Here is a 144,179-nt window from a genome sequence, read left to right as displayed (position 1 = left end):
CGAGGAGTCCTGGGGGCGAGCTGACTCCAAGCTCTCCTACCCTCCTGCGTGCCTAGTTGTTGTCTGGTAGGTGTTTGCTGAGTGAATGAATGACTGCCCTCCCAAGATCCCTTAAACCAGGCTTCAAGGTGGCCAGTCCTTCTTCGCTTCCTCCCAGCTGCCAAGCCCACCAGCACCTGGCACATAGATCTCTTTCTGAGACTCCACCGGCTGGCAGACCCCTCCCAGACTCCTAACCTCCCTCCTGCCTTCCCTCCGGATGGATGAACTGCTCTGCCCTTACTAACTACCTGCTCCAGGGCCCTGCTGCTACCTGTTACCTGTTGCAGATATTCCACCCCCTCCTGCCTGGAAGTCCCCCTAGGTCTAACCTCCATCCTCCCACCTGGCTTTGCTGCTTTGCTGGCTCTGGTAAGGTTGGGGGAGAGGGGAAGAACAACAAAAATAGCATATCAACGTCTTTGCAAGGCATTTTTCAATAGAAGAAGCACTTCCTAATACACAAATTGAGTGTGGATGGTTATTATCATCCTGTTCTAAATATTTTACATTTTTAACTCATTTAACCATCAGAACCACCTCTACAGTAGGTACTATTATTATCCTCACTTTATAGAGAAGGAAGCTGAGAAGTTAAGGAGCTTGTCCAAGGTAGAGTTGCCAGATAAAATACAGAATGAGCAGTTAAATTTGAATTTCAGATAAACAAAGAATTTTTTTTTAAGTATGTTCCAAATGTTGCATCTGAAATTTAAATGGGGATCCTGTATTTTTGATTTGCTAAATCTGACAACCCTAGTCCAAGGTCACCAAGCAAGTAACAGTGGAGTCAGGATTCAAACCCCCGCTTGCCACTGCCCTGCACTCTACCCGATCTGCACTAAGGCCCTGGTGGGCGGCCGACGAGGGAAGCAGATGGATTTGAGACTATTTAGTAAATCAAACCAGCAGGGTTAGGAAACAGATTTGATATGGAGGCTGAAAGAAGCCCAGTTTCTGGTTCTGGTGGATAAGATTTAGAGAGGAGCCTTCAGCTCACAGGAGGCAGAGCCTCAGAGGTCAAGATCAGGTCCCATGGCGGGTGGGGGTGCAGGTCCCCTGGGGGCCAGTGGCCACGCCCTCCAATCCCTATTCTCCACCTGGCCACCAAGGGGCCTGGCCCAGCCCTGCCTGGCTCAAACCCAGTCACCTCAGTCCTTCTAGCTGCCTAACAGCCCCCACCTCCAGCCTTAAAACCCATGAACAAACCTCCTCCTCACTGCTGGGACTCAGTGGGACCTCCCTTCTGCCCCTGCCAGAATGGTCTTATTTAGATCTGATGTAGACACAAGACTTCCCAACTGTAAAAATTTCAAAAAGAATGTGATGGTGTCTGAGGCTGCAAATGCAGATATATGCTTTTATTTTGCACCAAATAATGCTTTTAATTACTTCTTCGAGGGGAAGCCTGTTTGGCAGATAGCAGTGCTAATAATAGCACTTTGCATGGAGGGCTGCAACTCAGAGGACGAGCCATGAAAGGGTCCTGTTTCTGTTGATGACAACTTGAAAGCTCCCCAAACACCCGGGCCTCCTTCCTTAGGAGCAGAGGGAATTAGGAAGAAAATGCTGTGGTTTTTCACTTTTAACTAGCTGTTTTGATCTTTTCTAGCCATCAGGGTAGAGAACCACTGGAGGAACTGGGGTGGGGTGTCGGTATCACCCTTTGGCTGCCCCCTCTACCCCCTATTTCAAGGGGCAGGACCAAAAGGAGCTCCCAAGATAATGCCTGCACTGGCTGAGATGCAGTTGTTGTTTTTTTTAATTTTTCAATCACAGTTTACATTCTACACTACTTTGTATGAGTTTCAGATGTGCAAAGAGCACAGAACAGCAGATCAAGAGAAACTGTTTTGCCCGTTTGGACAAATTATACCCCATGTCTGGGCCTCAGTCCTGCCGTGGGTGTGGGGCCTCATGTTCCTCATCTGTGAAACAGGCTCATGGTACTTACAGCACGGGGATGTTATGAAAGTTGAATGAGTCGGTTTATATAAAAGGGCTTAGGACCGGGTCTGACACAGAAGACCTCAATAAATTCAGCCATAACAACAACAATAACAGTTACTGTTATTTTCTGATCCACCAGGGGTTTTGACCAGCTCGGAGACCAAAGAGGAATGTGTGTGACGAGACCTGGCATGAGACCACAGCTTATTTCATGACAGCAGATCAGGTAAGCAAACTCAGGTGTAAATTTATAACACTCTGCAAGCCAAACAAAATGGGCCTGTGGGCCACACAGGGCTCTGACACCACCTGTTTCAACTTGGCTGAGCTTTAGGGTCCCTCTGCCATTAACAATCCCTGGGATTTAATCCAGCCTCAACCACTCAGATGTAGAACAGGAAGGTGCTGTAGAGTCCCTCAAGTCCGACCAACTCCCTCACCCATTTTATAGATGAAGAAACTGAAGCCCAGAGAGGGGATGTGCCTTGTGAGTTGTATCTGCTCTGGGACTCTAAACCCGGCTGCCAGCTGTGCAGGACGCTTTCCCTCGCATCTCCTGGCCTGCTGCTGCATGCTCTTGGGGAAGTCGCTGTTCCTCTCCAGCCTCTCTCTGTAGAACTTGGATTGCATGTCAAGACGTGCAGGGGAACAAGCCAGAGAGGCCTGGATCCAAATTCTGTTTCTATAACCTGGGCAAGGACTGTCAGGCCCCTGAGCCTCCGCCATTGTCACCCTTCCCACCACCGTTGTTACAGTTCACAATCTCTAGAGCTTGCCTATGGAGACCCTATTTATTTTAAGTTGCTTTACTTGAACCAACTCATTTGTTCCTAACAACAACCCTGGGAGGTGAGTCCTGCTATTATCCCCAATTTACAGATGAGGCAACTGAGGCCCACAGAGGCCAAGTAACTTGCCCAAGGCCATGTGCCCCTTAGGACTGTCACACTGGGAAGGATTCAATGTTCACTGTGTACCCCAGTGCCCGGCACGCAGTGGGCTGGGTGCTCAGTAAGCATCTGTGCTCACACACCCCCTCCCCCACAATTTAGTCAGTTCCTTCTAGAAGTCTGTCATCACAGCCAAGACTCCCAGGAAGCAGACCTTTTACACACCAGATGGCTATAGAATTAATAAAGTGTTGTAACCAAAGATTGGAAAAGAGATTAGGGGACTCAGCTCCTGGAGTAGAACTATTTAAAAAAGAAAGAAGCCACTCAGCTCTGCAAAGGAGGAGTGGGAATGGGGCCCAGGCCTCCTCTTAGATGCTGGGCAAACACCAGGCGAGGGAGCATCCCTAACCAGCTCAATGCGTCTGCTGTCAGCCATAAAGATGCAGCTTATTGGCGCTATGGTGACAGGAGAACTGAGGAGTAACAAAACAACCTCTCTGGAGGGGGATAAGAAGGCAGGTTTATTTCCTCAGCAAAGAGGGATGCTCATGCAGGAATGCCCATCCCGATGACAGGCGACAAAGCCCACCTTATCAGGCCTCAGGGCTGCAACCAACCTTTCCCATCTTCTGGCCACAGGTGGGGCAATGAATCAGACTCAGCAAGGCCTTTGCTCTTCATCCTTGGCCTTCTGGAGGCATGTCTAGCCCCCACCCCAACAGCAGAGGCCAGAACAGGCTTCCTCATCTTTGCTGTCCTCCATCCCCACCGATCCAGGCAGAATTGTCCCCACCTTTTTCTGTCTTTCCTGAAGTTGGGGTTGACCACCTGGGTTCAAATCTCAGCTCTGCCACTTACTGGCTGTATGACCTTGGACAAGTCACTTTACCTCTCTGGGCTTCAGTGGCATCATCTGTGAAATGGATATAATAATACAAGCCACCTCATGGGATAGGTGTGGGGATTAAATGAGGCTTGTAAAGTGCTTAGCCCAGTGTGTGACACTGAGTAAGCCCTCAATAAATGTTGATATATATTATTATTAAGACCAGTTTGGCCCTTACCATATTATATTATAATTTGATGATGAGTCTGTCTCCCCAGCTAGACTATGGCCTCTGGACTCCTCATATCCTCCTAACAACCTCGTGATGTAGTTATTACTGTCCCCATTTTAAAGATGATGGTGTCATTGACGCTCAGAGCAATTAATCAACTGCTTGTCCCAAAGTCAAACAGCTGGGACCAGACAGGGGACAGAGGTCAAAAGTAGACTGTATGGCCCTTCCACTTTGCTCCCAGGGCCCCAGCCTGGACACCCTCCAGGAGCCCCCGGTTCTGCTGCCTCAGCCTGTGGCTCTGTGCTGACCTGTTGGGCAGTAAATAAAGATGCCACTCCAGACCTCAGGCAGGAAATCATTAAGGAAAAGTAGTCTCAGCTCCAGGAACACAGAAGCCAGAAGTAGGTCTGCATGCCTGTGGGTGTGGGTGCCGGGGACCTGAGGTGGTCTGAGCTGTGGAGGGGAGCTGCTGCCACTCAGACAAGGAACACCAGACCGAGCCCCGTTGTCACCAGAAAGATGCTGCTGCTGAGAGTGTGCGCACACATGGACCCAGAGAGACACACAGACGCACAGACACATGGGCACGCACACACACTCACACGTGCCCACTCACCCCCTACGTAGCCCTGTCAGAAGGACCTATTGTGCTTGCTTACTAAGGAGAGAGACTGGGTGCTGTGATGGGGATGCCAGGGGCTCCTTGTCACTTAGGAGGGGTCTGGGTGACTGCGTACAACTCTCAGAGGCACTACCATGAAGGGAGGGCAGATTCCTAGAGTTTCCCTCATCAGAAGTTCAGCCTGAAGAGTGAGAGGTCAGAGAATCTTAAGGTTAACAGGTCTGGTTCATCCAAAGAGGTCTATGACCCCCCACCCCACCCCCCACAGATGCTTCAGATTTCAATGAACATCTGATCCACCTGGGAGCTAATTTTAAAATTCAGATCCCTGGGCCACTGCATCAGAGCATCCTATTTGGCAGGTGTGAAAACGAAGGCCCAGAGAGGCTAGGTCATTTGCCCAGGACCACATAGTGGAGCCCGAGCGTGACTCCGGGGCCCAAGCTCTGAACCACTGTGCTAGGCCCTGTCTCAGGCACCTGCAGACTCAGGTGCAGGCATCTGAAGAGGCCACAACCACTCTTGGTGGGAGCAAGAATGAAAGCAGGGGGCAGAGCTGGGCAAAAAGGGTCAGGACCGCAGGGGCAGAGCAGAGGTTCCAGGCAGGGCTGTTTCCACTGCGGACTGAAGACTCAGAGAAGACATGGAGGAACAGATGCAGCTGTGTAGGCTGGTTGGACCAGGCTGCAAGACAAGTGCATGGTAGTCAAGGATGCTGGCTCTGGGGTTAGCAGAACTGTGTGAACTTAGGCAAGTGACTCCGCTTCTCTGAACCTACATGAAAACCAGATGCAAGCCATCCCTAGCACACAGTATTGTTGTAAGAACTGAGCTCAAGAACACCCTAGCACCAGGAAGGCCTGGCTGGGTGGTGTCTTAGCCTCCTGTAGATCCAGCTATGGGTGACCTTTCTGGCAGGGGCTGGGTACACAGCCTGGAAGCTGCCTGAGGAAGGGTGGTCCACTCCTCCTGGCCCACACTGGGCACCTTGAAGCCAGCATGACTCACCTTCCTCTCCAGGAACAGAGCAGAAAGGAGGCCGATCCTGGCTCCAGTTTCCTCTCCCTGCCCTGGAGTGCCATCTGCACAGGCCTGGATGGACCTGCCAGCCTCAGAGGGTGGATATTTATAACCAGCCCTGCTCTGGGTCTCTACCAAGCCAGAAGGGCCCCATCCCCCAAACCCTCAGCCTCTCAGAGGGAGAAGGACGGGGGAGTAGAATCGGAAATGAGTTCCAGCTGAATTCCTTCCTTTCCATGAACAGTTAGGCAAAGGTACTCGGAGGTGAGGCCTGCTTCCTTTAACTCCATCTATCAAAGCCTTGGTCTCACACCTACACCTTGTTAACCCGCATGCTTTTCTGACAGGCAGAAGGGCTCTGCAGCCTGGGTCCAACCTCTGGTGCTCACCAGCTCTGCAACCTTGGGCAAGTTGCTTACCCTCTCTGTGCCTATCTCCTCATCTATAAACTGGAGATAGTAAGAGAAGCCACCTCCCAGTGCTATTATAAGGATTAAATAATAATAGACATAAAGATTTTAAACAATCCCAGGCACATGTTCAATTGTCTATCAGCTTCTGGCCCATCTGGCGTCACCGTGGGCACTGGGGCGTCTGGATATAAAAAATGAGGCAGAAGGGCATCAAGGCCTCCCTGGGGGTGGGGAGGCATTTGATGAGTAACAGTTCAGGATAATGGGAGAAGGTCTCAAGTGGCAAGGGGGTGGAGCAGCAGCAGCAGAAGTCAGGAGGTCCTCTGAGTGAGGGGCTGGAAGTCTGGGCTGAGGTGCCTGACCTGGCTCCCGCATTCTCCTCCTCCGTTCTTCACCTTCTTCCCTTTCTGCTCTACTCTTGAAGGAGAAACGATACAAAGAGACCTCATCTGTTCTCGGGCATCCCCCATCCCAGGGCTTGCCTCAGGCCGCCAACCATTCCTTTAGGGTCTCTGCCCCCAGGATGGGTTGGCCCAGAGACTCCATCAGGAGAGGGTGGTTGCTGCTGCAGGGGAAAGTGACTGTTGACCAGGAGTAACCCAGCTGGGCCACAACAGGAAGGCATCTTGTCCTAACTGTACCTAAAGGGGAGGTTCCCACACATGTGGTATCTCCCTACTCAGACTTCCGGCTCTCAGAAAAAATGGTCACTGTTCTGTCCCCTGAATCTGGGGCTCTCTGTGGGCAGGGCCACATCTCCCCTCAGACTGGGACTCCCTGAGGGCAGGGCTGTGTCTTCATTCTGGGTGTCACCTCACTAATCGTTTGTAACAAGACTTTGGCCTCATGAGTGCTCCAGGGATGGAATGATGAATGTTACATTTATAGTAGTCCCCTCCTTATCTGTGGGGATATGTTCCAAGCCCCCCAGTGGAGGATAGTACCAACCTCTATCCAGATGATCCTTGATTTACAGTGGGGTTATGTCCTGATAAAGCCATCATTAAGTTGAAAATGCATTTAATACACCTAAGCTACCAACCATCACAGATTAGCCTAGCCTGCCTTAAACGTGCACAGAACACAATGGCCTCAAAATGCTAGCCACACAGTGCACCACAGTGTCACAGGGCTGTCAGGGGGCTGCTGCTGCCCGGTGTCATGAGAGTGTCCTGCAGCAGACTGCTGGCCCAAGAAAAGGTCAAAGTTCAGAATGTGAAGTATGCTTTCTACTGAATGCATGTTGTTCTTGCGCAATCATAAAGCTGTAAAATTGTCAGTCAAACCATCATAATTTGGGGGCATTACATATATATTTCCTATACATATGCACCTATGATACAGTTTAATTTATATATTAGGCACAGTAAGAGATTAACAATAACAAATAATAAAATAGAAGAATAGAATAATTAAGTAAAGTTATGTGCTGTGGTCTCTCTCTCTCTGTAATAACCTATCAAATAACAGAGATAGCTGCTAAGTGGCTAATGAGCCAGTATCGAATACATCGTGGATACTCTTGACAAAAGGATGATTCACATCCCCAGCATGAAATGTCATCATGCTACTCAGAATGACACACAGTTTAAAACTTATGAATTGTTTATTTCTGGAATTTTCCATTTACTATTTTCAGACCAAAACTGACTGCAGGTAACTGAAACTGTAGAAACCAAAATTGCAGATAAGCAGGACTACTGTACTCAAAATGCCTTTCACGTTTCTGTGTGAGTGGGCATCAAGCTAGAGAGTTAAAGGTGCTGGCAGGAAGCGGAAAGACCCAGTGAGAGACGCGGCGTCCATATATTAATGGTGGGGGCTGATGGAGGTCATGTCTGGGATATCCCCTCATCTCTGGTCCTGCCCCAGCACCAGATGGCAGCTTTCACAGACCTGTCCCAGGCCTCAGGGGCAGGGAGGTATGTGAATGGCTCCTGATGCCCAGCCCTCTCCGGAGGCCCAGAGGGAAGCTTCTGTGCTGTGGGAGCCAGAAGGACCATCTCTGCATGTGAACCACACAGATTGCTTGAGTTTGAGTTGCTGCCCAACTAGCGTTTGTTGAATGAGTAATAGCAGACGTGCCAGCCAGTTATTCCCCCAGCTGAGATGGCTCACCCCTACCAGCCTCCATCTTTCCAAATCCTCCATGGTCAGCCCATGTTCCCAACCAGCTCACCTGCAGATTCTTTCAGCCTTCTCCCATCCCCTGTTGCTCTCAAGTGTGGCCCTGACTCTAGTCCTCAACCTTGGCATTGACCGGACTCACCAGGGGAGTTTCCTAAGATACAAAAGCATGGCTCCACCATCAGGGATTCTGACTTAATTGGTGGGATGGTAGGGCATTGATTCTGTGTAATTTCTAAGGTGATGCTAACATGCCACCAAAGCTGAGAACAGAGGGACCGAGGGACCAGGCAGTGGTCTCCTCCCGAAGGAGGAACTACGTTTATCACTAAATACCAGGGCCTAGCACCATGTCTGCCTCACAGTAGGTGCTCCATAAACGTTTGCTAACAATTGCATGTTTAATGACCGCATGACACGTGAGCCAGTCCTGAAGGTGCTTAAAGGTGAACAGGACCGGAGTGGCTCTTCCTCTCCAGCAGATGAGGCAGTGATTAAGAGCTTATCTCTTGACTGGCTGGGTGTAGTCTCGCAAAGCAAAAGGTCGCCGGTCGATTCTCAGGGCGTATGCCTGGGTTGTGGGTCAGGTCCCCAGTTGGGGGTGCGTGGGAGGCAACAACACATTAATGCTCCTCTCCCTCTCTTTCTCCCTCCTTTCTCCTCTCTCTAAAAATAAATAAATAAAATCTTTTAAAAGAGAGAGAGAGAAGGGTAGGACCCGGGGCTGGCAACACTGGGGCACTGTTAGCACCCTAGGCCTTCAGGGGCACAGGGAGGAAGCGGTCATGGGGGCCTAGAGACAGAGCTGTGCTGTAGGAGAGGGGCTGAGACAGGCGCCATGAGCACTGAGCAAGCAGCCCCTGCATCCCAAAAGACCTGCCTCACTTCACTCTCTTCCCTCCTCCAGCACCTAGTGGTGCCTTTCATTGAGCAATGCCAGCCAGGGGAGGTCACGGGAGCCTCCATGGAGTGGAAAAGGACAGGTAGTGGATTTGAAAGAGCAGAAAGAAGATATTCAACACCCTGACATATGGTAAACACTGATTAACTATTATTACAGTCAGCCCTCTATATCCACAGGTTTGACATCTTCAGATTCTACTAACTGCGGATTAGTTGATCCCTGAACAGTACAGTATAACTATTTACATAACATTTACATTGTATTAGGTATTCTAAGTAATCTAGAGATGATTTAAAGTGTAGGAGAGAATGTGTGTAGGTTATATGCAAATACTATGCCATTTTATATAAGGGACTTGAGCATCTGTGGACTTTGGTATCTGCGGGGGTGCTGGATGACTGTACAACTATCACTGTTCATGTGTCCCATGTAAATTACCTGGGACGTCTGACCTTGATGTTTCAGTATTGTGTGCACACGTCTTCGGGTCTCCCTAGCGTAGCAGATGACCTACAGGCCAGGCCAGTTCCTCAGCAGCCCCATCCACACATGGCACATGCCCCTCAAATGACAGCACATTTCCATGTTTAGCCACGGGCTGCAGCATGTTTGACAAGCCATCGAAATGGCCTTGCGATAGCAAGCTTCATTAAAATGGAAGTACAGTGCTCTAGTGTGCAGATGGGGCCACTTTATTATTTTTTAATTTGTTTACAGAAAGCCCATGTTTGGCGTACACCATCTTTGCAAATAGTAACAAATGGGTATGCTTGCTGCCTCCAAAGCTGTGGTGTCCCTGGGTGAATAGTCCAGAACGGTGTTTGAATACTGCGCTTCATTACTCTTAATAGAATCTGAAATACTTTTCAAAACGTGCGAGAGGCTGGAGGGAGGGGGACCCAAAGTGTGGTGTGTGTGTGTGTGCGTGTGTGATGTACGCACATGCGCGCACGTTGGGGTGAACCGTGCCCTCTTTGGACTTACTATCTAGGCCTACACAGTAAATGACTTGGGCCCGATGGTCTCCACAGCCTTTGGAGCTTTCCTATCCTTTGGATTTGTGATTTCTCTACCACCCTGGAAACCACAAACCCTCCTGAACTTTCAGCTCTCCAGTTCCCAAGGGAAGCTCTGTTCACTAAAATGAAACAAAATGTACAATTACCAAATGCATTTGGAAAATGAGTCAAATTGAATGAAGTCTACTTGATGGAGTACAGCTACTAGAGTGACTGTTCAAATATTACACTATAGTCCCCAAAGCAACAGTATTCATAAATCTGTCAGGACCCTCAAATGCCAGTTTCAGTCATTATTAGCTGTGTAACGTGGAGGAAACTTCCTTAAGCACTCTCTACCTCAGCTTCCTCGTCTGTAACATGGAGGTAATAATATCATCATCATGGGGCTCCTGGGGAGATTAGATGAATTGATTCCTGCAAACCATACCAGCAAGTGCTCAGTAATTGTTAACTACAGTCATTATTACTATGTACGATGGTAGTATTTCTATTAAAGAGAAAGGACTTAGGGCCATCTGTTACAGGAAGATGCCCATTTAGCAGAATCTGTCCTGTCCTGACCATGCCCAGGGAAGCATCCTGGCCCCCATGTCACTACACATCCCCGTGGTACAATGCTTCCCTCGCAGCACTCATCACACCTAAATCCCTTCTTGTTTAGATCTCCATTTATTGCCTGTCTCTCTCCACCTCAGTGTGGGCTCCCCGAGGACACAGTCCTTGTTCTATTCACAGCTCTCTGCCCAGCACCTAGAATGGCATCTGGCTGTTTTTCCATAAGTTCTTGTCCAGTGAGTGAACATCTACATTCCAAAAGGATGTGGTGTTGACCGTACATAAGGATGAACTCCGGAAACTGTTGGTCAAGGTCGCACCCCCTGTGATGCCACGTGCACATGCTGCATGTTTTATGCACACACATCCAGTCTCTGAAGTCTCAGTTGACATTGACTGTCTAATATTTGTTTTAACTTCAGGATAAACCAAGATAAGAAAAGAACATAAAGAAGGAACAAAACAACAATTCCATTCCTTGGGGTGAAGTCCCAGCCTCAGCACCCTTAGGCTGACGGTCTCCTGGGCCTCCCCTTGTGTGGTCTGGAATGAGGAGACTTGTCTTGGAAATGGGCTTCATGGGAGCAGAGGCTCCCTAGGAGGGTGATACACACTTTTGGGTGCTGAGGGCTTTACAGTTTACTAAGTTCACCTGGAGCATCATCCCACCTTGTGAGAGGAAAACGCTCAGCCCCTTCAGGCACCATGGCCCCCATTTGTGGATGCAGAAGCCAGGGGTGGAGGCAGCTGCAGGCTTCTCACAGCCTAGCCAGGCTGTTTTTGATAATACCTGGAGGCCTTCAGAGAAAGGAATATTAACTACCTTGCTGACTAAAGCAAGGAAAGGGGTTTGTGAATTTCAAATAAATTTTCAACTACAAAGGGAATGAAACGAAAAGCAATGGGTTAACTAGAATATTCTATTAACCAGGAACACACACATACACATCCCACCCCCAACACTAGCTGGAAGCATACCTTAAATATCATCTTGTGGATGCTCCTGAGGAATTCAGGTAGTGTATGTTTCTAATTGATCACCAGCAAAGATAAAAACAAGGAGCCCACCTTCCCTGAGAAGCAGTTAAAGGTATTCTGTGATTACAGTAATAATACCTAGCACTTACCAGGTATGCATTTACTATGTTCCAGCCCTTCAGGTCACAACCTTGTGATATATCATTTTCCCTGTTTTAGATGAGGAAACTGAGGCACAGAGAGGTTAAGGAACATGCTCAAGATCAGACAGTTGGTAAGTGGCCAAACCAGGATTCACTTCCAAGGAGTTAGGTTCCTGAGCTCAAGTTCTTCACCACTACATCCCAAGGGGCAGAAAAACTTAGTGAATTTTTTTTAAGTATATTTTATTGATTACGTTATTACACTTGTCCCAATTTCTCTTCCCTTTGCTCCCCTCTGCCCAGTACCCCCTTTCCCTCTAGCAATCCCACCCCTTTTAGTTCATTTCCATGGGTCATGCATATAAGTTCTTTGGCCTCACCCTTTCCTATATTATTCTTAACATCCCCCTGTCTATTTTGTACCAACCAATTATGCTTCTTAGTCCCTGAACCATTTCCCCATTTCTTCCCCTCCCCCCTCCCAGCTGATAACCCTGCAAATGATCCCTATACCTATGATTCTGTTTCTATTCTGGTTTGCTTAGTTGGATTTTGTTTTTATTTTTTAGATTCAGTCGTTGATAGTTGTGAGTTTGTTGTCATTTTAATGTTCATAGTGTTTTTCTTAAATAAGTTCTTTTACCATTTCAAATAATAATGTCTTGGTGATGAACTCCTTTAGCCTTACCTTGTTTAGGAAGCACTTTATCTGCCCTTCCATTCTAAATGATAGCTTTGCTGGAAAGAGTAATCTTGGTTGTAGGTCCTTGCTTTTCATCACATTAAATACTTCTTGCCAGTCTCTTCTTGCCCGCGAAGTTTCTTTTGAGAAATCAGCTGATAGTCTTATAGACACCCCTTTGTAAGTAACTCTCTGCTTTTCTCTTGCTGCTTTTAAGATACTCTCTTTATCTTGAAGCTTTGGCATTTTAGTTTTGATATGTCCTGGTGTGGTCCTCTTTGGGTCTAGTTCATTTGGGAATCTCTGTGCTTCCTAGACTTGTAGGTCTATTTCCTTTGCCAAATCTGGGAAGTATTCCTTCATTATTTTTTCACATAGCTTTTCATTTCTTGCTCTTCCTCTTCTCCTTCTGTCACCCCTATGATTCAGATGTTGGCATGTTTAAAGTTGTACCAGAGGCTCCTAAGCCTCTCCTCATTTTTTTCAATTCTTGTTTCCTTATTCTGTACTGATTGACTGTTTTTTTCTTCCTTATGTTCCATGTCATTGATCTGAACCCCGGTTTCCTTCTCTTCACCATTTGTTTTGTGTGGATTTTCCTTCACTTCATTTAGCGTAGCCTTCTTTTCCTCCCTTATGCGTTTGCCATACCTAAGCATATCTGTCAAGTCTGTGAGCATCTTTACCACCAGTGTTTTGAACTGTACATCTATTAGAATGGCTATCTCCTCATCTGTTAGGTTGGCTATCTCCTTGTTGCTTAGTTCTATCGCTGAAACCTTAATCTATTCCCTCTTTTGGGCCATACTTCTCTGTCTCCTCATCTTGACAGGCTCCCTTGTTTGTTTGCCTCTGTGTCTTAGGTAGAGCTGTTGCACCTGTTACATTGTAAGGGGCGGGGCCTTGGGTATTCGTCAGTAAGGGTGACCCATTTCACCATTTTGTGGCACTGTGTGTGTGGGAGGGGTCTGAGAGGGAACAATGCCACTTGCTCAGCACTAGTCCCTTTTCCAGGCACTTTTCACTTCCATATGGGACCGGCACCCCTCTAGCTGTTGCCCTGGCTGTCGTTCCCAGAGTGGGTGGGTTTGCGGGTGTTCTAGGACCATGGGAGCCCTTTAAACAAGTGGACTCTTCTGAGAGACCAGCAGTTTCTTCCTCTACCCCAACCCCCACTGGTTTGCATAGTCAGAAGCAATGAGGCTGTATTTTCCCCAGCACTGGAACTGTAGCTGCATGGTCTGGTCTGGTGCTGGGAGCACTCCCCTGGTGTCCCTCCTACTTTTTAAAACTTGTGATTGCACTTTCCACTGGCCTGCCGCTGCTGCCGCTGTTGCCACCACCACACGGTGTCCTCTTCACCCTGGCCCCACCCCTCCTACCGGTCAGGATGAGTATTTCTTCTTTATATCTTTGTTTGTTGGACTTCCATGCAGCTCAGTTTTCTGAAACTTCTGATTGTTTCTAGTTTTGAGGTAGCTGTATTTTTTCTTAGTTGTGGAAGGAGACGCAGCATGTCTATCTGGGCCTCCATCTTGGCTAGAAGTCAACTTAATGAATTTTAAAGAAGTAAAAAGATATATTGGCAGGAATCCATTTCATTGACAAGGTTTTAAATCACAAAGATAACAGTTGTGAAAAATCATTATTCCTTTGGATGTAAAACTTTGCTTGTAATAACATTATCAGTGAATGAGGCTACAACAGACAGCAATCATTTTGGCTGATGAACATGGTGGAAAGTGGGTCTGGGTCAAGGTTATAAAATACTCCTGTCTCCCAGGAGTGCCACACTGATCTCAATGTTCTACTTTTCTCTACAGAAAACCTGAAGCCCAGAGAGGTTAGGTGACTTGTCAGAGGTCACACAGCAAGTGAGCAGGAGAATCTAACATGCTCAGTTCAATGAACATTATATCACCTCTACCACATGATTGAGTTATGTTCTTTGCACTAGAAGACAAAGAGGAAGCTGGAGGCCAGACTGGTAGACCAACTTGTTAGCCAGTTGGGGGCAAGTAGAGGAGGATTAAAACCAGCTCCTTCCATTACCCCAGCCACAGCCCAGGTCTATTTTCTGTCTAAGTGCAGCTGCTCCTGTGGAGTAGTCACTTAAGGGTTTTAGCCCTTGGTTCTCCTCAGGAGAGGAAAAGGAAAGGCCAGATACCTACTGATCCTTTTATTTGAAGGCCAATGAATCCCTTTTACCTCTTCGAAACTTCGAAATAAGCCTCTCTCTTCCAGTAATTCTAAGAGAATGAAAATGGACTCCCACCTGCTTCTCCTACCACTGCTTCTCCTACCATTCAAGTTAAATTGCTTAGGGAGAGACCAGAAACAGCTTCTTTGTATGCCTGTGGCCTTCTCCTCCTTTTCTTCTTCCCAGGTCTGGGGGATATTGATAATCCCCATCAGTGATGTCACAGGACTAGGTGGGAAGGAGGCCACTGTCCTGCAGGGGGACATGAAGACAGGTCTCCAGTGAGGTGGCCAGGAAGGGGTCCAGGAGCCCCTCTGAGGATCAGCTTTGGAGGTTTTTGGGTAAGGTGACAGTGGCTTATTATAGCTAATTTCCTTGCCTTACCAGAACTGCAAGTCCACAGGGTTTTCATAGCATATTTGTGTATCTGGTGCTCTCAGCTCATCTCCCCTTGGGGAACATAAGAGATGCTGAGGAAAGAAACAACGTAGTCCTCCGTAATTTCAAAGACGGTTCCAGAGTTAATAATAAATTAAGAGCTGGGGACGGGTGTCAGGAGGACTAGATGGGATGTCAACTCTGCCAGTCAAGACAGGCTCCCCCAGGAACATCGTCTGGGTGTCAGGAGGAATCACGGGAGTGTTGGAGCCTGAGATGCTGAGGTAGCTTCACCAACATCACGTGTTCATTTATATTTGTGGTATGAAAGCCAGTGGGTCCTTGTCCCCAAGGATGGCTGGGTGGGCCAGGGGAGAATTGAAAAGCGTTCTCTCCCACAGTCTCTTTCTCCCTCCTGGTGGAGGGAGACTCCAGCACCACTTGGAGCATGTGATGACCCCACACTCTCAGAGAAAGGACAGGACAGCTATTTCTGAGAGAACTGGGAAATTCCTTCTCCTGGTCGACTTGACTAAACTCACTCACCTCTGGGAATGTTTCTAGACCAGCAGCTTAGAAGCTGACTATTGCCAGTTGGAAATCCAATGGCCCCAAATGCCTATGTAATGTTGTTATTCATTGCTTTTGGTCCTAGGAAGACTGTCCCAGACTTGGAGGTCCCTGAAGATCAGGGGCTCTGCTACAAGACTGGAAGCTCAAGCAGTTCTTCTCAGAGCTGAGATCTCAAAGCAACTCTGAAGCAGCCGTGCAAGGACCACGATCAGGGTTCACCCCAAAAGGATAGCATGGGAGTGTACAAAAGGGCTGCCCCAAAGTACCTAAAGGGCTGTCCTGTGACCTCTGGAGAATTCACTCCTTCTATGTGATGCCCCAAGAAGAAGAGGTAGAATTAAGGGGAGGCGATATAAGGGACTAGACTTTTGTTCTAGAAAAGGATAAATTTTCTAAGAGAGTGGATTAGGCAGTGAGCCTCCCACTATGAGGTGCAGCTTCTGGGGAAGAGCCAGAGGCACCAGGTGACAGCTGGGCCAGGTGGCTCTTAAGATGCTGTCCAAACCCAAGAGTCAGGAGTGATGGTGGATGTTCTTGTCTCATGCGCCCCCCACACCTAGGGCTATTAACCACAAGGAGGGGCCAGAAGCAAAGGGCAGGGGGACGAAGGGACCCAGCCATGACCAGGGAGGTCGCTAAATAAATCAGGCGAACAGCTCCAGCAGAGAAAAATGAGCACAGCCGTGGCTGCTGCAGGCCTGGGAGACTTCCTCACTGTCTGCAGCTGAACAAACAAATAAATAGGAAATAAATCTTCCTTGCTGACCAGGGTAGTGTTCCATCCTCACCACCTCAGGGGAGCAAGATCTTGGCTCACCCAGTTCACTGCAGGGAACCCACTCGTCCTTCACCAGACAACCTGGACCAGAGCGGGGAGTGACTTGCCCACAGTCACACAGGTGGTGAGGGCAGGGGTGCAGCAAAGCCACAGCCTCCCCACTTGCAAGCGGTGCCCTTTCCCTGCCCTTGGCTGCCCCCACAGCACCATCTGCTCCTGCAGCAGCTGGGATTCCTTTAAAAAAATACGTTCATTTCAGGCAAGTCCCAAAGTGGACGCAGATGAAATATATGTTCTTTGCTGACCCAGGAGGAGCAGGCAAAATGAGCTCCAGACCTTTCTGGAATAGCAGGAATGTGTTACCCTCTGGTCTCCATGTTTCTTCCCCACACAACGTTCTCTCCATTCTCTCCGAACAACTGGGAAGTGCGGGCTTCTGTCCTCCCCACCTTGCTGTGCCTTTTGCTTTCTTCCAGGAGCCCCTTACACCTAGTTCCCCCAGATGCCTAGACGGGCTGATAAACTCCTCCACTGGAAGATAGTGGAGATTCACCCTTCCCCCCAACCCCCAGATGAATTTGCATTTAAGTCAGATTCTGCTAGAGAGGAAGGCTCAGTCTAGACTCCAGAGCCTTGACATTAAGGACTTTCAGGGTGATATGGAGAGATTTGGGGGGCTCCCCTGGGCTCCTCAGCTACTCCCTGATGGGAAAGGAGGGCTGGTCTGGAGGAGGGGGCACTACCCAGGAGGGGAGGCAAGTAACCAGGAACCTTGGCACGCTTCGGAAGGTTGGGGACAGGCCCTCTGCCAAGCAGCCGGAGCAGGACTGTCCTCAGCCAGGCATGTTCTACAGGGACCAGTTACCGCTCCCTGTTGGTTGGTAAACCCTGGAGAAAAGGAAGGGAAACGTTCACTGTTAATGCACATCTGGACAGATGACCACCATGATCCGCTGTGGACCATCTTCCTTCACCCACACCTCCCCGACTTGGGTCCCCTCCTAGGGTTCACTAGCTACACATTGTCTGGATGCCAGAGACTGGACGCAGCGACCTTGGGAGGTCCCTGCTGAAGGTTTTGGGTTCCATGGATTCCCAGGAGCTGGAAGGGCAGGGCGGAGTTTCTGTCAAGAATCCTATGCATACCAACCAATCTCAACCCCGCAGAGCAGGGTCTAGGGCTCTTGTCCCCCTACCTCCGCGCCTCTTCTTTCCGACCCAGGGAGATTTCTCCAGAAGTGTGCTCATGCTGAGCCCTTTGAGCCTCAATACCAATAGACTGGATTTCAATCAGAAATCCATCTCCCTTAAAGACCGCTTTGAATAAAAGCAGAAGTAACCTGCAATCTAGTTGCTGATGCCAAGCCATAATGGGGGAGCCGGAGGGAGGTCGGCTGCCCAGCTCCAGCCCTCGGTTGTGGCAGACTCAGCTTCCAGGGACGGAGGGAAGTGGGTAGCCTTCCCTCCATCTCTGCCGCTGGCGGGGACAGGTCGAATAGCCGAGCCAGGCCAAGGAGTTAATGCGCTGCCAGCAGTTGGCCAGGGTCCGGGAGCCAGCTGTGCGCCCTGGGCGCGCCCTCCGGCTGGTTTCCAGGGCGCACGCGACAAGGGCTCCTATAGGCCAGCTAAGGGGACCCGGGGTGTCCTTAAGAGCAGAAGGAGCCGCGGGGTCCGTACTTCTCCCCCCCACCAGCCCCCAACCTCATCGCCAGCTGCTACTTCTGTCACTCCTTCTTCTCCCGGCCTATTTTGCAGTCAGAGAAGAGTCACTCAGAGAGACTGTGGCTGCGGGCGGGGGCGGGGCTGCGGGGACAGGATGGACCCCGCCGAGCGCCGGCAGCCTCCCTGGTAAATAATGCACGCCTCGCTGTTCCGGCTGCAGCAGGTAGTGTATCAAAGTAATAACGCGCCGCGAATTGCAGTGTAATCGCCGTAATTTAGGGCCCCATGGGTGAGCCGGTTTTGGAAAGGCTGCGCGCCGGGACGGGCAAGGTGACTGGAGCGTCTGCGCCGACTTTGACCTCTGGATTTCCTCCAAGCTAAGCGAGGCCATAAAAAATTCAGAAACCCCGGCTGTCTCCTAGCAAACGGGGTGTGGGCAGAGAGACGGTATTATCTATCTAGATCCTGCGAGACGGATAACCGCCAGGGAGTAAAGCGATGTCACTGGGCGCGCACCCACGAAGGGTGTCCGCGCGCTGCTGCACCTGTGCTCTCCCAGGTAGCTGAGAGAGGCAGTGGTGGCGGTGTGTTGGGGGCGCCGTTTCAACAGCGAGGTGATGCTTTCATTAGGACTTGGGCCGACCCTGCAGCGAGCCGGAAAATCTACCCTCACAGGGACCGCTCCGCAACCATCTTCCAGACAGACCCTCCCAGGAGCGGGCTGGCCCGAGGCCGCTCCCCGCCCTGCGCTAGAAAGTCGTCGGGACATTTAATATTCCTGCCCAGGTTCTCCTGAGGGGTATGCCCGCCTCCGCTCCCCAGCCCCGTCGCAAGATGATAACAGGAAATGTATTTGCAGGCTCCCTTCTAACTTCTTGATGGGAGCCAGCTGGAAGCGCAAGAGCTGTGAGCTGTCCCTCTGGGGCTCTGCTCCTGGTGACCTAGAAGGTGATAATCATGAGCTTCTCTGGAGAAAGACAAAGAAATGGAAAAACTTATCGGGGCCCTGCAGCCCTGTCACATTGCATTAGCAGAAAGCTTTGTGTCTATGGCCCCGCCCCGGATGCCACGGGGGGGGGGGGCTGTTCTGTGTATTTTCAGAAGCCCCCAGCCCCATGACTAATTGTCAGGAACAGACGCTCCGTTTCCTCCTCACCCCTCTTTCCAAATCATTTGCACCTCTCAGTGAAGAGGTGCGACATACACCAGCCTTTTCGGGACAAATCTGCTGATATTCCCCAACCCCATTCCAGGAGCTGGAGAGCCAGAAGGGCCCGTTGAAACCAGCGGGTCCTGGCTAAACAAGCCACGATGTGTTCTTACAGCGGAGCACTCCACAGAGCGCAAGAACGGGGGAGATTTATAGGAGTGTGGAAAGATGTCCGGGATACATTGTTCAGCGGCAAAAGCAAGTTGCAGAATAGCATATAGAGAATGATATTATTGTGTTACATTTTAAATAAAGGCTACATATACTCAAATACATAAGCATAGAAAATATCTGGGAAGTTAAAAAAAGACTGTTAACAGTCATTCCATGGGATAAGGAGGAGGAAGGGACTTCAACCTCTCATGCTTACATTTTTGTATTGTTAATTTTTTTCAATAAATAATTGCATTACGTTCATAATTTAAACATAAATCTTCCCTCCACTCCCAAAAAAGAAAATAAAGAGAAGAAATCTTCCAGTTCAGCCCTCTCATTTGAAACTGGGCCCAGAGACGGAAAGGGACTTCCCCAAGTTGCACAGTGCTCACAGCCTGGCTCCGGTCCCTCTCCTATACTGTCCCCACACCGGGCTCCTTCCCTGCCAGACAGGCTCAACAGGCCCACGAGGGAATCACGGAACACCTTCTCATAGTAGGAAGGGCTCCCGGCAGAAGTGTGACCTGACTTGAGGGAGCAATCGGATAAAGGCAGGGGAACCAAAGACAAAAGCTGGAGATGACTTTGGACAGCTGGCTGTGTGGGCCGTATTTGCCCGTGACCCTGCCCTCATCCATCTCAGACAGACCTAGTCTTCTGATACAGCTGGCTTCTCTTGGTCCAGCCTTAGCAGGGGTAGGGACTGAAGGGTCATGCATAGCTGACCAACTATCTTGATTTGTCTAGAACTGAGAAGGTTCCAAGCAAGGATGCAGGACTCTCAGTGCTAAAATTGGGACAATCTTAGGCAAAGCAGGACACAGTTACTCTTGCTATGCCAGCCATGTCTACAGCAACCCACTGAGAGTCTGGCAGGGCCACCCCTTGGCAATCCAAGGGTAAAGATTCTAGAAGCTTGTCTCTGGGCAAGGACAGCCATCCCTGCTCTGGCTTTTCTGAGATGTCAAAAGCTGCAAGAGTTAACTTATGTCTTGTCAGTTGTGACTTCCTCTTGATCCAAGCAAGCACGCATGTGCACACACACACACACACACACACACCTCCTTACCTCCTTTAGTCTATCTAGAGGCATGTCAGCCAGGGCTTAGCTATATCACACAGAGCTCCCTGTGTCTCTTTGAGCAACATAATCCTCAAAAAAATTTAGAGCCTTTAATTACACATGAGGTACATCACAATTTCTCATGGCTCCCTCCCCACCTCAGGAGACAGAAAGGAAATTTCACACCCTAGTGAGCCCAGCTCCTCTTTTCCTCTTTGTTGCCAGCCTGGGGTTAAAAAGCAGGGACAGGCAACACACGCCTCCTCTGGGTCCTGATTCCTTTGCTGATTTTGAGATTCAGAGCATGCATCTTAAAGATCATAATCTGATTTTGCCATGCCCGCCTTCCCAGCGATTAATGGCCCCCTGCTTCCGCACTGCAGCACCCAGTGCTCTGCAGAATGCCACCTTCCACACACCCCCACCTGAGGCTGCTGTCTCAGAGAAGAAAAGGCTGGGGTTGGCGGGGGGCTGGGGGAGAGGGTCAGAGAACGAATGGGAGATCCAAGTTCAAGTTCTGGTTCTGTCACTAGCTAGCTGTGTGACTATGGACAAACTGTTTCCCCTCTCTGGACTTCAGTCTTCTCACCACAAAATGAGGGGGTTGACCTAGGTGGTCTCTAAGGTCCCTGTAGACCTAATATTCCAGACTTCACCTTAAATCCTGGCTCCCTCTTGTAGCTGGGTGAACTTAGACTAGTTACTTAACCTTTCTGGGCCCCAGCATCTTCATTTACCTCACTGGGTTGTAGCAAAGATTTAATGAGCTAATTTTTGTAAAGTGCTTAAACAATGCCAAGCATATGCTAAAGAAGCAGTTATGACAGAGATATTGTTGGCCATGACATTTGCCCTCGGCACTTACTAGTCCCACTTGTGGCTCTTGGACTTCCTCCAGTTTCGAGCACCTGTGTCTCTCTGCCTGACAGTGTATGTGATCCCCACCCCCACCCCAAGCCTGCTTACCCTGAGCTCCAGACAGGCTGGAAGGACAAGGAGTTTAAGTGCCACAAACAGCCCTCAACCAGTGAAGTTCGGGAGTTGACATATAAACACCCTAACGCCCTCGTTGAGATCCATCTGAGGCTTGTTCTACAGCCTCCCAGAGGTCCAGCAGGACCGAGCCCAGGGTTCAGGTGGTAACTGCTCTTCCACATACCCTTGTTGGCTTCCCTCCTTCCCTGGCTCCCTTGCCCAGTGCTCCTCAAGGTCACCCCCCAAGTAAATTCCTCACACTCAAACCCTTGCCTCAGTTATTACCCTGTGCCAGTGCACATTACAGACACTGTCTCCACTTGTGGAGTGTGATGCTCCACATTACAGGTATGAAAACTGAGGCCCACAGAGGTTGCGCCCTGCCTGAGACCGCACAGTAGGTAAGCGGCTCAGCTGTGAGTTGAACCCAAGTGTGTCTGACTCCACAGGCTCCATATCCATCTGCCTCCCTCTTCCCCCTCTGAGGGGCTGAACCCTGCTTCAGGGGCAGGCACCTCATTCCTTCAGAGCCTCAGCGGCAGCTCCTTTGCCCCAAGCAAGGAAAAGGGGCACAGGGCCAAGGCCATCTGTGAAACTCCCTCTCTGGCAGCCACTGAGGGCCCCCCAATGGCTCCTTTCCAATCACACAGACACCCCCAGAGCCCTTGGGTGGCACAGTCCTGGGCAGAGCACTCAGGTTCTTGATACCATAGCACCAGTGTAAGTACTAACATGTGGGGACCCTCAGGGGAAAGTGGTCTCCCAAGGTGCCAGGGAGGGACCAGACAGCTGCCTGCCCTGAGGGGGCACCATGATTCCTGACACCCAGCTAAGCCCCACTCTCTGCCTGTGGAAATGTGAGCTGACATCTTGAGCAATGAAAGGGTTGTTGCTTGAGACCAGAGGAGCCCAGCCTCACAGTCATCCCCCCAGGGCAGACCTCACTTCAGACTTGGGCTCATTATAGTTCCTGAAGTTTTAAGTCAGGCATTATACTTATCAATAGCTTTTATATGCACAGGGTTGCAAATTCACAAAGCCTCCCTCCCTCCCTCCCCTGCACTCCACTTTCCCCCACTGAACACAACAGTCGCTGTTGCTGATATACTGTGGTCCTTCCAGAGATGTTCTCCGGTACATAGGCACACAAATGGAAGCAATACAGCACATTGATTCTTTTTTCCCTCCAGAACAACATATCTTGGAGATCTTTCTGTATGGATTATAAAGAACTTCCTTGTTCCTTTTTATAGCTGTCTAGTATTCCAGTACTGATTTAAACAATCCCCAAAGATGGATATTTGAGCTCTTTCAAAACTTTTGCCAATAACCAAGCTTGTGCATATGCTATTTTGCACACTTGGAAGTATATCTATAGGAAAAATAACTAGAGATGGAATTGCTGGGGCAAGAGATATGTGCATGTGTAATTTGAAAAATGCTGCCAAACCAACCTCCAAAGATGGTGAATCATTTACACTTTCACTGGTCGTTTTCCCTGCTGAGAGCCAACCTTGCATGTATGTGCTTTGCTGACTTAGAACTCACAACAGGCCTAGGAGGGTGGCATATTATTATCCTCATTTGATGAGAAAATTAAGAGATTCAATTTTGCCCAAGATGACCCAGTAAACCCTTAATTGAGCATTTCAATTACACACCAGGCCCTGTGGTAAATGCTTTACATTCATTACCTTACTTAACCCTTCCAAGTAATACTGTGAGGTGATCACTCTTACTACCATCGTCACTCATTTTACATATGAACCAAGTATTAGAGCTCAGAGAGGTTAAGAAGTTTTCCCAGAATCACACAGCCAGTAACTGGCAGAACCCAATTGAAATTTCTCAGTGTGGCTCCTGGGCTGTAGCTTTTCTTATTGACTTTGTGTTTACTGATTTATTGTGGGTCCCTCCAGTCCTCTAGTCACTGTGGGGGTTGCACAAGCAGACTGCCCTCAAAGCTTTAGACATATAATTGAGGAGCCAGAGACTGAGAGAAGGTCAGAGCTGGAAAGAACTTCACAAGCACTCTTCAAAAGGGGCTGTCTGCCTGGAGCACGGAGGGAGGAGTTGAAAATATGAGATGGTTCTGGTTGCTTGGAGGCCCTCTGGAACGCTAAACTATCCCACCCTGCATTGGAGGGTCTCACAATGAATTGTTCCCTTGAAAATGCCCATATCTCCCCTACTGAGAAACTCTGGGACCTTTTATTCTGCAGAAGAGGAAATAAAGGGAGGGCCCACTTGGGGCAGGAACAGAAATATAGGCAGGTTCACTGAGAGGCAAAGCCAAGACTAGAAATTGCTCTGCTGACCCCCAGACCATGGCTCAGTGCTCTGAATGTGGCAGCCCAGTGCTTCCTCCTGCACACACCTAAACCGAGAGAACCTGACCAAGCTGCCTAGTGCATTAGTGTATGGGCAGGGGACGGAGGAGGGGGGTACTTATTAGGCATCTACTGCATACACATAATCATTTAAGTTCCATGATAACCCTATAATATTACAGTTCCCAGCTGAAGGAAGAGGGTTCTGAGAGATGGAGAGCACAGTGGTGTGTAAGTGGAGAAGGTTTGTGGAGAAGCCTCAAACCCAAGCAGAGGGCTTTGTGTTGACTCTGACATGGACCCCAGTGAGCTAACAGGTGATTGTCGGTTCTCCAGCCAGGACATGACTTGAGCAAATTTGTGTTTTAGGACAAGAACTATGGTGGCAGTGCTTTCACATGCCCTTCCCTGCCTGACAAGCCTTTCGCAGACTTGTATACCTGCAAAACTATACTGAAAGCTCTCTGTGATGCATCCCCTGACCTGGTGCATCCACACCCCTCTGTTGGATGGGAAACCCCGAAGGCAGTGGGTGGGTTTTATCTTTGCATCCCAGTGTCAGGTGAATAATGGAAGCTCCATAAATGCTAACAGAATGACTGACTGACTGAATGAATGAATGAATGAATGGAGTGATGAAGGCCTGGCTGAGATAGTGGCAGTAGGAAGAAAAAAAGGAAATGTGAAGCCAAGTTGAAGGAAGATGGACAGGGCCTCTTGACTGGTTACAGAGAATACTAACAACTTGCACTTATTCAGCACTCACTGTGTGCCAGACCCCATTAAGGGGGATACTATTATCATCCCCATTTAACAGATGAGAAAACTAAAGCTCAAAGAAATTGTACTTGTTACACAGCAATCTCACACAGCTAGTATGTGGTAGAGCCAAGCTTTGAACCAAGACATTCTGGCTCAAGGTCCATGCTTTTAACCTGTTGTCTATTTCATACAACTTACAAGGGCTGAAAATGGGACAATGATGCTTAGAGCTTCTGGCTTCCAATCTGTTGCATTATTCCTGCCCTTCTCCCTCCCTCCCTCCCTCCCTCCCATTCATCACCTCCTTGAACATTCTTACCAATCCCAAGCTTCAGTCCCCACAAAATGTAAAACCTGGACAGAAGGGACAGAGTCCTGTCATTTTCCAGGCCCAGCGTAGGGGCTGGGGAGCATGTGAGAGTGCTGAGTAGCGTCTGAACCCCACGCTGGCGGCTTTGGGCCTGTCCCAGGGGGGCTCTGGGCGGACAGCCATGCAGCCTGCGCGGCCCTGCCTCTGCCGAGCCTCCTCCCTCACCCAAGTCACACTCCACACGCTCAGGTTCCTTTGTGGTGGGTGTTTTGATTAATTTTATTCTAATTAATTCAGTAATCTCAAGCTGTTTGCAAAATCTGCGCCGAGCGCTGCTCCGTGATGGATCTGCAGAAAGGGGCTGCAGACAAACACAGGATTCATTTCTCCGTTGGTGCTATATATATCTTACGGCTGGGAGAGGGTGGGCTGGGAAGAGGAGCCGAACGCTGCCTGACTGCCTGCTGGCTCTCAATGTCATTTCCCAAATGCCCTCTGCTTGCCCAGACCAGAACTTTCTGACTGGCTGGAGGACAGACATTCTGAAGGGTTTCTTGCAGGTGGGTGGCCAGTTTTGGTGGCAAGGATGTGAGTCCCACCTGTGCCTCTTCTCTTTCGTGGAGCCCCTGGTGGTTTGCTTAACCTCACCAACGTCAGCACCCCACCTAGAAAATGGAGATGACACGCCTGCCCCGGCTACTTCGTGGGCGCTCAGCTCCTGCTTGGAGGGTGGGGTGGGGGGGGCTTGGGAAGCTTGAGGAGCTGCTGATGTCGTTATTGGAGAGGTGGTGGCAGGTCAGATCAGGTTTCCTCCTCCGACCTCTTACTACCTGGGTACCTTGGAGAGGTTGCTTCAGGTCTCTATACTTCAGTTTCCACATCTGTAAAATGGGGGTGAAAATAGCAACCACCTCAAGGTTCTTGTAAGAATGCAATGAATATGATTTTTAGAGCAGTGTTTGCCATGGGTCAAGTACTAAACAGCATAACTATTATTATGGTTATCTTAGTCATCTTTGTCTCTTTAAAATATTCCCAATGCAACATAAATTTCCAGTTATGTAGGCAAAATTCTCTGATTATCCACAATGAAACCTGCACCCCTGTCCCAAAGCATCCATCCTATCCTCATTTATCTGAATGTGTTGAGGTCTTCATCCATAATCTCTGTGTCCTCCTGGGTGGCCCATTTTTCTTCTTAAAAAATGAAACATCCCCAATTACAGGCCCCATCCTGTCCTAAGCCTATAACTCCCACCATGGTGGGATTAAAGTGGTTTGGTTCATGGCTGTTCCAGAAGATCTATCCAAAGGGACTTAAAGGCAGCAAGATGATCAGAGGGCACTCATCATGAAGCTGGGTTTGCTAAGCATATATAATGATTTTACTTAAAATTGAAACAAATATAACAGAGTTTTTTAGATTGAGGTAATGTTAATTATCTACATGAATGATGATTTTATTTTATATGGGGAGACATTTGGAAGAACATATATATGGAAATGGTGAAGGAGAATCCCTCCCAATACACCCTTGGAATCTATATAGTGCCAGGAAGAGGAAAGCCAACCAACCTATCAACCAAGAAGGTAATGGAATAAGAGGTAGGTTATATATATATATATAGTTTTATATATATAGTTTTATATATACATAGTTTTATATATAAAGATTTTATTTACTTTTAGAGAGAGGAGAAGAGAGAAAGAGAGGGAGAGAAATATCAATGCACGAGAGAAACGTCTATCAGAGCCCAGCCAGGAATTGAACCAGTGACCCTTCAGTTTGCTAGATGATGCCAAAACTATTGAGTTACATTGGTCAGGGTGGGAGGAGATGCTTTACATGGGTACTCAGGGAAGGCCTCTCTGAGAAGATATTGTGTGAGCCAAGCCCTGGGAAGTGAGAGGAAGCCTATTATGTGACCACCTGGGCAATGAGCACTCCAGAGAGAGGGCACAGCGATGCAAAGGTCTTGAGGTGGGAATAAACCTAGGGGGTTTGGATGACTGGCTGAGGGGGACAGCAGGATAAATCCGGGTGGCAAGGGCACAGGGTCCAGCTCACGTTAGCTGCCTCTCTAGAAGTCATCCATGTATCCTTTGATCCATCATAACAAGATTTACTGCACACTGTAAAGACCTATTTTCTGCCACTGTGCCAAGAACCGGTGGTTCATATTGGAGGAGAACATTACCCCCCCCCCCATGGAGTTTAGCACTGATGAGAAAAGAAACAGAGACGCATTAAAGGCAGGGTTGCAAGTGCCATGGTAGAGCTGTGCACAGGGTTTGACTGTGGTGGAAAAGAGTGGGGGGCCTGGGGTTGGGAACAGGAATAGCTATTGATTAGAGTAGTGGTTCTTTAGATCAAATGACATCAGAATTCCCTGGAGGGCTTGTTAAAAACAAATTGCTGCTGTGCATACCCTACCCCCCTCCATTCTGATTCATTAAATCTGGGGTGACAGGGGAATTTGTGTTTCTACTTAGTTTCCAGGTGGTGCTGCTGCTGCTGGTCCAGGAACTGCACTTTGAGAACAACTGGGTAGGAGGCTCTCGGCTCCTAAGGGCCAAAAGCCGCTTCAGCACTGGGGCCCTGGACAGTTCCCAGTATCTGCCTCTGATGTTTGTCTTCCAACCAGGCCTGAGACAGGAGCTGTCTGAGGACAGCCATTTCCCACCATCTCCCTCCAACTGCTGCCCTTTGGATTCCACTCACAATCCCTCCTTCCCTTCTCTCTCCCTGTGAGGCACATCTTCAAACTCTGTCCTGCAACTGAAGGAGCCATTTTACTCTTAGTTGTCTTCACTGATTCCTTTCAGGATGTAGAAGACCTCAGTTACTGCTGAACCTGCCAGTCAAGAGCCCTCATATCCCTCCTTCTCAAAGCTGTGCCCTGTGCTGGGAGACTCCAAGCTCCCCAGTCTTCATCTGCACGCCACATATTTTATTTTATTTCATTTTTATTGAATGTATTGGGGTGACATTGGTTAATAAAATTACATAAGTTTCAGGTACATGAGGACAATTCTATAATACATTATCTGTATATTGTATTGTGTGCTCACCATCTCAAATCAAGCATGCCACAGGTTTCAGTCATTTCATATCCTGGTGGTCAGCCGTCTCCCCAGCCCCTTCCTCTCTTCCTACACCCTGTCTTCTCTGTGCTCTGAATGTTCCCTGTTCTCCTGTCATATTTCCCCAGACCCCTCCCCTGTTCTTCCCTTTGCCCATCCTCTCTGTGCTTTCCCATAAAAACATAAATTACCAAGGTTCCTGGGAACCTTGGCTTTTGGTTGCTCAAAGAGACAGAGCTGATTTCCTACATCGATCAGAGCCCAAATTTCAAAATTTATAAAAATTCTCCAACTTGGGGTTTTCCCAACTACCCCTCAAGAGCAGAATGTGCCAATGATCCTGCTCCCCTATTCTCCATCAGATGGTAAACTTGCCAAGAACAAGGAGCTCGGCTACTCCACTTGGGGATGATGTGCCCAGCACAGCACCCAGCCCCTAGCCAATGCTCAGTAAATCGCCCCTCTATTATTACTATTGTCATGATTGCATCGCTATTGTTACTGTTACCACCTCTCCTTATGCCTCACCCAAAACTTGGCACAGAGAGTCTCAACAGGTAAACGCGCAACAGAATGCAGTTGTCTCTTGTACCTTCTTGGTTTCCCCTCCTGCTGTCTCATTCGCCTGTAACAGCTTCTCTCTCATTTACCTTTTTTTTTCTTTCTTAACTACTGCTGTGTTCCAAGCCAGAGCATTTGAACGATTTTGTGTAATAACTCCCCACCCCCAATGCCTAGAGTTTGGAGGCCTGGGAGATTAGTGTCAGGAGATTTGGTGGGTAATGGGTTCTGGGCAATAGAAATCGGCCCCTTTACAGAGATACAATTATGCAGATTACACTTGCCTGGCTTTAGACACAGCCACAGACCTCGGGGAACCTGGCGTCAGCATGGATGGTGCATGGGGCCACGTGATATAGAATATTTTCCACTTGCTATAAAGCTGTTGACAAACATATAAGAAAAGAGATGGTTTCTTTTTCCTTTTAAAAACTATTTATTTATTTATTTTTAGCCAAACACTGCAGGCCCTCGTGAGCCACAAAAGTTTTGAGATATTACTCGGGAATATAGGAGGAAAACTCTATATATCACCCTGTCAAAGGTTTGGTTTTCTTATTTATTTACTAGTGTGCCAATGGGTAAATTGAGCCCTGAACAACATTAAAGGGAAATAAACATATCTCTCAGCTGCTCATGGACCCAAGGCGCTCATGGGCCTGGCGCTGGCCAGGGAGCTGGATTATCAACATGCCTCCCCAGTGGGGGAAAACTTGCAGCCTGGAGGTGGGGTGGGGGTCCAGAGGCTGCACAGCGGGAACCTTCAGCTCCCCACACCGGCTGTGTCGGAGTTCCCTTCCCATCCGCCAGCCTCTAAGACCCGCAACAGACGGACAGACACCAGCACTTGGTGTCCACAGCAGCTCTGAGCAGATGGAATAATTCCCTTTTTATTTCCACCTTTCTGGTCCCTGTGCTTCTCAGAACCCACCGCACACATATGCACACGCACACACGTGCAGGTGTGCACACACACAAACACCAGCAATGACAAACAGACCAGAACTGCAGGAGGAATGTCATCTCAGAGTCATATCTGCATGGTTGAAATCAGAGGGTGGGATGCCCAAGAGCATTCTTATGGCCTGTTTACAGTCATAGAGAATCAATACTTACTTTTGGGAAAGAAAACGCACACAAATACACACACACACACACACACACAAATATCTGTGGTGGATAGATGGATCTCTCTCACACTGAAAACCATGACAGATGAGTTTTGTTCAGACCTCTATGCATTTTAAAGGTGCATTTCAACTCACTAAATTAGAATCTGGGTCTGCGGCGGCACCTACCCAGCCCTGACCTGGCTTCCTCTCTCCCTCAGCAGGGGGGCAGTCAACCAGGGCCTCGTTCAGAATTCAATCTCACCTAAATGGTATGATGGCCTCTCTCTCTGCTCAGTTTCCATGATGAGAAAAGCTAGACCCTTCCCCAGAGGTGCAGGCCTGTACTAGGTGGGTTTATAAGGGTGAAGATAGATGCCCCATTGCTCTGTGGTCTTCATAGGCCCACCCCCACCACAATTGTGACTCAAAGCTGATTGGGATGATGGCAAACAGTCCACACAGGCTCCAAGAATACAAAACCCATTCTGAAACTCTTCTGCTCAAGAACCTGCAGTGGCTCCCAATTACCCGCAGCAATTAGGTTTCTTATTAATCATAAGTGGTAGGCAGGAGTAGCCTGGAGCGTTGAGTTAAAAAGAGCTCTCAGTTCCCACACGGCTCAGCAGGGAGAGTGCAGCAGTTGATAAGTGGTATCTCCCATGGATGAAAGAGGGAGACTGGAGGCCCCCCTTGCTGAAGAGCTGTCTTCCTTGGATTTCAAAAATAAGTTCAAATACCTTGGTTGTTCTTTCAAACCCCTCCAATGTCTGGCCCCTCCCCAGCATCATTGCCCACTGCTCTCCCACGAGGCCACCCCACTCAATTCACACCTGGCATGTCCCATCTCAGAACAGCCTCTGTGCCTTTACTCAAGGTGGTACCCCTTAGCCTCCTGCCACCTCCCCATCCTTTGTGCATGAGTTTAATTCCTACTACTTCTTAAGATCCAGCTCCAGTCCTCCTCTCCCATTTAGCTTCCTTCATTGCTTCAGTCCACACCAGCTCTCAAGGTACTCACGGGCATCACCATATATTGAAATAATGGAAAGTTAGATGTGTTTCCTACTTCTGAGAGCTTGTGTCCCCAACCCAGTTGGAATCCCCCCACCTTTACCTCCCAATAAGAATCACAACTTCATTTCTTTTGTACGCCCCACAGCACTTCACCCAGTTCTTGCCAGGATTCAGCCTGGCCACAAACACTTGCTGATTACCAGGTCTTCCACAGGTTTAACGAGGCATCTTGAGATTTCTGGGGTCTTAGCAACAAACTTATGAGGCCAGAGGTGGGGTCTGATAGGCCTGCCCTGGTTCAGGAGTTTCCAAGACCCAAGTTCTACTCACTGTGAAATCTGTGGCCCGGTTACAGCTTAACCAAATTTATGGGATTGATGTGCCCATGTGCAAAATGGGCACCCACTTCCTGCCCCTGCCCTCCCACCAGGCAAGCGGCAAAGCTTCAATCTCCACCTTGCCACTGACAAGGCGGGCACACAGGGCCATGGAACAGGCCTCAATGACCCCAGTGTCCCCACAATAGAATGTAGCATTCTCCTGAGAAATAAGTATTCGGGGACGTTCGCTCCCTTCTCTTCGGTCCCACCCCCTGAAGCACAGTAGAGGACAACTGGGGGAGAGGTGACGTGGGGAGATGCAGACATGTGAGCCCTGGCACCTTATCTGTGGTGCCGCTTGCTTTCCAGAGCCCTCTTACTTTCTCCCCACTCCCCCGGGTTAGAAAAGGGTTTGGGAAGACACAGGTGCTCAGAGGAATAAAAAGCACAGGTGACCCAAGCCAGCAGGCCCCTGCCTGTCAGATGTACACAGATCCTTGCTGACCCCACACGGAGACCACAGTCCCCTCCTTTCCCCTCATACCAGAGACCAGCTGCTCTACCCTTCCCACCCCCATGTGGCCAAGCAATGATTACAAAAATTATCAAGAAAGTATTCGTGGTTGCAGGTAAGTGCAGAAAGCGGGACACAGCACAGTCTGTGCAGTAAGCGTACCACAGTGTCAGAATGTTGAGAGGTGATGTCAGTAGAGGCTGAGAGAACAGGCTCTGGAGCCAGACCACCGGCATTTAAATCCGAGCTCACTCTCTTCTAACCTGTGTGACCTCAGCGAGTCACTTGATCTTCCTGTGCTCAGTTTCCTCATCTGTCAAGTAGAGATGCCTACCATGGGTATCCCTCTCAAGTGAGTTAATCTGCAGAAGAAACGTAGGACAGTGCTTCCTATCACTATAGAAGCCACTGGGAATATAAGCTCAGAAAGGTGCAGACCTTGGCTCTTTCATTTATTTTTTAATTGATTCATTTAGAGGGAGCAAAACATTGATGGGTTGCCTCCTGCATGCCCCCAACTGGGGACTGAACCTGAAACCTGGGCACGTGCCCTGACTGGGAATCGAACTGGCAACCTTTTGCTTTGCAGAATGATACCCAACCGCCTGAGCCACACCGATCAGGACAGATTTTATCTCTTTTAGGCACTACTTTATCCCTGCACCTAGAATAATGTAGGAGGCATCAACAAATATTTCTGAATAAGTGGATGAGGGGAACACCGATCTGTCAGAGGCTGGCACACACCTGCTCCGTTGGCTAGGCAAACTTACACAACCTATGGCTGTCTATACGAGTCTGTCTACGCACCCAGAATGTGCTATAGTGTGGTCAGGGTGCACATGGGGATGAAGGAGGCTGCTAGTTGTGTCCATTTCGCTCTTATGTTCTTCCCCAGTACTGGAACTTTGGGCCGGCCACATGGCCAAACAGAATACAGACTACATTTCCTAGCCTCCCTTGCAGCTGGACATAGCCACGTGACCAAATTCTAACCAATAAAATGTACTGTGAAGTGTCAAATGATAGCTTTTAGAACTCTTCTCAAGAGACAGCTGACACTCTTCCCCCAGTTGACAGGAAAGTGGATGCAATGGCTGGGATTGGAGCAGCTCTGTTGGACTGTGAGGTGACCTTGGTCAGGGAAGTCACCCATCACAGAGCAACAAGATAGTAGAAGCCTCAGTAGACTCCAAACTTACAAAAGAAAAATAAAACTCAATAGTATAAACCAATATTTGAGGGTTTGCTATGACCTGCAGTTCATTTCGATCCTAACTGGTACTGACCCCATCACTGGAAGCTCCTGGTCAGCTGGTCGGGGGGAGGAGGGCACACATAAGAAAACAGGCCAATTCTGTCTGCCTGGTGTGGTGGTAATGGATATGTACAGGGTACTGTGGGCAAAGCACAGAGGAGGAAGAACCACGGCCTGGCTGTGGGTGGGAGTGTGAGAGGGGACCCAAGGAGGCTTCCTGGAGGGAGTGGCACTCATGTCTCATAAATCCCAAAGAGTGGGAAAGCATTTTCAAGATGGTGGGAGTAGGGTGAGAGGGGTAAATGTGCTATAACGGAGACATACGAGTATGCTGAGAGTTTGGGATGGGGAGAGAGAAAAAGAAGGAGGAAGAGAGAGAAGCTTTGTCCTGAGGGACCACGAATGGTTTTTCCAAAATGATAGAGCCAGGCTCTGATGAGGGCTTCCACAGACCAAGGCTGGGAGAAAGGGCATTCCTGGCTATGGAACAAGTGCAAAGGCAAAGAAGCCATGCCTGAAGGGCAGGGTTTGAGCACAGTGTGCACAGGAATGTGGTAGGAATAACGGAAGATGAGTTATGAGTGTTTTAAGCCCTCTATGGAGTAAGACTTGGAAGCTGGGCACCAGGTGCCTAGTGTTTTAAGTGTATAACATGCATCAACTTCGCAACAACCCTCAGAGGCAAATACTCTTAAAGTCTCCTTTTGCAGATGCAGAAACTGGGCCCAGGAAGGTTAAACCTCTTGCTTTAGGCTGCACAGCAGTGGGTGTTGCGCTGGGGTTGGAGGCTGGGCAGTGGGACTGACTCCTCAGCCTGCGTGCGCCCCTGAGACCCTGTACATCACATAGGGCTGTGGGCTTCTTGAAGGGGACTCTCAGCCAGAGAAAGGCACATCTGAAAAGGGGGCACAGGATTTATTCAGACAGGGTTCTCCTTCCATTTTAAGGGTGAAACTTCCATCAGGAAGCACATCTCTAATCTTGTGTATATGATAGGGAAATAATGACCATCTCCATGTTAATGCATTTCTTATGTCCTCACGTTTAGGCCCTCACATCAATTCTATGAGGTTGACATGCTCACCCTCATTTTAGAAATGAGATGAGGCACAGAGAGGGTAAGTAACTTACCTGAGGTTGCCCAGCTCCTAAATGATGGAGCCAGGATCTGCCCCAGGTCTGTGTGACCTCCTAAGCCCAAATTCACAGTCACCTCACTCTTACCAGTTCTCTGTCACAGAGCTTTATATCCATGGCAGAATTTTATTCAGATGCTGCTGCCTCCTCCCTGATGGCCCTCTCTCCCCCTCCTCTCCCCCTCCATCCTGCCACCATGATCTGTAGTCAACAACCTCCAAAAGGCGACAAAGCCACAGACATCCTCAGAGGTTTTCTAAAATGCACTATCATTATGCAAGAGCTGAGAAAATCATTGCTAGAAACACCCTTTGCCTTTCTTAGTCCTGGCACGTTCAGAAGAGCCATCCTAAGACATGAATCCAAGCACCTTCGGGTACCAAAGACCTTGGACAGTTCTCCATCGCCTGCCTCTGGGAAGGTGGCCTCTTAAATACCGCTGAGCTGCAGAACCGCTCCTGAGGTGGAGATGTACACTTCCTCCATCTGCCCATGGATCTGTGATAACATCTCCACAGGGGGTGCCATTTCCACAAGTCAGGGTGCCTTGGTCCCTGGAGCTGCTGCTCCCAGCCCACTTCCTCACCCACTGGCTTCAGGCCTTCAGTGCCCCACTGCTCTGCCCAGCAGCCCTTCTGGGGCTTTGCTCTGACTCAAGGCCTGCCCACTCCAGGCTTTGTGGCATCTGAAGTCCAAACTTGAGTCTGACTGATAGCTGGATCCTGGGCAGCCTGTATGTCTGGATTCTTCCCAAGAGCGGTCCTAAGTACCAGCCCAGTAAATCAATAAACAAATTAATAAGCAAATACTGCTGTCTGCTGAGCTGAACTGGGACTCCCAGGCAAACAGCTTTGAAATCAACAGCAGACGGCTAGAGCACATGCCGGGAAGCAGTTCACCTTTCTGGGTGGAATTTTCAAAGCCCCTGTTTCTCCCACGACTAGACACAAGGTTGGGGGCCGGGCCAGCAGGGAGCAGCAGGGGGGACCAGGCCATTGTGGAGGAAAAGGCCTTTCCACTGAGTGTCATCTATCATCCTCATTGGCCCCAGTCCTCTGTTTCCTGCTGAGAGCAGGGCTTGGTGCACAGCCAAAGGGGCTTTGATCTGGGTACTCTGGGTGATGATGTGGGTGACAGAGCAGCCCTGAATCACCGGAGGCACCAATTAAGGGAGTTGGCCCTTTATTGCTGATTTGCAGTTACATGCTGCTGCTTCTGCTCACTTCTCCGTGGGGCCTGCAAAGAGTGAGGCCACATGGATGCAGGTGACTGCGGCAGGGGACTGACCCCAGTGGGTGTCACCGTCATCACCCCATTTGTGAGAGAATAGGCAAGTAAGGCATCTGGGCCAGGAGAAGACGATAACTTCAGCTCTAGGCAGCCCCACCCAGTCCTCCAAGCAAGGAGGCCCTGGGAGAAATCTCTGAGCCAGCCCCCTCCCCCCAGGCAAGCAGAGGCCCACCCTTCAGTGCCGGGCGCCAGGATGCAAACAGAAATGCCTGGACAGCTGAAAATAAACTCAAGGGGATCTCAGGAGACTTCAGCCAGGAGGCCTGCGGAGCCCTTTTATGAAAAGGCCTCCTGGATGCCTGCATCTTCTCTTTTGTGCTCACAAATGCCACCCAATCGCAGAAGCCGCTGAGGCTGAATTACAAGGCAGAGAGTGTCTGCCTGGGGCGCTGGCCTCTGGGCTGTCTGCCAGGGCTGTCAGGTGGCCTAGACTTCAATACCAACAGAGTTAAGGAACAAGAAAACAGCTCCAGTAAAGGCTTGAAAGCTGGGGAGGGAAATGACCTGTCTTGTGAGGCGACAGAGTTCAGTCTTCCCAGGGTGTTCTGACACGAGGCTGCCCGGAGGCCCATTCGGGCGGCTCTCTCCTGGGTGGGCAGTGAGGGTGCCCGCGGTCAGAGAAGCCAGCCTTGTAAGTGCTGCCCTGTCTGGCCGCCCACGGCTCGTGCTGCTAATGAGCCTGAACCCACTTTCTTCTGCAGCCACTGGGAGGGGCCTTGTCAAGCTGCTATTGCTCTCAGCCAACACTCCTCAGAAGGAAAGGAAGATGTCAGCCCCAAATACCTTGGACACTTGAACTATTCTGATCATGAAATGCATGTGCCGAAAAACCTCTGATGATTCTCTGTTAGCCCACAGAACACTGTTGCTCATGAAAGTACCAATATTTAAGAAAAGGGCCCAAGTCTGCTTCCCGAAGCCAAGAGAAGCCACATGTTGTGGGTGAGAGCACAGACCCTGGGACAAATTCTAGCTCCACCCTTACTAGCTGTGTGGCCTTGGGTGAGCCCCTTTCCTCTCTGTGCCTCATTTTCTGCCTCTGTAAAATGAAAGTGGAAATAGTACCGATGTTCATAGAGCTGTTGTGGGGATCCAATGAGTTAACACATAGTAAGCGCCTAGAGCAGCTCCCAGCATGCAGTAAGAGCTCCGTAAGTGTGACTCATTGGTATACTGAGAGAACAAGGTGTCTCAGCCTCCTCTGGGAGGAAGGTGTCCTCTGCCACCTAGACTTCAATGCCAAGAGTTAAGGAACAAGAAAACAGCTCCAGTAAAGGCTTGAAAGCTGGGGAGGGAACAGTGTGGGGACAGCAGAGAACAGAGGGAGAAGAGGGGAAAGGGAGAGAAGTAGCCCTGACACAACAGGCAGCTCCAGCCTCCTGGGTGAATGATGGAAGAAAAGTGGGAACCCCCTGGGCCCAGACATTCAGTGATTTACATACAGTCAAGTGTACTAATCCTAAATTACATCTTGATCAGATTTTACATATGTGTACACTTTATAATTACCGTGCAGTTCAGGATAACATTTCCATCCCCCAAAATGTTCCTTCAGGGACATTAGCCTTGAATGCCGTCTTCATCAAGGCAGAGAGCCCACAGCCCAAGGAGGCATTAAATAATCTGTTGGGGTGCCACTCCTATCTATTTTATCTCATCCTTTTCAAGTTTTATTTTTGCGTGTACTTTATAATAAACATATTAATACATCTGTGCCTGCTTGATACCACTGCCTGCCCAGGCCCAGGAGTGAGGGAAGGGTCACAGGAAATGCCCAAGGCAGCAAGCCCCTCAGCAGGAGGAGGCCTCACAGGAAGCCACACAAGGCTGGCAAGGAGCCCTCCTACTCCCTTCCCGCAACCTTGCGGCAGAGGGAGGTGCTGACCTGCCAATCTAGCCTGGGAAAAGGATGGCAATGGCTGGGGAGTTGAACCCTTTCCCAATTCGAGGACTTTTGGACTGATAGATTTAAACGGAGGGAAGGGAGCAACACGTGCCTTTTTCTTTCTCTTGCTTGCCCCATCGGGGGCCAGAATACTCGCTGACCGGCAAGCCTTGGAAGCTGCAGGGCCAGGCGTCATACTCTAGGGACCTCTTGGCACTGAAAGTGGCAGGATTGGCTGGTGGCGCAGGTCGTGCACTCACGGACTGCAGAAAGGACCTGAAGCCAACTGCAACCGGAAACAAGCTAAGCCTCCTGGGTGATCATGCAGCAGAGCCTGCGGTTTCCCAAAGGACAGTATTTTTAAATGGGAGAAGGAACTCTGAGCGCAGCCTTGGATTGGTCTGGCAGAGGGTGGCAGGGTTTTTCTCTGGGTGTTCTAGAGGGGATGGGCTCTGAGGCAGAAGCCTGCCATTCTTCCAAAATTGTGTAGCTTTTGAATAAAAGACTCCTTTCCTTTTCCACCAAACCTCTGCCTGTGGGCTGTGGGCAGCAAAACCCCATGTCTGTTCAGTAACATGTTTAGGATTTATTAATAAGTAAACATACATTTGCTGGAGACAGGAGCTGAATATCTCTGTTCATCCCCTAGGTTCCTTTGCCCCCCTCCCTCACCTGCTCTACCTGTGGGTTCGGATACGATTTGGCTAATGGAAGGGCTGCAAGGAGGTAGGTGCAATCAGGGAATTTATTCCGGTGTCTCCCTCTGCAGGGCTGCCTCAGGTAGCTGGGTTCCTTACTGAGAAGCTCCCCACAGATTGGCTGTCTCCCTCCAAAGTTTGATAACCACTCCATTCCCGCCCCGTGGACTGAGGGCTGGTCACAGCTCTGCTTATTGTGCTGCAGAAAATAATGACTCGGCAAGTTCAGAGGACAGTGAAGGGATATTTATTACGCATGCAGGCTCAGAGGAGTTCACTCCAAGGTCTGAGGCCAGCACAACCGCTGTCCTTTCCTTTTATGCACAGACAAACGTATAGGGCGGAGCAAGGTTTGGGTGCAAAGCAGGCTACAGAAGCAGAAGAGCTTTTCCTTCCTCGTTTCTCCATGCTGGATACTCTGGAGTTACAATCTAAAGTGATTAACTGAATTAACTGAGGGTGATAATTAACTGAGGGTGATCTGGTTATAGGCCTGTCTCCAGCTTTTCTTTGAAATTTTTCTATCTTGTTTGCTGGGCTGTCTGGCTACATTTTCCCACTTCCCGGAGTTTGGTGATGACTATCTCCCCACTTTGATCTCAGATGTCCTTAGTCCTCAGAAGCATTTGTGCTGGGATGCGGAATGTCCCCATCTGGACTCGTAAGTGTGCTGATACTGTTAACTCTGGCTCAGAGAGGCCCTGATTCAAAATTTAATTACATAAATGGCAACTTAAACAGAAATGGCAGGGGGAAAAAGTGGTGATTTTTACATTTTCGGGTATTCCTGTACAATTGCACTGTCTCTTGTGGCCCCTCTATACCCACACCTTTATAAAGAGTCCTTTGTAAATCAGCCTCCTTGGATTAATTTAAATGTGACATCTGTTTCCTGCTGGGACCCTGACTGATACACAGGCGCATCCTCAAAAATGTTTCACCCACAAGAGTGTGTGATTAAAATATTTGGAGATCATAGCTTACTGCACAGTACGGTGCCCATTTGTGGTTTAGTTGGTGCCCTTGAGCCTGCCCCATCGGGGCGGCTTTCCTCTTCTTGGGAGAGGTGAAAGCAGCAGTGTTCAGCGCTTGCTCTCCCCTCCTGGCCTGGAAGCAGCAGGCATTTGGAAAGTCTGCTTTATGAGGAGATGGAGTTGACTGGACACCCACTTGTGGCTCACAAGGGATCCCTCCACCGCAGAGACCGAAAGCCAGGGAGTGGTGGCAGGTCCTTCTGCTCACAGAGGCAGCCCCCTCCATCTCCACTTCCTGTCGGGGATTCAGCTCTTTCTCAAGAGGTCAGTACTCCATTTGTTCAAGGGCCTGGGAGCAATGAGAATGGCAGCCTCACCCTGGCTGATGTGAGAGTTTAATAGTTTGTTTCCACAGGTGTAGGCACCGCGGCTGTGGCAGCACTCCAGGGCTGGCGAGAGCGGGGAGCCAGCCCACAGAGAGAGCAACAGTGTGGACAGGGCTGCCCGGCTGCCCTGGTGACCTTTCAAGGAGGGAGCTAATAAATTCCCTGTCCTCACTCCCCTCCCTTCCCCCAAACCCAACAGGAGCTCTCAGGGATGGCAGTCGTCCAGGCCAGGGAGCAGGCTCTTGAAAAGTGGGGTCTGGATCTGGACAAAGGGAAGGTCTCCTGCACAGCACGGGAAATGGCCTCCGTTTTGGAAAGGTCTTGCCTCTACCCACAGGGCTTCCTGCCCCTAGGCCCGCAGAGACAGCGCAGTCCAGCTTCACAAAACCCTAGGGGAGTGGTGAGAAGAAGCTGAGACTGGAGGAGGGAGCTGGGGGTGGGAGAGATCCAGGTGCCTGTGAAATGTCACAGGAAGTCCGACCTTTCCCCCATGCACAGCAGCTAGGCAGCTAGGCAGTGATCCAGCTAACTCCAGGCCTGAGCCACTGCCGCGGAGGGAAACCCAGGAAGGAGATGGGAAGGGGTGTGCTGGCTCTCTGATCCCTAACGACCTCCAAGGGACTCCAGGGAGACTGGACGTCATAGATATACATGCTGGTGCCTCCAGCAAGCCTGTTAGGAAGAGCTCCCATGCTTTTGTTCACGCAAAATACACAGATCAGGTTCTGGCTTTATCTCTGGAGCTGAGGGTTCTGGCTCTGAACAAAAGGAGATGGGGGAGGTGGCTGGCAGAGAAGGGGGAAGGGGGTTCTCTCTTCTCCTTGGGAAAACTCAGAAGCCCCAAGCCCATCTCTGCATCCATCTGTGTAGCTCCAGGCAGCTTCCGACATTTCTCTGTGCCACAGTGTCCTCATCTGGAAACTGGTAATAACAGCACCCACTCAGTGGGGTTCTTGGAAGAGTCAATGTGACAGCCTGTATGAAAGCATATGTTCCTCCCCAGGAGAAACGGAGGAAGGTGGGCCAGCGCCATTTTATGGAACACCCCAAAGGGATGCTCGGCTCTAAATGCCTCTCCTTGAAATAGCAGGACCTTTCCCTAAGGGTTTACCGAGTGTCTCCTCGGGCCCAGCCTTGGGGGTGCCCTGGAGCAGGGAGTGGGTGGAGGCTAGCAGCTGGGTTGGAGATCAAACAAACCAGAAACCGCTGAGGGCTCTGGAAGGGAAACAGTTTCAGCGCAGGACTTCTTAGAAGGGGGAGACTGGGCTGGAGGAGGCGGGGTGTGTGGCTAAGCACCACTGTTGAATCAGAATTCCAGGGGAGATGTGTCAGCGAGGTAGAAGGCAGGGCTGGGAACAGGAGCATCACCCAGGAGGGAGGCAGGGCAAGGAGATCTCTGTGTGCTGGGGCCGGCTGGTGGGAAGGGTGACATACGGGTCCTGGGGTCCATGCTCTCAAACGCCACACTGTGTGTCTTGATACCACAGACATAGAGACCCTACGCCAGAGAAGCCCTTCCAAGCCCTGCCTCTCTGGCTGTCTTTCCAATACCTACTCTGAGCAAAGCCCCACCCCTGAATCAGTCCAGAAGTTTGCTCTTATTCTTTTTTTAAAAATTTTTTATACTCATCCAAGGCCATTTTTTCCCCATTGGTTTTGGGGGTCAGGGAGAGAGAGGGGCAAAAATATCCACGTGAGAGAGAATTATAGACCAGTTGCATCTCGTACATGCCCTGACCAGGGATCGAACCCACAACCTAGGCATGTGCCCTGATCAGGAATTGAACCTGCAACCTTTTGGTTTACAGAATGACACTCCAATCAACTGAGTCACACTGGCCAGGGCTACTTTTATTCTTTTATTTATTTTTTTTAAGTATGTTATAGTAGTTCCAATTTTTTTCCCCTTTGCCCCCCTCTGCCCAGTACCCGTCTTCCCTCCAGCAATCCCACCCCCCTTAGTCCATGTCCATGGGTCATGCATATAAGTTCTTTGGCTTCGCCCTTTCCTATATTAACATCCCCTGTCTATTTTGTACCAACCGATTATGCTTCTTAATCCCTGCACCATTTCCCCATTTCTCCCCCATGCCCCTCCCAGCTGATAACCCTCCAAATGATCCCCATACCTATGATTTTGTTCCTATTCTGGTTTGCTTACTTGGATTTCGTTTTTATTTTTTAGATTTAGTTGTTGATAGTTGTGAGTTTGTTGTCATTTTGATCTTCTTTTTCTTAAGTAAGTCCCTTTTGTTATAGAGCGGGAGTCTCCAAAAATCCCCAGAGTCTGCAGGTTGGGGAATGGGGAAAGAAAACAGCTTTTAAGATGCCTTCACATGCCTGTGGTTAGTGGCTACTGTCTTTGTTACACAAATGGCTTTGATACTTCCAAGGCCCCAAGAAGATGGGAGGGGGTTTTGGACCATGGGATGGTAAGGAAAGAGCACACAGAGCCTGTGTAAGGTTCTGTGAATGGTCAGAACTGGTTACCATGCCCACTGCATCACAGGATGCAGTAAGGGATTTAAAAATAAGCAGCAGACATTTTTTTTAAGGGAACATCATGTGGCTTTGAAAAGGGGGAACACCTATGCAGTTTTGGAAAGGAAAGGGAGAACGCCATGCAGTTTACAAGGAGGCTGGGATCGCCACGCAGTTCTGCATTAAAAGCTGGCAGGCACCACAACACAGGCAAAACCTCCCCAATCAGGATCGAATGATTGGCAGCTACCTGTAAAGCTGAACTGTGTCTAGGAAGTAGGGAAACGGTATCTCTAACTTTTCTAGCCTGGTTTGGTAGCAGGAGGCAGAACTATGTGTTTGTGAGTGTTTTAAAGAAAATAAAACTTAATGGCAGAAATCCGCAAATAATCTAAATCTATATAACCATTAAATAAATAATTATTTTTTTTCACTAAACTCTGGTATTGAGTTATGCTTCTGGCAGTGGGCAATTGGGCCCCTAACTGAACAGCCCATGGGTTCTGTTTCAATCAGAGCAGCCCATAGGTTCTGTTACACTTTGACATTTCATATAATAATGGCTTGGTGATGATGAACTCTTTTAGCTTTACCTTGTCTGGGAAGCACTTCATCTTCTCTTCCACTCTAAATGATAGCTTTGCTGGGTAGAGTAATCTTGGTTGTAGGTCCTTGCTTTTCATCACATTGAATACTGCTTGCCAGTCCCTTCTTGCCTGCAAAGTGTCTTTTGAAAAATCAGCTGATAGTCTTATAGGCACCCCTTTGTAGGTAACTCTCTGCTTTTCTCTTGCTGCTTTTAGCATTCTCTCTTTATCTTTCACCTTTGGCATTTTAATCATGATGTGTCTTGGTGTGGTCCCCTGTGGGTCCAGCTTGCCCAGGATTCTCCGTTCTTCCTGGACCTACCTGTATATCTATTTCCTTCACAAAATTTGGGAAGTTTTTCTTCATTATTTTTTCACATAAGTTTTCAATTTGTTGCTTTTCCTCTTTTTCTGGCACCCCTATGGTTTGGATGTTGGCAGGTTTAAAGTTGTGCCAGAGGTTCCCAAGCCTCTCCTCATTTTTTCAATTCTTGTTTCCTCATTTTGTACTGGCTGACTGTTTTTTTTTCTTCCTTAGATTCCAAATCACTGATTTGAACCCTGGTTTTCTTCCCTTCACCATTGGTTTTGTGTGGATTTTCCTTCATTTCACTTAGGATAGCCTTCACTTCTTCCTTTATGCCTTTGCTGTACTCAAGCAATCTGTCAAGCCTCTGAGCATCTTTATCACCAGGTTTGGAATTCTGAGTCTGTTAGGTTGGCTGTCTCCTCGTCACTTACTTCTACCACTGGAACCTTGATCCATTTCCTCTTTTGGGTCTTATTTCTCTGTCTCCTCATCTTGACAAGCTCCCGTGTTTGTTTACCTCTGTGTCTTAGGTAGAGCTGTTGCTCCTGTTATGTTGCAAAGGGGCAGAGCTTTAGGGATTCGTCAGTACAGGGCGACCTGTTTCACGTTGTGGTGCTGTATATGGGGAGGGGTTTGAGAGAGAACAATGCTACTTGCCCAGCACTCGCCCCTTTTCCAGGCACTTCTCCCACTTCCATATGGGACCGGTGCCCTTCTAACTGTTGCCCTGGCCATTGTTACGAGAGAGGATAGGTCTGCAGACATTCTAGGACAATGGGGGCCCTTCAAACAAGCAGACTCTGCTGAAAGACTGGCAGTTTCTTCCTCTGCCCCAACCCCCACTGGTTTGCACAGTCAGAAGCAACGAGGCTTGATTTTCCCTGGCACTGAGACTGTGAGCTGCATGGTCCAGTGAGGAGCTGGGAACGCTCCCCAGGTGTCCCTCCTGACTTTTAAAAATGTGTAACTGCACTTTCTGCTGGCCTGCCACTGCCACCACTGCTGCCGCCACCACACTGTGTCCTCTCCACCCCGGCTCCGCCCCTCCTACCTGTCTGGATGAGTATTTCTTCTTTATATCTTTGTTTGTTGGACTTCCATGCAGCTTGATTTTCTGGACCTTCTGGTTGTCTCTAGTTTTAGGTAGTTGTATTCCTTCTTAGTTGTGGAGGGAGATGCAGGGTGTCTGTCTATGCCTCCATCTTCTCAGGAGCTACTTTTATTCTTTATGCTGCTGAAGTCAACAAGAGAAAACAATACTTTCTTGTCATTCCTGGAGTTCCTACAAATTCATTCATTCACCAAATATTTATTGAAGGTCTATATTCACTATTGTAAGCTTTGGGAGATACATCAATGAATAAAATGGAGCTACATTCTGATGGAGAAAGACAATAAGCAAAATAAATAAACAAAAGATATAGTAAATGCTATGCAGGAAAAGGAGAATAAGAAAGTCTTGGGAGAGGGTTCAATCTGAAGAGAGTTGCCAGAGAAGATCTCATTAAAAAGGTGACTTCCGAGTTAAGGCCTGAAGGAGGTGAGAGAGGAAGCCATTTAGGAATCTGGAGGGAGAGCATTCCAGGCAGTGGGAACAGCAGGTACAAAGACTCTGAGGTGGGAATGTGCCTGGCATGTTCAACCAACAGCAAAAAGCCAGTGTAGCTGGGATAGAGTAAGGAAGTGGGAGCAATAAGAGGAGACAACAGAGAGTGAGTGGGGGATCCAATGTGGAGGACCTTGTAGGCTGTTATGAGATCCTCATCCTCAACTGAACCCTCCACACTGTGCTTGCTTTCCCTCTTTCTAAACTCACTTTAATGATTTCAAAATTTCAAAACCCATGGACCAATAAGCGTGCATTTGGCTGCAAGTAACAGAAAAACCAACTGGCAGTGGCTCAAATCGTAAGGACACAGATTTGTACCAGACAAGTGTCTGAAGACAGTGGATCCCAAAGCTGGTTTGACAGTTCTCAGATGTCATCAAGGACCAAGGCTCTTCCTGGTCTTTCATTCTCCATCCTCAGTGTGTCTCCTCATGGTGACAAGATGGCTGCTGGAGTTCCAAGCCTCACACTCCCTCCCAACAGCCTCCCAAGTAGAAATAAAAGGGTCAGGCAGAGAAAAATATATCTGTACAGTGAGAGGATGGGACGGGAAGACTTTCTCCTCACACATGTCTCTTATTGTGAGAAAAAGTTTCCTAGAAGATGCAGCAGACGCTCCCTTATGTCTCATTAGCCATTGGAGATACATACCTACTCCTATACCAATCAGTGACAGAGGGGTATAGAGAGTCATAATTGATTTGTACTAATTATGACATCTTGGGACTGAGTGCATTGACTCCTGGAGGAAACTGAGGCTCTTTTGGCAAGGGAGGAGAAGTGCTATGGGTTATGCTATAGTGTCTGCCATGCCCATCCCAATCTCCACTGCTCCCCGTTTGTAGCACAAAGAAAACAAAGGCCTTCAACCATCCACCTACTTTCCCTCCCCATCTATAATGCTTCCAAGGCTACCCCTCCATTGAACTCACCATTGTTCTTCCCAAATCAGCAACTCTGCCTGGCTTTCCTGTCCCAGCAAATGGCAACACCATCCATTGGCCCAAGGCAGAAATATGGGTGACTTCCTGGACTCTCCCCATTACCTACTCTTCACATCCCTTTGTAAGTCACCTCCTTCATAGTTCTTCAAAATGTGACCTCCTTTCCATCCTCACTGTGACTGCTTGCGATCAGCCCCAGACTCCTGCCACAGCCTCTTATCTGGTTCCTGCCTCCAGTTTCACTCTCTTCCAGACCAGGGCAGGCAAAACGTAGGGAGGCGCTCAGCCACAGGTGTGTTGCAGCTCTGCTCCTCACCACCTGCAACCAGGCCAATGCTTCCAAAACACAAATCTGATCATGGTGCCATTCAAGCTAGAAATGCCCCAGAGCTCCTCTCTGCCTTGATAAGAAATTGAACTTTTAACAATAATCTAGTGATGCCACCTGTCTTGCCAGCCTCTTCTCCTTGTTCCCCCTTCTCCATGCTCGTCATGCCTTGGTCATTCTAGTCTCCCTCATGCTGTCATGCTTGCATCCTGGGTCCTGGGCCTAGGACACTCTTCGCCCATCTCTTGTGCTACCCTAACTCACTTTTTTCCTATTATCAAATATTTAAGACCTAATAAAAGCTATAAATAATAATGCAGCTGATACCCTTGTACTGCCACCATCACTCAACATAAGAAATAAAACATTACCAAACAGTAGAAGGCCCCTGGCATATGTCCCCAGTCACATCCATCTCCCCGATTACTGGGATGATCACCATCCTTCTAATGATGTTTACTATTTATACAGCATAGGATTGGACAGTTAAGCAATATAGTGCTTTGTTCTGAATATTTTGAATGTTTTTAAACTTTAGAGAGCTCTGGCTGGGTAGCACAGTTGGTTAGAGTGCCATCCCAATAGGCCACAATTGCAGGTTTGATCTCTGGTCAGGCCACATACAAGCAACCAATGAATAAATAAGTGGAACAACAAACCAATCTCTCTTCTCTCTTCTCTTCCTCTCCCTGCTCCTCTCTCTTGAAAAATCAATGAATAAATATTTTTTAAAAATAAAATAAATTTTAGGTAAATAATATCATATGGATTACATTCCTATGCAATTTGTTTTCTTATACATTATGTTCATGAGATTTAGTCACATTGATGTGTGTCGCTCTAGATCAGAGGTCAGCAAACTTTTCTGGAAGGGACAGATAATAAATATTTTAAACTTTGTGGGCACAACAGCCTGTTTCAACTACTCAACCCTGCCATTATAGTGTGAAAGCAGCCATAGATAATATGTAAATGAGTAAACGTGACTGTGTTCCAATATAATTTTAATTACAGAAACAGGCAGAAAGCTGGAGAACATATTCCTGCCCCATTAACTTTGGGTTTGACCTAACAGAATTTAACCAACAGAATGCTAGAGGATATGATGCATGCAAATAGAGGTTTTAAATGTATTTGAATGGTTTAGCTTGGCCTGTTGCAGTCCTGCCATTTGCCATGAGAAGACCGTGCACCCAGCAAGCTGTTGTCTCTTTGGCCTGAGTCCCCAAATGAGAGACACATACAGCAGAGTAAGCCTAAGGAGAATCACCTCAGATAACCTGAAATCCTGTGAGCAAGAAGTAAGTGCTATTGTATGTCACTGAGATTTTTTTAAGGATTATTTGTTACAGAGCATTACTACAGTAGTAGCTAACTAATACAATGGACATTTAAGTTGTTTATAATTATTTGATATTGCAACAAAGTACATGCTTGTAATGTGTCAACTGCTACATCAGTGCATCTTTGACTTTACTAGTTAATGCTGATCTGTTTTCCAAAGTTTTGTACCAATCCACACTCCACCAGCAGTGTCTCAGTTTCCATGGCTGCATACCCTTGTCAACACTTGATTTTGTCAGATATCTGCTGATCTGATGGGTATGAAATTGCATTGCTTTTCTAACTCTTGCTCATCTTTCCCTTTCTCTGAACCTCCTTCCCTAACTCCCCAGTCTGAACTAGATCCGCATTCTCAGTGCACCCAGTGCTCCTTATGCTTGCTTCTCTTACAGTGCTGATAACATGGTATTGTATTTGTCTTTTAGTCTGTCACCAAACAGAGAGTCCCCGTCCTCTATCCCCAGTACAGAACTCAGCACATAGCAGGCACTTAGTAAATAATTTGTTGAATAAAGGTTGGATGAGAAACCTTAATCAAACTGGTCAGCTCCGTCCCTAGGGGAATGTACAAGTTGAGACAACTGACTCGTCACAGGTACAATACATACACCAAGGTGGGCGAAAGGTCAGAGACTGATTGCTTTTCACATGGGTATCTGACTTGGGCTTTGAATGGTACTTGTTTTTATGCTAAAATGAGATCAGACCCGGGTGGATCTCAGGAGACTAGCAGTAGCTAGAGAAGTGAATGAAAGCTAAACCCTAAGGATCTGGGAGCATTTTGTGGGCAAATGCAATCTAACAAAAGCAGGCGATAGCAAACAGCTAGTATTTGTTGCACACTGCTCTAAGCACTTTACACATATTTAGAGCCTTTCAACAACCCTATGGGGGTAAATATCAGAGAAGGAAACTGAGAAAAGCAACTTGCCTAGGATACACAGCCAGTGAGTGGAAGACCTGGACTTGTTTGAACTCAGGCAGTCTGGCTTCAGGGCCTGAACTTTTTAATCACCATTCTCTGCTGCTATGGTGAAAATCATCACACACATTTCAAGGCAATTACTTTAGAGATCAAGGAGCTTGGCACCTCCCAGAGATTCCTTCCCTGAAGCGCTGGGAACCTCTTTGGACGTCGTGGTTTTGTTTGGTATATCCAAGGTCACATCCAAAGGTCAGAGTTCTGAGAGATCCTTGAGAATGGCATCTCTGCTCCCAGGCAACATGATAGAAAGAGAAAAGGTCTGGAGCCAGGAGACTCTGGTTTTAATCCAAGCTCAGCCACAGTCTTGGTTTAGGTTAAAAACTGAATAGCCTTAAAACTCCTCAAATGAAGAGAAAAGCTGTACCATAGGGGCTGGGTGGTATTGGTGGGACACCCAAGGATTGAACCAAGGTTTGAACCATGGATGGGGACCTTGCATTCATTCTGTGCCTTCCTCGCTAAGACTAGCATCTCATTCCAGGGTCAAATTCCTAGAAAGTGAAATCTGATTGGCTTAGCTTCAGTCAGGTGTTTTCCGCCAGTCCAATCAGCTGTGATGAGGAAGGTGCGATCCCACAGATCTCAGGAAAAGGCAGGCTGTGGTGAGCAAGGCAGATATCCCTAGAAGGTATCTAACAGCATTACTAATTCACTGTTGACCTTAGCAAAACCATCCTCCTTCCTGGGATTCGGTTTTCTCCTTCGTAAAATGAGAGATTTCATCTTTGTCTTGTTCACCTTTGTATCTACTATGCCTGGCATGTTAGATGTTTAACAAATGTTTGTTGAGTTAATGAATGGACTAGAGCAATCTCTATATCATGTTCTGATTCTGATAATCTATCTCTGAGAATTCTTGTATGTGAGCTACGTGGGTTCTGGGAGCCAACAGAGAGGAAGAGGAGGGAGAGAAGGGTAGACAGACACTGGCTGCAGGTGCCCCAGGAAGCCAATTTAAGCAGTCTTTTCTCTGGGCATCTTTCTAGTGCCAATCGTCTGCCCTCACCAAGCAGCCTTCCAGATGGAACTTGGCTTCCCTAATCTAATGGACTCTGTCCCTAGAGAGAAAGTGACCTTTATACTCTGTTAAGTTGGCTTCCTGACAATAGCCAGCATAATGCCATCTGGTAAACATGGTCCAAAGGAGAGGATCCTGGATTGGAATCCAATGTCTAGAATCCAGACTCTCACTTATTATGGTGACCTGGGTGGGTCACTTAACCCCTCTGAACATCAGAGTCTTCATTAACCAGACAGGTATAAGCATATTTGTTCTGCCTCATTCATAACAATGCTTGAGGGATATTGATTGCTAAATAAATTGAACTACGTTTATGGTTGCTAACTAAGATTTTTATTTTGTATAACCCACAAAAGAATTTTATGAGGTCCCTACAATTATTATCCCCAATTTACAGATGACAAAAAACTAAGGCTAAGTACTTGCCTAAGGTCATACAGTTGATGAGCAGCAGCAGAGTCAGGTGCCACACTCTAAACCACTAAGCTCTGCTGCCTTAGCCTATGGCCCAGCTGTAACAAATGCATGACGATGGGGTGGTAGTTATTAATATTGCTTTGCAGGATGTAGGCCCCCTCAGATAAGCTAAACATTGAGGTTCCAGACCCAAACTTAGATTTCAGAGAAGCAGAATTTGGGGGTTTATTCCCTCTGAAAAAAAAATTAGTCTAAAAACTACATGAATTAAGAAATCCTTGGGCTATTAGTGGAAAGAAGTCCAGCTCAAACTAGCTTACTCAAAAAAGGGGGTATTTATTGGCCTTCATCCCAGGAGGGGCAAAAGTTAGGCACCTGCAACTGGAGCTCCAAACACCTGCAGGGCACTCTCTCACCACGCGTGCTGCCTGCCTTCTCTCACACCCCACAGGGGCGTCTCCTCATGCAAGGGAGCAAGCCGGCAGCAGTTCCAGGATCACATCCCAACAGCTTTGCAAACACAGCTGAGACGAGATTTCACTTCCAGCAAGAAAGTTAAAAATCTCAGTGGATAACTCCTATTGGCCCAGCTCAAGTCATATGTCCTGGCCTCTGAACCAATCAGAGTGTGGTTTTCTGACTGGCTGTCCAGCTTGGATCGCATGCCACCCACCCATATGACCAGTGAGAGTGGCTATCAGGAAAGAGGGATGGGGACAGAGATGGCAACACAGATATGGACTCTGGGGGAATCTCTGAAGCCAGTGGTCACCCCAATTTGTATCCTCTCTAACTGGTGACCCCAACCTTGGTTTCCTCTTTGTCAATCCACATCTAATAAAAAGTCACCTAATGAGCTGTTAGTTTCATATTTTTGTCTCCTTCAGAGGGATCCAGGTGGTCTTCCATATAGATGGAGGGGTGGGTCTGTCTTCTTCTGCAAGCCACTTCATTCTTCAATGTACTTCAACTTCCTTGTCTGCAAAATGGGGGTAATTAAGAGTGCTTGACTTTCCTTACAGAGCCATGTGAGGACGCACAGAGCTAACAGATGTGAAAATTGCTCTAGAAAGAACAAAGCACCATATTTACAAACACAGGATGTACTTATAGATTTATTATGCTCCTGTGTGTCCCCCAAAAGGATTTGAGGTAGTTCGCCAAAATGCACACAACACAGTGGGATAAAAATAAAGCGATAGAGCAAAGGGAAAACAAGAGTAGAAAAATAAAATAAAGCCAGGGAAAATGCTAGCATATGGAAACCCTCGCCCAAAATTCCTGAACAAGTTCAGATCTGAACTTCCTCATGAACAAAAAAGTGGGAAGCATAATCAGTTACAAAAGGCACTGTAGCCATAAGGTAAAAATGTATCAGCATGCCTGGAAAGACCACTTAGCTTGTCTTGGCACTAATGCTTAATAAAAATGTCTTCTCATCAAGAAGATATTATGGATATCAAAATATCATGAATATGTTTATTCAACAATATTTAGATTCCTGTCCTTTTGTTTTCATGATGTCATCTGACATCTACTTCAGTATCTCATGTGAATTCACCATCTATTTATGATTTTATTTAATTTAGCTAAAAACTGGATACTGATTAAATATCAGATAAAACCATCCCTTTCATCTCTTCTGCTTTCTTTTCTTTTTACGGTAAAATGAGGCTGAGCACAAGGGTTGGTACAGGTGTTCCCCAGTGAAGTACGGGACAAAAAGTTTAAGCATCTTGGCTAAGCTGAAACATAAAAATCACCAAGACATAAAACTAATCAAAGCAGGTCATAAAGACACTGCCTTGGCCTCGGTACCTGGACTATAATCTGCTGCCCTGGAACAAAATTCAAACATAAATCAGCCCCCACTATATTTTTAACCACCTGTGAAATTCTTCATTTCCTGCCCGAAATGTTTCTGACAGTGAATGGTTTCACCCATCCCCACTCCTGCTCTGAGAAGGCAGCGATGGGGGTCCAGGTCTGGGCCCCCCAGGTCAGGCAAGCCCAGGATGGGACAAGGGATAGAAGAAGTGACCAAAGAGTCTCCGTGACAGATAAGCCAGGGCTGTGGCTAGCCTATACAGTGCTTTTGTTGAAAAGGGAACCCCCTGAAAGCACAGGAAGCCCCTTGGGCTCCCACCTGGGGTGCTCTCTACCCCATCTTTACTTAATCCAATTTCGATTATCCTCCCGGACCCACAGCCTCAGCAATATCCACAGCATTCTTTTTTTTCTGAGCTGCCAATTCATCAACAGTAAGTACCAGACAGTTGGCATTAATTATATGATGTCTGGTATTTACCGTTTCCTGTTGTCAGTCTGTCTCTCTCACTAGTTTGAAGGTACCTTGAGGGTAATGACTGGTTCTTATTTTATATGTCTACCTTTTAAAAAATAATAATTTATTTATTTGTTTGTTTATTTATTTATTTTATTTTTAGAGAGAGGGGAAAGAGAGGGAGAGAAACATCACTGTGTGGTTGCCTCTCATTCGTGCCCCCAACTGGGGACCTGACGTGCAACCTAGTTATGTGCCCTGACTGGGAATCGAACCAGCGACACTTGGTTCGCTGGCCGGCACTTATATGTCTGTCTTACAGCCAACAAGGGTGCCTATGTCTGGGCACTTTACAAATAACAAGGTCATTAAAAACAGGACTCAAGGTTATCTAAGCTGTCTAGTTCTCCCTGCTGTATCCATTTCACAGAAAAGGAATGGAGAGCCAAAAGGGGGGCTTGACCTGCCCAAGGTCACCCACTGAGAACCTGGCCTACCCAGGAAGAAACCCAGCTCTCCAGTCTGCCAACGTAGTGCTCTATTTGACTTCAACACTTTGCTCTAAAACTCCCAAACAGAAAGTTCAGAACCACAGCTCACTAAAGAACAAAGATAGACAGACAGACAGTAATTCATCTGCATGTAGGCGGAATTTCCTGCACAAAAGCCAGGCCAAGCTGCAGCAAGCTCAGCAGACAGATCTAGTGGCAATCAAAGCTGGTCTTTGTATGTACCAGGGGGATGAAAGGACCTCAGCAGGTTACCTGGGGCTCTTTCAGCTTCCCCAGCACCACAGGGGTCAGCACTGTCAGTAGAGTCTGGGCACATGAGACCCATGATTGATGGTCTCAGCAGGAAGGAGGAGTAAAGGTGGAGATGGCATCTACTCCTTAGGGAGAGACACTTCTGTATTTGGGGGGCTGCCTTTTGCAGGGAACTACTCACCCTTAATAGCAGGAAACAACTCGAGTATTTGTCCCTAAATCCTAACAACAGATAATTTACAATTGTGTCAAAGCTGATAGAACTAACATCAAAACAATAATCAAAATACAAATGGCAACACTTCCTAAGCAAAACCCAATAATGAAAAGCGCAGCAGGAGCATCAGTCCTGGTCACTCTACTCACAAGCCACAGCACTGACCACTTAGTAATCCTCACAATGGCCCCACAAGCCTGGCACCACCAGCTTGTTCTACAGACATGGAAATCAAGGCTCAACTCACTTGAGTAACTTGACCCCAATCTATAGCTGCTAAGTGGCAGAGCTGGGATTGGAAGCCAGGCCAGTCACATTCCAAAAGCCCCCTTTCGCACAACCCTCTCGGGTTCTCATTCTCGTCCCATTTCCAGTATTGGTCCCATTATGAAAACCAGGGGGCAGGTTTGGTTTGGAAAACCCAAGGCTCTTGGGGGAGAAGGATGACAGCTCACCCATTATTTCACAGGGAAATAAGGGAGAAAGTCAAGGCACCGACATGAAACTCACCCAGATCTCCCCAGCTTTTTCGTGGTGCTAAACAAACACAAAAAGAGCCATTTCTAAAAGAACACAATGTCTTTCCTCTTCTTCTCGCCTCCCCTGGGCCTGTGCCTGTGATAACTGGGAAGCACGACGCCTGGTTTTTCTGGGATTGGAACCAATACTGTGAAGTGTTCTGACAGTAAATGATGCTGATTGACAGTTGCTGGACAACGTTCTTGAGTGAGTTACTTCTGCGCTGGTGTTAAGCTGAGATCTGCACTAAACAACTGCTCAACAGCCTGCTTACTGTTCAGACAGAATTTACTACACTTTTCCTCTGCTGGCCTCAGTCAGGTGACCAGGCAAGATGATATCTTAGGTCTCCTCCAGCTCCATCATTCAATGACTATCAGGACCGTAACAGGGATCTGAAAACAAATTTTCCCCAAACACTGAGTTGGAGTCATTATTCACACACAGAAACAACAGGCTCCAACAGAGAGATAACTGGTTAGAAAATAAGGAACTTTGATTCTGGTCTCATATTCTTTAACCCAATAATTACCCTTGTACAAATTTATCTTAAAGAATTCAGGATGACAGAACTATGTCTATGCAAAGATACTTGCTTTACCATTATTTGTACAGTATATGTCCAATACAAGAATGGGATGTATTCACTTGGTGGCATATACCACCATCATAAATGATGATTTCAAAATCATAGGGAAATGTCTATGACAATGTTTTACAAATTACAGTTCAATATCCATTAGTGGGTCATAAAATAAACTTAAGTCTCCTGACACCAACTTAAAAAAAAAAGGCTAGAATAGAAAATATCAGAGTGTATCACAGGTGGTAAAGGTGTTTATCAGGAAATTTTAGTTTCAGTTATATGGGTAACTGTGCCATGATACAGAATAACATTTTTTATCATGGGGTCACAGTGAAAACATTCCAGGTACCTGGGTCTACAGTGTACTGTGCGATAGGCTGGCAACAGTATAAAATACTATGTCTGAAAGGAAGCCTGGAGGGGAACGCGCAGAAACACAGGAACAGTCTTAAGACTGCTATAATAAAGGATGCTGCTTTAGGTTTTCTGAGGTTGGTGGGCTATTGTTACAATAAAACAAGTAAAATGAATAAGAACACAAGACAAAAAGGAGGAATAACAACAGAAGCTCATGATCAGATCCCCAAAGGCTAAGGGACTCAAAGTAGGGCTTCCTGGAGCAGCAGTGCTTCAGAATGGGCTTTGAAGGCTGAGCAGGATTTAAATGGGAGGCGAGGGCGGGTGCAGGCTGGCCTCAAAGTGTGCAGGGTGGTCACTAAACAGATGAAGGGCGTGAAGAAGAAGATGGGGTGAAAAAAGTCTCTCGGTGCTGCAAAGTGGCTTTGAATAAATAAGGAAAGGGGCAGCTCTACTCCTCGGCGGGCCGTTATTCCTCCGGGGGCGTCTAGTGACCTGTATCTTCTCCCTTCTCCCAGGCCCGAAGTTGAGGTCTCAAAGTAAAGCTTGCCCCTCATAAACATGGCTGCGCCGTGCTGGCCACGCCTCTCAATAAGATGGCGACCACAAGTAGCCCCACCTCTCGCCGCCTTGTGGCCAATAAGGGAGAAGTAGGACTGTTTGCGCATGCGTGGTGCCACCAATGGGAGCGTCCAATAACGACTGGGGGATCTGGGCAAGTAACATGGCTAAAAAGAAGCGGGAGAATCTGGGCGTCGCTCTAGAGGTGAGAGTGAAGTTGGAGTGGGCCACACCGTTAGATGCCAACTCCCCGCAGCCGGGCAGTGGATCAGGCCGGCTGCAGGTTGGAGGAGGGGCCTAAGGGAGGCTTTAAGGGAGACGCGGGTTTGGGAACCCTCTTTGCGTACCTGGAGTTGAGGGGTACGAAGACTGGAGAGCCCGAGGGGGCACCAGAGGTGGGAACCGGAGGGGAGGAACCCTCCAGAGGGGAACAGACATGGAGATGAACGGGAGCCCCCAGAGAGGGAGGAACAAGGAAATGAGGAGGCCCTGAAGGGAGATGTTAAATGAGGACCTCAAGGGGCGGGTAGTTGGAGGTTGAGGGGGACCCCAGCGGGATAGAGACCTGTTGATGAGGGACCCCCAAAGGTTAGGAAGTCCATACTGTTTGGTGTATTAATAGTGGCTTAACTTTCCTCTGAGATGGGAAATTTTTCCTCTAGGGTACTGAAGCCTGTAGCTTGAAAATTACTTTGGGAACCTGTGGGAATTTGTAGAGAATTGTGGAATGGTGATGTTTCCAAATTGCTTACAAATAATTTGCTGGATAGAGAAAGGAAAGAAAATTGATGCATATTGAGCAATGACAATATGCTGCTTTGTTTGCATTCTCAGTTAATCCTCAAAATAAGCCCGTGAGATTTTTACAGATGAGGAAACTGAGGTTTCAAGTAGAGCCCAGATTGAAGCAGTAGAGGAAGTGAGAATCAAGCAAGGTGGTTTACCTTGTTTCCAATGTGTTGAAATCTCCGTAGATCACCTCCCAGAGGCTGCAAAAGAAACAAGGTAATAGTAGTCTTCTTGAGCTTACTACCAGTTTAGTGCTTCTCAAACTTAAGGCTACATTAAGAATCGTTTGGAGAGCTTATTACAGTGGGGAGTAGATGAATTCTCTCCCATTTGGAGAAATCTATTAAGACTTGGGTGTGTATTTGGGGATGGGGGTGTATTTTTAACAAAGAATTTGTGGATTTTTATTTCATTGATTGATTTTAGAGAGAGAGAGAGAGAGAAACATCAATTTGTTGTTCCACTTATCTATGCATTCACTGGTTGATTCTTGTGTGCCCGAATGGGGATTAAACCCACAGCCTTGGCATAAAATTAGGACTATGCTCTAACTAACTGAGCTACCCAGCCATGGCAAGAATTTGTGTTTTTGACAAACTGAAGCAGGAGGTTTTAGTAACACCCTTGAGAAATATCAGTCTACTTGGTAGGGAAAAAAGTTGCTGGAAATATAAATCTTCTGAAAGAGAATGTAGTTGGTAAAATTAGAAGGCACTATGTAGTGGGAAGAGCATAGACTTCATGGTCTGTATTAGGACACGATAAACTGCTGTAACAGAAACCTCAAAAGTCAGTGACTTCAAGAACAAGAAAGTTTTTTTTTCTAACATGCTAGAGCAGGGATGGGCAGACATTGTAAAGGGTCAGATAGTAAATATTTTAGGCTTTGTGGGCCATATAGTCTCTGTTGTAACTGCAGTTGATTCTCATTCATGGAGTCTGTATTTGTTAATTTGCCTTCTTGTTAAAATGTATTTGTAACCCCAAAATCAATATCTGCAATGCTTTTACAATGATTCGCAAACTCAAAGCAGTAAAAAAAATTTGAGTAATCCGAGGTCCATGTATCCTGCTAAGGTTGAACAAGGCAGTCTTCTGCCTTCTTGCTTCAGTTCTTACATGGAAAACAAGTGTCCTTTTTGTGGTCATTTTAGTGCCACATTAAAAAAAATTTTTTTTTGTGCTTTTTGTCAGTGATTTTGTTGTTTAAAAAGGCTCTCAAATGTAGTGTTGAAGTGCTGTCTATTTTCCGAATGCAAGAAGCCTTCATGTGCCTTACAGAGAGTGTGTGTGTGTGTGTTACTTTGTTCAGGTCTGAGTTACAGTGCTGTTGGCTGTGAGTTCAGTGTTAATGAATCAAGAATATATATTACATTAGGTCTTTTAAAACAGAAACACGTGCAAAACAAGGTTTTGTATTAATCAGTTGATAATGTGACCAGAGGCTCACAGGAACCTAACCTGGTTCAGTATTTGCTAATTCATTTTTGGTAGCAACTTTATAGAACATAACTACCACAAATAACATGAACCAGCTATACTCAGATAGTCTCTCTTAGTGCAAAAGCAGCTATAGATGGTATGTAAATTAATGGGTGTGGCTATGTTCCAATAAAACTTTATTTACAGAACAGATGATGGGCCATATTTGGCCCACAGGCTATAGTTTGCCAAGCCTTGATCTAGAGTACTGGGACAGTAGTGGTTCTGCTTTATTTCTTCCATTTTGTGGCTCTGCTTTCCCCGTGGACTTTATTGTCACCTTGTGAATGAAACCAGACTGCACCCCATTGGTGTATCCACTGGCAGGGAAAGAGAGAGTGGAGAAAGCACACCTACTGTCTTAAGAGTCCTGGGCCTAGAGAACCTACTTTTCATTGGCAAGGATGCGAGCTAAGAAGAGAACCCTTACCTACTGCAGGGGGAGACTGGGAATGCATTCATCAGCTAGGAGGCCACATGCCCAAATTTGATTGTATGGAAGAAGGGACTAGCGTGTTTTATTGGACAGCCCACAGTCTACACGGATTGCAACTTACCTCACAGTGTGGTTTTGAGGATTAAATCTATTTAAAGTGCCTAATACAGGCCTGGTGGTGCTACGATCAACAAACAGTGCTCTTTCCTTTTCTTTCTTTCTTTTTTTTTTTTCTTAAGCACATTTTATTGATTATGCTGTTACAGTTGTCCCAATTTCTTTCTTCTTTCCTCTCCTTCGCCCAGTTCGCCCCTTCCCTTCAGCAATCCCACCCCCCTTAGCTCATGTCCATGGGTTGTGCATATAAGTTATTTGGCTTCACTCTTTCCTATATTATTCTTAACTTCCCCCTGTCTATTTTGTACCAACCAATTATGCTTCTTAATCCCTGCACCATTTCTCCCACATCCCTCTCCCAGCTGATAACCCTCCAAATGACCCCCATACCTATGATTCTGTTCCTATTCTGGTTGTTTGTTTGTTTGTTTGTTTTTAGGTTCTGTTGTTGATAAACTCCTTTAGCTTTACCTTGTCTGGGAAGCATTTTATCTGCCCTTCCATTCTAAATGATAGTTTTGCTGTATAGAGTAATCTTGGTTGTAGGTCCTTGCTTTTCATAACTTTGAATACTTCTTGCCTGCAAAGTTTCTTTTGAGAAATTAGCTGATAATTTTATAGGAATCCCTTTGTAGGTAACGCTTTTTTGCTGCTTTTAAGATTCTCTCTTTATCTTTAACCTTTGGCATTTTAATTATGATGTGTCTTGGTGTGGTCCTCTTTGGGTCTAGCTTGTTTGGGACTTCCTGTTCTTCCTGGACTTGTATGTCTATTTCCTTTGCCAGATTTGGGGAGTTTTCCTTCATTGTTTTTTCATATAACTTTTCAATTTCTTGCTCTTCCTCTTCTCCTTCTGGCACCCTTATGATTCGGATGTTGGCACATTTGAAGTTGTCCCAGAGGTTCCTAAGCCTCTTCTCAATTTTTTCAATTCTTGTTTCTTCATTCCGTACTGATTGACTGTTTATTTCCTCCCTATGTTCCAAATAACTTATTTGAACCCCGGTTTCCTTCCCTTTGCCATTCGTTTCATGTGGATTTTTCTTCGTTTCATTTAGGATAGCCTTTACTTCTTCCCTTCTGTGTTTGCTATACTCAAGCATACCTGCCAAGCCTGTGAACATCTTTTATCACCAGTGTTTTGAACTCTGCGTCTGTTTGGTTGGCTATCTCCTTGTCACTTAGTTCTCCCACTGGAACCTTGATCTGTTCCCTCTTCTGGGCCACACGTCTCTGTCTGCTCAACTTGACAGGTTTCTGTGTTTGCCTCTGTGTCTGAGGTGGAGCTGTCACATCTGTTATGTTGTAAGGTGTGGAGCCTTAGATATTTGTCAGTATGGGGTGACCTGTTTTGCCACATTGTGGCGCTGTTTGTGGGGGAGGAGATTGAGAGGGGACACAATGCCACCTGCTCAGCACTCGCCCCCTTTCCTAGTACTTCTTCCACTTCCTGTATGCAACCAGCACCCCTCTAGCTGTTGCCCTGGCTATTGTTCCTAGAGTGGGTGGATCTGTGGATGTTTTAGGACCAGGGGGCCTCTAAATGAGCAGACCCTTCTGAGAGACCCGCAGTTTCTTCTGCCGCCGCAACCCCTGCTGCTTTTCAGTCAGTAGCAATGAGGCTTTATTTTCCCCGATACTGGAACTGCGAGCCATGCTGTCTGGTCTGGGGCTGGGATCACTCCCCAGGTGTACCTCCCTACTTTTTTTAATGCTTAACTGTGCTTTCCACTGGCCGGCCACTGCTGCTGTTGCTGCCTCCACATCACGTCCTCTCTGCCCTGGCTCCGCCCCTCCTACCTGTCTGGATGAGTATTTCTTCTTTATGTCTTTGTTTGTTGGACTTCCATGCAGCTCAGTTTTCTGGAACATCTGGTTGTCTCTAGTTTTGAGGTAGTTGTATTCCTTCTTAGCTGTGGAGGGAGATGCAGCATGCCTACCTATACCCATCTTAGCAGGAAGTTTCAACAGTGGTCTTTCTTATTAGCAGCCTTTGTGGTTCTTTTGCATCTTTTTATCATGGCTAAGTCAATGCCCTTGTTTGGACTTGAGTTTCTTCATCAGTAACATGAAGGACTTTAATTTCACCAGGGGCTACAGACTCACATGGTCCAAATAAAGATCACAGATGTCTTTTGTTTGGCTGACATGCGTTTTAAAAGTGTTTTGAATTTAGTGGGGCATATGCTCTAATACCACAGTTGCCAGTATATTTTTTTTACGTATCAATGTCGATATAGATATTTATATTTGCCATCTTGATCTCTAAGGTTACTTTTTGCTTGGGTATACTAAAATTTGAGTTCTGTAACTGTGCACCTTAGAAAAAGCTTGGCATCTGGCTGTCTCCTCAGCTTGTTCCTCTGTTGCTCCAGCGGGTCTGAGTATTGAATGTGCACTGATGCTCAGTAGCAGTAGATATTGTCCTCATTAAAAGTCGTGTGCTTAGAGCCAATGAAGTGGTGATTTAATCAAAAATGTTTGTTAATCTGACGAGAGCAATAAAACCCCCACAAGTGAGTGATCTCAGCACCTGCAAACAGTCTCCACTTGTTGTAATGAAGCAATTACCAAGCAGGCAGCACTCACCCCGAGGGCGGCTCGGGCCAGCTGTACTGGGCACTTACCTCCTGGGACAACCAACGTACCTCCTAGCCTCCTGTACTTGTGGTTCCTCTCAAGACCTTTTCATCCAACTTATTTTCCTCCTTGTGAGATCTCAGAGTTGGAAATAACTGGCTATGAGTTTTAGCTTATGAGAGTTTATTTTGAATAGCAAGAAAGAATTACAATCCAGATGAGAAATCACCAGGTCTGGTCCTGATTTTAGTGTGTGGGAGGAGGGAGAAGTTGTATTTTAGTCTAAGCTGATTCTGGCTAAGGGAAAGGTTGCATTTCAGTCTTAAAGTGATAGGATTTTGGCTGGTGTAAACCCTGTTTATGTTTTTTAATCTCTGGTAGTAATGAGCTGTTACTTGGTCATTGTGCTTTTCTTTCAAAGCTGACCATTCAACTTGGTGTGTTTAGATGTTTCAACAGCGGATTGTTTTAACAGATGTGCAATGTCTTAGCTGACATCTTAAAGGAGATACTTGGTTGAATCTGTTTCTTAGTACAAAATCTATCCGTTTGGAAGGCTGCTGGCTACAAGTTCAGAAAAATGACCTCAGTAATTAAACAAATAGAAGTACACTTTTTCCCCCTTAACAGGAAATTTGGAGGTTGGCGGCACTGGTTCAAAAGCTCAGCTATGTCGGGGCTGGTAGTTCTGCATTCTCTAAGCTGGTTCCTCATAGTCACAAAATAGCTGCCCAAGTTCCAGTCATCGTATCCAACTTCAAATGAAGAGGAGAAAGAAACTACAACACTCTTTGTCCCTTTCATAAGCAAAGCAGGAGCCCTTCCAGGAATCTCCTAGCTGACTTCTGAACATTTTATTGGCCAGAACTGGTTCATGACCACTCCTAGCTGCAATGAGGCTGGTGGGACATTTGTTGAGCTTTTCTAACTTCTGTAATGGAGTTAGATAAAAGAGGGGGTTGGGAATTAATGCTGTGATGGCCAACTAATAGTGTCTGCTACAGGGAATAAAAGTCAGTGGGAGTCATTTAAAATTTACTGGAATCTTTATATAAAAAAAGAGGCCAAGATCAGTGATGATGAAGTGGAGGTGGTAGGCTGAGAGGGGAAAATGACCTAGACATGATAAGTGCCAGAGGAAAGGAGACTTGACACTTGTAATTATTTGTCTAATGTCAGCCACTGCTGTAAGCTCCCTGAAGGGAGGGAGGGGCAGAAGCACTAAGTCTGATGGAGACAGTCTCAGTTCTGCAGCTGGCTGTGCACAAAGCTGACAGGAGCCTACCAATTTGCTGAGACAAGGACTGGAGGCAGCTTAGTGGACAGTCAATAAATATTTACTGAATTGGCTTGAGTGGTTGGAGGAGGCACTTGAACCCTTGCCTCTGACATCTGAGCCCAGCTGAGTGGTTTGCTGGTCAGAAGTTAGGAGGCCACTGTGAAGCAGGCAGTTGGATGCTGCCTTGCTGGGGTGCTGCCCAGCTAGGAGCTGGGAGAAAGGCTTGCAGCATGCAGAGATCGCTGACCATTAAATGAGCCTCACCTGCTGCCAGACCCAAGCGACAGGTCGCCATTGGGCAGGTGATTTCTCTTGGCAGCCTGTGTCTGGCTCCACTCCACTTAACGGGGGTCAGGAGACTAAAACCTCATTACCTAACACGGCTGGATGTCAGCATGTGTGGAGTGGCTGTTTGCCAGCATCTTAATTAATGAATTCATAAGGCGCAGAGTGGATGCCAGATCTTGAAAAATGCATTGAGCCTTTCAGTGATGAAGAAGCTTTTGCTAATTTACCAAAAAATATATTGGGGGAAAGAAGAGAAAACAAACTCCAAACAACATTCTGGCCAGGGAAAAATGAAGGCTCAGGCAGAGGGTGACGTCTGTCCTTGCAGTGGTTCTACAGGCGACACAGTCTCAGAGCTGGCATGGGCTGCAGCAGGACCCCTTGCATTCCTGTCCAGGGGGAGGGTGACTCTCCAGAGAAAGGACATGCCTCTGGGCTCTCTGCTTTTCCCGAAAATTGTTCATTGATTAAAAACTGGAAAGGTTGCCTGTCTTCATCTGCACAGCCCAGGAGGGGAACTTCTCACAGGGCCTAATGATTTGGGGAGCCACGAATGGTTTGGTTGCCCCCACAGCCCTACGAGACTCCTCCACAGAACAACACCCCTTAATTAGTGTCAGAGTGATCAGCCCTTTGGGGTTTGAAGCCAGTCACCTGAAAAACTGAAGCCCGTGACCCCCATGTGACTTGGCTGTGTGGCCTAAAGGCCCAGATGGAAAGCCTCAGCGCTCTCTCCAAAGACCATCTGGGCCAGCGGTCTGGCTTCTTTACCCATTATAATAAACATCCCAGGGCCTCCCTGTCATGTGAAAATGAGTGGATTTCCAGAAATTCAGTTCCCAGGCTGCTGGGGCTAGACATGAAACAGCTTACACCACTCTTAGGCTGTGAATTAACAAGTGAAAAGAAAGGCTTTGATATCCATTGGGGAAAGAAGGGCTTATCAGGCCCACTAACCCACGCTTTCCTTCTGCAAACTGGGTCTGTTTTTTGTTTTGGTTTTTTTCTTTAATTGAATTTGTTGGAGTGACATTGGTTAATAAAATCATACAGGTTTGAAGCACACAACTCAATAAAACATCTGCATACTGGAGAGGGGAGTGGGGGAGGTGGAAGTGGGCAAACTGGGTCTGTTTTGTGTGTGTTTTGGAAGGTGCTTTGACAGTATAGGCAGTTTTGGGGAGGGTGCCTGGGATGTTTGTGAAGCCAGGACTGGAGGGTAATTGCCTCCAGTGTGAGGACAGATGCTCAGCTTCCTGTCTTACTGTCTCCAAGCAAACAGATTTCAGTCAGGTTCTTCCTTCACAGAGTATGTTTTATGTACAGAGACCAAGCAAAGCCCTTGTACAAGATTATTCCAAGTAGGGAATCTCTTGAAGCCAGATCAGCAAGCTTAGATGGACTTTGACCGGGATGTGGAATGACTATTCCACAGAATCCTTTGTCATGAATGTTTTCATGAGGGATTTTTTTTTCTTCAATTTTTTAAAAATTGTTTTTCAATTACAGTTGTCCCATTTTTCCCCCATTGCTGCCCCCAACCCAGCCCACCCCCTCTCCCACAGTCATTCCCACCCCGTTGTCCATGTCCATGGGTCATTTATACATGTTCTTTGACTAGATCATTCCCCTACTTACCTCCCTTTTCTCCCTCCCCCTCCCTCCTAATAACTGTTATTCTGTTCCTTGTTCCATTTTGTTCATTTGTTTGTGTTGTTCTTTTCATGAGGGATTTTAAAGAGCATAAGCTCTGGAGAATAAAAACCCGGATTCAGAACCCACTTCTGCCACTTCCCAATTACATGACTTTGGGCACTTGCTTAAAATCTCTGTGCCGGGTGTTTGCTCCTCTGTAAAATGGGGGCAGTCCCTTCCTTGTACAGTTGATGGTAGACCTGCCCACAAGCTGCCGAGCCCAGGGTGTAGGGAGCGGAGGCTGCACCAGGAGCTAAGAGTGGCTCAGGGCCGGTGGTCAACAGCACAGACTCAGACTGCCTGGCTCTCCCAGGGACTGGCTGTGTGACTGGGTACAAATTACTTCATCTCTATGGCCTGAGTTTCGTCATTTGCAAAGTGTGAATACTAATACTACTGCTCACTCATAGGGTTATTGTGAGCATTCCACAAGGGAATCCGAGGCATGCCCAGAGCGGTGCCTGGCACACAGCGCATGTTACAGAGAGGCGGCTGCTCCTGGGATGGTGTAGTTTTGCATGGACTCTTGGCTTCCATGAGGCTGCTTTGACTCATTCTGTGCCATCCAGACTTGTGAAACCCAGTGATTTGAGTTGGGCTCAGATACCCTAACACCATGCTCTTTATTAGGCCTTGGTGCCCAGCAGGGACCTGGCCAGGCAGGTGCAGGTTATGTCCTGTAACCATGGCCTGACTCCTGAGGTCAGCTCATTATCAGCCACTTCTGTCACTCGCTGGTCCAAAGATCCCAAGGGCAAGGCCAGCAAGACCAGAAATGACTTCCTAAACTAGAAAGCAGTAGCTCAGTGCCAAGCCCTGAGGGTGCCTTCTGCCCTTTTCCAGAAGAAAGTCTGGCCCTAGACAGTGGCACCTTAGGCAGTGGGCAGGGAGCCATCTTCCAGACTGTCAGGGTGTTCATGGGAGCACAATTTAGCCTCCTTTAATAGGAGAACCTTCAATAGGGGAGTGACAGCCTGTGGCTTGTTCTTGTTGGCAGAATAGAAGCTGCATGTGAGCCCCTGGCAGCAGCCAGACATGGAGCTGACCCCCAGGGAACCTGACCAGACCTGACGGACCAATGTGCTGGGCGGTTTGTGCATAAGCTAGCATTCATGTTTCTTGCCCCCAAAGAGGTCTCATTAAGGACTTTGATTCCAGGAGGCTCCATACTCCTGAAAAGATGCCTCACGGGGATTTGAGACAAATTTTACAGTTTCTCTTAACACAGTGGTTTTATGGCATATAGGACCCCAGGGAGACTTCCCTAAAGCTCTAAGGTGTTATTCCCCAAGTCAGGTGGCAGAGGGGATTCTGCTTAGCTCACTCAGGGTTACTGAGCTGCCAGCGGAACACCATGGAGCACACAGCACTCAGAGCTGCCTCTGAGCGGGGAGACCTGGAAGGCCACCAGGAGAGTCTCTGACACTTATGACTGAAAATGAAGAAGCCCTTTCTTCCCTTAGTACCTGCCAGCAGAAGCAAGGGCCCCACTTGGTTGGGGTCACAATCCATGCTGACCTCAACTGTCCAGCTGACTTCAGATCTTGACATTCTTCTGCGGGAAACATCCCTGCCTCTGTGGAGAATCCTTGGTCTTATACTTCTCACTGAACCTGCTCCTCTGCTCACTCTCGAAGCCACCCACCAGGCACTGACTCCCCAGTCCATGCTTGGATAAGAAAGGCAGTGTTCAGCAGCAGAACTACTTGTAACTTTTCCAGTTACAGTGCAGGCTTCCTGGATCCTGGCTCCAGGCCTCCCTGGGACCTTCAGCTCCCTTATACTTGACGGATGCTCCTTCCCACTCCGTACCTTATGGACCTTTTTTTCCCTCCTTTCTCCTTATCCCATCATGGCTCTGTGCCTTCCCTGTGTAGGCTAAGGTCAGGTTTTAGTCACTGCTGGTCTTCGGGTCAAATCACAGACTTACCCACCAGGACACCCTGCACACTCACCACCTACTTCTTGGTTCTCTGAACTACTTGCACACAAGTTCACACAACTCCTACCAGGTCCTCAGCTCTGTGAGGGGCAAGGAGGCACAGTTTGCTAACTTTTAAGAGCTCACACCACTGCCTTTTTTATTATACTTCCTTGGGTTCCTCTGCAGCCATGCTGCACCTGCTGTCATCTCAGTGACTTAAAGTGTTCATTTCCCCCGTATAAAAACAGGCATTTGGTCTTCTGAATATAAATGTAATGAATGGACACTTTTTAATGTTATTGTACATTGGGGACATCTACTCTCTGCCCCTGGACTGTTTGAATGAGTTCCCTGTCTCAGTCCCCACCTTGGCTGTAACCATTTGGCCTGTGACAGTCACGGGCAGCATTGCTACCCAACTATGGCTCCAGGAAAATCCTAGCACTGGAGCCAGTCTCGGGCCTGGCATCCTCTTCCTGCTAACTGACCTGCTATACAGGATGTTGGACAGGAGTCCTGGGACCCTCCATGGACTCCAGAGTGTAACTCTCCCCACTGGTGTTGGTTGGATCTCTTTTATAGGGCCTCCTTCTACCTTAATCTTGGGGCTTTGCATTCCTGCTCCCAGCTTCGCTGGATGCCAGGGCCCATAGGCCATGGTGTGGGTGAACCTGGGCTCCACCTGCCACCCCGTGTCTCCCCAGAGTGCCCAGACCACGCCTGAATCTGTTCTGCCCTTAAATACTGCTGTAGGCCTGTCATCTTCAGCTTCCACCAGGCCCAGCCTCTACAGCTTGGCGCTGGCTCCTGAGCCCCAGTGCAGCTTCACCCCCCGGGCACTCATGAAGTTCCTAGTGTGCTGTGTCCTGAACCAGCTGGATGCTGTCCTGATGGTCTGCCCTGCAGGCCACCCCCCCTGTTGAACCTGTCCTCTGACTCAGGATGGCTACCAGCCAGTGACCAGGGGGATTTCTGTCCATCACACACCCCTCCTTCTGGCTCCTTCTCTTACTCTTGCCACAACTTAACTCTTCTTTTTATTCCCCAAAGATCCAGTGAAAACTATTCTCTGATAATGGTAGCAACCACCACTATTCAAGCACCTTACATGTACTGGTAGCATCATCCCCACAAGTCTTTGAAATATGAAACATCTTTGCTTTACACATGAATAAACTGAGACACAGGATTAAGGAACATGGCAAGTGAGAGACAAGCTGAGGCACACTCCGTACAACCACACTTCAGGAGCCACAATTTCAGGCTTCTGGTCACTTAAGCTTCCAACTCTCTCCAGCTCTGACCCTTATGTTTCTAGAATCACCTTGACTTTTACTTCCTTATTCTGCTCCTAACCCCCGTGTCTTCTGGTCCTGGCAATCTTGTTTTCTGTTGTCTTCAGCCTTCTGCTGGCAGAGAGAAAGCTAAGGACTACAGACTGGCACTGGGGATTCTGCAAAGTGCATAATCCACATGCATGTCATTGAGAGCCAACTGAAAACCCAACTAGAGGCTCCCTTTAAGGTCCATTTTCTGGGTCTTCTCCCTCATTTCTGGGCCTATCTTGTCAGCTCTGCACTGCAGTCACCACTCCTGACCCTCCACCCCGCCTTCTCTGCAGCCAGGAGGTCACCCGGAACCTTTGCACCACTGTACCTGCTCAAGAGTTCGCTTCTGTTTCAGCAAATGCTGCAGGGTGTTTGCCAGCAGGGTCACCTTCTGAGGACAGGTCCCTGGCTTTCTGAAGGGCCAGCCCCGCTGCCTGACAGTCTCAGCTCCCCTCACTCAGCCCACATCAAGCAGCTGGTTTATTAAGGGAACTTGGTATTTAGAAGGGAATCAGAGCTGTCAGCATTGCATAAATATTCATACAGGGAGGTTAGAACTTGAGTCCCTAAAACCTTGATTTGTGTTCGTCTGTTTAAGCCTCATTAAAACATGGTAAATGAAAGTGGGGCTATTCTGTGGAACTGCAGATAAATTGGGCTTGTTCAAATAAAGGCCTCTGACTGCCAGCTCCATAGGCCCTGTCCAGAGCACAGCGGCCATTTGGCTTGGCCACTTGTGGTTTGCCAACCTCAATTTAAAGATTTTGCTTAGCATGAGTTCCTGGTCTTGCTCCAGGCCAGTTAGCGCTTGTATGGGCACCTGGTAGCCACCTAGAGGTGTTTAGGGATGGAAATCCCCAATCATTTTCCTTCCCAGAATGACATGCAAACCAGGGCCTGGCCCAAGGGGTGGCAGGGAGAAATCTAACCTAGGACTACTACTTGCACTGGGTCATCCACAAAGTCCATATCTATGTGCATATAGAGCTGTTTCTCCTTCCAGCTTCTGTGGGCACAAGTGGAGGGTTTCAGAGACCATTGTTACAGCTCCTTGGCCCCAGCTATGCCCAACCCTACTCCATGGCTACAAAGACTGCAGTGGGCCAGGCCTTGTAGCCACAAAGAGGAGACCAATGGCCAACATGCTTTCTAGGATGGGAGCTACAGAGTCAGGCATCCCTAGGTACCAGCAAGTCACATACACGAATGGGATGGACCAATCTGGGCTAGAGTTGAATCCTAGGCTGCAAGTTTACCCCATCTGCCCTTGGGCTCCCAAGCTTGGGAAGCTGAGGTTTGGACACACAAAGCTAGAATGAGACAGTGTGTGCTCAGCCTCATGGAGAAGGACTGACTCATTTGCTGGGGGTGGGAGGCAGTGCCCCTTTGGCAGGGAGGTCTCATGGAGGAGGTAGGACTTCAAGAATTAAGCTTTGCTTGGGACCCAGTGTGGAATCTGGTGCCCTGGTTGGAGTTTCTACACCATGGAATGGTAACAAAGTCTCAGGGTTCTGAGGGTCTGGGCCCTGTGTGTTTGGGGTGCTGCTGTGAAGGGTGGTCCACATGGCAGCCTGAGGACCTGCTTCTCTCAGCTCTGGCTCCACAGCACCACCGGCCGTTGCATCAAGCTGTTGCTGTTCCTGGAGTCAGGCTCCCCAGAGCTCACTTCCCTGCAGCCCCTATTCTAGGATGGCCTTTGGCCTCCCCAGGCACAGGCCCCATCTCCTGGCTGGGGCTGTTTCCCAGGACAGTCCTCCCTTTGGTGCCCATTTGCACAAACAGAAATGACACAACCAGGTAATTAACCCCGTGCGATTACTCCTTCCCACATGTCCCTGCTCCTGGAGGTGGAGTTGGCAGCAGGCTGGGCTACAGCGAAGGGGATAGATGTGTATCATCTGTGCCAGGCATTGGGATGAGGGGAAGTGGCTGCCCCAGCATAGGTGCTGACCACGGGAGAGGCAACTGGCCCAGAGACTTCAAGAGCAACTCTGACACTGTCCCCAGAACACCTACCTGGGACTCTGGGATTCGTACCTGCAGTCATTGGTTACCGTCTCTTCAGGGGTCACTGAAAGGGACTGGAGCAGAAAACTGACTGAGACCAATAAGGAGAGGGGTGTTCCCCTTTGACTCCTCAGAGAAGTAATTCCATTTAGGGGACCCTTTCTCCCATTTGTGAAATAGGGGTCATATTTGCTATCCCTCCCACGGACGTGGTGAGAATGAGTTAAGGCAGATGGAAAATTGAGCATTTGGGGGCCCTCTGGGCCTTGCCACCCACCAAGGTCACGGCTCCTGCTAGCAGAGCGGTGGTTCAAGAAAAGCAGCACAAACACGTGTGGAGTGCGTTGGAAAGGCAGAGCCTCAGTGAAGCATCTCCCTTCACTCCAGGATACGCCTGTGTGGCAGGCATCTGCTGTGTTCAAAGCTCTGCTTAGTCCTGCTGTGGGGCGTGTGCTGGGGAGACAGCGATGGAGGGGCTCTTCCCATCTGTCCCCAACCCATGATTTGGCCCACTGGGTCAGGGCAGCTGTGAGACCCCGAGGCGGTAGAGGACAGCAGAACAAATGTCCAGGAAGACTCCTAGAAGCTTCCTCCTCCCCACCCCCCAAATCCTGACTGTTTTGCAAGTTGAAAGGCTCTGCTGCCCACCTCTAGCTGCAGTGTGCTGTGTGTTTCAGATTGATGGGCTGGAGGAGAAGCTCACACAGTGTCAGAGGGACCTGGAGGCTGTGAACTCCAGGCTCCGTGGGGCGGAGCTGAGCCCAGACGCCAGGTAATGTGCCTGCCCCTGCCCTTCCTGCCTAACCTAGGCCCTGAGCCTCTAGTGCCCCCACCCCCGCTCCCCCCGCCTCCAGAAACCTGGACCTTTGTCCAGCTGCCCCTCTGGTGGGAAGAAGGAAAGGGGCTTAAGCCATAAAACTCCTTCCGCCTCACAGGAAGTCCCTGGAGAAGGAGAAAAACAGCCTGATGAGCAGAGCCTCCAACTATGGTAAGAAAGGTCCCTTCTGTAGCAGTCCCACCCTCCAGTCCCAGGGTCAGGAGGGGCATACAGCCCGAGGAGCCTACAAGGTGACAGGGATCCAGGAAGTTGCAGGAACCCCCTCTAGGCCTAGCAGCCTGGAAGAGCAGGTTTGTTCTCTTGTTCCAAGGGAGATAGGCCTGTGGGTCTGTCTTCCTGGGATGAAGGAGTACAATGGTAGCCAGCCAGGTCCAGGAAAGGTTCTCACATCCTCTCAGACTTGAGAGGTCTGTTTCCCTGCCCACTCCTCCCAGACCTCCACTCTGCCCTGAGGAAAACTATGGTGGGAGTGGGGGCTGTGAGGGCCGTGGTGGAGATGAACCTTCTATTTGGGTGCCGTAAAGGGCTACTGGGGTGGAGCAATGCTGCCACCTACTGGGTGCTGGGAGCAGGGCATGGAGAGCAGCGGGTAGGCCCACTACCACTCCTTCCACCACCCTGCCCCTGCTGGCCTGGGAGAAAGATGGCCCGCAGAGGCTCCTTGACTTGTTCATTCTATTCTCAGGGGCCAGACTTGGCCAAGAATAGTCCAGAACAGTCCACATGGCAGGGAACCTTCCAGAGGGACCACTCTGAAAAAACATTTAAGCACAGTCCTTGTGCACACACATCCCCCTCCCAGGGCCCTGGGCTCAGTCTGGTCTGCAGGTATCTCCCTGCTCCCTCACAGGCAGAGGTGGGACAACAGTTCCCCCTCCAGCCCAGCAATTTTCACACAAAATCATAGCATTACCACTCAGTTTAGCTCTCAAGAGTACCGCCCACCTGCATGTCACATGAGGGGATGAATGGAGACAGTGTGGCTGTCAAGTCAGACTGGCTTCCTAGAGGTGAGCCCAGTACCTCATGGCACATACTGCCTCCTCTTAGCGTCCCTCGTCCATCAGCTGGGCATCCAGCAGAGGGCAGGACCGGAAGCAATGGCGATGTGGTTCTTCCCTGTACCTACCCCAGTGTCAGGCCCAAGGAGGTCCCAGGTGTCTTCAGTTTCTAGTTGAGACACCCTGAAGGAGTGCGTGCCATGGAGCCCACCCAGTGACAGGTGGAGCGCTTGCCTGGTTGGTGCCATGCCACCACAGAGCTTGGCTTTGATGTGTGGCCTTTTTGGTGACTCCTCACACACCCTGCTCTCAACTTCCACTGCATTTGAAGAAAAATGGTTGAGCAGCATTGACTACTGGGACTTTCTGGGACAAGGACAGTCATTTTCACGGATAAGGAAGTGGCTGGTAGGGAGCACCTCTGCCCTCAGCAGTGTGTGTGCCCATTTGTGGGCAAGGCAGAGGCAGATGAGGAGCAGGTGGACCCAAACTACCTGTCCAACACCCTGTATGCTCCCAGAAAAGGAGCTAAAGTTGCTTCGGCAGGAGAACCGGAAGAACATGCTGCTTTCCGTGGCCATCTTCATCCTCCTGAGCCTCATCTATGCCTACTGGACCGTGTGAGCCCGAGATTTCTCCAGAGTCAGCAACCTTGTCACAACCAAGCAGGCCCTTCAAGCCTCAAGAGGACCAAGGTACCAGGACATTTCTACCCCACCCAGACACTGGGTGGGCTTCCTGTTGGCTCAGCCCCTCCTGCCTCCCTGTCCAGCTTTGAGGCCTGGGTCTCCAGTACTGTGTGCTGGCTCCTCCCGTACCCCAAGAGAGAGGCAATAAAGAACACCTGGGCCTCTGGGCCTGTCTGCTGAGTAAATGTCAGGGTGAACTGCAGCTTGGAGGTGGGGGTGGGGGACTCAGGAATTAAGGAAGAAGAGATGTTAAAGGAAAGCTCTTGGCTTAGAACTCAGAGAGGAGGGGGGCTGTGATGGTGAGCCCCCAGTTTAAGTGGGGAATAAGGAGACAGCAGGAAGCACTCTCCAAGCCAGAACTACACTGGGAGCCATTTCCAGGGCTTGCGAAATGTGCCATGTGTCCCTCATCCCACCAAACACACTGCCTTCCTCTCTAGTCAGTAACACTGCCTGTAGTTACAGCAGGAAAAATGTAGCCTGTGTAGGAAAGGGCAACTTGGGGAGTTGAAGTGGTTGCGTGGCAGTTCCACGGAGGCAGGGAGTTAATCCGTCTTCAAGAGACAAGCTGGTGAGGTCTGGCAGAGTGGGCAACAAGGGCCATGGTAATGACCAGACTTATGGTGACAGTGGACAGTAAATCAGGTGGGATTTGCAGGAAGAGGCAGTAGAGGTGAGGCTGGCACTGCAAACAGACATCTCAAACTGCCGCTGAGCGCACCCCCACCCCTACTCCCAGCAGAGGGCCCAGGAGTAGTGGGAGGCTAGAGCCAGGCAGAGCAGTGTACAGCAACCAAAAAGGTGAAGGGCTTGGGAGCTGAGATCACCCCAATTAACAAGTAAAACAAGGAAAGGAGTTGCCCTGGAGCTTAGGAAATGACCCTTGAGGCCAGGGTAAAGGGGCCAAGCAAAGTGCAAGCAGGCTCTAGGAGGAAACCAGCATCAGCGGTGGAACTGAAGACACTAGCCTGTGTAACGGAACGGGATGAGCTATCCATGTCCCCCACCCCAAGCACAGCACCCAGTGCAAGTGAAGAAAGGAGGGGTGCTGGCTGGGCATCAGCAAAACCCTCTCCCTCCCTCCCTCTGGTCTAGTGGCACTAATTGGTCTGACACCTGTGTTATTTTAAGTCACAGACTGATCCTGGATTGTCATAGAATCGCCAAAGTGAGCTGTGTGGTTTATGTAAGGGGGAAGTGCCTCCCTACCCTGCTGGGCTATAGGTTCATTCATCCTACAGTCCCGGCTCCTAACAGGAGCTATGTAATTTCCTGACTTCCTTGGGCCCCTTTCTGGCAGCAAGCAGCAGCTCTGGGGACCACAAGCTTGGACAAGGCTTTGATTAAACAAACCCTCTTTCCAGCACAGCTTCCTCCCCTTCACCTTCAGTCCAAGCTGTTTTATCCAAGCCAGTCCCAGACCACAAAGTACTGAGCAGCAACCCCAACACAGCCACACAGGCATTAAAAATATGTTTATCTTTAATGATCCAAGATTTTGCAAGACACACTGATATAACTAGAACTGGGTGGAAATACAGCATTTTAGCAGTGCTGCTGCCAACCCAGTGGGGGGGGCGGGGGCCGGACTGGATGCTGGCTGGAGACCTGCCCCACCCAGGTGGAGCCAATTCCAACCTCACAGGGAGCCTCAGTGCCATATCACCATGGAAACCAGTCTAGCACTGGGATGGGGCTCTAGGGAGCCTTATGAACATCTCTGACAGGTGCCCAGCTTCCCCTCTTCCCCTTCTTCCACCACTACCATAGAGAAAATAGAGTGACCATAAAATGACAGAAGTGACTGTACCCCCTACTGGGGAAGAAAGGGGGGGAGGGTAGCAAGGTGGCTTTAGCAAACAAGGGTGTCATGATTGCCAGAGCGCAGGATGCAACCCCACCCCAGAGGGGCCGCCTGTTAGAAAAAGGGCTTCAAGGGTGCTTCCTCCCCTTCTAGAGCTGCCCAGGTTTGGGTCAAAGGGGAATGGGGCACAGGAAGGCTATCACCCCAGGAGGCAGTCACATCCACCACCAAAGACAGTGCTACCAGCATCCTGATGTGGGGCCCACACACCTCCCTTCCCGGCCTGCGGGACTGTCAGAGGTCTAGGCTGCAAAGAACTCCAGGAAGACCAAGACAGGGTGGGGGACGAGACAAGAAAATCTTCTCCAACTTGGCATCAAAACAGAGCAAGTTCAAAAAACAAAACCTTGATGTGCACAGCAGCTGCTCCTGGCCAGCTCACAACGGCGGGCCTTCACCCACTCAGGGCTGACCCAGTAAAAAGTTGGGCAAAGCTGGGCCCTGGTCGCCCTCAGGGCAGTGCATGGAACTCAGAAAAGTGAGTCTACAGGATACAGAAGAGACCAGCAGCGCTGAAGCCCTGCTGCTCTCTGACACGTCCTTCACCAGTCCCGCGAACCCTGGGCCCTAACCACAAACCCACCGGAGAAGCATCTTTCAGGCTGAGTCCTGGCAGGGGAGACAGTTCCCAGGCAGATCTCCGGGGAAGGAAGTCTAAAAGGTGTCCCAGAGGGAACCTGTGAGTGTCTTCTGAAGGCCCCCACCTGAGCTCTTCAGGGGAGATGGAGAGAAGACTACCCACTCCTCAGGGCCAGGCTGCAGTGACTGTGCTCCTGTCCCTTTCCGAGGAGGAAGGAACCAGTACTGTGTGCCCCAGGCAGAGCACCCTGACTCCAAACAACAGGGCATTCGGCAGGAGCGGGTGTCCCCGGGCCCTCAGGCGCTGTGTGTCTGGATGTAGGAGAGGACATCCTCCTTGGACAGCTTGTCTGGGTCCTGGGGCTTCTGGGAATCATGCACACGGATGCCATCCCCCCACTCCCAGAAGAGCCGGCCATAGTAGCAGATGCTGGGAAGGAAAAAGGTCAGAGGGCTGCACTCAGGTGGCACAGGACGGAGAAATCACCATCCCACCCCTGGAAACAGTGGCTTAGGACAGCAGTCCACCTTTCCGGCACCAGGGACCAGTTTAGTGGAAGACAATTTTTCCACGGACCCGGGGCAGAGGGTGACAGGAGGCGGAGCTCAGGTGGAAGCTTCCCTCGCCCGCTGCTCACCTCCTGTTTTCCAGGGGTGGGGGTTGGGGACCCCTGGCTTAGGGAATAAGTGTTCTTGGGGGGGGGGGGGGCTATCAGTGACTCCACTTGAGGGTCTTCCCTCTGGCAGCCAAAACCCCAGAAGGCTCCAGTTCCTTCTCCTTGCCTCCTAAAACCAGTGTTTCCCAACAAACAGCTGCTGCTTGCTGAGTGCACCCAACTGGGTTTCTACAATTACTGATATTCTTGGTCTACCTATCTGTGCTGTTCTAATAGTGTGATGACAGGAACTAGTATCAATGGTTAATTTTAGGCACATTAGGGCTACTGGTAGCTGTTGAAATCTATGATCAACATCTGGCAAATGGACACTGGGTCCTGACAAGGGACAGTTAGGACCCTGAGTTTCGAAGGGCAGGGCTGTGGGACTCAGTATGTTCCCACCACCAGGCCAGTGTCATGTAAGCTGCTCCGTGGGGCAGACACCCTGCATAAGTGGGGCCCTTCCCACCCAGGACCCCGAACCATCACAGCAGGTCCTGGCATCACTCTCCTCTCATTGAGCTTCCTACCTAGGCTCTGCCACACCCTGGAGGGGGCCACCCCCTGTACCCTTGTGGGGAGGAACCCGGCCCCTGCCCAGGGCAGCCCCTGCGTGGGCAGGCCTGGAGGAGGGCTACTTACTGAAATGGGGCAATGGAGTCTGCAGGGAGCTCATAGGTAGAGGTCCCAGTTTTCTTGTTGTAGAAGAACTTCCTCTTAGAGCTTTTGCTGATTCCCATAGTCCATGGCTCTGACAGGAGGAAGGGGAGCAGCAGCCCAGGAAGGACACAAACCCATGGGGAACAGGTCAGGCCATGCACGGGCGTGCCTTCCTTCACTCCTGTTCTTCCACTCCCCTCCCCCAAAGGGGCTCCAGAAGAACGACTAAGATAATTAACAACCCTGCCTAGTCCTGCCAACCTGGACCAGGGCAACATCTCTGCGACCCTGGAGAGGGAACACAACTATGAACCAGAGGGATCTGAAGAAGGGGATTCTACAGGAGGTGCCAATGTCCAAGCTTGACTTTCTGAATCTGCCGCAGCCCACTGAGAAATCCTCTTCCTGCCATGAGGACACCATGTGCATGTGCAAGTTGGGCTCCGCTCTTCCCTGCCCCAACCTGACCGCCAGTACCCACCGAAGAGCAGAAGAGGCTCAGGACACACTATCCCCGCGCCCACCATGCATCTGAAGAAATGCCAGCCTGGTTGCTACCCACATTCGTAGAGAACCCTTAGCTCTGGCTCACACAGGGTCTGGCCAATTACTCTGACTGAGAGGGGCGGGGACAGGGAACAGTCACTTATCACCCACCATTCACTGTCCTGACGATGTAGAGACCAGTGGGCACAAAGTGCCGGTCGTCCCGCCCTGTGTAGCTGAGCTTCGGGGTGCCACTGGAGCCCTTGATGATCTTCATCTCTAACCTGATTTCCTCAAGCAGGTGGGCAAACAGGAAGCGTCAGTGTATGCATGAGTGCGCGCAAGAAACATTAGTCTCTTGTTATTATCAAAATCACACCAACCACAGTATTTTATCTCAGTTCAACAAAAGAAAGTGAGGCAGAGACAGAAGTGAACTGCTCCAGGCCACACTGCAAGTGAGTTAGTGCAGTGCTGGCTTCAGAACTCAGACTCAGGCTCTGAACTTCCAATCAAAGAATGGAGGTAGGGGAGTGACATGTCCCCAATATATTGCTGTTGTCGTGTTTCAGGTTGTCACCAGTAAGGCTAAGATCTGAGACCATGGGTGCCACTGACATGGCATCACTGTGGCTAATAAAGAGTTAAGAAGAGAGCACCGAGAGTAGAGGCCACAGCAGCGCACACCCAGGATGGACCCATAGATCTGAGCACCCCCGACACAGCTAAGAATCCAAAGCAGCAGTTATGCCCCCCTAACCCTCCAGGCTCAATTTCTCTGTCGGCGCCAGGAGCTGGGATTTATAGTGTTTCAAGCAGCTTGCTGCTTTGCCCCTCACAGGGACAATCATAACTATTACAGCATCAATGAGCCCGTATTTCTGTCTGACACACACCCGCCTGCTCCCCTCCTGAGAGGGTGCTGAATCAGCTCTCAGCCGGGGGGCTCTCAGCTGCAGTGGAACCACGCTGCACTGAGGCAAGGGAGATAGGGGTAAAGGCAGCCTGCCAGGGCCAACTCACCACCCACCCCAAACCACCTCTACAAAAAGAACAGCGAATCCCGGACACTGCTATGACCCCCATCTCAACTACTCTCAAATCCTGAGCTACCCGAGTTGAGTCACTCACCTGACAAAAATCTTCTCCATTTCCTCCAGCCTGTACACCTCCTTCACCCTGCAGGTAGAGGGACGGAGAGAGGACAAGGGCTTCCTGGGGGGACATTCTTGTCCAGGCAGCAGCCGGTAGGCAGGAGGCTGTGCCTGTCCTTGCCCTCTGCCCCCCAGCTTGTCACACTGCTGTCCTGCACAGACAAACCCTAGGTTTCAGAGCGGCCAAGAGTCCTCAGGGCAACTGGGGAGAGCAACAGTGGTTACAGAAGGCGGGAGCAAGTGGAAGGGCTGGCAGACAAAGATGTCCCTACCAGCACTCCACTCCAGCGTGTCGTCACTGTTACCGGAGGCCAGAACACCAAGGTCCAGGCTCTTGGCCACATCTGACTACATGGATTTTAGGCATTTCAGCAGCTGAGTTACTTCCAAATAGTCCAAATAGATCTGTTACCATAGGGGGCAGAGAGACTCCTACCCAGGAATGCAGGGCTCCTGTTTAATGCCCAAGCTTCCACCTCTGGGGGCCCTTGAACACGCCTTGGTAACTGTCACTGGGTAAGGTCCCCAGAGACCCAGCAACCAGACCACAAGTAGGGTCCCTGTGCACTACCTCTCAGGACCAGGCAGACAGGACATTTGCAAGTACAGGAAGAAATTGCTTTTAGACTTTCAGAAGATATCTATAAAGTGCGTTCTCAGTACTAGATTTAATCTTAACTAAATAAGTTCATATTAAAAATAATAAAAATGATACTGATAAAGTATAAATAGACATCTCAGTCTAGTCATTTGAAGCCCCAGGGGTAGCAACTGCAGACCCTGGCCCAGCAATGAAGAGCCTGTTCTCTATCTGTCTGCTCCCCAGCTGTTCTCAGCTTCTCCTCCCTCAGGATCCTGAACTTCCTTCCACACAACCTAACACAGCAGCGAGCCCTGGCCTTCTTCCCAAGCACCAAGGATCCCACTCCCCCAAACCATCCTTCTCTGTTTCATGTTCAAAAACTCCCATTCCCTCAGGACCCTTTCTCACTGGGAAAAAATGAAAGTGCCAGGTGACATGCTAATGATACTCGTGGGAATGTGTGGCTCACAGAGGTGCATGAGCTCTCAGAGGCACATGCATCTTACGCAAGGACCCCTTAACCCCTAGGGTAGCCCATCGTGACAGGCAGAATGGGGGGTTACTCTGGGGTGAAGAAGCCATCTACCTAACACCCCTAAACAAATCATTCACCAAGGGCAATCTTATCTCTAACACCAACCTCCCCTGGTCTCCTCCACAGAGCCCTCCCTTCCCCTACAGGACTGGGAAGGAGACACTGGCCAGAAAGAAGCAGTGGGGAAGGGGGTCTGGGAAGAAGAGAGGATATGCTCACCTGATGGGATTCATGTCAGTCCGACTAGGCTTGGAAACAGCCTTCACAAATTTCTCAGCGAGCTGAATTCTACAATCCAAACAGAATCACTCACACACAAGCAAGGGTGCCTCCACAAGCACCCTGCCCACCCCAAGGCATTTCCACAGCACCAATGGGAGAATACTCCTGAATCTGCAGCAAAGCTGCTCCAAGAAGCAGCACTCACCTGCCCTAGGACGCTCACCTTGTCCTTTTCTACTAACATCTTTATGCGTGTGCCCTCTCCCCTCTCCGGGTTCTGACCTCTCGTTCTGCTACAGCCTGGCTGGTTTTCTGAAGTGTGCCTTCAGCTGCACACAGGCACCTTCTCCAGAACATCAATCCCATCCTTACTGTAAATGTCTGCTCCATCACCGCAAACCAGATAGCACAGTACCCCCACTCAGATGACCCAACTTAGGAGTGATGTCAGCATGATGGGGGTGCAACACGTCCCTCCTTCTTAACAAGTGATTAGGCATGTGTCCTAGAACAACAGTGCCTCTGTGGGAGTTGTGGGACCCAGACGAACCAACTTAAATGGGGCCACCCAAGCATAAGACAAGAAGACCCTCCCTCTCCCATAAGGTTACCCTCTTGCTCAACCTTAACACAAATATCACCTGTGATCTGAACCGCTGTGGCAGAACAGGGGCGTGCTGGTGCCTATGACCAGCAGGGCCCAAGCCCTAGCAAGCTCTGAAGTGCCACCGCCTATTTCTCACCCTGCCCTTGAAACCAGCCCATAGGTGGCAGAGGGAAACTCTAAGGATGTCCTTAGGCAGAGAAGGCCTGGGTGAGGCTGCTGCCACAGAGATGCCCTGGCCCACCCCGTCTCCCTCCCCCAGGGCCCAGGTCAGACCGCTGGTTGAAGTGCTGCTCCCGCACATCGCTGCCATTCAGCACGAGGACATCAAGGATGTGGATCGCACTAATTTTCCGCTGGGCCTTCCCCTAGAAGGACAAGTACACTGCCCACCCTGCCAGGCACCAGCCTAGGGACCACTCTGCCCACCATTCTATCTATAGCCGGGGAAGGGAATGGCCTCCCTCCCTGCTGATTCTCAGCACCAGTCTGGCCCAGGCCTCTGAGCAGGCAGAGACTTGAAGCTCTGGGAAATGCGCCTCCTTGACTCTCAGACTCAAGTGAAGCTGCCACCTTGGTGCTCCAGTCAAGGACCTGGCCTCCCACTCTTGCCAACTGTTCCCACTGACTGTTCTGAAGTTCTCTATACAGCTGTAACATCCAAATCTCATGAGAAAGTTGCTTCTTTCCCAAGGGATCCCTGGTCAAAAACTAAATCAGCAGCTAAAAAATACCCAGCAGGCCCACCAGATCCCTCGATGCATAGAGATGACAGGTCTCCTCCTTCCTACCTGGATATACCACTACAACTGCTCTTGGGGAATGAGTAATTACGAAGCCTTCCCCTGGCCCTGGGCCTGTCAAGCATCACAGACAATGTAACCCAGTAAACTCGGGGGAAAAGGGCCAGGCTCAGCTGCGCCCCAGGTTCCTAGCTGACAGAGGCAGGACAGGTGAGCAGAACCACCTCTGACCTCCCCTTTCAGCTCATGGACAATCTCCACAGAGAGCAGAGTGTCCCGGGGTAGCTCTGTCTTCAGGTCCAGCTTGACCCAGCGGTCGGACTGGCGGCCATCCCACGTGTAGATCTGTGACTTCTATGGGCAGAGAGAAAGTGTGGGTCAGCCAAGCACGGAGGCTGAGGAGTGAAAGGCTCAGTTCTTAGAAGGGCTTTTAGTTGGTGGCTACAAGCTCATAGGGCTGGGAAATGTCAGAAGAAAATGTCTAGAAGAGATTAGTCAGTTACATGCTTCAATGATAAGACAGTGCTGTCTTCCACAGCCTCAATGGAAGACAAGTAGAGATCAGTTCAGTCCTGATGTAGGAAATAGACCCAGGGCATCATTCAAAAGGCCAAAGTACATGATTAATGGCTCTCAAGAAAAATCCAGCTTAGTACATAAGTCTAAGGTAGGTTTGGTAAAGAGTCCGGAAAGCAGAGGAGGGAAAAGAAGAAGATAAAGTATGAGAGGACACAGAGAAAGTAAGTGAAGAAGAAGAGATAAAATAATAGAGAGAGACATGTCAGAGTGGAAAGAAAGAGCAATGATCCCTTGTCAAAAACTGAATCAGCAGCAAAAAAATACCCAGCAGACCCACCAGGGCCCTTGAGGTAGAGAGGACCCAACCTAGTGACACATAGAACTGCCAAGGCTTTCCTTCAGCTCATTTTAGATCCCAAGGACCCCAGAGTAAGGCAGGCAGCATCTCTGTAAGAAGGGATGACACAGGGTGCCGGTGGTGCTGCAAAAACAGTTCGTGGGCTGAAGCCAGGTTAGCCTGGTGACCATCCTACCAGCCTTGGAAGCTCCATCTCACCAGAGGCAGTATTCCCTTTAGCAATGCACAGAGTTGAATAAGCAAACACATAAATAAATGAAAGAAAGGATGAAAACACTCAGCTAACTCAGAGGAAGAAAGAAGTTTCAAAAATTACCTTCCCTGGGGTCAAAGCCCCAGTTCCTTGGTGCCAAGAGAACATGCACGGGGTCTGGCAGGCAGATGTACAGATTCCCACAGACAAAAGGCAAGGTTCCGCCACCCCTCGCTCAATAGGAAACCAGCTGTAGACTTACCCCCAGGCCGAGGAGGAACTTCTGCTCACTGCCAGAAACCATGCAGCGGTAGTCCAGCACTGGGCGGATCTTCTCCAAGGTTCTGGAGGTGAGCAGCGTGGGCTTATAGCTGAAGATGTCAATCTCAGTGCCCTGCAGCCGCGGGTCAGAGAAAACACGGCTGGGTTGGGGGAAGGGACAGGTGCTCAGTAGGGGTGCCTGTACAGGGCTGGGGCAGGCTGCGAGAGGTGAGGGACAGGAAGCGCTTGATCTCTGGACCACCCCCTGAACCCTTGCTCTCCCTAACCAAGCACTAACTGGGATCTAATTCCATCTACCTGGAGTGTTCCTTTAGGACCTATTAGGGGAGGCTGGAAAAGAAAACAATACCAAGTCTCCAAGTGCAGATCGATTTACCTGAGCTATAAGGAAATGTCACCAGAACATAAAATCCAACCCTTCAATAAAACTGAAGGCAAGGACTCGCCAGCAGCTGATGTGAAAGCAATTAAGTGCTGTCGTCACCGCATTCAGAAAAATACACACATGCTATTCTTCTGAGGCTTCAACCTAATTCTCAAAACCAGCACAATGGCCCACGATCTGGGCCAGATTTAAATGAAACCCAGGGAAAAGCTGGAAGTCAGGGGGAAGGAAAAAAGGCAGAATTCCAAGGACCAGCTCAGCAGAAACAAGACAGGGAGCCTAGGGTTAGGCCAGACCCATTGCAAAGCTCTCCTGGCAGCCCCTCTTGGCCCTCTGCCTAGTTCCCCAACCCAAGATCATCCCTACCCTTCATGTCTCCCCACAGGCAAATCTCACGGGACCGTAAACTTGCCAAAGTGATAGTCTGCACCATCCTTTGGGCAGTGAATGCCGAGCACAACTTATCACAGGACAACAATCTTCAGGCAGCCTGATGGGCTCTTGGGGACCCAACACCCTACACCGCAGGTTCCCACCTCAGCCCAGCCCCTTGCGGCCCGGATGGTGCCTACACAAACCCTTTGGAGGCCAGGCATCTGGGGTCTCGGTGGTATTTTCCACATTTAGAGTTAGGCCTCTCTAACTTTTTATTTTCACCAAATACCACACTTACCTGAATTAGCTCAAAGAATTTAGATTTCGGGTCTGAGGAAGAAGGAGCAACTCGAGCCTGGTCTGGGATCTGAAAACAGACAGCAAAGAGCTTGATTTTCAAATGTACTTTTGACCAAGGCTGAATTGGTCTATGTAGGTGAGGGGATGGGTCAGACTAGGGAAGAGAAAATGGCATGGAGCACAGGAGGCTACAAAGAGGGGATGGAGGTAGATAATGCAGTCACTGCTCCCTTTCAGACCCTGCAATAGCATAGCCATGTGCCACTTCCCTTTCTCTGGGGCTGTCTGTGGTCAAGTGTTGCTACTCAGGACAACCAGCAGCAACATGAGGCCTGTTCACCCACCACTTGTCCTTTATGACCCAGCTGCAGGGCCAAATTGGCAGTGAAAGGGCCAAGGAGGTAAGAGCCCACAATGCTGAGACTTCTAGCTCTGGAATGCTGTGAGGGAAGGCAGACATACTTTCATGGGGCAGGAGACAGTAAGGTGAAACGGTTGGAGTCAAACCTATTCTCTACAGCGTCCCTGCCCTGGAGCAACAATGGGCCGTGGTCCAGATGCTCACCTCCCAAAGACGGAGGCACTGTTTCCGGATCTCTGCCTGCCGAGGCTCACTCAAGGTCCTGAGAAAATAAAGCCAGCAAGTGATTAAACCTCCACAAGGTACAAGCATTGTGCCTCTGTGGACCTCTCAGAATCCCAGAGTAAAGAAGCCCATGTGAACACACACGGAGGCCATGCAGCCATTAGCCCAGAGTGCGTATCACATTCACATGGCTCTGCCTCTTGAAGATGGGAGTTCAGATGTACACAAAATGGCATGACCTCCCCTTACCATCACAAAGGGAAAGGAGATACCCTCCTGACCCCCTAGAGGCCAGGGTTCCCCACACGCCCTTCCTCCAATTACCCATGGGCACATTCTGGCTCCTCCTCTGCTGACATAGGCCATAAGTCCATCCCAGTGGACATCACTATGCTGCAGAAAGCTTAATTAGCTTACGCTTGCCCCTTCCATAAGTTTTCCCTAACCAGTCCTACTTTTCCTCTCTAATCATTCTTTATTCTGTGTCTCCTGAGTTATGTATTCTACACCCTCTGTTATACTCTTAAGAACTTTTCCTGTATCTTCTTCCTAGAATACTCTTATCTTCCCAAAGGCATCATAATGCCTTTGAGGGCAAGGTTCATGCCATATGCTCCTCTGGCATCCTTCAAAGACCATAGCAGGGTGGGAGATAAAAGATTACAAATTTTTAAATGTTTGTTGAAATGGAATAAAGAGCTCAGGGGAAGGAGCAAAATGAAGAGATTCTCCCTTGAAGTAGGGGAATTCTGGAACATGGGCAAGACTTACGTGTCTTGAACAAAGGCATGGATTTTGGCCAGAGCTTTGATCTGCAGACTACAGTGTCTAGAAGAAAAAAAACTGATCTCAACAGGATTACCAAAAAAGACAGCCAAAGGACATCAGGATAAAGAAGTTTAGCAGGAGCAATGACCATTTATATTTGGCGGAGAGCTTAAAGAGTTGAAAGAAAAACCCCTCAAGCATACCTGAAAACATAGTTACATGAGGGGAAAGTAGAGGAAATGAGTCAGACTCTTCATACACTCAGGTCCTGCTAAAACTCAGGTTCTGATCCCATCCTTACTAACGTGAAAACAATGGCAAACACTGATTCTAAATAAAGCAACAACAAAGCCCAGACCTAGTTACAGACTAAACTGGCTCAACCCACCTACACTAACAGCTACCCTTTCTACTGTAGTCTCCATTTTTCTTTTATATACACTGCCTGGAATTTAATAAAAACATATGACACTCGTGATAAAGCAAGAAAAGGTGACCCATTGACAACAGGGAACACAGTGCCATAGAACAAGACCCAGAAATGGTCTAAATGTTGGAATTATCAGACAGGGCCTTTACAATAACTGAGAAATATGTTAAAGGTATCTACTGGAAAAGGTGTATAACAAGCATAAAAACATGGAGAAAAGCAGCAGAAGTACAGAAACTATATTTTTTAAAAGCAAATAAAATTACAGACTTGAAAAAATATATTAGAGATGAAGAATGATTTTGATGGGTTCATCAGCAGACTGAACACTGCAGAGGAAAGAATCAGTGAACTTACAGACAGAAACTCAAACAGAAACACAGAAAAAAGTGAAAATCGTAACAAAGCATGTGAGCTCTGTGGACAATAATAAGCATTTTAACATAAATATAATTGGAATCTCAGAAGCAGCGGAAAGAAAGGACAAAAATAATGACAAGATAATAACTAAGAATTTCCCCAAATTGATGAATGAAGTCAATCTACAGACCCAAGATAAAAGAATTCATACCAAAAAAAGCCACAAAAAACAAAAAAACATACATAAACACATCATGGTCAACATGCTAGAAACAAAAGATAAAGAGAAAATCATGAATGCAATCAGACATACAGGGAAACAATGGTAAGAATACTGGCTGACTTCTCATCAAAAACCAAGGAAAGCACAGAATAATATCTTTAAAGTGCTAAAAGAAAAACATTGCCAACTTCAAAATCTACATCCAAAGAAAATATCCTTCAAAAATGAAAGGGGGAAAAAAATGAAAGGGAAATAACATTTTCAAAAGACAAAGGCTGTGGGAATTAGTTTCCAGCAGTCTTTCACTACAAAAATAGGCTACAGAAATTCTTTAGGGTGAAGAGAAATGATTCCAAATAGAATCCTGGTTCTGCAGGAAGGAATGAAGAACACCAGAAGGTTTAAGTATGTAAATATCAAGGAACCATTAAAAATAAATACATACACACACACACACACACACACACACATACATACATACATACATACATATCTTTAAATCTCTTTAAAAGACTACAGACCGGCTGGGTAGTTCAGTTGGTTAGTGTTATCCTGATACAGCATGGCTGTGGGTTCAATCCTCGGTCAGTCATACAAGAATCAACTAATAAATGCATAAATAAGTAGAACAACAAATCTATGTTTCTCTCTCTCCCCCAAATCAATAAAAATTTTTTAAAATAAAAAATTAAAGACTATAGACTTTTTAAAATAAAAATGGCAATGTAAAGTATGGTTTTTCTATAAAACAAGAGCACAAAGGAGTTGTAAAAGCGTGTTTACATCTGCTAAGGTTCTTACATTGTTCAGGAAGCAGCAGAATACTTTTTGAAGATAAACTACAATAAATTAAAAGATGCACATTGTAAACTCTACAGTTAACAACTAAAACTTAACACACAAGCCCTAGCTGGTATGGCTCAGTGGATTGAGTGCCGGCCTGTGAACCAAAGGGTCACCGGTTTGATTCGCAGTCAGGGCACATGCCTGGGTTGCGGGCCAGGTCTCCAGTTGGGAGCAAGCATGAGGCAATCACATATTGATGTTTCTCTCCCTCTCTTTCTCCCACTCTTCCCCTCTCTCTAAAAATAAATAAATAAAACATTAAAAAGAAAAACAAACACAAAAAGCATAAAAAGAAAAAAACAAGATAAAAAGAAATACTACTAAAAGATACTGAATTTGCTCCCCCAAAAATGAACAGAGAAACAGAAGGCAGGATAATCAGAAATCAAACAACTAAGACAGAGGATTTAAACCTAAACAAATTAACAATTACAGTCCATGTAAAGGTACTAACCTCTCTCTCTCTCTCTCTCAAATCAATAAACATATCTTCAGGTGAGGATTAAAAAGAAGAGAGAGAGACTTTTGCACTAGATTAAAAAAGTAAGACCCAACCATATGTTACTTATTTACTTAAAATTTTTTATTTATTTTCAGAGAGAGGGGAAGGAAAGGAGAAAGAGAGGGAGAGAAACATCGCTGTGAGAGAGAAACACCTATCAGTTGCCCCTAACATGCCCCCAACTGGGGACCTGGCCCACAACCCAGGCATGTGCCCTGACTGGGAATAGAACTGGCGACCTTTTCATCTGGGGATGACACCCAACCCACTAAGCCACACCAATCAGGGCCCAACCACATGTTATTTACAAACACAAAGTCAAATTGAAAATAAAAGGACATGAAAAGATAAACCATGTAAATACTAAACAAAAGAAAGACGATGTGGCTACATTAATATCAAAGTAGACTTCAAGACAAAGTATACTAGAGATGGAGGATATTTCAGAATGACAACAGGTCAGTTCATTAAGAAGACAACACAATCTTAAATGTGTGTGTGCCTATTAATAACAAAGACCCCAAATATATGAAGGAAAAACTAACAGAACTAAAGAAATAGACAAATCATAATTGAACAATCCTAATTAAAGACTTTAACAGCCTTCTTTTAGCTACTGACAGAAGTAGTCTAATATCAGTTAAGATATATAAGATTTGAAAATCACTATGAACCAACTTTACCAAATTAACATTCATAAAACACTATATTCAACAATAGCCGTGGGAATATTCACCAACATATATCATATGATGGGCTAGAAAAAAAGTATCAATAAATTTCAAATGATGGAAATCACACAGAATATATTCTGAGTACAATGGGATAAAATCCAATAGGTATCTTGGAAATCCCAAAATATCTGGATATTAAATATCACGCATCTACAAAATCCGTAAATCAAAGAACAAATTGTAAGGGAAATTTTTAAAATATTTTGAATGCTATAATGATGAAAAACATATCAAAATGTGGGAGATTTAGATAAGCAGACCTTAAAGGAAAATTTAATATAGACATATTTAAATGCTGTAAATAATTAATTAAATAAAATGAAATTATTAATTCCTTTTTAAAAAACTTTATTTTTTAAAAGGGACAGAAACATCAATGCAAGAGAGAAATAGCAATCAGTTGTCTCTCGCACATACCCTAGCTAGGGACCTGGTCTGCAACCCAGGCACATGCCCCAACCGAGAATTGAACCAGCAACCTTTCACTTTGCAGGACTCCCAACCAAGCCACACTGGTCAGGGCTAATTTCTTCATTTGTTTTCTTTGGACTTAATTTGCTCTTCTTTTTCTACCTTCTCGATTTTAGACTCTTTTTCTTCTAATATATTTATGTACAGTAGTCCCTCTCTATATGACGGTTCACTTATCACGGCCTCACTGTATTGGGGCATTTTTTAAAATATTGTATTTAATTATTTATCGTGGATTTTTCACTGTATCATGGGATTTTGCAGTACTGTATACATATGTTGTTAAAGTTACATAGGTTTAAGAGTGTAGAATATGTTTAAGAATATAAGTATTGTTTATAAAAGTGTGGAAAAGGTTAATAAGGGAGTGGGAAAGGTTTATAAGTGTGGGAAGGGTTTATAAAGCCTTAAAATATATATAAATACTAAAATAAATGTAAGGTTCCTACTTCGCGGATTTTCACCTATCGCGGGGGGGGGGGGGTCTAGAACATAATACCTGCGATAAGTGAGGGAATACTTTATTAATTACAGGATTATAAAGATAAATTTATAGCACTTAAATACACATACATATTTAAACCAGACAAGAACTTCAAAAGAATACAGATTTAGAGACTAATATCCCTTATGATCATGGACACAAAAATCATTAATAAAATATTAGTAAGTCAAATATAGCAATATATAAGAATATAACTCATGACCAACTCAACTTAATCTAAAAATGCAAGATTTGTTTGCCATTTGGAAATCATCAATGTAATTCACTATAAATGAAATGAAAGAAAAATAATTTCTATAGATACATAACAAGTATTTGACAGAATTAAATATCTAGGTATGGTAAAAACTCTCAGCAAACAAGGAACAGAAGAAAACTTTGTCCACCTGATAAAAGGCATCTACAAAAAAACCTATAGCTAACAATATATTTAATGGTTAAATATTTTACACTTAAAATCAAGAACAAGGCAAGGATATTTGCTCTCATCACTTTAACATCATACTGGAGGAACCAGTAAGGGCAATGAGGCAAGAAAAAAACTGAACTATCATTAGGATTCAGCCTTTCCTCTTCTGGGTATTTATCCAAAATAACTGAAATTGAGATCTTCAAAAGGTTTCAGCATCCTCATGTTCACTGTAGCACTATACACGGTAGCCAAGATGCGGAAACAACCTAACCATCCACTGACAGGTGAATGGATAAAATGACCTTAACTGGTCCCCCAAGAAAGCACTTCCACTGATTCACTGTTACTATACAACTCTCCAACCTATCTTAAAAAATGTTTTTCAAATGCTTGCCCCCCTAAAAAACTGAGCCAGCTGTCACAATTTTGTCTTACCACTAACAGGAGGAGGAAAAACAATTAAACAAAGTTTAAAAAAAAACAAAAACCCACAACAACAGCATTGAGATCACCCACCTGGGGAACTCATGAACAGGCAAAGGCTTTGGTAGGAGAAAAGCCTACCATTTACTTGCTTTCTAGCCATCTCCTGCCTCCAAACAGGGGCTTTACAAGGCAATAACCATGATGGCCTTTAACAAACAGAAGCACTTAAAGGAAAATTACTCCTGCCTTCAGGGACACAGACAAGGCTGCTCTCTACCTTCAGGCTCCCATGGGCAAGGCCATGGCAGCCAGGTTCCCAAAAGCCACCCTTGTGACAGGACATGGGAGCAGGATGAGGGTTCCCAAGGTACTCTTAAGTCCCAGGGGGCCAAGAACAAGCAGACCAATCCCAGTTACCAACTCTTCACAGTTTACAAAGTGATACCAAGAGCCAGTCATTTAGCCCTTCATTCTCTGGTCTTCCCTCATACCCTAGTGGTGCCAGCAAAAAATACCTGGTATGCTTACCTCTCATTGGATCGTATCATGTAGTCCGTAAATTCATGGTCGCCCTTGATCACTTCCAAAGGGACCACAATGTTGACATCAGAATCAGTGTTCCGCAGCTGGTTGAGTTTAATATTGACTGAGAAGAGGTAATCCCGCACGTCATCTATGCCCACCTTCAGGCCCTTGCACACCACATACCTGGCAGGAGAAACCTGTGACTTCACGAGCACGGACTTTACACCAACATTCCTCCTCCCCAAACCCCTCGAGTCATGAAGTTCAACAGCCATAAGTCTATGTACAAAGAACAGCACGGACTCTGTGCTGCAAAAGTTCACCTCAAATCCTTCCTTTTTATGTTGGGCTGTATTTCTACCCTTTATGCCCATGGTTCCCAAGTGTCCTGTGCCAGGCTGGCTGCATCACCATCACCTGGGGATTCTGGTAAATTATAGACCTCATCAAATAGACTTTCCAGGGATAGGGCCCAGAAATCTTATATTTTTAACAAGCCACCTACCAATTTGGATTGGCTGCATCTTCTCTCATTGTGCATGGGCACTGTGTCCTGCCTAGGATGCCGACAGTGCTTCTGACTGGTGGTCCCCTTGCCCTGTCCCAACCCATGTCTCTCCAGGTGTCCCCCCTTCTATTGATCACCTTTGCCCTCCTGGGCTAAGCCAAAGATCCCCCACATAAGTGTGGTGAATAAGCTTGTAAAGAATGAAGCAGAGGCTGAACTGGCATATCCCAGACCCAGTAAAGTCCAAATCCTGACTCCTCTTGGTTTTAATCACTTCTTTCAAGTCAAGGTTTTTCATGTAGCTTGAGCAGACATGCCAGAGATGTACCAGGATTTGTGTTCTGACATTTAGCCAACTACTTTGATTAAAATGGAAAGGAAAAAAACCTCACCTCTCTGAGTTGGCAGGACGGCTAGTAATCGGCTTAAAAAGACATACTCGCTCAAAGCAGCAGTATAGCAGGTAGATGAGCCCCACGCTGAACGGTGTGAATAAGTCAAAGGTTTTACAGATGAAGTGGCCTCCTGGATTAGAGAGAAAACACCAATAGCAGTCAGTGGGTTCTAGTCCAGAAGGTGGGTAAAGTAATGTCAGGGAGTAAAGAGGACCAAGTCAGGGACTCAGAACCTGGGACCATTAAAAGTCAGAGGCAATTTAAGGGGGAGACTTAGCTTTAGAGGGGACTTAAGAGGATTCTACAGCACTTTCTTCCCTAAATTCCTCATTCAGCCGCCTGTGACCTGATATAAGCAGATTTTTTTTTTAAACTTCCAAGCCAACCCTTATGCATGCTCTTTTCCAACAGGGCATCTAATGGGTCCTGGGGTGGGGAGACAGCTGAGGACGTGTCACCTGTCCGGACAACAGAGAGCGCCATGAGGAACTGACAGAGCAGCAGCTGCTTGCTCAGGATCTCTTGCAGGTTCTCCTGTCCCTCCACAGAGAAGCCCTGAAATGGGAGCACAAGGACCAGGGTGACAAACAAAAGTGAAGGAGATTGAAAAAACATCCCTACCTCATCTTCATTAAGATTTCTTCAAGTGTTTTCATTGATCTCTACCACCTGACTGATAAAGATACAGTTTGGCGTTTGAATTATTTTGGCATGGTCATATGGTTCATTATAAGTAGGACCCAGGCCTGACAACTGGACCAGTGCCATTCTGGCTCTGTCACACCCAGAGGGTGGAACCAAGTCTAGTTTTCCAAGGAGATGGTCCAGAAAATTATAACACTCACTTAAGAATTCAAGAAAAGAGTAAGGCAGAACAGGAGCAAAGCACTGGCTAGTCAAAGGCCAACTACGCGATAGGAAACAATGCTCTGGTGAGTCTGACAAGACCCAGGGAGTACGTGTGGCGTGAATGCTCTGCCTGGGCTCACTCAGCCTCTGTGCTGACCACTGAACAGGCCCGTTTTGTGACAGGAGAAAAGTTAGCAAAACTCTGACACTCGGTGATCTGTCTCTCTCTCTCTGAACAAGGATTTACTCACAAAACTCATTTTCCTGTCCCAAGACCATGAAGCCTCTCCCTCTAACTGGCAGCGTCTCTGGCCAGGGTGTTTGTTCAAAGAATGTATGTTGCTCTTCTAGGAGTGGTCTCCCTCCCTGTGAGAGCCCAGCAGGGAGCAAAGAGCCAAGCACACAAAGGAAAGGAGGCTGGGGCTGGTGGAGGGGGAGAGGGCAGTTGTTTAATGGGCACAGTTTCCATACTTTAAAATCAAAACATTCTGAAGGTCTGTTTCAGAATAATGTTAACATATGTAACACTACTGAACTGTACACTTAAAAATGGTTGAGGTGGTAAATTTGTTATGTGTTTTTTAACCCCAATAATTTTTTTAAAAGTAAATGACGCTGTCTTTCATTAAGCTGGCCCCAGCCAGGCCAGTTTTCTCGGATTCAGTCCTATAAAGGTAATAGGTAAATGACCCAGAAATCAAAAATGTTTAGTGGACTCTGGCTGGTGTGGCTCAAGAGACTGAGCGCTGGCCTGTGAACCAAAAGATTGCTGGTTTGATTCCCAGTCAGGGCACATGCCTGGGTGGCAAGCCAGGTCCCTAGTTGTGGGAGTTCGAGAGGCAACCAACTGATGCATTGTATCTCTCACACGTCGATGCTTCTCTCCCTCTCTTTTTCCCTCTCTTTCTGTCTCTCTAAAAATAAATAATAAAATAAAATCTTTTAAAAAATGTTTAGCAATGTCTTCTAAATGTATCGATGCTCTTCAAAATGCACACCTGTTTACAGGATCAATCAAAAAATAACAAGAAAAAAAAGCTGCCCAGGTCACCAGTCTACACTGCTGAAGACGACGGACAATCCCTGAGTTGACCATTCTAGCTGCCAGATCGCAGGGGGGCCTCCCAAGCACTACCAGCACCTGACACCTGCTCCCTGGAGCAGCCCCTGCCCCCCAGCCTGCCTCTGCGGTTCCCTGTGCACAATGCTCTCAGAGCCCATGCTGACATCCTGCAGGTTCCTTCAGCTTCCCTCAGGCTAGTATTTGAAAGGCCACCCAAATTGCTCCAGAGGTTTTTCTCAACTCTAGCCATGTATCCCTGGAGCAACTGCCATATTATCAGTCCCTCCTCTAGACTAAGTGGTGACTCACTCTAGAAAAGACTACCTGCCGCGTCAGACTAGTGGGTGAGAAAAGAGTAGTGGGCTCCTTTCTGTACCTCAAGCAGCTGCCCAAGAAAACAAGGCTCCATGAATATCCGCTTTAGCCCAGCCACTGAGTGAAAGCCTCCTGTGGGTTCCCCGGAGTGGCTGCCTTTGGTTATGTGCTCATCTATCGGCCCATCCAGAGTCCTAGAAGTGGCCATGTATAGACAGCCTCTGCCAGGAGCAGCACACAGGTGACAAGTGATGGAACTGCTCTTCCTAGTTTTGCCTAGTTCATCTTAGTCATGGTCCTCCCTGCACTGTGTCTCATAGCCAACTGAGGCCCTTTGAAGAAATGGGCTGAGAAGGGCCACCTGCTCCAAGCAGAGGTGTCCACCACATCACTGCCTTGACAAAGTTATCGTTGAAAATATGTACAAAAGAATTAAAACATAAATCATGCATCCTCTACTATCTGAACACTGAGCTAGCACCTTCCAGGGCAGTTAAAGGGCTAATATAATAAAACCAAAACAATTCTCAAGCCTCTGTGATAAATCCCTAAAGCATCAGCCTAAGGAGAGCAGATCACCTACCCCATCAGCCATCAGAAAGTGGACTCCCTTGCGATCCGTGTTATCCAGGACAAAATTCCGAAAAGCAGTGATGTTCTCTGGGCGAGTGATGTCTCCATCTCCATCAATCCCACCCTCACCTGGCAGGATACAAGTTTCACATTAATCTCATTGGTCCTGTGCACCCCCAAGAGCTCTCTGGGGCTATGAAAAAGGTACCAGGTGGGTCTCGAGGTCCAGGAGACAAGCCGCTGTGAGGAGCAGCTCTCAGTAGGACCCCTCTTGCAAGGCTCCCTTGAGTGACACTGGGAGGCAAAAGCAGGGTCCTGCTATATGTATCATAATAAAGCAAAGATGAAAAGGAGTTAACCAACCAAGAATCAACAACTGAAACAGAGGGCCTTCCTCCTCAAGGCCCAAAGTTGTGTTTAAAGTGCCTACATTTCAGAACCAATATCGACTTTTTAATAAGGACTGTTAAGAAAGGACTTGGAATGTGCTGTCAAATCACAACAATCAAGACAGAGTGGAAGGGACTGCCCCAAGGCGGCAGAGCTGTCTGTCACCAGTACTTTCCACACCCCCACACAGGCTGGAGATGGCCATGGGGTTTGTATGTTAATAACCCTGCCAGTTCTCAGCCAGAGATCAGGCAGTTTCATTACCTCCTGTCACCACAGAGAAGAAAGGAGGAATGAATATGGTTTGGATGAGAGTTTGCCTAGTAGAAAGTTTACCCTGTATCCCGTAGGCCTGAGGTGAAAGGGACAGACCGGGGGAACCGAGACCTTCATGACATGGACTGGGAACCCCAGCCTGAGAGACCTAGGCAAGAAAACATGGCAAGTGGATAACAGCTGCTGCTGACCTCATGTCCCCAGAGAGGACTGTTTCATGGCCCCTGGTACCCTCCTCTGTGTCCCTACCGTAGTAAGGTTCAAAGAGTTCACTGGAGGCTGAGTAGAAGTCCTCCAGCTTAAAGTCGTTTGGGCCCTTCAGAGTCATTCCAAAGCCCTTCGCATGCCATTTCTTCCTCCACAGCACATACTCCGAGAAGCCACCTGGGCCTGCACAGACGTCGGCAAAGTATAGGAGCTCAGCTTCCCGGTCCTTCACCAGTGGTTTCTGCAAAGGCGAGTGCAAGACAGGAGAGAGAGAAAAAAAGATCACTCGGTGGGGAGCAGGAAGGAGAGAGAAGGCAGGGAGGGGAATCAGCCTTCCCCCAAGCACAATGCAGAGCTCCTGCCAGAGCCACGACACCCAGGAAATGCATCTCTGTGATCATCACCCTCCGGAGTTACCCATCCACACTTCAAAATACCCAGTGCCTTTTGTGCCACTAGGTGTAGCCCAGACTCCTCATAAAGACAGCTTAATAGGCACCTGAGTTTGTACTTTTTGTTTCTCAGCATCTTTTCTTCACCATATCCTGCCTTACAAGAGTCCTACTGAGCAGAATAGATGTATTACAGATAGGGGAAAAAAAAGAGACACCAAGACTCAAAGTGTCCTGTTCCCAATTAGTGTGTGATAAAGTGAAATCAGGATCCAGGCAACCTGACTGCTAGACTCAGGTCTTCCTGTCCAACACAAGTCTAAGGGGCTCTGACATCACCCTGTCTCAGCCACAACACCTACCTTTCCAGACCACAGCCTCTGATTTCCTTCCTCCTAGGCTTTCCCTTTTTCTTCAATTAACTTTTTATTTTGTAACAATTTTAGATTTACAGAAAAGTTGCAAAGACAGAGTTCTCATATACCCTTCACCCAGTTTCCAGTTTTACTAACATCTTACACTGCCATTTGTCAAAACTAAGAAACCAACATCGGCACACTACTGTTAACTAAACTCGATTTCAGATTTCCCTAGAGCCCTTGCTCTGTTCCAGGATCCAATCCCAGACACCACAGTGTATTTAGTCTCCTCCTTTTTTATACCCGTTTCTTCTCTTGCCTTTGCCCCTCTGTTAGCTGGGGCCTGGGACAGTGCACAGCTGGGAACTGACAAGTCAAAGGGAAAAGGAAACACCAGTATGCAGCTTCCAGGTAGCCCTCAGAACACCCACCCACTTCGGGAATAACTATATTACAATAATCATTTGAATTTTTATTGGATTATAATTTTGGCCACTTGAATAACTTTAACTAAATCTAAATTTTCTGCTGAACGCAGCACTGGCCTATATTGTGGGTTTACATTTCTCTTTGACATGGTCCCTAAATGGGGAATTCCACTTGTCCCAGCCCTCCACAGCAGAGGAGGTACCACCTACACTGGTGACAACAAGAGGCTGAGCTCTAGAGTGGGTGACGGAAGAGGACCCTGATGAATGTCCAGCAGGAAGGGGCTTAGGCAGTGCAGCCTCCACTCTCTACAGGTTGACATGGGCAAGTGCCTGTCCAGAGTTCTGTAACTGCTACATAAAGATCAGAAAGCTTTAGGGGAAACAGTTATAAGAAAGAAATGGAAAAACTAATGTTCACAATCCAGTCCATTTCTAGGTGACAAGAGTCTTCCCTCGGAGGATAGCTATCTAGCTTTATCAAAACAGTGAAAAAGTTTCTAGAAAAAGTGACTTTAGCTAAAAATAAACTTGGTCATCCTGAGACAAGCCCACCCAGGCATGCTATGATATATCAGGTCTTTCCCCCCTTCCCCACCACTCCACCCCGGCATTCTTTGTTCCTGAGCCATCAACTGTTCATATTTTTGGATTACATTCATTTGCACACACACATAGAAGACCTAGGGGCATCTGCCAAGAACATTATGTAGCACTTCCCTGACAGCACGGTGGTACTGAGGCAGGGGTCACAAGTTTAAGGCCTGCACAGGCTGGAAAGTGAGAAAACAGAGTTCCTTGGCACAGGGCGTGCGCCATAGTGCCCTAGCCCCTGGCTCCAGCTTCTCCAGGTAAGCAGCCGGCCCAAAGGAAGACTAGGGGAAGAAAGGAAATGACAACAAAAGCAGCTCACCTCCAAAAAGAGGTGATAAATATGATCTCATTCTGTGATTTCAAGACAGGGGTACCTCACAAGTCATGGCCAGAAGGTCTTGTCAGAGCAAGGACAGCTGGGTTCTCACCTCTGCACCAACTGGCGTACAGTTGAGGGCAAGCACACGATTCCTGTCTTTAAACCCAAACTTCCTCAACTGTAAACTGGGACTAATGTCGGTTATTTAAGACTGTTGCAGGATTAAATAAATTACTCTATGTCAAAAACCTTTATAAACTATAAAATACTAAAGAAACATAAGATATCATATTCAACTAGATTAACTATCTTGGGAGTCAAAACCCTTATCCTTTCCCATCTTTTTCTCTGGCCAATGCCTCATTGGGCACTTTCTAAGTGCTCTCATTTCCTCTAAGACAGCACTGAGACTTAAATACCTCCTTCAGTTTTTGTCTCCTGGTACACTTCAAAACATGTTTTCCTACCTCAACTATATCCCCAGGCACATACATTCCTCCCATAATGTCATGGTTTATAATATACTTCCATATACCAAAGAACCTAAATTCCCTTCTTTCCTTAGTCTCTTCCAATACTTACTTAAAATTTATTTCCCTACTCTAGTCTCTTTTCAACTTTTACCACAACCTGCAGAACCAGAAGTACATGGCACACCTGAGTCGTGTTCCCTCTCCCACTTTCCATCTCAAACCTGTCCACACCCCAGGCTTCAAGTTCTGCATGCATGCTCATCCGTCTTCTATATTTTGCCTGATCCAAGAGCCAGAGACCCTAGCAAACCTCGTGTGTGCCCGGGAGCTTCAGCCACTCCCCTCTTTCCTGGAAACTGCTCCAGAGCATCTCTGCTCACCTGAAAAACATACCAAGCCTGCTGGTCTTGGCTGTCACTCTGGTCCTTAGGGGGAAAGAGATGAAAAGAAAGAAGAAAACACTAGGGGCTGGAGAGAAATCACTTTTCATAGTGGAGTACAGAGAAACATCTCTGAAAGGGCAATTCTCCTTGGCCACTAATAATCAATTCAGGTCAAGATGCTGCCTGAAGCCTTACAGACACAACTGCTTTTTCCTATGTAACTAACATCTCCACCCTCTACCTGAATGGTACGACCCTGGTGCCTACTTCATTTTCCTGACAGCCAAAGACAATAACCAGATACAGGCTGCTGGAGGCACTTTCCTTCAAAAGCCCAAAAGGAGGCTGTGACTTCCCATCAGTTTGACAGAGCTCCTCTGCCGGGCAGGAGTTTAAAATCATTTGGAGCTCAGAAAGTTAAATCAACATTATATCAACGTAACCTTCTCAAGATGCTAATCCCAAGAGCCCTTTTGTGCTGCCTGCTGGTACTAGAAAATGGGGCATGGAGACCTGGGAGAGAGAAATGACTAAAGGTTGGCGGGGTCTATAGGCCAGTTTTGCCAGCATGGAGAAAGCAGTGAGCTGGGCGGAACTGAAACACTGAAGAACTTGGAACAGAAGTTTCTTTAGTGAGTGGATAATCGGGGGGCTAATGGAAGGAGGGTGAGTAAAGCAGTAACAGGCGAAGAGAGCTAACTTTCTAGAATTGGGTAAAAATGCTTTGAAACCTATGAGGTAATGCTAGAATGAAATTTCCTTCATCCTTTCTCTACCATCATGGAGGGTGTGTTCAGAGAAATGAGATGTAGCAAAATAGAAAATCATTTTGCTCTCCCGTTTCTTGAGAAGGGCCAAAGCCTGATAAGTATGACCCCACACAAAGTTTGTTCTAAGAGGCACGAAGGGAAACTGGCTATATCTGAAATCACAAATGTGAGGGCTTCTCTTAAGAACTTTTGGACCTACACTGGACCTCTGGCAGGTTAGTAGGGCTAATTTCAGATATCAGGCAGCTGAGATGCAAAGAAGGTGTGATCTTAAGTGATGCCACCTGTGACTGTAAGGGCCACACTCCCCTCCCTGACACAGCCCTGACACTGGTTTTAAATGGATCAGTGGAAGGATCCAGAGGCCCACATTTCATTCAACGTCAAATGTTTCCCAGAGCACTCTCCTCTCACATCAGAAACAGCACCCAAATCAGGCAATATCACCGTTTTGAATCGAAAAATAAGCTCACTCTAAGGACTGTACACTCACCCTTCTACTCTACCTCATCCATGGTAGAAAGAAGGCAGACTAAAGCACCCAGTTGACTACTGGCCTCACATGTCCGTAAGCACAAAAGGCTTTACAAACATCCCGACTCTGCACCCTTACCAGCTCATAAGTCCCCCAGAATGTCCAGAACCTAAGCACTATGGGGAAAGGAATCACATCTATCTCATTCACAATTATATTCCTGGTGCCTGGCACAAAGTAGGGCTGGATAAATACATGTCTAATGAATGCAGAAGGGGGTCCCATGCTCTAACCCATGGCCTCATCTACCACTTCCCTAGGCCTTTAGATGCCACAGCTGCTGATTTTGCCCAGGAATGTCCCTTCTCCACTGCCAGAAGCCCTGCCCACCTCCACCTGGAGTAAGCAACAGGCTCTGCAGATGTCCAGGCATGGACTTTGGAAATTAAGCCCTAGAGACAATGCTTACTGGGGCACTCCTGGGACCACAGAAAGCACTACGGGACCCTATCAAAGGAGCTCAAAGCAAAATATATCTCTAACATAAAGTGTGTATCTCTAACACATAGCAGGAATAATTGCATTGTACAAATGGCAATTTCTGAGCCACTGAAGCTTAAGCCCATTTAACATTCTGAGTTCAGAAGCAGAAACTTGTTCTCACCCCATAAGAGTCCCGTGGATTTGTAAAAATGCGATCAAACACAAAATCCATGTTAGCCATCTTCATTGCCGCCCTACAAGAAAGAAAGACGGAGAAGCTCAACTAAGTACCAGAAGTATAGAAAGCTGAAGCTCAAAGAAATGGTTGGAAGGGTACAGGTGTCAGGGGAGGGGAGGGAAATGTCAGCAAACCTGTTCAGGAAGAAGACTCCTCGGATCATCTCGTAGGGATTGGCCCGGGTCCGCGCTCGTCGCATCTCCTCCCCATCCAGGACATCAAACACACTCTGCCCAAAGAAAATCAGAACCTCAAGACGAGCACCACCCCCCGGGATGGGACAGGGCTCCTAAGAACTGGAGGAGTCAAACAAGCAGCCCTTCAAAGAGCAAGGCTCCAGCTGTGTCCCAACTGGAAAAGGACCAGTTGTGTGGCCCTAGACAAGTTACTCAATCACTCTGACCCTCAACTACATCACCAGTAAACTGGGGAAAAATAAAATTTAAGAACGTCCCTGGCAAGTGGTAAGTGGTTAATAAATGGCACTTGTGTTATGCACAGGGCCACCTCTTGCCATTGCTAATCCTCAGAACAAATGTTTCTCCACTCAGGCAGCAACCTTCCAAGGGACCAGTGTTCTGATACCAAGGCTCTCTTCACTGGGGCTCATTGAGAGAGGGTAAACAAGCCAACATCAGGGTTTTTGGATGGCACCCACCACACAGTAGGGATCCCTGCTTCCTCTCTAAAAAAAAAGCCTCACTTCACATGAGCACCAGTCACTGTAAGGATATCCCCAAACCTCTGCCTGTCAAAAAAACAAGATTTGTGAGGCTGGTCTGAGAGGTCTTACTGCTTCTCCAAACCATGTCCTTCTTAGTTTCCTTGGCTCATTCTGTCCCAAGCAATGTACAGCTGACCTGTCCAGGTTCTGAGAGTGAGGCTGATGGGAGCTAAAATACCACCCTACTAGACATTTCTTTGTGGAATCAAGGAATGTAATGAATAAACTAATAACCTTATTTCTCTTTTATTTCATGTGGTATTTTGAAGCCAATTCTTAGCCTGAAATGATTTAAGACAAAGCTCCCCAGACTATCACAGCCACTACTCATTTTTACCCCTGGGGCTCTGGGGCCACTCTTTTCAGATAAAAAGGAGACAACTGTCATGGCTGCAGCAGAAGCTGAAGAGGAGGTTTACCTTTGAAGACTGATAAAAATGTAGCAAACACTGAACAGACACTCTTGTAATGAGGATATAAATTAACAGGAGTAATAAGGTCAGTCTACTAAAATCATTAGTTTCATTAAGAACTTGCCAAGGCTGGGTGGCATTCCCATTTACCTCCCCAGGAGCTCCCCTTCTAAAACCTACCAGAGAACCCAAAACATTGAGTTTTATTTGAGATTTCCTCTCTACCTGAAAGAGGTCCTTACTCTTAAGTCATTTTAAAAAGGAAAGGGTTGCTTTATAGAAGAATCAGAGGTTTCCCAGCTACTGGCAAATTTTTTCACATTGCAAGAGAACAGCAGGGCAAACACGCCAAGATTAGAAATGACAGTGACGACACACAAATAAGGGCAGATCCAATCACTAGTGGCCAAGGTGCAGAAGAAGAAACTATGGACTTTAATAAACATCCCACCATACCTAACAATTGCTGTGGAATATACTCATCACTCCTGTTAAAGACTCAATTTTTCCATCATGGCAGACAAATGGTAATTCGTTAGAGCAATTGAAACAGATACAGATAAAGGAAGTTTTTTATTAAGGTCATGCATCAGGCCACAAGATATCAAGGGAAGGTTAATATTCAGCTAGCATGTTAGGAGTCTCACTCCCAGTATTCCATCTGATTCTCACAGGAACCCCGGGAAGTATTTTCTCTCTATCTTATAGATGAGGAAATTCAAACACAGAGAACCTAAAGCAACTGGCCCAAGGTCACACAGTAAAAAAAGTTCCAAAACTAGGATTTGAATTCAGGTTTATCTGATGCTAAAAAATGCAAACCTTTCATTATACCTGGCCGCCCAACATTACAATGAACCAACCCACTAAGGTTAAGTGGATTCTTTCGTGGCTACTGATCACAGGGGCAGCACAACACAAGGTGGGACAGACACCAGGAAAAAGGACACCTTAGAGAAATGTACAAGCTACACCACTTGATCTCCAGGAAAATATTAGCTAAACGTCAGTCACCCACAACTGACTTAAAAGAACTAGAGAATCCAACAGCCCCTCACACAAAGTTTTCAACTCCAGCTCCAGCCACAAGGCCTCACCTTACACTGCAGCACACTGTGAAGCAGGTCTTCTCCACAAAACTCTGTTTCATCTTCAATAATCATCTTTCTCTGCAGGGAGAAGAAAACAGTCAGTAATGACCATGTGTGACTGCATTTGGGGGGATAAATGGAGAAACTAGGGTTCCAAGTGAGTAGAGAAGGGATTTGAGTCCCTGCCAAAGAACATCAATCCCTGAGGGGAAGGCACGAGAAAACCCTAAATCCCTCTGGCCAGACTCCAGACGGAGATAAGGTGGAGCAGCCCTCTGGGTGCTCTGACTCAAGCACCATACAGACACAAGACTCCGGAATGCTGAGGCTGAGGAAAGCAAACAGGAAGGAGACATTCAAGCTGTCTGTCCCTGGGGCATGGAGGCAGAAGGATGGGGACTCCCCCAATGACAGCAGCCTGTCTGTCCTTCAACCAGTAAACCTCTTGCTCTGTGATGAGTGTGACTGCAGGGTACTAGGCACTGACCTGGCAGCGTCATAGAAAACAAGGGCTCGGAGAGCCTCACAGGGGTGTCTGAATGAGGCTCCCTCTAAACCAACGGTGCTTCAACTTGGTGTTCTCAGGTTTTACACTCTTCAGAATCACTGAGGATCCCAAAGAGCTTTTATTTATTTACTTATGTATGTACATGTGTGTGTGTGTGTGTGTGTGAGTGTGTGTATAGAGAGAGATTATTAGAAATTAAAACTGAGAAATCTCTAAAATATTTATTCATTTAAAAGAACAATGTTAACATAGATAACATTTTATGAAAAATAACTATATTTCCAAAAATAATTTGGTGAGAATGGCACCATGGCACCATTTTCCAGTTTTGTAAATCTCTTAGTATCTGGCTGAATAAAAGACACCTAGATTCTCCTATTCGTGTTTGTACTTGATTGGTTGTGTTATCACATCATAGCCCCTGGAAAACTCTACTGGACACTTTGTGAGAGAATGAAAGTGAAAAATCTTTTCAGTATTATTATGAAAATACCTTTGACCTTGTAGCCCCCCATAGGTGCCTAGGGGCACCTAGACTTTGAGAACTGCTCTCTGGACCATACTGATTTAATAACTATCTACTTTATTCTTAAAAATTTCCAGAAGGATATTAAACAAATTCCCTAACACTCTCATTACTTTCTGAGGACAGGTACAGTGTCTTTTCATCTACCTGGAACAGTGCACAGCAGTGACCAGAATATACACAGATGTATAATAGGCTACTCTAAAAAAAATCCATAAGGAAAATAAAAGTTATGCATTTTGTGTTGTCTTGCAAGTTAAATGAGTAGGAGGAAAAAGATCCTGTCCGCCACATCTCCCAGGGGTATATCTATAAAGCCCTTGACACACTCTCTTGACACAGTGCTATCCCTGACAGAATGGTCAGATTCAAATTTTCCACATGTGAGTAATATTAAATATATACATATTGACCTGAAGAGAAGAAAAGTCAGGAGATAAGTGCCAACAATTTCAGGGTACATTTTCCTGATATCCTACCTTTCCCACAACCATCCAATCGCTCATTTCCTGAGTGTCAGGAATTTCAGTGGTACATTCTGGGAACCATGACACCTGCTCACAGGCACTGGGCTGCAAACAAAAGAAAGGCAAGTAAGTCAGGTAAGAGAGACCTTCAAGTTATGCCCCAACTCATCAGGGCTTCCCCAAAACAATCAAGAGGGGCTCACAGAGTGGGAAGGGTCTGGGAAGCTAAGGCCAAAGGCAGTGGTCAAACATGAGAATTGAGAGCTAGAATTCTGAAGTTTAACTTCTGAACGCCAGGTCCAATTCTGGTTTGATCCCTAGTAACTTCCCAAACCTTCAAAGTGTATTTCATTTGTTCTAATATTTTTGATGAGTACTTACTATGGACTGTGTGCTCAGAATGTAGTTAAGAAGACCCAAGAGGCGTTGGGGCTACAGAGAAGTACACATAAAATATGTGTGTGATGAGGTAATTACATCAGGAAGACACAAAGCAGTAAGTCTCACTTCCTGATGCCTTTCAAAGTGTTACTCACAAAATAAATAGGATTCCTCACCTATTCATTCCAAGATAGGGTAGAAACTGATCTCTAATGTACTGCTTCCTCTTAATTTTTCAATTACTTTCCTTAGCAAGCTAAATTAGTAGTTTTCAACCTGGCTATACATCAGGATCATCTGCAGCCCTTTTAAAAAGTACTGATGCCTGGGCTCTATCCTCAGAGTATATGATTCTGTTGGTCTGAGGTGGGGACTGGGTATAAGTACATTTTTACAAGTCCCCAGAGGAGTCTAACGTGCAGCCAGGGCTAAGTGCACTGGGCTAGAGAGACACAGATTATGAAACCTAAACAGGTGGCTAACCTGCATGGCAGCTTTACACGTTCCCTCCTGAGCAAGTGTGAAGAGACTCACCATTGCAAATTGAAGCAATGTGGTTAAAGGTAATATTACATGCTCTGAAAGGCATAAAATGGTATCACAATGCAAGGTCTCTAGGGCAACCATGATCAACAGAGAAAAAATTTAAAAGAAAAATTACTGAAGCCTTTTGTTAAATGAACCTGGCAGTGAATCATGGCTTCTCTCCTTGGTCAAATCCATCACCTTTAGATATAAATAGTTGTGATTTATAAACTCTTTTTTAAAAAGTTCATATATACCGTGGATACATACCCCTCCAGAGAAAAAAAGTAGATTCAATCTCCCCATGAAGGCTACGTGCAAAGTGGACTTTGTCCAAAGCATCCAACCTCACACTCTCCATTCCTGGGCTACGGAAGTCACTGAGTGCATCCCCTGTAGTGACTCTAGGAACGGGACAGTCAACCCCGGGCCGCCCAGATTCTTCTACCTTAAAGAAGTAGCCACTACCTAATAGTTAAGTCAAACTCTTCACCAAAATATAGGGAATCTTTTGCAAGAGAAAGTGAATTATATGGTAGATGGTAATCTAGGACAGCCTTGCCTCAAAAAGGAATTTCAATAGCCTGTCTCCATTAAAAGCAGGAATTTTATGGGCAAATTTTATATTTCAAGTTTAGCAAAGTTAGTTCTAATTCTGCCCCACTGAGAGGATCAGAACTCTACTTGTTTTCACATAAATGAGGACACAGAAAACACCAAGTATTTCTGAAGTAAAATTACATCTGGCACCCAATACAAATATTTATCCTATTCTGCACTGTCTCGTCTGCTATTCTGCTGGTCTCACCTCCTCACAACTACAAGGCAGCACAGTAGGACTCCCCCACCCGCAACCCCCCGAACCCATTAGCTCTGAGCTTGTCCGCTTCTTACTCTGAAGCTGTATTAGGCTTTTATCATGCACAGGTTCATGCGAGTTTTTCCTGAACTGGAACATCAGAGAGACAAATAAAATATCAATTTTCCAGAGTTCAGAGCCACATCTGAAGCTAAATTATAGCAACTATGTAGAAGACTAGACATTTGTTTTCTATTTTCTCTAGTTTCAACTCCATAACGGTAATATTTCATCATTATTTTTAGGGGTTTTATTATACTTACTTCAAATCCTTTGTGGAAAAAGGTAGGACATAAATAAATGAATAAAAATAAAACCTCAACATTATCTGTGCCATGAAAAGGAGTAAGAGTCTCTTTTGGTATTCAGGGTTAAAACAAACTGGTACTCAAATAGGTAAGCAGATTAAACCTACAAAAAAAAAAGCCATAAGGTATAAACAAACACCTGTTTAGAACCAGGATGTCATAAGCCCATGAAGAGGTACAAGGACCTTAGAGGTCACCTAATCCAGTCACTGACACAATGGAAGAGTGGGTCTTTGTTCGGCCACTTGAATCATTTCAGGAGGGGGAACTCACTACCTTGTGAGGCATCTTAGTCACTAGTGGAAAGCTATAATGAAGTTCTTTGTGGAGGCAAACTCTGCCTACCAGAATCTTCTACCCACTAGCCTTAGACAGCCCTATGTGAAGCAACAGGAAACAGATGCACCTCCCACCATTCCCCCCACCCCTAGTCTTGTTTTCTATTCTGGGCATTCCCAGAACCTTCCATGTAAGAAATTAGTTCAACCCCACTAACCACCCTGATCACACAGCCTCTGGAGACTTCTAGTTTGTTAGCATGATCATTTAAAGGCATACACCCCAAACCACAGGTGGCTGTCCTGCCTCCTCCTCCCTACACAGTTACCTCTGGCTCATCTCGCCAGTCCACATTCAACTCCTGGTCAAAGCCTTGCAAAGTCAGACCCAAGCCTCTTCGGCCTTTCTGATTAGAGGTTTCAACGATGTCCTTCCGACCCTGGCTGTATTTACCCAATCCTTCACCTTCCTTGAAGCCCATCTTGGCCTGAAAGAGAGAAGTAATGGAGCATTTATATAAATAAAGAGACATTTATTTAGCCCCTATCATGTGCCAGACATTGTGCTAAACCCTAAGAAATATAGAAAAGACCAAAAAATTTTCTCCTAGCCTAGTAAAGGAAAGAAGTATAAATAAATACCTGCAGTTTAACTGTGGGCCTAGTGGCTGTCTGTTCTAGAGGTGAAAGTCTAGGGCAGCCAGGAGTTGGATAAATGAGTAGGGACCTCACAGTTGTAATTAAAAGCACAAGGGTACCTAATGAATGTCATTGAACATTTGCTCCACTACCCTTCCAGCTAATGTGTCTGAGTGAGTGAGAAGTAGACCTACATAGAGCTGATAAAGAGAACTTAATTTAAAATGGAACCACTTCAAGCAGCTACTTCTGCCTTTCCCTCAGCTAGTCAAACAATCTTATGAGACAAGGACAATGAGGGCCTATAGGAGCCCAAATCAAGAGATTAACTGAAAAATCGCTTCACGTAAAACTGAGGTATGGGAGATACTATAAGATACTGAACAGAATCATTTTTTTAAATGTCACAACTGTCTATATACTCATACTGAACTCTAGAGTCACTGGGCCCACTTTTATACCCCCCAAATCAGAGATCTGAATCCCAAACCCTATAGATCTTTATCTAATAGAAGAACTCCAATCCTAAGACCTGATTTCCCCTAGAAGATCTCTGTATTCCCTCTGGAAGGGGAACTACCAGCTCAAGAACTGGATGCAATTCCTATAGTAGCAGCAAATCTCTCCCCAGGTCAGAGGCTAAATCACAACCCTCCCCATCTCCCACTTCCCCAAAGTTTATGGTACCTAAACTACAATCCGGACTATGACTTCGGAAACGGCAGTTCTGATTCTTAAATGAATGCAAGAGAAAATGGAAGCGTATAATATTCCTGAAGCTAGACGGAAGGCAAACTTGGATTTCTCTAACCTTTGCACATACATTCAAGTTTGAAGTAAACTAAGCAGGTCTTCCTATTCATCTTCCTTCTTGTGGTATATCAATGGGATATAGAACCTAGGAAAGAGAACTGGGCCTTCTTTTGGAAGCAATACAGAAGCCTGTACTATTCCCAATTACTTTAGGCACCTGGCAGTGAGCAGGATTTTAGTCATTTCTTTTGAGCTCATTCACTAGAGCAAAAATTCACAGCATGAAGCCTCTTTACCCATCAACACACATACATGTGTAGAGATGTACACACCTGCTCATAATAAGAATTCATTAATCAGAAGACCAAAGGGTGATACAGCTCTGAATGGGACAGGAAAAGCAGGCCTGAGCAGCCACTGTCCATAGGTGACTTCAGTGCGATCGATACCTCTATTGAGAAGGGGGCCATACTCTGCTAAATTTCAGTAGTGAAAAGCAAAAGAAAAACACACACCGTAGCACTTCTTCTTTTCATACAGATACAAATTCCTTTTTCTCCCTCTGCTGGTGGAAGTTTAGAAACCTAACCCAAGCGCAGACATACCATAAGCTTCTGGGAGACGCTGTTATACATGGAATAGCGAGAAGAAGTTCCCTCCACAAGAGAGTCTGCTTTGAATGCATCATCAAACGAGTCAGAGCTGCGCTGCTTCCCCTCGGTCTCACTGTCAGAACCACTGAGGCTTGTGGTAAATACTAGAAAAGAAAATATTTAGGTGAGTTTATAGCACAAAATTGCCTCTAGAAGCCCAATTTCATTTATTCAAGGTGTTTAGTATATGCATTACTAACTGTGTAATCTTGGGCAAGTCACGAAAAGTTTCTAATGGCACCTGACATACAATGGGCCTCAAAAATATCAATTTTCCTTTCTCATTCTTTCAATTTCTTCCCCTACAAACGAGGATGGCAATACCTTCCTCACAGGGTTGTTGGAAGATGAAATGAAATAACATATTTAAAGGATATTGCTAAACATAAAATGTATTCATTGAAGATATAACTGTCAGACTAACAGTTTCTGATTGTTTAATCACCTCGTTTCCTTTGTTTTCATGGTCTTTCAAATGTATGGGTAAGAGGGTGGGTCTATAACACAGCCCCAAAGAAGAGCTGGCTCACAGGGAAAGAGTAAGGGAGAAGAGAAGGGGGAGGGGAACGAAGAAGGAAGGAAAAAGGAGGAGAGAGAGACATGCTCAGGCAGCAGCACCAACGGAGGTGGAGAGTAGAGGAGCTGCAGGCCTGAGTGAGCTAAGCCATTACCTTCATTGCCAACAACCTTGTCGCCAAAGGACCCCAAATAAGGCCTACCTTAGCAGCTGCCAGGAGTGGTGGGTTACGTGTCTCCTGGCCCAAAGCAGGATGAGCCAGTCTAGACTTTTACTGAGACTTGGCTCTTTCCATGTCTTTTTTCAATTTATGTGTATTGTTCTTTCAAATATCTATTAGTTGTAAGGATATAAATGCTTATTATTTAGACCTAAATACTTCATAAACTGAACTGTTCGGTGTTTCTTCTGGACTGGGGGCATGGTGAAAAAAGTTACAGTGGCACTAAGGGTCCAAGACACAAGCAAATGTGGGAACCTGTTCTATGCAGTGGAATGAATAGATCACTCAGACACATTGTCAAATGAGTAGAAGAGTAAGACCATATGCATGAGCATGGCATCCTAACTCCTGTGTACTGATCCACCCATTTCCCTACAAGAACACAAACTTGCAAAGGTTGACCTTCGAGAGGAGTGCAGCCTTCCCAGCAATCCAGGCCTGATTCTCCCTCCCACGGGGCTCCAGCAGCACTCTTATTCACAGCTTGAGCACAGCACTCATCACTTGGCCTGAAAGCCAGTCCTGAAGAGCAGGAACTGTGTCACAGACAACTTTCTAACTCCTAGACCTGGACTGAGGCTTTCTACTGAACAGAAATTACATGCTCACTGTAGTGAATTTAAGGCACTCTCATCCAGTTGCCATCTCTGCTAAGCACCTACTAAGTGTACAGTTCCTTAAGATACTTCCTCATACACCTCATACAAGTAGTGTGAGATATTCGGCCCTCAGAAGCATAAGGACACATGTCATTACATTTGTTCAAACCCAGAGCACACAACACCAAGAGTGAACCCTAATGTACACTATGAGCTCTGGATGATAATGATGTGTCAATGTAGGTTCATCAATTGTAACAAATGTTCTACTCTGATGAAGCATGCTGATAATGGAGGAGGATGTGCACGTGTAGGGGGGCAAGGGGTGTAGGAGATACCTTTGTACTTTCCTCTCAATTTTGCTGTGAACCTTAAACTGCTCTAAAAAACAAAGTGTTAAAAAAATATTTTTTAAGGTAAAGCACCGACAAAAAATTTAAACATGAGGATGGAATACCTATATACTGAAAGAGAACTGGGTCCTATTTAGACGATATTATTTATTATTGATACTTTTTAATAGATCAGACAACAACTTTGGTTCAAGACCTGTTCTATAAAAGGTCCATGCTATATACAATGAGGTACTATCCAAAAGTAACAATCCTACCCTAAGAGAGCTAAAAACTCTAACAGCTAAGATAAAGCCATTTTTAAAGGATATAACATTTTACAAAAGAAAATGCAGGTGAATATGTGTGAAAAAATCAGAACAAACTTAAAAATCCAAAATCCTGGCTCCTAAGCAGTTAGTAAGGAGGAATTTTGGTTGAGAATATCTGTGTATAAGAGACACCAAATCTGCCCCTTCCCCTTAAGGTGGCTATCCAGTTCCCTTAATAAGAAGCCTACTTGTTTACCTGGACCAATGCCGCACACATCACAGAGTGCCACAGTGCCACTCAGAAGGAAAGACCCAGAAAATTAACAATGAGTAACCATGGAAACTGAGAAGGGAACTGATACTTATTTTGTTTCACACTTTTCTGCTTTTCTATGGGAGAAATAAGAATATATTAGTTTGAAAATTAGGGTAAAAAAAATAAAGCTATTGAGAAAATACTGCTCCAATCCTTGGGAAGAGTTTGGTTCCTTTCCAAAGAAATCTTCAAAGGACAGCAGATCTGAGGGAACAGACCTCCTGAGTGGCTGGAGACTAAGCTCGGGCCTTTCCTCTATTATCTCCCATGAGCAGGAGAGAGATACACTCTGCAACAGAGTGCCCACATGCTAAAGAACCACGCTTCCAAAGGGGCAGATTCTCTTCACTCAGCTGCTTCTATGCCTTCAACCTGTACTGCTCAGTGCAGAAAGAGGTGGTGCCAGGAATGTGGGCACCTCCCTGCTCAGGCCCTAAAGTTTCCTTCAGGAAAGCCCAGTGAGCCCTGACTAACCAGAAGCTATAATGTTAAATCAGTTATTATTCCTTTCACCAGCTATCTGGGGATTCACAGGTTTATCTATGAAAAGGTTAGGAAAACCTGTGTCCTCCAAGGAGAATGCATACTTGGTCCAGCTCTAGGGAGTTGCCAGGATGTTAGGTTTGCTTGAAGACCCATTAATGAGCATCCATCAATGGTATCTCATTCGTGAGCATGCAGGGTTTCTGCCAGCCTCAGATCTCAGAGAGAGAGATCGTTTGTTTTGTCTTCATAACATTTTTGGACCAAAGTGACAGAAAGAACCACATTTGGATGGAAGGTTCATAAGGCAAATCAGTGATGACTCTGATGCAAAATTCCAACACCACACTCTGGTACAAAGATCTTTCCACTCCATTCCTCTTCCCTAGGTGCCACCTAATGTACAGCTGACCTGTCCAGGTTCTGAGAGTGAGGCTGATGGGAGCTAAAATACCACCCTACTAGACATTTCTTTGTGGAATCAAGGAATGTAATGAATAAACTAATAACCTTATTTCTCTTTTATTTCATGTGGTATTTTGAAGCCAATTCTTAGCCTGAAATGATTTAAGACAAAGCTCCCCAGAGCTTTGTCTTACTCATTTTTACCCCTGGGGCTCTGGGGCCACTCTTTTCAGATAAAAAGGAGACAACTGTCATGGCTGCAGCAGAAGCTGAAGAGGAGGTTTACCTTTGAAGACTGATAAAAATGTAGCAAACACTGAACAGACACTCTTGTAATGAGGATATAAATTAACAGGAGTAATAAGGTCAGTCTACTAAAATCATTAGTTTCATTAAGAACTTGCCAAGGCTGGGTGGCATTCCCATTTACCTCCCCAGGAGCTCCCCTTCTAAAACCTACCAGAGAACCCAAAACATTATTGAGTTTTATTTGAGATTTCCTCTCCACCTGAAAGAGGTCCTTACTTTTAAGTCATTTTAAAAAGGAAAGGGTTGCTTTATAGAAGAATCAGAGGTTTCCCAGCTACTGGCAAATTTTTTCACATTGCAAGAGAACAGCAGGGCAAACACGCCAAGATTAGAAATGACAGTGACGACACACAAATAAGGGCAGATCCAATCACTAGTGGCCAAGGTGCAGAAGAAGAAACTATGGACTTTAATAAACATCCCACCATACCTAACAATTGCTGTGGAATATACTCATCACTCCTGTTAAAGACTCAATTTTTCCATCATGGCAGACAAATGGTAATTCGTTAGAGCAATTGAAACAGATACAGATAAAGGAAGTTTTTTATTAAGGTCATGCATCTGGACTGACAGGAAAGCAATGGTGTTTCAGGGAAAGGAACCTATTTAGGGAAGAATTAAACCTGATAGGGGAAGGCACTTTTTAGTGTGGTGCCAGTCAGGACCCTGGCAACTTCCAAAGCAACACACTGTGGGAGGGCCTGAAGCCCAGACTGGATGCACATCTAAGGAGAAAAGGAAATTGTTTGGGGTCTATACCATAGTTTCCTTGTGAGAAACAACCAAAAAGAACAAAATGAAAAATGACCTCCCTCTGTCTCTCCTTACTTCAAAAGGTTATTATTTAATGGCAAATGTCCAAGAGTTTATTTAGGCTTGAAATTGCCTTCAAATTCCTCTTAAAATACTAAAAAAAAAAAAAAAAAAAATACTAAAAAAAAAAATCAATCAATCAATCACATATTGCTACAGTGGCCATAACAACATCCCTTTCTCTTCTTGATTCTGGCCAGATGTCAGTTTCTGACCTGGCAATATAGCTACCTTGTCGATAATGTAAAATAAACAAACTGATTAAACTAAATAGATTAATGAGTCATCACACTGATCTAGCAGAAGCAGCACAAACAAGGCCCAGACAGACAGAAATAGTAACTACTGCTTTTTTTGTTGTTCTAATTGTACTCCCTAAAGAGCATTTTTCAATCATCCTTTTGAACAGTACGTCCAGGTAGAAGTGGTTGGAACAAAAGGAAACACACACGCTTTAAAGCTACAACTTGAATGGATGTGTACAATAGTTTCTGGCAAGACAGTAAACAACCAGAGCACATTGTCCAGGGGATGCCTTAGAGGAGCTACTACAGAACAGAAATGACATAAATGCTTATAAGTACTTAATGAAATGACCTTCTGTAGACTGGAAGAGGGATGGACAAAATGAAAGAGGAGAAGCTTTTTTATGCTTCTTAGAAAAGACACTACTGTTGCCCTCTATCAATATTTACTTAACATTTACTCCATGCCAGGCAAAGGGTTGAGGGGCAGGGGAAGCACAAGGAGCAATCTTGCTAATGAAGACATCAGATTCTAGCCCTCAAAGTTTTGTGTCACTGTGAAGCTGCCCCTTACTAAAGTAAGTTGACCCAGGGAAATCTAGCAATGTTTGCTTGCCTCTGCCTCCTGCCTCATTTTCTGCAAATGAAAGGGACCAATGGCCTATTGCCAGAAGCATACAAGGTACCAGCCACCTTCAGATTTCCATCCTGTACACACGACAGCAACAGTCAATCCTGTGTCACATGGTGCTACTTCCAGAAAAGGTTAAAGCTATTTGATACAATCAAAGGGAATTCATAAGGGGAAGGGAGGTAATCTCAATTCAAAGCCACATTTTTAAAAGCTTGAAATTTAAATCAGACTGGTTCTCTTGAAAGATCCTCAACCATATATATTTATATTTACCTTCCTTGACTGGAAGGTGTCCTCTCCTTACTTCAAACAGCTGTTACCTGAGAGCAAATGCTCCCCAAGATCCGCTTGGAACTAGATACCACTACTACCTGAATGTGACTGACTCCTCCAAACACGATCTCCCTTTTTCCCTTGTAGGTCTCTCTTTCCTAATATGCCAGAGCCCTACCCAAGGAGACCCTCTACCTTTACCAAGCTCCTTCAAATCCCAGGTGAGAACCAAAACTCCCTTTCCTCAATAGTCCCTAAAACAAGTGCACCCAATATGTTTTTTACCTTCCCACTCAGTAACCTGTTACATATAGCTCTTCTCACCTACCCTGGAATTCACCTGTGACAACTTTCAAGGTACACATATCTCCACACACAAGTTTATAAGAGATTCTCTTATCCAGCCAGGACCAGAGCCACATCAAATGCTTCATAAGCTGTAACACCTGGCAAGCTTCTCCTCTCTGTACCAGCTTCTCAGTACAGCTAACGAGTAACTGCCCTTCAATTAGCCCACCACTTATGAACTTTATTTTCTACCACCCTCAAAGAAGGCTTCACACCCTTACAGTTATCAATCTATTACCAAATTTCATTCCAATTTACCAGTGATCCGGCAGATGATTCAAAATGCAAGACAGGTGGTTAAATAATATCTCCCAAAAGGTCATATCACCTATCACCTAGCACCTGCAAAATAGGATCTTTGCAGATGTAATCAAATTAAATAAAGCCATACTATATTAGAGTGAGCCCTAATCCAATGACTGATGTCCTTATAGGAAGAGAGAAATTTGAACACAGACACATACAGAGAGAGACTGGAGTTAGGCTGATATAAGCCAATGAACAGCAAGAACTGCTGGCAACCACCAGAAGCTAGAGGAGGGAAAAAAGCATTCTTCCAAAGAACCGTAGGAGGGAGCATGGCCCTACTGACACCTTGATTTCAGCCTTCTGGCCTTCAGAACAGTGAAGAATAAACTTCTGTTGTTTTAAGCCATCCAGTTTGTAATTTGTTACAGGAGTCATAGGAAATTAATACAACTAGTAAGTCAAGGTAAATGCAAATGAACTATTAATAGCTTGGTATTTGAGGCAAGTTCTTAGATACTTTACGATTTCTCACAGAGCATCTATGGAAACTGGGAATGTTCATAACCCTAAAAAAGAGGCAAAGCAAAATGCTGCTTTCGACCAGATCAGCAAAATCCTTTGAGCCTAACGTAAACAGTGAATACAGGGATGTTCCAATCCCTGCTGAGGGAATTGAGAAAATACAAAAACCTAAGGGGAACTAGGCCAGATCACTGCAGCAAAGAGCCTCAGGATCACTAACAACTATCAAGAGCACAGGACACTCAATGCTCACCACTACAGACATATCTCGTTTTATTGCACTTTACAGATATTGTGTTTTATACAAATTGAAAACAAGACCCTCCACCAGCAAAATGATTACAATTCACTTTACTGCAAGTTTGGTTCTAGACTTGCAGTGTCTCCAAGGTACGCCTGTACTTCCACTTGGTTTATGGCAGCAAAAGAGTGCCACCTACTGAAGGACCAGCAACAAAACTAACACACTTCTATAAAAATTCCAATTTTTATTTAAAACAAGCCGCCCACTCCTATTAGGAGACTGGCAGAAGGGAAGAGTCTACAGCCAACATATCTCTGCAGAATTTGCCTAATTTTCCTCAAGAAGGTGCAGAGTGTGTGGCTGCTCCAAGGATTCAAATAACCACGTAACCAGTGGCCTCAGAACACACAGGCAAGCATACCTTTTGCTGCATGATTGACAGAGGAAGGAGGTTCATCATCAGACGTAGAGCTGAGGTTTAGGGCAAGCTCTGCAACTCTTTTCTTCTGTTTCTTGATAGGGGCAGTGCACTCTGGATCATTTCTCCTCTTCATTGTTACTGCAACCATAAATTGAACAATTGGCTGCTCATGTCAGAGTCACTAGGATTATAGTAGAGATTCTAAAGTATAAATCATAAATGGGATGGGATTTGGCAACTCCAAATAACATCCAGTCTCAGCACTTGAATAGTCTCTGCCTCAGAGGCCCAGTAAGGATGCTAGCCAAGCTCTGATTTTCAAAAACAGCTGTTAGTTTCACTGGGAAATGTAGTACTCACAGACTCAGGCCTCTGGGCCACCGCTGTCAGATACCAAAGTCATGGGTCAACTCCACACACTACAGGGGAAAAAGCCTTAGAAGCTTGTTATTCTGTGTTTTTGATGCAACACTGGCCATGTGTAACAAAAATGTACACTGGAAATTTATTATGAAACCTAACGAATATTAACCAATATTTCCAAGGTGAAGGGAACATCCCAGAATGATTGTTCCATCACCGTTATTATTTTACCAAGATAATTAAGACATTACATAATATGATACAAATAATGGTTTTTGGTTTACTTCAGGATGTTTGAAAGCATGAAAAAATTGAGAAAGTTTTTCACCAGAGTAAGGAATGGAAGCAGTGGTTGACTTACAACTGAGGAAATAAAAAGAGTGTAAAAGTTACTGGAGCTGGAGGTAGCCATAACACAGGACTCAAGTACAAAAGCAGTAATTTTAAGAACAGGAACCCATCTCCACAAAAAAAGAATAAAAACAGACAGGCACCATGCCACCATTATCCATGCCCCTGGGTAGGTACATGAGACGTAAGCATGGGAAGAAAAAAAAAGAGATGGAACAAAGTGAGTATGAAATCTTAAGAAATTATTGAGTTCAAGACCAAGCAAGAGTAGTAGTGAATACAGTGTGGTTTATACACAACTGACTGGCTGTAAGAGTACTCAAAGCATAGGGGCGAACAGGTGGGTGACCAGCTGGGCTGCAATCCTTGGGGAAGAGGAGGTGCAGGGGGGAGAGAGCAATAAAACCCAAAGATACCACTGATTCCCTAAACCTCACAAAACCCTGAATCACATGTTTCACTTCTCTCCAGCTCAAAGGTGAGACAGTTAACCCAATGCATAACCTCATCCTCCCTAGGGAGGCAGCCTCTACCGAGGCACAGGCAGGGTCTATCCTGGGGCCGCAGGAAGAACGAAGACACTGAACAAACAGAAAGCAAGACCAAGCTGGGCCACGTTTCCCTTTAAACCTATCTTAAATCCACCGCCCTCCCCTCAAAAGGTCCCTAACAAAAGCGAAAAGGCCCCCCTGGTTCTTAGCGACTCTGGGGGAGACTGGAAACAGGGTAAACTCAATGTCGACAGTGTTGGGGTGGGTGCAAGAAAAGGCGAGGAAGTAGTGTGAAAGGCAGGAGATGCTGGCGCTCCTCTCCAAACCACCCTAGATGAGAGCCTTCCAAATCACCTAATCCAATCCTCTCCTTTTTCCACTGGAAAAAACTGAAGCCCGAAAGAGTCCGGCCTTACAGCTAACTAGTGCCCAGCTCAAGTGACCTGCACAGGCCCAATGTGCTCTGGCAGGGAACTTCTAAGTAGAACGGAGGGTTCTATCCGCTGCTTCCCCAGGGAAGGGCTTCAGAATCCCCTCTCCAGTCTTCTCTCCCTGGGCCCCGTTTCGCACTGCCGCCCTTATTCACAGATGGAAGAAATGAGCTCCCATCTCCCCGAACCAGTCTTCTCATCTGAAGGTAACGTGAGTGTGTGAATGTGTGCGCAGAGACAAGTCAACGGCAGCTCTGGCTCCCGGGAGCTGGAGGAGCGGGGTGGGGGTGGGGGGAAGGGAGGAGGGAAGAGAGAGCGAAGAGGCGGTGAGGGTCAAGACCGCGCGCGGGGTGGGGAGGCGAGGCGGCGGTGGAGAGGAGGATGCTGAGCCCGCGCGCCCGCCCGCTCGCTCCCCCCTGGGCCGCGCGTCGGCACTCACACTGAGGGGAGAGGGCAAGCTGCCAGGGAGCGGAGAGGGGGGTGGTCAGGCCACCAAGGCCGCCGCCGCCACCGGGCCGGGCCCTACTGCTGCCAGAGCCGCCGGCTCCTCCCTCACTTTCGTTTCCCAAGCCACTCCGGCTGCGCCGGCCGCGCTGTCGCGCTCAGGTCCCGCCCTACGGGAAGCGCAGCTTGATGACGTCACGAGACAGCCGCTGCCTGTGCCTGTCTGGGTCCTGGCCCCGAGGGAAGACCTCTAGGGTTTTGGCCCGCCCCACCCCCAACCTGGGCGGTCCAGGGCGCCTGCGCGGAAGAGCCAGCGGGGAAAGGATACTGAAGCAAAAGTAACCCAGTATCTTCTTTTTCCGGCTCTGGGGACGAAAGCAAATAAAAATTAAAAGAGCCAAGTGCCGTCACCTCACCTCATCTCACTGTATTCATTTTACAGATTAAGAACAAGTTTATAGAGGAACTCGGTAACTGGTTGAAGGCAGAAACCCAGTCAGTCTTCATGTTCACTGATGTATCCCCAACATCCAGCGCATGCATAGTACGTTCGGAAAAGATGTTGAACGAATACCAGGAATAATGTGTTTGGCAATTTACCATATAGACGCAGATGGCTTCCCATCCCAAACCTCTTTTCCAATTTTCAGGACAATATGGCCATAAGTCTGCAAGACATCCTCAGTCACTCAGTTATGTTCTCCCTTAGGCCTACTCCAAGCAGACATCTGAGGAGGCTCCATCTCCCTCATTTTAAAGAGCCTCTAACATCCACTTAATTGAGTTTATCTTTACTCAAATCGATCCATTCTTCTCTCACCCCATTGCCACTACCCTCTCTCACTTGGATTTCTCCAATAATCTTCAACTCATTGTGCCTGTCTCCCTTTACGACCCCTTTAGTGCGGTGATTTTCAACCAGTGTGCCACAAGAATTATTGAAACATGCAATACCTGACTAGTGAGGAACACTGACCTCTTTTCCCTTAGACTGTCTAATAAAAGCATGACAACAGCCAACACAATAGCCGTCTGGTGTGAGTAAATCAAAATTACACCTTTTTCTTTTCCAGATCTGCAAAAAAAGTATTGTGCCAAAGAATTTTAGTAATTAGTTTATGTGTACCATGAAATAAAAATGGTTGAAAATCTCCATAAAACCAACATGATTTTTTTTTAATTTTTTAAAATTCTGATCCTGCCACAAGCTGTCAATGATTAAAACCCATCAATGGCTTGCCACTTCTTTTAGGATGAAGCTAATGTCCTTGAGATGGCAACAAGAACCTCTACTCTGACCCCTTCTGCAGCGGTGCCTTGTGCTACTGGTCCCTTCCTTCTCCCTATCCTGGTTTCCTCTGTTTCTCAACCATGCCATGTCTATTAAGGGTTCATTCCAGTGCCTGGATCACTGCTCCCCACCTCTTTGCTTGGCCAATGTCTACTTAGCAGTTTAGTGTCCTTATATCTGGAAATCTTTCCTGACCCCAGAAGTCAGGGTTGTGAGTCCCACCTCTGAGCACTCCGTCATTTCACTATCAAAGCACTTACCACAGTATTGTGTAATGACCTGTTGACTCACCTGCCTCCCCAACTCAGTTGTAAACTGGGCAGAGGAAAGGTTAAGTCTGCGTGTCTGTATTAAATCTTTAGTACAGTGGCTGGTAGTAGGTGCTCAATGGGCATTTACTGAATCTGTGGAAGTCTGGAATATGAATGAAGGTTAAGTGATATGCTCAAGATCCCAGAGTTAGGAAGCAGCAAATGAGCATTTAAAACCAGGTCTCTTTGGTTCTAAAGCTGAATGCTTTTCCAGCTCAGCAGGGGTTTTGCCACATGTGTTGTGCCTTTGGTAATCTTATAAAGTTTATGGGCCCATTCTCAAAATAACAATTTGAAGGACATAAAATAAAATGTACAAAATGACAAAGTAAATTAATTACATTGAAATACAATTAATAGATCTAACAAACTGTGTGATTTGTTTTTAATTTTAATGTAAAGCATTAAATAATGAAGGAATACATTTAAAATATAGAAAAGTTATGGGGATAGACTGTGGGGGTGTGTGGGAGGGGCAGGGAAGTGCAATGGGGAAAAATTGGGACAACTGTAAAAGAACAATAAAAAAAGACAAAAAATAGAAAAATTAAAGTTTATTGTTAATATATATGAGTGACTCCAATGCTTAGTACAGTAACAACAAGATAAATACATGGGGGAAAGATGAACCTTAATGCCTACCTTAACACTGTACGTAAAATTAAGTCAAAATGGATCAGACCTAAAAATAAGAGCTAAAATAATAAAGCTTATAAAAGAAAACTAAGATGTCTATAGTTAACAACACAGTGTTGTTTATTTAAAAGTTTCTAAGAGAATAGATCTTAAAAGTCCTCATTACAAGAAAAGAATTTGTAATTATGAGATGATGAATGTTAACTAAACTTATTGTTCATCATTTCCCAATATATACATATATCAAATCGTTATGTTATACACCTTAAACTAATACAATGTTATATGTCGATTATATCTCAATAAAATGGGGAAAAAGTGAACATTGGAAAATATCTTTGCAGACTTGGAATAGGCAAAGATTTTATACACAAAACTCAGAGAGCATTAATTAGAAGAAAAAAATTTAACATAGACTACATCAAAATACAAAGCATCTGTCCATCAAAAGACACCATTAATAAATTAAATAGGCAAACCACAAACTGAGAGAAAAATGCTCACAATACATATATCTGACAAATTACTTATATCCCAAAGTATATATAATACCCAGTAATAAAACGAAAAACAGAAGATTCTAATTCCTGTGAAAATGGAGAAAAGACATTTCATCCCATTTTCCCCACTGAATGCAATTTAAAACCCAGGAAAAATGCCTGGCAGTCTTCCCACGCCCACCCTGTCTCTGCTCCCTTAAGTGTGCGCCCCAGTAAGTACATTTGCTGGCTGATGCCCCAAAGTGGTGTGGGGTGGCTGAAGGCAGTGCTTACTTGGTCTCACCTTTTTATATTCCACCCCTGTTTTACCAAACTGAACCCTGGCTCTGTAAGCTTGACCATGGAACACCTACATGAGGATTCTGAGAAGTAAATGATAGTGTTACAGCAGAATGATTAGCAGAGGGAAATAAAGACAGGACACTCACCAGTGCAATCTAACAAAGAACTTAATAGAAGAGGCTAGAAGCAGAGGGAGACATGTCTCACCCGCTAACTCAGCAGTCCTGGGCCTGGTCCGATAATATTGCCAGATGTTCCAACATCACAGGAAACACCATGCTAACACGGGAGCAGGGCAGTCCTTGAAATTCTATGTATCCTCCCACTATCTGGGAAGAAAAGCCTTTGAAACTGTGCTTTCATCCCAAGGCCAAAAAGGTGGGAGAGGGTCCATCTACAGTGTCCAAAAGGGAAGAGACCCATAGAACAATTTTGGTTAATTGCCTACCCCTGGTTACTACCTTTTTTATGAGGGAGTCCCTAATGCTTACAGAAAGAGCCCATAAATAACTCTGGGTAACTGCCCCAACTTTAATTAATTGCCTTCCTTCACTTATGTGTTTTATAGCAAGATGAACAAATGGAATCTGGAGCAAGATAAGGATGTGGGCTAACAGATCCCCACACATACTTAAGTTTGGGTAGTCACATTCCCCTAAGACAGGTTGGCACCCCCTTTATCCATCAATCAATATGTAACTTCTTCATCCCCATCCCACTAACTACATAAGTCCTCAGAACAGAGGACTCACACTCTAGCCACCGGGTCTCTGGGCACTCTAGGGCAAGCTTGCCTCCCCAGCCTTTGGCCACCCTTGCTTTTGCTCTCCCATTCACTAATAAACTTTGCTTGCACGCTAATGGATTTGCTGATCTGTAATTCTTTATATGAGTTAACAAGAAGAACCAGGTCTCTCCCATTGACAGTAGCAGGATTATTGGGGAAGGAAACCAAAAGTCACACGATCACCAAATCAGGGGTGAGTTTCCCAAATTTTCCCCCTCTGGTATCTCCCAGCCCAGAATGAAAGGCAGTGTGAAACCTGAAACTGTCTACAGGTGCAGATAGGAAGCTCGGAGAGAAGCCTTCTATTTGTCATTCCAGAAGAAAGAAAGAGGACTCCACTGATCACAGACAGTTGGGGAAATTCCATGGTTTTTCTTTTGTTTTATTTCTCTGATTCACTTTCTTTCACCCCAGCCTTTAGGCAATCACAAGGTAGCAGTGGTAGCAAATTCCACACTCCATTGTAACCACAACCCACAGAAGATAGGGAGGAATTTGTGGCTTGACTTAACTGGGTCAGTTCCTTGTTAAAACAAACAAACAAACAAACAAAACCCACACAAAAAAATCAATCCTCCATAGGATTTAATCAAGATGCAGAGTCACATAACATTATATTCAAAATGTCAAAGATGAAATCTAAAATTACTCAATATACAAAGAACTGGGAAATGTTCAATGCTTTTTTTTTTTTCAATATTGTATTAGAGTCAGGTGTACAACATAGTGGTTAGACATTTATATAATTTACAAAGTGATCCCCCCAAAAGTCTAGTACTCACCTGACACCATATGTTGTTATTATGATAGTATAATAGGGCGAGAAATAGTCTATTTTGTAACTGCCGATTTGTACTCCTTAATTCCTTTCTTAAAGTAAAAGAAAAATCAATAGATTCTAACTTTGTGAAGACACCCATGTTGTAATTATCAAACACAGGGTTAGTTTTGTTTGTTTTTATTAAGACAATCTTTTTAGAGCAGTTTAAGGTTCACAACAAAATTGAGGGGATGGTACAGAGATTTCCTTTATACTCTCTGCCCTCACATGTGCCCAGCCTCTCCCATTATCAACAAACAGCCCCATCAGAATGGTACATATGCTGTATTACAACTGATGAATCTGCACTGATGTATCATTATTACCCGAAGTCCATAGTTAACATTACAGCTCATGCTGGTACATTCTGTGTGTTTGGATAAATGTATAATGACATGTATCCACCATTATAGTTTCATACAAAGAATTTTCACTGCCCCTAAAAATCCTCTGTGCTCTGCCCACTTATCCCTCCCCACTCTGAACCCCTGGCAGCCACTGATCTTTTTGCTGTTTCCATAATTTTGTCTTTTCCTGAATGTCATACAGTTGGAATTATGCAATAGGTAGCCTTTTCAGGTTGGCCTCTTTCAGTTAGGAATGTGTATTTAAAGTTCCTCCATGTCTTTTCATGGCTTGATAGCTCATTTCCTTTTAGCACTGAACAATATTCTGTTGTCTGGATGTACCATACTTACTTTATCTATTCCCCTACTGAAGGATATTTTAGTTGCTTCCAAATTAGAAGTTATGAATAAAGTTGCTATTGGCTTGGTCAGGTAGTTCAGTTGGTTAGAGCGTCCTCTGGATATGCCAAGGTTGGTGGTTCAATCCCCAATCAGTGCACATATAACAATCAACCAATGACTGCATAAATAAGTGGAACAACAAATTGATGTTCTTCTCTCTCTCTCTCTCTCTCTCTCTCTCTCTCTCTCTCTCTCTCTCTCTCTCTTTCTATATATATATATATATATATATCAAACAAATCAATTTTAAAAAACCATCCATGTGCAGATTTTGCGTGGACTTGTTTTCAACTCTTTGGGGTAAATACCAACGAGCACAATTGCTGGATCATGTGGTAAGAGTATGTTTTGTTATATAAGAAACTGTCAGCCCTGTCGGTTCGATTCCCAGTAAGGGCACATGCCTGGGTTGCAGGCCAGGTCACTAGTTGGGGGCGAGCAAAGGGCAACCGATTGATATGTCTCTCACACATTGATGTTTCTCTCCCTCTCTCCTTTCCTTCCCTTCTCTCTAAAAATAAATAAATAAAATCTTTAAAAAAAAGAAAAGAAATTGTCAAACTGTTTTCCAAAGTGGCTGTACCTTTTCACATTCTCACCAGGAGTACATGAGAGTTCCTACTGTTTCACATCCTCATCAACACTTAATGTTGTCAGCAGTCTGGATTTTGGCCATTCTAAAAGGTATGTAGTGGTATCTCATTGTTGTTTTAATTTGCATTTCCCTAACGACATATGATATGAAGTATGTGCTCATCTTTAGTGAAGTGTCTGTTAAAGTTTTTGGCCCATTTTTTAATTGGGTTGTTTGATATTTTATTGTTAAGTTCTAAGAGTTTTCTATATTTTGAGTAAGTCATTTATAACATATCTTTTGCAAATATTTTCTCCCATTCCTTGACTTGTCTTCTTACTCTCTTGACATTGTCTTTCACAGAGCAGAAGTTTTTAATTTTGATGATGTCAAGCATATACATTTTTTCTTTCATAGGTCACACCTTTAGTGTTCTACCTAAAAAGTCATTACTATGCCCAAGGTCATCTAAGTTTTCTCCTATGTTCTCTTTTGGGGGGTTTATAGTTTTCTTTTTTGCATTTAGGTCTGTTACCCAATTTTGTGACAGGTTGTGTCTAGACTAATTTTTTGAACGTGGATGTCCAGTTATTCTAGAACTATCTGTTGAAAAGACTATCTTTGTTCAATTGTATTGCCTTTGCTCCTTTGACTGCCCTGGCCAGGTGTCTTGGTTGGAGCATCGTCTTATGCACCAAAGGGTTGTGGGTTCAATCCCTGTTGGGGCACATACGGGAGGCTACTGATTAATGTTTCTCTCTCACATTAATGTTCTCTCACACATCGACATTTCACTCTCTTTCTCTAAAAATCAATAAAAATATCCTTGGGAGAGGATTCTAAAAAAAAATCAGTTGACTATATTTATGAGAGTCTACTTCTGGGCTCTCTATTCTGTTCTATTGATCTATTTGTCTGGTTTTTTTTGCCAATACCACACTCACTGTCTTAATCACAATAGCTTAATAGTAAATCTTGAAGTTGGGTAGTGTCAGTCCTCCAACTTTGTTCTTCTTCGATAATATGCTAGTTATTCTGGGTCCTTTGCATCTCCACCTCAACTTTAGAATCAGTTTGTCTATATCCACAGAATAACTTCCTGGGATGTTGATTTGGATTGCATTAAATCTATAAATGAATTTGGGAAGACCTGATATCTTCGACAATATTGAGTCTTCCTATCCATGAATATGGACGTTCTCTCCATTTATTTATTTCATCTTCAGTTTCATTCATTAGAATTCTGTAGTCTTCCTCTTGTAGCTTTTACACATTTTGTAATACTCATACCCAAATATTGCATTTTTGTGGGTGCTAATGTAAATAGCATTGTTTTTTATTTCAGACTCCACTTGTTCGCTGCTGGTATATAGGAAACTGATTGTATATTAACCTTGTATACTGCAAGAGACAAACGTCTTTTTTAAGATTTATTTACTTATTTTTAGAGAGGAGGAGGAGGGAGGGAGAGAAACTTCAGTTGGTTGCCTCTCGCACAACCCAAACTTGTGACCTGGACCGCAACCCAGGCATGTGCCCTGACCAGGAATTGAACCAGAGCATCTAACATCTAATTTAACTGATATTGTTGCAGAATTTTCAGCTTTATTTTGATGAGTGTTTGCTTGGTATATAATTTTTAGTCTTTTAAATTTTAACTAATATATACCTTTACACAGGGGTGGGCAAAAATAGGTTCACAGTTGTGAATGTGGAAAAGTGTTTATTCTTGTGTTATTTATTTATTTACTTATTTATTATTGTAATATTTATTATTATTAACCTACTTTTGCCCACTGTATTTAGTGGGTTTTTACAGACAGCATATTGTTGGTTCTTGGTTTTTTTAAATAAGAGTTAATTTATTTATTTTTAGAGAGAGGAGAAGGGTGAGAGAAAGAAAGGGGGAGAAACATCTGTCTGCAAGAGAAACATCGATCAGCTGCCTCTTACATGCCCCCAACTTGGGACCTGGCCCACAACCCAGGCATGTGCCCTGACTGGGAATCGAACGGGCAAACTTTTGGTCCACAGGCCAGTGCTCAATCCACTGAGCCAGAGCTAGTTCCTGATTTTTAAAAATCATTTCTGACAATCTTTGTCTTTTAATTGATATGTTTAAACCATCGATATTTAATACAGTTATTGATATGTTTGGATTTAGGTCTGTCATTTTATTTCTTGTTTTCTTTTTGTTTGCTCTGTTTTTAATACCTATGTTTCCTTTTTTCTGACTTCTTTTGGATTGTATAAAACTTTAAAATATTCCATTTTAATTTAACTAGTGAGTTTTTTTAAGTATATTTTATTGATTATGTTGTTACCATAATCCCAATTTTTTTTTTCCTTTGTCCCCTCTGCCCAGTACCCCCCTTCCCTCCAGCAATCCCACTCCCCTTAGTTCAGGTCCATGGGTCGTGCATATAAGTTCTTTGGATTCTCCCTTTCCTATATTATTCTTAACTTCCCCCGGTCTATTTTGTGCCAACTAGTTATGCTTCTTAATCCCTGCACCTTTTCTCCATTTCTCCCCTTCTCCCTCCCAGTTGATAACACTCCAAATGATCCCCATACCTTAGATTCTGTTTCTATTCTGATTTGCTGAGTTGGATTTTGTTTTTATTTTTTAGATTCAATTATTGATAGTTGTGAATTTGTTGTCATTTTAGTGTCCATAGTTTTGATCTTTTTTTTTTTTTCTTAAGTAAGTCCCTTTGACATTTCATATAATAATGGCTTGGTGATGATGAACTCTTTTAGCTTCACCTTGTCTGGGAAGCACTTCATCTGCCCTTCCATTCTAAGTGATAGCGTTGCTGGATAGAGTAATCTTGGTTGTAGGTCCTTGCTTTTCATCACATTGAATATTTCTTGCCAGTCCCTTCTTGCCTGCAAAGTTCCTTTTGAGAAATCAGCTGATAGTCTTATAGGCACCCCTTTGTAGGTAACTCTGCTTTTCTCTTGCTGCTTTTAAGATTCTCTCTTTATCTTGAAGCTTTGGCATTTTAATTATGATGTGTCTTGGGGTGGTCCTCCTTGGGTCTATCTTGTTTGGGACTCTCTGTGCTTCCTGGACTTGTATCTCTATTTCCTTCACCAAATTTGGGGACTTTTCCTTCATTATTTTTTCACATTAGCTTTCAATTTCTTGCTCTTTCTCTTCTCCTTCTGGCACCCCTATGATTTGGATGTTGGTATGTGTGAAGTTGTCCCAGAGGTTCCTAAACCTCTCCTCATTTTTTTCAGTTCTTGTTTTCTCATTCTGTACTGGTTGACTGTTTTTTCCTTCCTTAAGTGCCAAATCATTGATTTGAACCCCAGTTTCCTTCCCTTCACCGTTGGTTTTGTGTGGATTTTCCTTCGTTTCACTTAACATAGCCTTCACTTCTTCCCTTAGGCGTTTACCTTACTCAAGCATATCTATCAAGCCTGTGAGCATCTTTATCACCAGTGTTTTGAGCTCTACATCCTTTAGGTTGACTATCTCCTTGTCTGTTAGGTTGGCTATCTCCTCGTCGCTTAGTTCTCCCTCTGGAACCTTGATCCGTTCCCTCTTTTGGGCCATACTTCTCTGTCTCCTCATCTTGACAGGCTCCTGTGTTTGTTTGCCTCTGTATCTTAGGTAGACCTGTCACTCCTGTTATGTTGTAAGGGGCGGAGACTTAGGTATTCGTCAGTGCTGGCAACCTGTTTCACCACGTTGTGGCGCTGTGTGTGGGGAAGGGGTCTGAGAGGGAATAATGCTGCCTGCTCAACACTTGCCCCTTTACCAGGAATTTCTCCCACTTTCATATGGGACTGCCACCTCTCTAGCTGTTGCCCTGGCTGTCGTTCCCAGAATGGGTGGGTTTGTGGATGTTCTAGGACCGTGGGGGCCCTTTAAACAAGCAGATTCTGCTGAGAGACCGGCAGTTTCTGTCTCTGCCCCAACCCCCACTGGTTTGCACAGTCAGAAGCAATGAGGCTTTATTGTCCCCGGTGCTGGAACTGTGAGCTATGTGGTCTGGTTTAGGGCTGGGAACTCTCCCCAGGTGTCCCTCCTGACTTTTTAAAATGTGTGACTGTGGTTTCCCCCAGCCTGTCACTACTGCAAATACTGCTGCCGTCACCACACCACGTCCTCTCCGCCCCAGCTCCACTCCTCCTACCTGTCTGGATGAGAATTTCTTCTCTATATCTTTGTTTGTTGGACTTTTATGCAGTTCGGTTTTCTGGAACTTCTGCTTGTCTCTAGTTTTGAGGTAGCTGTATTCTTCTTAGTTGTGGAGGGGGACACAGCATGTCTGTCTATGCCTCCATCTTGGCCGGAAGTCGTATCTAGTGAGTATTTGACTATCTCTTTTAATAGCTTTAAATATTCATATAGTTTGTCTTTTAAATAAGAAATAAAAATTTACCTTCTCTCTCTCTCTTTCCAGCCGGCGCCAAGCCATGGGCATCTCTCGGGACAACTGGCACAAGCGCCGCAAGACCGGGGGCAAGAGGAAGCCCTACCACAAAAAGCGAAAATATGAGCTGGGACGCCCTGCTGCCAACACTAAGATTGGCCCCCGCCGCATACACACAGTTCGTGTGCGGGGAGGCAACAAGAAGTACCGAGCCTTGAGGCTGGACGTGGGCAACTTCTCCTGGGGCTCAGAGTGTTGTACACGGAAAACAAGGATTATTGATGTTGTCTACAATGCATCCAACAACGAACTGGTCCGCACCAAGACCCTAGTAAAGAACTGTATTGTGCTCATTGACAGCACACCGTACCGGCAGTGGTACGAGTCTCACTATGCACTGCCCCTGGGCCGCAAGAAAGGGGCCAAGCTGACTCCTGAAGAGGAAGAGATTTTAAACAAAAAACGATCAAAGAAAATTCAGAAGAAATATGATGAAAGGAAAAAGAATGCCAAAATCAGCACTCTTCTAGAGGAGCAGTTCCAGCAGGGCAAGCTTCTTGCATGCATCGCTTCAAGACCAGGCCAGTGTGGCCGAGCAGACGGCTATGTGCTAGAGGGCAAGGAGCTGGAGTTCTATCTAAGGAAAATTAAGGCCAGGAAAGGCAAATAAATCCTCTTCCCTCCTTTCTTGAAAGCTCGTGCTTCAAAACAAACAAGCTCGTTTAATAAATGTGTTCTCTGGTTAAAAAAAAAAAAAAAAAAAATTTACCTTCTCAAATTGCTTCTAAGTTGGTTTTCTGATTAGGAAACAGGGATGAGTATAGGAGGCAAAATAAGATAGAGTGCTCTGCATGTAATTTTTACTCTTTTTCATTTGTCTTCTCCCAAATTGAATTTGAGGGAATAATTACTGGTGCTGTATATTTCTTTGTGTGGATTCTGTTTATTGTCTAGTGTCTTTTCTTTAGCTTGATCTCCTTTTAGGATTTATTTTTATTGTTGTTCTTTTTGGGCCACAGGTTTTACTTTATTCCTTTTTTTTGTTGTTTTTTTTTTGTTTGTTTGTTTGCCATAGGTTTTACTTTATTCCATTTTACATTCAATATTATTTTATATAAGTTTCAGGTACACAGCATAGTGATTGGACAATCATATGCTTTACAAAGTGTTCCCCCTGATATTTTAAGTACCCACCTGGCACTATACATAATTATTACAATATTATTGATTATATTTCCTGTGCTATACTTCATATGCCCATGACTATTTTGAGACTACCAATTTGTATTTCTTAATCCCTTCACCTTTTTCACCCAGCCCCTCAATCCCACTTCCCTCTGACAATGATTAGTCTATCTCTGTACCTATGAGTCTCTATTTTATTTGTTAATTTATTTTGCTCTTTAGATTCCATATGTAAGTAAAATCATATGGTATTTGTCTTTCTCTGACTTATTTCACTTAGTGTAACACTCTTTAGGTCCATCCATGCTGTCACAAATGATGAGATTTCATTGTTTTTTATGGCTGAGTAATATTCCATTGTATATATGTACCACAACTTCTTTATCCATTCATCTGTTGATGAACACTTAGGTTAATTCCATATCTTGGCTATTGTAAACAACATTGTAATGAACATAAAATGCATATTCTTTGGAATTAGTCTTTTGGGTTTCTTTGGATATATACTCAAAAGTGGAATTGCTAAGTCATAAGTCATTTCCATTTTTAATTTTTTGAGAAGGCTCTATACTGTTTTCCATAGTGGCTGTGCCAGTCTTCATTCCCACCAGCAGTGCATGAGGGCTCCCTTTTTACTGCATCCTCAGCAATACTTCTTGTTCTTTCAGTATTTCTTGTAAAGCAGGTGTGATAATGACAAATTCTATGGTTTTGTTTATCTTAGAATGTCTTAAATTTTTCTTTATGCACCTCCTCCCCCCCTGTTTGTTTCCATTCATTACTTTTTCCCCCAGGATAGTTTTTCTGGATCTAGAACTTGAAGTTGACAGGTTTTTTTTTTTTTCTTTCAGCTCTCTGGCCTCCATGATGAGAAGTGGGCTGTTAATCTTATTGAGGATTTATTATAACTCCATTTAACCATAATTACCTCTTTAACACCTTATTTCCAAATACAGTCACATTGGGAGTTTTGGGCTTCAACATATGAATTTTGTGGGGTACAAAATTCAGTCCATAACAAGCCCCAATAGTAAAATTTTCATATTGGTTATATTTTCCAAGTTTAGAATTTCAATTTGATTCTTTAAAAAATAATTTCTATTTCTTTATTGATGTTCTCTAGTTGGTGAGACAATGTCCTCATACTTTCTTTTAATTCTTTTTAAAAATATTTTATTTACTTATTTTTAGAGAGAGGGGAAGGGAGGGAGAAAGGGAGAGAAACATCAATGTGAGAAACATTGATTGGTTGCCTCTTGTATGCACCGTGACTGGGAACCGAACCCACAACCTAGGCTTATGTCCTGACCGGCAATCAAACCAGCAACCTTTTGCTTTGCAGGACAACACCCAACCAGCTGAGCCACACTGACCATTGCTCTTTAAATATTTTAGATATAATTTTCTTTAATTCTTTAAACATATTATAATTACTGATTTAAAACTATTGTCTACTAGGCTCAGCTTCTGTGCTTCCTCAGACATAGTTTCTATTGACTGTTAGCCTCACCCCTTCCTGTGTCTGGAGTATACTTTATCACTCATTTCTTTGCATATTGAAAACTCAATATTTAAAATAATGTGGAAGCCATGGATATAAGACACCCCCAGTAAGCAGTGGAACAGTAGACAGAGATCAGCAAGGATATACAAAAACTGTACAACATCATCCATCAACTAGATCTAATTGACAATTTGTAGAACACTTCACCCAACAACAGCAGAATACACATTCTTTTCAAGTACAGTTTGGTTTTGTTGCTGTTTTTTAATGATTTTCCTGAACTAATTCTGTAAAGTCTATATTCTTTGTCATGCATGGCCACTGAAGTTTCTGCTTGGTTAGCTTAATGATCAGCTAATGACTAGACAGATTCTCTTTGATACTTCAAACCAATAAATTTCCCAGCCTTCATCAAGAGTCTGTGTGGCTTCAGTTCTCTGACAGGCTATTTACAACTCTGTCTTTGTCTTGCATAGAGCCTCAGAGTCAATCAGAGGTGAGAGATTAGGGCCTTCTCAGGTCTTTCCTGGGCATGCGCATAGCTCTGCATGTTCATGTGGCCTCTAAATACCCAGTAGTACTCTGGGGCTTTTCAGAAACCCTGATGGGCAACCCATTCCCAGATACTTCTTTTAAGGTTTTTGTTAGCTCCAGTTGGTAATGCTGCCTCAGGCAGATGGGACCAAAAACGCATGTCATACAGCCGAAGCATACCCAGAGGAGAGAACTTTGACCTTCAGCTGCACCTGGAACCAAAGTCTCACCGCACTACACACGCACACACACACACACAGAAACAAAGGACCTGGACATATCTGGAACTTTCTGGAACTTTAACACTGGAAACCTTTCAGAAGCAGAAGGTTCATTGTTCAGAAAGATCCTGTGCTAATAACACTTTTTACCATAACGACCAAGTTCTAAGGTTCTCCAATTAAAACTTGCCCCACTAGCACTTCTGCATACCTGTTTCCCCTATACCCTTAAAAAATCACCTGGGACGCTGGATCAGGGAGCTCAGGCTTTTGGGCATTAGCTTCCCATTCTCCTGGGTGGTGCCATTCATAATAAAATAGCCAATATTCCTTCACTGCAATTCTTGGTGTTTAGTGTTTGGCTCTGCTAGTGCTGGGTGGATGAACACTTTCTGTTCTGTAACAATTTCACTGGATGTAAAATATACTTCAATACAAAAATTACCATATATATGAATAAAATAATTGAGAAAGCTGTTGCTTAGATTAAATAAGAAACCAAATTGTGAGATGGTTTTTCACATGCAATGTTTTGTTGGACATTTAATCAATTTTTAATTTTTATTTTGATGGTCAGTGTTGAAAATCCCCACTCATAAATTCATAAAGATCTATTATTGCAAATGGGATTAAAGCTTCTAGAGTTCTTTTTAATCAAGGAAAGAATAATTCTTTCTCAAGGAATATCAGAATTCTCCAAGTAGGTTGAGTTACTCCCCAATTAATGAATGAAGATCAGTAAATTCATCTTCAGTTAGCTCAACATCTTCGACTCAGTTATATCAGAAAGAAATGGATTGCACATCTATGCTTCAACTTAGAAGCCATCAAGATAGAAATAACTTCTGAAAGACTTCTGAAATGTTCCACAAATTTGCAGGTTTTTCTTTTCAAAGAAACAGGCAGAGTTTTGCATTACAACTCCATTTTAGAAAAGCATGTACTCCAGTTTCTTTCCTATTCATAATTTAACCAACATGTTTTTAATTTTTAAGAAGCCTCTATAATGTTGACTTTATAACATTCAATTGAAAGGTTTAACTCATTCACATGGTTAAAAGTATATGCCAGGTAAGCCAATACATGGATAAATATCCTTTTCTCATAATGTCTCAAGAGTGGATTTTCTTTTCTTTCTTTCTTTTTAAAATTTCAGTTAAAATAAAACTGCTGTCCTTAGTTTGATCAGGCATTTGAAGGCAAATCCTCGTGAAGACCAGCAAACTTCTGTGTGATAGGGAAGGAATTCATATGTGGTTCTTGTATCTTTACAAACATTTCAAAAATGCATTTGAGTCAAGATCTGCCTCTAATAAAGCTGATGACATTTATGGCTGTTGACAAAATTTCTTTTTCAGGGCTATAAGAAGAATCTTTGCTGTCGATGTGAAGAGTGTTGATGTGAAGAGTTTCCTTTTTCCTAAAATAGCAAGACTAGATGAATTACCAAGCACCTCAGGGGCTCCCTCCATACAAAATGTGAAAGTTTTCTTTTCAAAGTTTTATATGGCAAAAATTTTTTTTATCATTTCTAAAATGTTCACAGCCTTTGTAGTTTCCAACAGGAGTTACAAAGTAATAATTCTTCCTTGATGGCATCAGCGTGTGTACAGGAAACGAAAAGAGGGAGCTGGTGTCATCCAGAGATAGGGGCAGAGAGACATGTCTTATTTAGATGCACTTTCAGGATGGGCAGATGTGAGATGCTCTTTCAATTTGGCTGACAGCACACTTCAATTCACATTAATTCTCTCTCTCTCTCTCTCTCTCTCACACACACACCCCACTATGGCTTTTGTGTTCCATCTCATTCAATAATGCAAGTGAGACAATATAATACACAGTTTTCACCATTTGTCCTTTTTTTTGACATTCTATTTTAAATTGGATTCATAAAAGGATACAAAATAAAGCTAAAATAAAACATTTGATTCAATTTACTTAATCTATTTTGAAATAATTTCAGACTTACAGAAAAGTTGCAAAAATAATACAAAGAATTCCCACAGACCCTTGGCTAGGTTCCCAAATTGTTAACATTTTACCCCATTCACTTTATCATTTTCTCTCCATATACACATACTTCTCTATATACAAAGCTCTTTTTATTATCATACACACACACATTTATCTCTCTGTATAAGCACACATTGTTTTTATGAACCACTTGAAAGTATATTGCACGCATGATAGCTCTTTAACCCTAAATACTAAATTGTTTCATAAGAACAAAGGATAGAAATCAGTAAGTTAACATTGATATACCTTAATCAGCAGACCTTATTTATATTTCACCAGTTGTCTTATAAAGTCCCTTGTAGTAAATAATTTTTGGATGAGTAGATAAATGAAATGTATACAGGGTGAGGCAAAAGTAGGCTTACTGTTGTGAGTATGCAAAACAGTTTATTCTTCCATTATTATTTTTAATAATTGTGTTATTTTCCACCCAAACAACTGTAAACCTCCTCTTGCTCTATTCTGTATGTGTATGTATGTGTGTGTGCATATATATATATGATAATAATAGTCAGATATATGACTATTATTCAGCCTTTAAAAAAAAAAGAAATCCTGTGATTTGGAACAACATGTATGAAACTGGAGGGCATTATGCTAAGTGAACTAAGACACACAGGGAAAGGCAAATACTGCATGTGGAATCTGAAAAAAATAAAAAGTTGAATTCACAGAAATAGAGTAGAGAAGAGATTGCCAGGGCCTGGGAGGTGGGAGATGTAGGGAGAGGTTAGAGAAAGGGTACAAACTTTCAGTTATAAGATGAATAAAGTCTTCAGATCTAATGTATAACATGGTAACTCTAGTTGACAACTGTATTATATAGTTGAAATTTGCTAAAAGAGTAGAATTTAAGTGTTCTCAAACACAAAAAGATAAATACATGAGGTGATGAATGTGTTCATTAACTCAATGAGGGAGAATCCTTTCCCAATGTATATGTATATCAAATCATCATTTTAGACACTTAAAATATCTTACAGTTTTATTTTTCAGTTAAACCTCATAAAACTGGAAAAAATTTCTGGTCCAGGGACAAATCAAGTGTGATAATCAAATTATGTAATGTCTCTTTAGTCTTCTTTAATCTGGAATAGTTCCTAAACCTTTGTCATTCATAACATTGATATTTTAAAAGTTACTTTGTAGAATGCTCTGCAATTGCAAAATGTCTGTTTTTTCCTCATAATTAAATTGAAGTTATATACTTTTGTCAAGGATACCATAGAGATAATACTGTGTCCCTCTTATGGAGTGGGGACATAAGTCAGTTTGTACTATAAGTAGTGATGGTAACTTTGATCACCTGTTTAAGGTGTGTCTATCAAGTTTCTCCACTGTAAACTTACTATTTTTCCCTTTGCAACTAACAAGTATTTTGAAACTATGTAAATGTTTTGCACCTCATCAAAGTTGTATTAACTAGTTTTAGCTTTCATTGATGACTCTTGCCTGAACCAATTTTTACTATGGTATCTACTCAGCTGTGGCTTTCTAAAGTGAAGGGTCAACTCCTAAGACTTCTGCCTGAAGGCTTGCAGGTGAGGCTTCCGGCCCAGGTGTCCTGCGACTCAGCCCAGAGGTTTTGCAAGGCAGATTTTGTTTATGGCAGCTGAAGTCTCAAGGTCCTGAGGAGAAAAGAAGTCGGAGAGCCGTGTCTCCTTTCCCATAGCGATAACGTCTTATGTGAAACATACCCTTTAGATTTATAGCCTTGTTTTATAGCCATAACAGAAACAACAGATGTGTTTTGAATACGCTTATGTTTGTTCTCACATCCTTAGAAAATGTATATTGAATATATGAAGACCCTTTAATTCTATTATTGGTAACTTCATTTACCTAATGAAAGGAGCGGTAGGGCTGCTAGTCTTCGCTGACAGCCTGAGCGAACTTCAGCCCTCCGTCCGTTGTTGGCCACTCATTCTGCTTGCTGAGATTATCTCTTCGTCTCCATTCCCAGAGTACAGCAACATCGGGCGTTCGGAACAGGGACCCGAAGGTAAGAATCGGGGACTAGCAGAACTGAAAGGGGTTTGATTGCACCGTGTACGTAGGCCATTTTCAGGAATACGATACGGAGCAATAGGTAATTCTTCTTCTGCTACCGAACAGTACGCGACTCTTCTAAGACCACTACTGAAAAGTTCAGGGTTACAAATAAAGGAAAGTACGTTAAAAGATTTGCTCCTCCAGGTTGGGAAACATTGCTATTGGTTTACTCCAGAAAAGGGAAAAACCAAAACCAACAAAAAAGGACCCACTTCCCATGAAAGAATGGGGTCAGGGTTATCTAAAAAACAAGAGATTTATTTTCAGTTGTTACAGCAACTGGTAAAAGGAACTAGATATCAAGTTAAGAAAAGGTATCTTGTTAATTTAGTATATTACTTAAATACTTAATTAATATCCAAAAACTCATGTTTCTCAATGCTAAGAACTGAATTTTTGTCAGTCTATATTAGTATTACATACCTTTAATTATCACTTTAAATAAATAGTCAAATATCATTTCATAATATATATTCCTTAATTGACAAGATTTCCAAGATTTAAAAGTTAAAAAACTTCCTTATAACCTTGAGGTATTTCAAACGGCCCTTGAAATATCTCAGGAATTTATTACTTTCTTCTTACCAAAAAGAAGAAAACTCTAGACCAATCAGGCTTGATACATTTTTAAATACTTGGAAAGCTTTGTCAAATAAGAAAATTTTACAAAAGAGCTCAAAAACAATTGGCTTTTGAGAACGCTAATAAAGACTGTAAAACAGTTCTTCGTCCTCTTAAAACTTTCAAAATATTAGTCCATTTATTCAAACTTGTCAAAATACTAGCATGAAAGATTATAAGGCATCTCTGCTCGCCGCATCCATCTCTACAGCAACAACCAAAAGTCAAAAAGAAATTAAATGCTTTGCTTGTAGAAAGACAGGTCACCTTAGGAAGGACAGCCGCAATAATCAGAAAGGAAATTCTAAGTCTCCAGAAAAGGACTATCCTCTTTGCGGTAGGGGTAAACATTAGGCCAAGGACTGTAAGTCTAAATTTGATGAGAATAGCAAATGGATAGCATCCTCTGACAATCAGGGAAAATGACAGCGGGGTATGGGCTCCGGTGTCCGGAACCAAAACAGGAGCCCCCAAGGCCCCGACAATCAAACGTTTTGGAGTCAGGGCAGTGCCGAGTCACAGACCTTTGTGCAGCCACCAGCAGGGGCACAGGGCTGGACTTGGTCACCACCCAGCAATTAATTCTTAAAGAACAAGATCGCATTTATGTTGCTCCTACTGGAGTATGGGGACCTTTACCTAAAGGATATGTAGGTTTAATAATTGGCCAATCTAGCCTTATTGTTAAGGGTATTATTACTCAACCAGGAGTTATTGACTCTAATTTTAATGAAGAAGTCAAAGTTATAATACAAGCCACAGGCTATCATATCATACCTGCTAACACTCACATAGCACAGCTTATACTTCTTCCTTATGCTGTGCCTGCAACTCAGAATGTTAAGAGAGGAAATAAAAGCTTTGGCAGCACTAATAATCAATCTGTTTTTTAGGCTGCCTCTATTAAACTACAAAAACCACTTCTAAAAATAAAAATTAAAGACAAGACATTTCAAGGACTATTACATACTGGAGCTGACATCTCTGTCATATCCAGCCAATTTTGGCCACTTGACTGGCCTCTAATTAAAGGAAATATAACTAATTTAGCAACCTAATTAAACTTAAGTTTTAAAATTTTTATTGTGTTTCTTGTAGAATGTTGGGTCAAAAGAATTGTGTATGTTGCAGAAAGTCCAAATAAGTCATAGATAGACTGTATAAGTTGAAAAAGAATTGTATAAGGGAAAGGAAAGAAAAATAGTGAGGAAAAAGGAAGGAAAAAGAAGGCATAAAGAAAGGAGATTGTGTATGGCATGGAAAGAAAGGATATTTGAGTGGGTAACTCAAGAATAGAGGTGAAAGTAAAAAAGAAATAAGAAGGAAAAGTAAGCATTTAAGTCTTTAAAACATTGTAAATTTTAAACCTAAAAGCTTCAGTCCCAAGAACAAGCCGTGCCAAGCTTACTATCTCCCCTGCCTTCTCTAGCCTCTGTGAAAACTTTCAAGGTCTCTAGATGCAGTAATCACCAAAATAAAATTGTTTCTCTTTCTCTAGCTTCAAAGCAGGAACAGGGGGGCACTCTACACTCCCAACACCCTCCCAGGGAATAGCTGTCACTGTTTAACCCCTTAATTACAGAAATAGGCTTGTCTCTACTTTAAGTACAAAAAGTCATAGGTTTATAACATCATCAAAAATACTATCATTCCAGCAAAGGCCCTGCGACTCGGTATCTCCACAATCTTACAGACTCAAAGTCCAATTTGTAAGTTATTATGTAAATTAACCATTTTGTACAAGTTTACTCATTACAGGTTTATCTATCTGCCTGACAAGCTCCTAGATCCACTCCAACCAGGGGACCATATCTTACTGAAGACCTAGAAGACTCAAGGTCCTAAACAGCTGCTGACTAAAACAACAGACTGGTCACCTGACAACAGCTTGCCCGCAACCCTAAATTCTTAAGACTCTATGTTACCCCATTAAAATGGAACTCTAGTCAGCATTCTTAGGCTGACAATACATCATCTATAGGATACCTTTCCCACAAGCCTAAAAGGCCAAATTGATTGACTACAATTTGAACTTCATCAGCAATTAATGGACATTAAGTAGCTTGCTGAACAAAAAGTATTTCAAACCCTAAGTAATAACCTTCAATGGCTTAACCCTAAAAATTAGTATCAAGGTCTAAATTTACGTATTTAAGTAGTAAAAGTAGCTAGATGTTTATTAATCATTGCTATACTTTGTGTCCTTCGATGTATTTACAAGTTATTTACCCGTGATCGTATTAGAGTAAGAAGAAAGGAAACACATGAGGTTAGAAACTCAGCTATCTCTTCTGTCTTGTTCCATAAGATGTCTGTAAAACAAAAGGGGGGAGATGAAGGGTCAACTCCTAAGACTTCTGCCTGAAGGCTTGCAGGTGAGGCTTCCGGCCCAGGTGTCCTGCGACTCAGCCCAGAGGTTTTGCAAGGCAGATTTCGTTTATGGCAGCTGAAGTCTCAAGGTCCTGAGGAGAAAAGAAGTCGGAGAGCCGTGTCTCCTTTCCCATAGCGATAACGTCTTATGTGAAACATACCCTTTAGATTTATAGCCTTGTTTTGTAGCCATAACAGAAACAACAGATGTGTTTTGAATACGCTTATGTTTGTTCTCACACCCTTGAGAAAATGTATACTGAATACATGAAGACCCTTTAATTCTATTATAGGTAACTTCATTTACCTAATGAAAGGAGCGGTTGGGCTGCTAGTCTTCGCTGACAGCCTGAGCGAGCTTCAGCCCTCCGTCCGTTTTTGGCCACTCATTCTGCTTGCTGAGATTATCTCTGCATCCCCATTCACAGAGTAAAGCAAGACTAAAGCCATCATTCCTTCTGACTTTAGCGGTTGGCATTCTATTGTAAGTAAGAAGGAAAACATCTCCCTAATGTATGTACGTATGTATGTATATATATGGTTATAACGGCATTAGGTCATTATACATTACTAATGTTATTTATTTTAATGATCAAAGTGCATTTTTGAAACTCACTTTTTTTAATGGTTTTTAATTGTTTTTATGAACCTAGAGAAAAATAAGTAGCTCTGGCTGGTGTGGCTCAATGGATTGAGTGCCAGCCTGCAAACTGATAGGTTGCTGGTTCAATTCCTAGTCAGGACACATACCTGGGTTGCATGTTCATTCCCCAGTTGGGGTGTGTGCAAGAGGCAATTGATCGATGCATCCCTTACACATCAATGTTTCTCACCCTCTCCTTCTTCCTCCCTTCCCCTCTCTTTACAAATAAATAAATAAAATAAATATTTTTAAATAAAAATAAGTAATTAGTATACTAAATAAAATATTCAAGAAATATGTAGCCGTGGCCGGTGTGGCTCAGTTGGTTGGAGCATTGTCCTGTAAGCTGAAAGGTCACAGGCTTGATTCCTGGTCAGGGCATATATCTAGGTTACAGTTTTGGTTCCCTGTCTGGGTATGTGTGAGAGGCAACCCATTGATGTTTCTCACATCAATGTTTTTCTCCCCCTCTCTTTCCCTTCCTTCCCCCTCTCTAAAATCAATAAGCATGCCCTCAGGTGAAGATTTTAAAAAAGAAATGTGTATATTATAAAATAAGACAAATTTTATACTTTATCTGGCTTTATCACCTTTAATTACTTTTAGTCCTCAGATAGAATATGGATTATAGCAGCAGTAGCTCAAGAATTGTAACCTTCCAAGAATCTGGCTATTGTCGCACATGAAATTGAATGGCTTTTTGTACCTTCCTAGAAATAGTGGTTCTGTTTTTTATATCAGTGACAGTTTTTTCACAGTTTTTAGCACATATAATATTATATCACACAGTAATACAGTGTTATAATAATTGCTTTATATAATCTTATGTTTTTAAGATAGTTAAGAAATGAGCAAAAATATGTTTATAGAGTCTTTCATATCAACTCACATATTTACCATTTGTGGTGCTCCTCCTCTCTTCCTCCACAGGATTTGAGTCATTTTCTGTAGTCATTTCCTTTCAGTCTAAAAGACCTCCTTCAGCATATCTTATAAGGCAGCTCTGATAGCAACAAATCTTCTGTCTCTATCTAGGAATGTATTTTACTTTCACTTTCAAAGGATAGTTTTGCTGAAGCTAGAACTTTTCATGCAGGACATTGAATATGTCATTCCACTGTGTTCTGGCCTCCATTGTTTCAGATGAGAAGTCAGCCCATGGTATTAATACATTTTTCTCTTGTATGTGGCAGTTTTCTCTTGTTGCTTTTATGTTTTCTCTGTGTCTTTCAACAATTGAACAATTATGTATCTAAGTGCGAATCTCTTTGTATGAACCTTGAGGTTTGTTGCATTCTTGGTTATATAGATTCATGTTTTCATCAGATATACATATTTTTGGCCGTTATTTCTTTTAAAAAGCCTGTCTTTTTCTCTCTTTATCCTCTCCTTTGGATACAACCACTAGATATGTGTCAGTATGCTTGATGTTGTCCCGCAGGTCTCTGAGCACTGTATATTTTTCTTCAGTCTTCACACTGGCTAATTTCTACTTATTTGTATGCAAGTTCACATATTCTTTTTTCTGTAATTTAGAATCTTCTGTTAAGCTCCTCTAATGAATTTTTAATTTAGTTGTACTTTTTGTGGTAAAACGTACATAACATATAATTTACATTTTAACCATTTTTAAATGTATGGTTCAGTGACATTAAGTGCATGCACATTGTTGTGTAACCATCAGAACTTTTCTTCTTCCCAAACTGAAACGCTGATGCTCACTAAACAATAACTCCTCATTCTACCCTCCCCTCAGTCCTTAAAACCACCATTTCATGTTCTATCTCTATGAATTTGCCTGTTCTAGGTACCTCAAATAAGTGGAATTATACACTATTTGTCATTTTGTGACTGGCTATCTTGCTTAGCATAATATTTTCAAGGTTTATGTTGTAGCATGTCAGAATTTCCTTCCTTTTTAAGATTGAATAATATTATATTAAGCATATAAACCACATTTTGTTAATCCATTAACACATCAGTGGGCACTCAGGTTGCTTCCACCTTTTGGTTATCATGAATAAACTTGTGAAAATGTGTGTACATGTATCTGTTTATGTACCTGCTTTCAATACTTTTGGGTCTTTACCCAGAAGTGGAATTACTGGATCATATGATAATTTTATGTTTAATATTTTATGTAGTGTTTTTCACAGCAGCTGTACCACTTTACATCCCCAGCAGAAATGCACAAAGGTTCCAGTTTCTCCTCATCCTCACTAGCACTTGTTATTTTCTGAGGGATTTTGTGTTGTATGTGTTTCCATAACAGCCATCTTAATGGGTGTAAAGTGATATCTGAACCCCATTGTTTGCATTTCCCTAATGATTAGTAATATTCCTTAAAATGATTATTAGCCATTATCTTCTTTGGAGAAATGTCATTTCAAGTCCTTTGCCCATTTTTGAATTGGGCTACAGTAGTCCCTCTCTATATCGCGGTTCACTTATTGTGGCCTCACTGTATTGCGGGATTTAAAAAAATATTATATTTAATTATTTATCGTGGATTTTTCACTATATCGCGGGATTTTGCGGTACTGTATACGTATGTTGTTAAAGTTACGTAGGCTTAAGTGTGTAGAATAAATGTAAGGTTCCTATTTTGCCGGGGGGGGGAGGTGTCTAGAATGTAATACCCACAATAAGTGAGGGAATACTGTATTTGGTTTCTTGTTGTTGAGTTGTAGGAGTTCTTTATATATTCTGGATCTTAATCCTTTCTCAGATGTACGATTGAAAAATATTTTCTCTCATTCCACCTTTTTACTCTGTTGATAGTGTCCTTTGATGCACTAAAGGTTTTAATTTTTATAAAGTCGAATGAATCTATCTTCTCTTCTGTTGCCTGTGTTTTTGGTGTCATATCCAAAAAATCATTGCTAAATCCAATGTCAAGAAGATTCTCCCCTACTTTTTCTTTTAAAAGTTTTATAGTTTTAGCTCTTAGGTTTAGTTCTTGATTTCATTTTGAATCCTTTTTTGCACATGATGTAAGGTAAGGATCCAACATTATCCTTTCAAGTGTGGATATCCAGTTTTTCCAATGCCATTTATTGAAAAGAATGTCCTTTCCCCATTGAATGGCATGTTTCATCCTTGTCAAAAACCATTTGGCCATTGGTTTGCAGCTTGGCCTCTCCCAGGCACCTCCAAACCCATTTTGTAGCTCATGCCTGGTGGCCCTGAGTAGGGCACAGGCAGTGGCTGATCTTGGCTGCACCTCCTGGAAGGCCACGAAGCCAGCATACTGGTGGGTAGCTTCAGACCACGCCAGAGCACCACCCAACCATATCAACAAGTGAGACATTCCAGGAGCTGACCATCAAGCACCGGAGTCCCACTGAAGTGAGTCCTGTTCCATGGGGTCGACCCCTGCACAGCAGCTCCTCCTCTGTGGTCACAGATCATCCTCAGAGCCAATCAACCTGGGTAAATCTCTCCCATAGACATGCCAGTAGCAACTGAATCTCAACAACAACAGGAGAGTGCATACAGCCCACATGGGGGGAGATGTGGCACCCTTGGAGCACCTAACTCGGTTGACTGGGGAGGATGTACCACTGAGCACTACAGGATACCTCTACATAAGGCCACTCTACCAAGCACAGGAGACATAGAAGCTCTACCCAATACATAGAAACAAACAAAGGGAGGATGCCCAAATGAAAGAACAGAACAAAACTCCAGAAAAAGAACAAAATGAAGAGAAGCAATGTACCAGATGCAGAGTTTAGGGAAGAGTAGATGATGGTGAGAACTTCAACAAAGATATAGGAAACATCAAAATGGGGATAGAAAAAATAAAAAATAATTAGTCACAGGCCTGGCCAGGTAGCTCAGTTGGTTGGAGCATTGTCTTGTTCAGCAAAAGGTTGCGGGTTTGATTCCTACTCGGGCACATACATAGGTTGCAGGTTTGATAATCGATCAAGGTGCATATGGGAGGCAACCAATCTCTCTCTTTCTCTCTTTTTCTCCCTCCCTAAAATCAATAAACATATCCTTGGGCGAGGATTAAAACAAAAACAAAAGAACTAGTCAGAAATGAAGAATGCAATAACTGAAATGAAGAATAATTTACTGGGAATAAACAGAACAGTGGAAGCAGAGGATCAAATAAGCAATTTGGAAGATAAGGAAACAGAAAACACTCAATGAGAACAACAAAAAGAAAAAAGAATTTTTAAAAATGAGAAGTGTATAAAGAACTTCTGGAACAACTTCAAGTGTAGCAACATTCATATTGTAGGGTTGCTTGAAGGAGAAAAAAGAGAACAAAAAATTGAAAACCTATTCGAAAAAATAATGACAGAAAACTTCTTTAGCCTGATGAATGAAATAGACATATAAGTCCAGGAAGCACAGAGAGTCCCAAAAAAGATGAACCCTAAGAGGCCTACACCAACACACAGGAGACTTCCGGCCAAGATGGAGGCCTAGACTGACATGCTCTGTCTCCCTCAGCAATTAAGAAGGAATACAACTACCGCAAAACCAGAAATAAACAGAAGTTCCTGAAAATAAATGGAAGTCCAACATATGAAGTTATAAAGAAGTGGTGCTCATCCAGACGGGTAGGAGGGGTGAAGCCGGGACAGAGAGGTCAAGCTGTGCTGGTGGTGGCAGCAGTGGCAATGGCAGCGGAACAGTAGTAAGCGCAGACACACGTATTTAAGGAGAGGCGATAAGTGCCTGGGGAGCACCCCCGGCGGCAGACCAGACCCATCAGCTTGCGATTCCAATGCCAGGGAAGGCAGACCCCCATTGCCTTGGACTGTGAGGCTGGAGAGGGTGGGGGTGGAGGAGGCTCCCGGTCTCTCAGCGGAGAGGGAATGGCAGGAAGTCATCTTGGATGCCCACTCCCACAGAAAACATCACAGCGTGGTGAGAAGGATCGCCCGGTAATGATGAGTGCATGGGGCTCTGCCTCCTATAACGTAGGAGGTGTGACAGCTCTGCCCAGGAAGCAAAGGTAAACACAAAACTGTCAGGATGGCACAGATCATGATAGAGATCCCAGTAATGCAGCTGACCAGACTGCAAATATCTAACCTAACGGATCAGCAGATGGGGAATCTTTCTGAGGCACAGTTCAGAGCTTCGGTTGTAAGAATACTTACAGACCTAACAGCAGATCTTAAACAAGACCCAGAAGGAATGAAGGCTAGTCCTGCTGAAATGAATGAAAACACATACGAAGCTAGTGGTGAGCGAAAGAAAACCAGGGATCAAATCAACAAATCGGAACATAGGGAAGGAACAAAACAGTCAACCAGTGCAGAAAGAGGAAACAAAAAGTGAGGAAAATGAGGAGAGGCTCAGAAACTTAGGGGACAGCTATAAGCAAGCCAACATCTGAATCATAGGGTTACCAGAAGATAAAGAAGAAGAACTAGAAATTAAAATATTATGTGAAAAAACAATGAACCAGAACTTCCCTAATTTGGGGAAGGAAATAGACTTACAGGTCCAGGAAGCACAGAGAGTGCTAAAAAAAACTGGAGTCAGAGAGAACCACACCAAGACACATTATAATCAAAATGTCAAAAATTAAGGATAAAGAGAGAATCTTAAAAGCAGCAAGAGAGAAGAAGAGAATTATCTACAAAGGGGTCCCAATAAGGCTATCAGCTGATTTCTCAAAACAAACTCTGTAGGCAAGAACGGACTGGCAAGAAATATTCAAAGGAATGAAAAGCAAAAATCTACAACCACAATTACGCTATTCAGCGAAGCTGTCATTCAGAATAGAAGGGCAGAGGAAGTGCTTCCAGGACAAAGTAAACCTGAAGGAGTTCATCAGATCCAAACCACTGTTATATGAAATGTTAAAGGGACTTGTTTGGGAGAAAGAGGATCAAAACTATGAACACTAAAATGAAAATTGTATCACAACAACCAACAACAGAAGCTAGGGAATCGAAATAAAGGCAGACTAAGTAGGCAACTAGAGTAGGAAAAGAGTTATAGGTATGGGGAACATATTGAGGGGAGGTCAGTGGGGAGGAGGATGGGGTAAAGGGAGGGAGATGGTACAGGAATTAAGAAGCATAGTAGGAGGGAGTGGAGTAGACAGGAAGATGTTGAGAAGAACTATATGCACAACCAATGGGCATGGACTAAGGGGGGGCAACTGGAGGGAGGAGAGTCACTGGGTGGAGGGGAACAAAGGGAAAAGAAATTGGGAAAACTGGTACAGCATAATCAATAAAGCATATTTAAAAAAACAGTATATAGTGTCAGATGGGTACTAGATTTATTGGGGTGATCATTTTGTAAGTTATATAAATGTCTAATTACTGGGTTGTACATCCGAAACTAATATAATATTGTACACCAACTGTAGTTTAAAAATAAAAATATTTTAAGAAAATTATTTGGCCATATGTGCAAGAATTTATTTCTGGGTTTTCTGTTTGGTTCCATTGATCTGTATATCTATCTTTATGCCATTGTCACACTGTTTTGCTTACTGTAGCTTTGTAGTAAATTTTGTTGCAAGAAAGTGTGAAACCTTTCTTTTTTTTTTTTTTTCTTTTTGAAGATTATTTTGGCTATGGGGTCCCTTGAGATTCCGATAAATTTTATGATGGGTTTTTTTATTTCTGAAAATGAATGTTGTTGGAATTCGGATAGTCATTTTATTGAATGTATAGAATGTTTTTGGTATTTACAATTGATGTTGAACAACACAGGGACTAGGGGTGCTGACCACCCATGCAGTTGAAAATCCATGTATAATTTATGAGTTGGCCCTCTATATGCATGGATTACCAAATGCGGATTGAAAATAAAGTTAATTAACTGTACTGTATTTTCTTTCTTTCTTTTCTTTCTTTCTTTCTTTCTTTCTTTCTTTCTTTCTTTCTTTCTTCCTTTCTTTCTTTCTTCCTTCCTTCCTTCCTTCCTTCCTTCCTTCCTTCCTTCCTTCCTTCCTTTCTCTCTCTCTCTCTCTCTCTTTTTTTTTTTTACTTTATTGGGTGTATTCTTGAACTCCAGAATATCATTTGGTCCTTTATTTTGAAAAACATTTCTTTCTCCTTATTGAGAATCTCTATTGTTGATTCATTGTTGTCATACTTTCTTTTAATTCTTTAAACATAATTTTCTTTAGTTCTTTAAACATAATTATAATAGCCTCTTTGAAGTTTTATTCTGCTAAATTCAATCTCTATGGTCACTCAGAGTCGATTTATATTGACTGTTTCTTTCCTCTTGAGTATTTCTTTATGTGTCTTGTAATTTTTGTTGTTGTCGTTGTTGAAAACTTAAACATCTTAGATGATATTTTGTTAGCAACTCTGGATTATAATTCCCTTTCCCCATAGGTATTGTTATTGCAATTTTTTGTTTATTGTTTCTCTGCTTAATAACTTATTTGGGCTAAATCCATGAAATCTGCCTCTCCTGCAGCATGCAACTGCTAATGTCTCTGTTCTGTTTTGTTGTTTTTTATTCTTATTTTTATTTCTTTTCCCATCTGTGTAGTTTAGTGGTCAACCACTGATCAGACAAAGATTGTGATCAACTACCTCAGGTCAGTACGTCTTCTGTCCTCTACTGATAGATCTACGTATTGGGTAGGGAAGTACATTCAAAGTTTAGGCCATTTTCAAATCTTATCCATCTTTTACTTTCTGTTGGGCCCTTTTGTATCTCCTCTGCATATACACATAACCTCAGTGTTGGCC

The 144,179-nt window shown here is 45.3% G+C and overlaps 3 protein-coding genes across 5 annotated transcripts; 2 read left to right on the top strand and 1 right to left on the bottom strand.

The window, feature by feature from the left end:
• The first annotated feature begins 54,466 nt into the window (after positions 1-54,466).
• Positions 54,467-70,801, top strand: CCDC167 (coiled-coil domain containing 167). The gene is made up of 4 exons (XM_090280430.1): positions 54,467-54,558; positions 68,956-69,050; positions 69,214-69,266; positions 70,638-70,801. The coding sequence occupies exons 1-4, from the start codon at positions 54,475-54,477 to the stop codon at positions 70,739-70,741; spliced, it is 336 nt and encodes a 111-aa protein (XP_090136556.1). The 5' UTR covers positions 54,467-54,474; the 3' UTR covers positions 70,742-70,801.
• Positions 70,802-72,382: 1,581 nt separating this feature from the next.
• Positions 72,383-115,150, bottom strand: CMTR1 (cap methyltransferase 1). 3 transcript variants are annotated; one of them, XM_090282332.1, is made up of 24 exons: positions 114,994-115,147; positions 112,919-113,056; positions 105,663-105,814; positions 103,995-104,153; positions 101,327-101,419; positions 99,820-99,891; positions 97,720-97,814; positions 97,529-97,601; positions 92,714-92,912; positions 91,809-91,927; positions 89,457-89,553; positions 88,996-89,128; positions 88,099-88,278; positions 82,665-82,721; positions 81,873-81,930; positions 81,306-81,374; positions 80,228-80,359; positions 79,127-79,249; positions 78,429-78,520; positions 77,546-77,614; positions 76,186-76,233; positions 75,226-75,338; positions 74,551-74,659; positions 72,383-73,679 (listed from the first exon to the last, which is right to left on the bottom strand). In XM_090282332.1, exons 2-24 carry the CDS (start codon positions 113,049-113,051, stop codon positions 73,547-73,549), a joined length of 2,508 nt encoding a protein of 835 aa, XP_090138458.1. In that variant the 5' UTR covers positions 113,052-113,056; positions 114,994-115,147; the 3' UTR covers positions 72,383-73,546. The 3 variants fall into 3 exon arrangements, with proteins under 3 accessions (XP_090138458.1, XP_090138457.1, XP_090138459.1); XM_090282331.1 differs by lacking the exon at positions 114,994-115,147 and having other exon boundaries at positions 112,919-113,066; XM_090282333.1 differs by lacking the exons at positions 72,383-73,679; positions 74,551-74,659; positions 75,226-75,338; positions 76,186-76,233 and adding an exon at positions 76,242-76,360 and having other exon boundaries at positions 114,994-115,150.
• Positions 115,151-125,357: 10,207 nt separating this feature from the next.
• On the top strand, positions 125,358-126,070 carry LOC150006948 (small ribosomal subunit protein eS8). Its single transcript, XM_090280428.1, has one exon. It carries the CDS (start codon positions 125,380-125,382, stop codon positions 126,004-126,006), a length of 627 nt encoding a protein of 208 aa, XP_090136554.1. The 5' UTR covers positions 125,358-125,379; the 3' UTR covers positions 126,007-126,070.
• The last annotated feature ends 18,109 nt before the right edge of the window (positions 126,071-144,179 follow it).

This window comes from Furipterus horrens, unplaced genomic scaffold (assembly GCF_987537825.1).
Source record: "Furipterus horrens unplaced genomic scaffold, mFurHor1.1.pri manual_scaffold_6, whole genome shotgun sequence".
Lineage (NCBI taxonomy): Eukaryota > Metazoa > Chordata > Mammalia > Chiroptera > Furipteridae > Furipterus > Furipterus horrens.
This window is presented reverse-complemented; position numbering and strand designations above follow the sequence as displayed.

Coding starts and splice junctions, on each gene's coding strand:
- CCDC167 (XM_090280430.1), top strand. CDS start 54,475: ATGGGAGCGTCCAATAACGACTGGGGGATCTGGGCAAGTAACATGGCT. Junction 54,559..68,955: donor ATCTGGGCGTCGCTCTAGAG/GTGAGAGTGAAG, acceptor TGTGTGTTTCAG/ATTGATGGGCTGGAGGAGAA. Junction 69,267..70,637: donor GAGCAGAGCCTCCAACTATG/GTAAGAAAGGTC, acceptor GTATGCTCCCAG/AAAAGGAGCTAAAGTTGCTT.
- CMTR1 (XM_090282331.1), bottom strand. CDS start 113,066: ATGGTTGCAGTAACAATGAAGAGGAGAAATGATCCAGAGTGCACTGCC. Junction 101,420..103,994: donor ACTGGCGAGATGAGCCAGAG/GTAACTGTGTAG, acceptor TTTTGTTTGCAG/CCCAGTGCCTGTGAGCAGGT. Junction 89,129..89,456: donor GCTCTCTGTTGTCCGGACAG/GTGACACGTCCT, acceptor TCTCTAATCCAG/GAGGCCACTTCATCTGTAAA.
- LOC150006948 (XM_090280428.1), top strand. CDS start 125,380: ATGGGCATCTCTCGGGACAACTGGCACAAGCGCCGCAAGACCGGGGGC.